Genomic DNA, 144,179 nt, shown 5'->3' with positions numbered 1-144,179 from the left:
CCATATTATAGAAGTTACACATTAATTCTATTAAACAAAATATAAGTAAGCAAAAGTTGAAAAAGAAAATAAAATCTACACCCACTAAAAAGGAGAATTACAGGCCAATATCCCTAATGAACATAAATGCAAAAATTCTCAATAAAAGACTAGCAAATTGAATTCAGTAGTACATTAAAAGAATTATTCACCACCATCCAGTGGGATTTATTCCTGGTCTACAAGGGTGGTTCAATATTTGTAAATCAATCAATGTGATACGATTTATTAATAAAAGGATGAAAACCGTATGATCCTGTCAATAGATGCAGAAAAGGCATTTGACAAAATATAGTATCCTTTCTTGATTAAAAAAAAGACTCAACAAAGTAGGAATAGATAGAACATACCTCAACATCATAAAGGCCATATACAAAAGACCCACAGCTAATACTATCCTCAGTGGGGAAAAACTGAGAGCCTTTCCCCTATGGTCAGGAACAAGACAAGGATATCCACTCTTACCATTACTAATTAACATGGTACTGGAAGTCTTAGCCTCAGCAGTCGGACAACAAAAAGAATAAAAGACATCCACATTGGCAAGGGAGAAGTGAAACTTTCAATATTTGCAGATGACATGATACTCTACATAAAAGAAAACCTCAAAGACTCTGCCAAACAATTGCTAGAACTGATACATGAGTTCAGCAAAATCGTAGGATATAAAGTCAATGTGCAGAAATCTGTTGGCATTTCTATACACCAAAGAAATTAAGGAATCAATCCCATTTGCAATTGTGTCAAAAACAATAAGATACCTAGGAATAAATCTAACTAAAGAAATAAAACATCTGTACTCTGAAAACTATAGAGCACTTATGAAAGAAACTGAAGAAGGCACAAAGAAATGGAAAAGCAATGTGCTATGGTGAGTGCTGTGAAGTGTGTAAACCTGGCAATTCACAGACCTGTACCCCTGGGGATAAAAATACATTATATGTTTATAAAAAAATAAAAAAAAATTAATTAAAAAAAACAGAAGAAATGGAAAAGCATTCCATGCTCATAGATTGGAAGAACAAACATTGTTAAAGTGTCTGTACTACCCAAAGCCATCTACACATTTGATGCAATCCCCATCAAAATACCACCAGCATTTTTCACAGAGCTAGAACAAATAGTCCTAAAATTTGTATGGAACCACAAAAGACCCCAATAGCCAAAGCAATTCTAAAAAAGAAAAACAAAACTTAAAGGCATCATGATTCCAGATTTCAAGCTTTATTACAAAGCTGTGGTGATCAAGACAGTATGGTACGGGAACAAAAACAGACGCATAGATCAGTGGAACAGAACAGAGAACCCAGAAATGGACCCATAACTGTATGGTCAACTAATATTTGACAAAGCAGGAAGGAATATCCAATGGAAAAAAGTCATTCTCTTAAAATGGTGTTGGAAAAACTGGACAGCATAATGCAGAAGAATGAAACTAGACCACTTTCTTACACCATACACAAAAATAAATTCAAACTGGGTGAAAGACCGTAATGTGGGACAGGAAACCATCGTGATCCTTGAGGAGAATATAGGCAGCAACATTTTTTACCTCAGCCATAGCAACTTCTTGCTAGATTCCTCTCCTGAGGCAAGGAAAACAAAAGCCAAAGTGAACTATTGGGACTTCATCAAGATAAAAAAGCTCTCTACAGCAAAGAAAACGGTCAACGAAACTAAAAGGCAGCCTACAGTATGGGAGAAAATATTTGCAAAATCTACAAAGAGTTTAATCAAACTCCATACCCAAAAAACAAATAACCCAATTGAGAAATGGGCAGAAGACATGAATAGACACTTTTCCAGAAAAGATACCCAAATGGCTAACAAACACATGAAAAGATGCTCAACATCACTCATCATCAAGGAAATATAAATCAAAACCATGATGAGATACCATCTCACATGTCAGGATGGCTAAAATTATCAACATAAGAAAAACGGGTTGGTGAGGATGCAAAGAAAGGGGAATTCTCTTGCACTGTTGGTGGAAATGCAAACTGGTGCAACCACTCTGGAGAATGGCATGCTGGTTCCTCAAAATGTTACAAATTGAACTGCCCAGGGGCACCTGGGTGGCTCAGTTGCTTAGGCATCTGACTTTGGCTCAGGTCATCATCTCAGGGTCCTGGGATAGAGCCTAGAGTCAGGCTTCTCCCTCAGTGGAGAGTCTGCTTTTCCCCCTCTCGCAGCCCCTCTCCCCACTCATGCTCTCTCTCTCCCTCACAAATCAATACATAAAATCTTTTTAAAAATACAAATAGAACTACCCAATGATCCAGCAGTTGCACCACTAGATATCTACCCAAAGGATATAAAAATATAGATTCAAAGGAATATGTGCACCCCAGTGTTTATAGCAGCATTATCAAGAGTAGCCAAACTATGGAGAGAGCCCAGATGTCCATCGACTGATGCATGGAAAAAGAGCGTGTGGTGTATACGTACCATGGGCTATAACTCAGCTATAAAAAAGGAATGAAATCTTGCCATTTGCAATGACATGGATGGAGCTAGAGTCTATTATGCTAAGTGAAATAGAGAAAGACAAATACCATATGATCTCACTCATATGTGGAATTTTTTTTTAAGATTTTTATTTATTTATTTGACAGAGAGAGATCACAAGTAGACAGAGAGGCAGGCAGAGAGAGAGAGAGAGAGGGAAGCAGGCTCCCTGCTGAGCAGAGAACCCAATGCGGGGCTCGATCCCAGGACCCTGGGATCATGACCTGAGCCGAAGGCAGAGGCTTTAACCCACTGAGCCACCCAGGCACCCCAAGAAACTCTTAACAATAATGATCGAACAGCATTGATGGAGGGAGGTGGGTGGGAGATGGGCTAGATGGGTGATGGACATTAAAGGGGGCACTTGTTACGATGAGCACTGGGTGTTGTAAGTCAGTGATGAATCACTGAATTCTACTTCAGAAACCAATATTGCACTGTATGTTAACTACCTAAAATTTAAATTAAAAAAATAAATAATAAAGAAAACTGCATTTCAGCCTTTTATTATCTTATATCACCATTTAAGATAATTATTTCGTGATCCCGGGGTCCTGGGATCAAGCCCCATATCGAGTTCTCTGTTCAGCAGGAAGTCTGCTTCTCCTTCTGCCTCTCCCCTTGCTTGTGCTCTCTCTCTCTCTCAAATAAATAAAGATAATTATTTTTATGCACATATTTATATTTTGTTCATTTTTTTTATTTTGAAGAATGAGCCTCATGCCAAATATATGTTTTTGTATTCTGCCTTTTTAAAAAAATATATTTTATTTATTTATTTGACAGAGATCACAAGTAGGCAGACAGGCAGCAGAGAGAGGGGGGGAAGCAGGCTCCCCACTGAGCAGAGATCCCAATTCGGGGCTTAATCCCAGGACCCTGAGATCATGACCTGAGCTGAAGGCAGAGGTTTAGCCCACTGAACCACCCAGGCGCCCCTATTCTGCCTTTTTTAAAAAACTTACCTTTATACAATGAGCATATCCCTGAGTCACTAAATAGCCTTATTTAAGACTGTGACTTTTTTTTTTTTTTAGATTTTATTTTTTTGACAGAGAAAGAGATCACAAGCAGGCAGAGAGGCAGGCAGAGGGGGAGGGGGATGCAGGCTCCCTGCCAAGCAGAGAGCCCAATTCGGGGCTCGATCCCAGGACCCTGAGATCATGACCTGAGCTGAAGGCAGAGGCTTAACCCACTGAGCCCCAAGACTGTGACTTTTTAAAATGGCATTTATAGGGGCGCCTGGGTGGCTCAGTGGATTAAGCCGCTGCTTTCGGCTCAGGTCATGATCTCAGGGTCCTGGGATCGAGCCCCGCATCAGGCTCTCTGCTCCGCGGGGAGCCTGCTTCCTCCTCTCTCTCTGCCCGCCTCTCTGCCTACTTGTGATCTCTCTCTCTGTCAAATAAATAAATAAAAATCTTTAAAAAAATAAATTAAAAAAAAATAAAATGGCATTTATAACATTTCATTGTATGCATGTATCATAATTTAATGTTTCCTAGTTATTTGACTTTCAGATCGTACATATGTATGTATATGTCTGTTTATTTTTAATTTTTTTGAAGATTTTTTATTCATTTATTTGACAGAGAAAGACACAGTGAGAGAGGGAACACAGCAGGTGGAGTGGGAGAGAGAGAAGCAGGCTTCCTGCTGAGCAGAGATCCCGATGCGGGGCTCGATCCTAGGACCCTGGAATCCTGACCCGAGCCGAAGGCTGAGGCTCAATGACTGAGCCACCCAGACACCCCTGTTTTTAATTTTTTAATACTTACTAATCCCTATCCCCTATTTAATCCATCCCCCTACCCACCTCCCCTCTGGTACCATCATTAAGAGTCTGTTTCTTGGTTTGCCTGTCTCTCTCTTCTCATTTGTTTTATTTCTTTTTTTTTTTTTTTTTTTAAAGATTTTATTTATTTATTTATTTGACAGAGAGAGATCACAGGTAGATAGAGAGGCAGGCAGAGAGAGAGAAAGGGAAGCAGGCTCCCTGCTGAGCAGAGAGCCCGATGCGGGACTCGATCCCAGGACCTGAGATCATGACCTGAGCCGAAGGCAGCGGCTTAACCCACTGAGCCACCCAGGCGCCCCTCATTTGTTTTATTTCTTAAATTCCACATATGAGTGGGCGCCTGGGTGGCTCAGTGGGTTAAGCCTCTGCTTTCAGCTCAGGTCGTAGTCCCAGGGTCCTGGGATCAAGACCTGTATCGGGCTCTCTGCTCAGCAGGGAGCTCCCTGCTGAGCAGAGAGCCTGCTTCCTCCTGTCTCTCTGCCTGCCTCTCTGCCTACTTGTGATCTCTGTGTGTCTCTGTCAAATAAATAAATAGAATCTTAAAAAAAAAGATTTTGACAAGGTGGTGGGTATTAGTGAGGGCACGTGTAGCATGGAGCACTGGGTGTGGTGCAAAAACAATGAACACTGTTATGCTGAAAAGAAATTTTTAAAAAAGATTTTGAAAAAAAATTCCACATATGAGTGAAATCATATGGTATTTGACTTTCTCTAACTGATTTATTTCACTTGGCATTATACTCTCTAGATCCATCCTTTTGTCCCAAATGGCAAGATTTCATTCTTTTTCATGGCTGAGTTATAGTCCATACATATAACATACATTTATACACACACACACACACACACACACGCGCAGATTCCCTCTCGCTCTAAAATAAATAAATATTTTTTTTAAAATAAAGCTTTTAATTGATATTTCTAAATTATTTTATGGAAACTTTATCAAATCATCCATAGGCAGTATATGAAAACGATTATTCTTAGTACATTTAGAAGTTTCATAGTGTAATTATTCGTCTCTGTTTAGTTCTTCCAGTTTTTGCATTACATGTTTTTCAGACTCTATCATTAAGTACATACAAATTTAGAATTGTTCTGTCCATCAGTGGATTGAAACATCATTGTGCAATGTCTCTATCTCTAAAAATTTCTCTTCCCATAAAGTCTGCTTCGTCATGTTTGTATACCTACACCACTCTCTTTTGTTTAGTGTTTGTCTATTACATCTCCTTATATACTTACGATGAGATACCCAGGTGCCCCTCTCTTTACATACTTTTAAACTTTCCACCTTACTGTGTCTTTATATTTTAAAATGTCTCTCTTATAAACAGCATATAAGAATGATAAAAAGACATAGGGGAAAAAATAGGAAGGAGGAGGGAGGTCAAGTAATTAATATTGGCTGTGACTCAAAGGCTTTGCCTCCAGAGGCTGTTTTCATTCTTACTCTGAAGGAGAGACAGGAGAGAAGACAAGGAACTGAAGGAAATAGGGGGGAACCGAGAGACCAAATGGCTGAAGGAGAAGGAGTTAAAATCTCTATACCATAGGTGGTGATTAACTGTACATTGTCATGAATCTTTACATGTCTTTTTCCCTCTGACAATTTTAGTTTAATGATGAGAAGAAGTTGATGAACTTTCATCAGAATCTTCAGGATATCACAGAAGATCAACTCAGTTTGGCCTCAATCCACTATATGCGATCTCACTACCAAGAAGCTATTGATATTTATAAGCGAATACTGCTAGATAACAGGTCTGTGTCCTTTCATGTCTACTCCAAATCTCATTTTGTTAGCTTTTTTGGTAACTGATTTGGCTGAGGACCTAGTGTTCTTTCGAGCTATTATCACCATGTGTTCAAATCTGCTTAGCTAATAATGTGGTCCGATTAAGAACTCCTTGTTCTCCAGATCAGGATTTCTCCACTTTTATTTCACTGTCACCCTTCCAATGAGTCTTTTTGGTCTTCCCCTTACCCCATCACCTTCTCATGAAATTTTAAAACCACAGATACACTGTATGTCCATGTATATACTAAATGTATATCTATGCTTTATACTTAAAATGAGTACAATTTTCCACTTCTTCTTAAGGATCTTTACCCCTTTGGGGATGATATGGCCCCTGTTGAAAATGCATGGTCTAAATTTATCATTTCAGCATTGTATTGGGTTGTAGGGAACTTGCCAACAAAATTAGAAATAAAATAATCCGAAGAAATAACATTCCAACTTTATCACTGACCACTGGGTTTCTCTCCCACTTCCCAAAAATATCTCATCCACCTGCCTTCTCCCCTTTTGCTTATCTGCACCCCACCCATTCCCCTTCCCCGTCATTGAGTCTGCTTGCTTTGTGTGTCCGTCCTTTGTCTGGTACATGCTTATTTACAGTTTAGTCCAGTTAGAGCATGCATTAGTTTGGTCTTTTTAACATGAACTGGTAGGAGTTGAATGCTTCCCTTTCTCCTTTCGTTGTCATCTCTCTGTCCACTTAAATCATAACGTCCACATACTACAATACAAAAGAAAAATATTGCACTGATGATACCTTGCCTTCTTCATTCAAAAGGCAAGTTCATGTCCTCCTCACCTGGCTGTCAGTTTGAGCCATAAAGTAGTCTTTGTAGTTTGACAACCTTACTATGAAGTGGACTTAAACTGTTAACCTTAATTCTTTCATCTAATAGGGAATACCTTGCCCTCAATGTATACGTGGCCCTATGTTACTACAAGTTGGATTACTATGATGTGTCTCAAGAAGTTCTGGCAGTTTACCTTCAGCAAATTCCTGATAGCACCATCGCACTCAATCTTAAGGCCTGTAATCATTTTCGCCTTTACAATGGCAAAGCAGCTGAGGTAGTGATGGAAATGTGTTTTTAATGTACTTAATTCCACTTTGAATAACCCTATACTTCTTGGGTTATTCATAAGATTCTATTATTTGTAACTCCTAATTAATATCATATCCCTTTGTTATTGCCAGGGTGATTCTGTAAGAACCAACTATATATAAATATTTATACTGATTAGGTATTCTAAAAAAATGTTGATTTCTGAGTTCTGTGTGTCTAATGTATTGTAGACAATCTTTACCTAGATGCTTTACATTACCTTAAATATGTCGAAACTGGACAGTTGTTCTTTTTCCTCTAAAATAGGTTTGTGGCTCGGTAGTTCATTTTCACCAGCATGTAAATCCCATCACAAACCTAAGATTTCCATCTGTCTGTTTCTTCAGTGCCCCATCTAAACGTCTACCAGTTCCTATCAGTTCTGCATCTTAGCTATCTCTTCTCCTCTACCACTGCTCTAGTCTGGGCACTCCTCATCTTTTATTTCGGTTCTTTAAATAATTTCCCTGCCCTAGCCTGTCCTCTCCCATCTAGCCATTGAGGTTATTCCACACACCATGCTTTCCTACTATCATGGCTTTGCATATAACATTCTCATTTCCTGGAATGCCTCATTCTGCTTGGTACAATTAAGCATCTCTTTCAGGGTTCTCCCATGAGGCAATAGTGGTAGGCATTTTATAAATACTTAGAAATTAGCTAACTTCTGGACATATGCAGAATGGTTTGTATCTATTATTTAGTTTCTCTGGCAATTCTGTGGATAAATTCTGCTACAGCTCTCTTTATATGGGAAACTGAGAGTGCATAATAGGCCATACAAGGGACCCCCTTTTATTTAACATTATACACACACACACACACACACACACACACACACATACACATATATAAACATACAGAGAGAGAGGGAAAAAAGAGGGCATATTCTATACTCTACCTATTTATAGCTATTTATTTATTTATGTAATAAACAGGTGATTTTTAAAAAGATTTTATTAAGTACTGTCTGCACCCGACATGGGGCTCGATCTTAGAACCCCAAGATCAAAAGTCACCCACACCACCAACTGAGCCAACCCGGTGCCCCTATGCAGGCTATTTTTAGATTAACAGTGTGAGAGGGGCCATGGAAATTACTTCCTCAACCATTATTTTAGTTGATGTCAGAAGCCATCGAAATTTGATGTAAGGGGCACCTGGGTGGCTCAGTGGGTTAAAGCCTCTGCCTTCAGCTCAGGTCATGGTCCCAGGGTCCTGGGATCGAGCCCTGCATCGGGCTCTCTGCTTGGCAGGGAGCCTGCTTCCTCCTCTCTCTCTGCCTGCCTCTCTGCCTAGTTGTGATTTCTCTCTGTCAAAGAAATAAAAATTAAAAAAAAAAAAAAAGAAATTTGATGTAAAATTTATGCATGCGTCAAAATTTTAAAATCCCACACTTGTCCAAAACACAGTTCCAGCTGGTATCATGCCACTGGGGGAGGAGGGAAAGGAAGTGAAACCAGCACACTAACTCTATCAAAGCAAAATTCATTGTGTAGATGTCATAGCAAGGGACATTATTTCCATATTTTTTTTTAAAGATTTTATTTATTTATTTGACAGAGAGAGATCACAAGTAGACAGAGAGGCAGGCAGAGAGAGAGGAGGAAGCAGGCTCCCTGCTGAGCAGAGAGCCCGATGCGGGACTCGATCCCAGGACCCTGAGATCATGACCTGAGCCGTAGGCAGCGGCTTAACCCACTGAGCCACCCAGGCGCCCTATTTCCATATTTTAGCTGACAGCAGACTCAGTTCCTGAGTGAAACAGTGTTTAGTAATTGTGGGAGGGGGTGGAAGGGAAAGCATGTGCCATTAGCATAAGCCCAGATTCACTTTTTGTGGCTTATGTTGATAAAAGTGGTCTGTTGTGGCAATGCAAATACCCACCTCTTCAATCTCTTAGTATGCAATCGAGCAGCCCATTTATATGTTATGTACAGTACATTCTTGGGTGTACTCACTGCAACCACAAAGTCCCCCGGGTCTGCCTGATTGGAATAGTTTCCAGCTCCAGCAGTTTAATGGTAAACTGGTAGAGTTTATGGCCTTTGGTAAGAACAAATAAAAGAAATATATTCTTGCCTTTCTATCTTGAGTTAATTTTGGGAGTTTTTCCAAATTTTTTCCAGTCTATTAAATGTTTACATTTTGTCTGCACATGTTCTTTCCATAGTCTGATATGGGTAGCATGGTTAACCAAGATTCTGGAGGTCTAGCAAGTCAGGGCACCAAACTGTATTTCCTGTCGCCCAAAAGACATGCTTTTTCATTTGAAATGGTGTCCGTGCAGGTTACATATTAATTTTATAATGTACTCCAGGTCCTGACATTTGACAGTCGACGACAATGTCAAATGTACCCTGACAAACTTTTTTGTTGGGGGGAGGGTGTTAGCAATAGAATATAGTTTGTGTTTGCCCATAATTTTATTAAGCCACTTAAAAATCAGGCATTCCTCTAGGAATTTGTATAATACATCCAATATTCTATGGCTCATTATCTCCACAAACACCAGTAGCATAATGTGTAATGATTCACTTAATTCTTGAGGTAATTTAAATAACTTGCCCAAAGCTTTACAACTAACAAGTGACAAATTCAGATCTCAAACCCTTGTATGTGACCCTAAAGTCCACAGACTTGACTGCAAATTTAGGGCTACTTTCTTCTTTTCTCTTTTTTTTTTTAATATTTTATTTATTTGACAGAGAGAAATCACAACTAGGCAGAGAGGCAGGCAGAGAGAGAGGAGGAAGCAGGCTCCCTGCGGAGCAGAGAGCCGGACATGGGGCTCGATCCCAGGACCCTGGGATCATGACCTGAGCCGAAGGCAGAGGCTTTAACCCACTGAGCCACCCAGGAGCCCCCTTCTTTTCTCTTATTTGTGATTCTATATAAATAGACGAATGGATAGGTAGACAGATACATATAGGTATATTTATAGATATATATAGGTATGTATATATACATAAAATAGCATGCGTACTATTTGATAGTTGCCTAATTATCTTTCATCTAGACAAGCTCATTGAGTGTTGAAACTCTGTCTTTTGACATGTGTGTCTGGCACAGTGCACACACAAAGCTCTCTTTCTTTTCACAGATATGTGCAATCACCAGCTCGGTTTTTTTAGAGCATTTGCATTACCTCAGAAAGAAACCCCATGCTCCTTAGGAACTCCATCAACCCCTGACCCCCCATCCCCCCAGCCCAAGCAATTGCATCTCTGCTTTCTGACTCTGGATTTGCCAATTCTGGGTATTTCATATAAAAGTAATATACAATGTGTGAACTTTTAGGACTGTCTTCTTTTACTTAGCATGTTTATAAATTTCATCATGTTGTAGCCTATATTGTACTTCATTCGTTTTTATGACCAAATAATATTTATTATGCGGATACAGTACATTTTATTTTTCCATTCATCAGCTGATGGACGTTTGGGTCATTTTCACTTTTGGCCTATTATGAATAATGCTGCTATAAGCGTTTGTGTACATGTTCTTGGGCATGTGTTGGACATGTTTCCGTTGCTCTTGGTCTTAAGCCTAGGAGTGGAATCGGTGGGTTATATAGAGTTCAATATTTAATTGAACTGCCAGGCTGTTTTACGGAGCAGCTACACCAGTTTACATTCCCACCAGCGGTGTATAAGAGTTTCAATTTCTCTACATCCTTGCCGGCAGTTATTATCTGACATTTTTATTGTGGCCATCCCGTTGGATGTGCAGTGGAATCTCATTGTGGTTTTGATTTGCATTTCTCTGATGACTAATGATGTTAAACATCTTTTCATGTGCAGTGAGCGCTGCTTTCAGTTCTGTGCCCTAGGCATCTCACTTGGCCAGCCCTAGTTCTGGCTGGCCCTGCCTTAAATAAGAATTGTCCTTATGATATAAAAGATTTTGCCTTTTTGCTTTCCTTTGCTCAAGTGTGCAGTGAAGCTTTCTAGAGACAGCATATTTCAAAATACATCAAATGCAGATAGAGACATGCTAATCTAGCTGTCCTCTTTTATGCCAGACATTAAAGAGATTTGCAAAAATATAAAACAGTACTATTCTTCTCACTAAGTTTTTGTTCCATAAATACAGTTTTCTTAAATGAAAAATATTTATGTTAATGTATAGTGGGCTTCTTCTTATGTTTGATTAATTGAATACTTTAAAATTTCTTTTTTAATTTCTAATACAATATATATTGTACTATGGGCTATTTATGTGGGCTATAACCCATGTAAACAAAAGCTCTTTGGGATCCTTAACAATTTTTAAGATTGTAAAAGATATCCTGAAATCAAAAAGCTTGCAAACTGCTGATCTAGCCTAATGTTACCAAACACTTTGGAATTGCTGCTGTGGACAAGAGAAGGGATTAATAAAAATTTTGCTGAGGGGGTGCCTGGGTGGCTCAGTGGGTTAAGCCTCTGCCTTCAGCTCAGTTCATGATCTCAGGGTCCTGGGATCGAGCCCCACATCAGGCTCTCTGCTCAGCGGGGAGCCTGCTTCCCACCCCACCCCCGCCTGCCTCTGCCTACTTTTGATCTCTCTCTGTCAAATAAATAAATAAAATCTTTAAAAAAAAAAGAAATTAAAAAAAAATAAAAAGTTTGCTGAGGTAGATGCTCAATTCCATATGCGATCAAATAGAACACGTTTGTAGTGTAATGGTTAGTGAGAACAATCAAGAATTTAATTATTTTATCCTGAGAAGCTTAGCTACCTAACTGATGAAAGTAGAAAAAGGAGGAAAGGAAGATAACTCAAAATTATAGATTGGCAAGGTAGGAATAACAAAAAGCTGAGGAAGGATAGGTGAATCTAGGGTATTAGCGAAGATGCTGGAAATGGCTGGCCATTTGTTCTACAAGGAGTGAAGGGGGTGAGAGAATACAGAAGAGAATCTGATAGGTCTGATAAATAATAGAAGGGATTTTAATTGTGCTGTATAACAGTGCAGCCGAAAGGAGGTACTAAGAGAATTTGGGATACAGGTGGAATGGTCAGATTGAAGAATCAACCCCAGTTTTTAAAAGTTTAGCTCCTTAATCACCTTTGACTCTGCAAGAAAAGATTAAGTAGGAGTCTTCAGACATGAGCTCATCCGTTTCAAACTTGCTGCTTAGTGTAAGTTTCAAGTCATTTATTGTTCATAAGCCTCAATGTTCTCATCTGTAAAATGAGGTTAACAATCACACTGGCTCTTCTAGTCCTGAGGAACAAATGAAATATTAATGAAATGGCATGTTAAATTCTGTGTAAACTATAAAACATTGTACAAATATGTGGTATAAGAACTATACACTTGTCATTTTCCTAAGTCTTTCCTTTTTTAATTTCAGGCAGAACTCAAAAGCTTGATGGACAACGCTTCTTCTTCCTTTGAGTTTGCTAAAGAACTCATCAGGCACAATCTGGTGAATAGCAGTTTCCTCTCTTGACTGAATTGAGTCTTATAGTCTATTTTGGTATATCTCAGCAGTTAGTAGGGGGAATGAAGGGAGATACTGCAAGAAATACTTCTCTACTCCAAGTGAACTCTTGCTATGGAGGAAAGAAAAATAAGTTTCAGATATCGGGTTCTTACCTTAAGGAAACCCTTACTGGGAGGGCAGTAACACATGCATAACATTTAGAAAGAAGTGCAAGGCAGTATAGGGTCCAAGTGTTTATTTTGTTGGCAAAGACCAAGAAACATGTATCCTTGTGGGTTACAATAAATGGGAAGGATTTTTCTTGTGAAAGTCCAGCTCGGGCTCATCTTTGAAGGATGGGCTAAGACTTAGAGGGTTCACGGAAGGCAAGGGATATGGAATTAGAACAAAAATGACATAAATGAAAAGTCATGAGCAGGCTAAGTTTACTAGAACAGAAAGTGTGCCTGCAGCATAGTGAAAAGGAATGTCTTAGTGGAGAAGTAAAGAGGCGGTCAGGTTGAAGGCTGGACTGTGATGACCATTGATTAAAAGAAAAAGTGTCCATATTCAGGTTCAGTTTAATTAATCATGCAATATTGTGGATATGGAGCCCCTTCTTTCAACTCAGACACCTGGGAGCACTGGGAAAATTCCATGATGTTTCTGAGTTTCAGATCCCTCATCTGAGAATAGCATCAGTAATAGCCACACCTGCTCCTTCTGATTTCTCTGTTCCTTTTTTTAGCACCAGTTCTGCTTTAGGCTCTCTCCTCCCCTTTCCCTCTGATTTCCGCTTGGTCACTTAATCCTGTTGATTCTTTCTTGGCAAAGGCTTCTTTTTTTTTTTTTTAAAGATTTTATTTATTTATTTGACAGATAGAGATCACAAGTAGGCAGAGAGGCAGGCAGAGAGAGAGTGGAGGAAACAGGCTTCCTGCTGAGCAGAGAGCCCGATGTGGGGCTCGATCCCAGGACCCTGGGATCATGACCTGAGCCGAAGGCAGAGGCTTTAACCCACTGAGCCACCCAGGCGCCCCTCTTGGCAAAGGCCTCTATTTATTCCATCTCTTCTCTAATTTAGGCCTCTATCACAGATATAATTTTTTCTGGGTAGTTTCTATTATGAGCTTCTGCCTCTTTTCACTTGTCATCTAGTTTATCAGCTTAAATTTTTGTGGAGAATGATGTGTTAGAGATAGTAGTCTGGAAATCAAGGTTGGAGAGAGATCAAGAATGGAGAGCAGATTTAGGAGTTTTTAAGAGAAATGATAGCTACAGTCCTGACAACTAAACATGAAGAGAGTAAGTTCACTAGTGTGCTGGAAATAGGAGTTAAGCAGTGAGAGAATAATAAGGTTGCCGCAGTAAGCCACACAGTTTTGAAGTGTGGCCTTAAAAGGAAGGAGAAAAATAGGGCACTCTCCAGGGGGAACAATGGCACCAAGAGAAAGATTTTTCAAGAAAGCAAAAACCCTTGTGTATGTTTAAAGCTGAGAAGTAGGACCAGGACTAATGAAGATAGAATAATTAATAGAGAAACAAGATCCAGATTGAGTTAAAAGTTTTGAGATCCATGGATTGGGAGAACAAACATTGTCAAAACGTTTGTACTACCTAAAGCAACCTACAGATTTAATGCAATCCCTATAAAAATACCAACAGCATTTTTCACAGAACTAGAGCAAACATTCCTAAATTTGTATGGAACTGTAAGAGACCCCAGATAGCCAAAGCAATTTTGAAAAAGAAAAAAGCACAAAACTGGAGATAGCACAATCCCAGATTTCAAGATATCCTACAGAGCTGTAGTAATCAAAATACTGTGGTACTGGCATAAGAACAGACAGAACAGAATAGAGAACCCAGAAATAAACACGCAATTATATGGTCAATTAGGAAGCAAGAATATGCAATGGGAAAAAGTCTCTTCAACAAATTGTCTTGGGCAGACTAGACAGCTACATGCAGAAGAATGAAGCCGGACCGCTTTCTTATAACATACACAAAAATAAACACCAAATGGATTAAGAACCTAAATATGAAACCTGAACCATGAACATCCTAGAAGAGAGTGCAGGCAGTTATCTTTCTGACATCAGCCATGAAACATTTTTCTAGATATGTCTTCTGAGTCAAGCACCACAATATTGGAATTTTCAAAATTAAAAACTTCTGGACAGCCAATGAAACAACAAAACAAAAAGACAGCCTATTGAGTGGGAGAAGATATTTGCAAATGACACATCCAATAAGTGGTTAGTATCTAAAATGTATAAAGAACTTAAACAAATCAGGGTGCCTGGGTGGCTCAGCTGGTTAAGTGTCTGGCTCTTGATCTCAGTTCAGGTCCGGATCTCAGAGTTGTAAGTTCAATCCCTGCCCTGCGCTCCACACTGGGTGTGGAGAAAAAAAAAAGAAAAAGAAAAAGGAAAAAAGGAAAAAAAGAACTTCTACAACTCAACACCAAAAAACCCAAATCTAATTTAAAAATGAGCAGAAGACGTGAACATTCTCCAAAGAAGACAGACATACAGAAAGCCAACAGATACATGTAAAAATGCTCAACATCACTTATCATCAGGGAAATGCAAATCAAAACCACAATGAGGTACACCTCATACCTGTCAGAATGGCTGAAATCAAAAACATTAACAACAAGTGTTGACAAGGATGTGGAGAAAAAGGAACCCTTGTGCACAATTGGTGGTAATGTAAACTGGTACAGCCATTCTGGGAGACAGTAAGGCGGTTCCTCAGAAAATTAAAAGCTGAATTACCATGTGATATAGTAATTCCATTACTGGGTAATTACCTGAAGAACTTGAAAACACTGATGCAAAAAATTACATTGACCATTATGGGTTTTGCAGCATTATTTACAATAGCCAAATATGGAAGCAACCCAGTGTCTATCAGTCGATGAATGGATAAAGAAGAATAGATACAATGGCTACCGTGGAATACTATTCACCCATAAAAATGGATGAAATCTTGCCATTTGGGACAGCATGGATGGATCTAGAGAGTATAATGCCAAGTGAAATAAGTCAGTTAGACAAAGACAAATACCATATGATTTCACTCATACGTGGAATTTAAGAAACATAAAATTAAAAAGACAAACCAAAAAACAGACTCTTAACTATAGAGAAGAAACTGGTGATTAGCAGAAGGGAGGTGGATGGGGGGATAGGGGCAATAGGTAATGGGGATGAAGATTACACTTATCATGATGAGCACTGAGTAATGGATAGGATTGTTGAATCACTAGATTGTACATCTGAAATTAATATAACACTATATTAATTTATACTGGAATTAATTTTTTTAAAGTCTTGAGATCAAGAAGACAAAAAAATTAACCTTAGCAGAAGAAGGGAACGTCTCAGACAAAGAAGAATCAAGAAAGCTGACCAAGTGGTTATTTTTTAGTTAGAAAGGAGAGATTAGGTAGTTCATATCAGATGTTTTTCATGTTGATTTCTGTTATTTAATTGTGAAACAACTTGGTATGTGCTAGACACTGTCCTAGACTCTGGGTATACAAGAGCACACAAACCTGCTTTCCTGAATGGTATTTTGTTTTAGCTTTTCTCTATAGCATTTACTGTCAAATGAAGTAATACTTATGTGTTTGCTGTTTGAGGCTGTCTCCCCACTTGAGTGTAGTCTATGTAGTGACGGGAGTGATCATTTCTGCTGTAACCCCGGTGCTTACTATAATCCCATGCATACAGTAGGTGCCAATGAGTGTTTACTGTGTTAATTAAATATTACCTACTATGTACCACACATTTAGCCCATTCAACTTTAACTCATTCAACCCTCATAATAATCCTGATAGGTAGGTGTTATTAATGCCATTTAGACATGAGGAAACAGGCTCAGAAAGGTTATATGAATTCCTTCACAGAGTTTGTTCATTTGTCTTTAGAAAAAAAGAGACAGAGAGCAGGGAGCGCCAGAGGGAGAGGAAGAGAGAGAATCCCACTTGGACTCCATGCCAGGCGGAGCCTTACGGGAGACTTGATCCTACAATCCTGAAATCATGACCTGAGGCAAAATCAAGAGTTAGATACATGGGGAGAATGGGTGGTTCAGTTGGTTAAGCCTCTTCCTTTGGCTCAGGTCATGATCTCAGGGTGCAGGAATCAGGCTCTCTGCTCAGCAGGGAGTCTGCTTCTGCCTCTTCTTCTTCCTCTGTCTCTAACCCTGCTTGTGCGTGCACGTGCACACTCCCTCTCTCAGATAAATAAAGCCATTTTAAAAAAGAAGAATTAGATGTTTAACTGAGCCACCCAGGCGCCCCATTCTTGGAGCTTTTGATACAAAATATCTGTCTAGAAAAATGTTTTATGAATTTTGGGGTACTTTAAAGAGTTTTCTGCAGTTCTTATGAAGAGAAAAGGAAATGTATACAGTAGACTTGTGCCTTTATTCTGTTTCTTACACTTACTATAACTTAGATAATAGCCTGCTTTCAATGGGGTCAAGGTGGTGTGTATACTATACTGAGAGCTTCAAAAATATATCGAAAGAATAACTGAGTACCCAGTTATAAGTGGCAACTTCTTAATTAAACATTTCCACCAATAAATAGATTCATACTTATTGCCATAATAACTGACTTTCTCTATCTTTAGGTTGTTTTCCGAGGAGGTGAGGGGGCTTTGCAGGTTTTGCCTCCCCTGGTTGATGTCATTCCCGAAGCTCGGTTAAACTTAGTGATTTACTACCTTCGTCAAGGTAAGAAAAATTTTTCTTGGTCTTACTTACAATGAGGTATTTTAGAGCATTTAACCTCTAACTGAACTACTTACTTAACTTTTAAAATCCATAATACTTCTAAAATGTATTTGCAACAGGTTCATAGGAGAGAACAAATGTATTGGTGCTTATTTGTTGTGCCTTTTCTGTTTATCCTCTCTTTCCTCTTCTTTTGCTGCCAACCTTCTCCCTCATTGTTTTTCTTTCTTCCTCTTCTTTTTCTGTCCTTTGTTCTCTACCCATTCTATTTCAGTTTTTCTACTGTTTTTCCTTCCCCTTCCTTGTGGTTCTTTTTCTATGTGTAATGTACATCCACATTTTCTTGAGTTCTTTTTTTTTTTTTAATGATGTTTGCTCTAATTGTCTGCCCTTCTGTTTCTTTGTGCTTCTGGCTTCTTATGAGAAATACTCTGATTCAAAGAGACTGGGATATTTACTCCCCCCAAGTAAGGTTAAAATTGTTAGACATGTGCCCAAGCAGTCTTGGATCTAACAGTGTTGAGTACAGGATAAGAGCTACCATACATTGGTGGTGGCACTGTGTTGTGGGCCCCGGACTGACAGTGCAGGCCTTTTTAGGTGCATGGTAGAAACCAACCAGACAACATATTCCTCATCGAGGAAAATGTAAGGGTATATTAAAATAACATGAACTTGCAAAGAGTTCTATTTGATAGGTAAGGACAAAGAAATAGGCATTTGGACCAGAGTTAAATATCTTATATATTTCAGAAATTAATTATTATAAAATTTTTCAAACTAAGCAAAATAATATGAACACACAAAATAAATCATTCCAGATTCAGCAGTCTTCAAAATATTGCCATTCTTTCATCCATCCTGCCTGTCCCTTTTTACTGCTGAAATGTCTTAAAGCAAATCCCAAACTTCATGTCATTTCACTTCTACATTCTTAATATATATTGTCTTTTTAAAAAAATCAGTTGTTTTACTTATATAACTACAACATCATTGCTTTATAATACTCAGTCCATATTCTTAGCTTGAACATTTTTTTAGGTGCTTCATGACTTACAGGTTTCCGAAGATATTTGGTTATCTTTAGGATAATTACTCCACATTGAACTTGATGGAGAGTTAGAGGACAGATAAAACAAATCATACTTCCCATGAATGTTTGAATGCTGAAGGATCTTACCTTTTTGGGACTGTTTCAGAAGGTTTGTTGTGGAATACAGATTAGTATAGCTACTTATTTCTTGCATTTCAGATGATGTACAAGAAGCTTATAACTTAATTAAGGATCTGGAACCTACTACTCCTCAGGTAATTGAAAATGTGTTACCATTTTGCTAACCAACTTCTGTTGAAAGTAGAATTTCAGAAGGGTTTCAGGAAGGCATGTTAGAGAAGATTCTGACTTGTAGAATCTCAGGAAAGACCACATATATTGATTTAGGAATGTCCTGTGAGACTTTCGATATGAGAATGAACATTCTGGATTTTTTCATGTTTTTTAACTCCCTTATATGTGGTCATTTCCTCTGAAGGGTTGAGGTTTGAAAAAACTGAAATCTAAAATGCTGATGGAACCAATAAGATATAAAAGCTTATCTCACTAGTATAATTGTAGCTTCTCTTTCTCCCCTACTAGATTGTTAGCTCTTTGCAGTCGGGGCCTGTGTCTCTTTGTATTTCCAACACTGTGTACACTAAGCGTGTAACAGACATTGCACTTACTGAATGAAAGACTGAAAATTTTCCAGACCCCATGAAATCTAAACAGATATATTTCTCAGGTGTATTAAAAGTTTCAGCATCTTTTGTACTGCTCTTTTTATGAAACCTCTTAAATAAAAATAGTACCTACATAAAAAATTTATAAAGCTGCTAAGGAAGGTGTCTGTTAAAGAAGAGAGCCAAGTCTGAAAGCAATAAAGGTGAGACTCCAAGGCTCCAAAAGAGATAAGACCTTACAAATGAAGATCGGAGGATATTTTTTAGGAAAAGGATTATTAGCAAATAAAAGTTATTATATGATTAGAAAGGGAAAATAATATATATGATGTGGTCACAAAGAATAGCAGTGGCTAATAAAGTGATAAAAATTATTACATAAATGTTTTATTGTTAATTTTTTCCATTGAGTTGAAATAAAACTTAACTTCTCAAGGTTTCCACTGAGATTTTCTGCTTAAGACTTTACAAATTTACCAATACAGTGAATTTACAAATATGGTGAATTCTGTTGTATGGACACTTTCCTGAAAACCAAATGAAATTCTCCTAATTCTTTCATTCAAGCCAGGGATGGAACAGAGAAAAGTGACTCTGGGTAACTTTTGATATATATGTAAAGCAGTAAGTTAAAATTAATTTGAAAAGATTTCATAGCTACACATTCTTTGGGAATTAATTAGTGTTATTCTATGTTGCCAGGAGTATATCCTCAAAGGAGTGGTCAATGCGGCCCTTGGCCAGGAAATGGGTTCAGTGAGTATGAAATCACTGGTAATCTATAGTTGCAGTTATAATGTATGGAAAATGTCAAGATGAATGTTAAAGTTTAATCAGCAGTGAGCTTACAGATATGCTTATCTGCAGTCCCTTTCCTTTCTCCATATTCCTCAACCCAGGTTCCATTATAAAAAGAATTCTGTTATTTAAAGACCAAAAAAAAAAAAAAAAGAGAGAGAAAGCTTTAACCCTAAGAATTGCTGCTTCATCTTTTAAAAGCCTAAATTTTAAGCAGCATTTATATCTAATAATAATTGAAATCGTTGCATAGCTTCAGTCTTATTTTTAGTGAGTTTAGTTAACCTTGCAGACCCCTGAGCTATAATTTTGGCCTCTGTAAAATGGAGATAATTGTGTCTTTGGCAAATACTTTTTTAACACCAGTATTTATAAAATACTTTTATAAACACCAAAACACTGTTTAAAATTAAGTTCTTACTAATCTGAATATGGCACATTAAGTTCTTTTGGGAATAAAGTGGGTATAAATAAATATTTTTATGTCTCGCTCACTCTGCAGTGCCTCATAAAATGGATAGGCAGTAAATAGTTATTGAATAAGTGAATGAGTGTATTGAATTAATAGTCCTTGTTACAACCATGGCTCCTACCACAAGATCTGATGTATGATAAAGAGCAGTAAGTATCTGTTGAATGTGTGAATGAATGACTAAATGACTGAGTCCTTTAATGAAGTTACTTTTTAGGATAGAGTTTGGGGATCGGATATTTTTTTCTTCTTTTTTTATCTGACCCAGAGTAGGTTTTAATTTAGTTTCAGGTTATGATTCTCTAGTGCTTATGCTAATAAGAGTTTGTTTGGGAGAGGATGTAAGACCAGGATGTATCTTAAATCCTGGCACATGTTTTAAAACTAAAATGTGTGATACAAATAAAACATTTTCAGCTTCTGTCAGCTATCTCGGCCCTGCTTTGTTTTTCAGAGGGACCATATGAAAATTGCCCAGCAGTTCTTCCAGCTGGTGGGAGGGTCAGCGAGTGAGTGTGGTATGTCTGAAATCAATACTCATTCACATGATTCATGATTGGAGTTGGTCATATATTGACTGGTGAAGTCTGAGTCTCTGTTCAGGGTTACATGTGTCAGCCTTGAAAGCAAAGTACCAAAGTATCAAGTAGGAAGTTCTGTGGGAGAGACAGAGGAGAGAATATTGGGTTAGCTCTTCTCAGCATCTCAGCTCAAGTGTGATGAGAGATTATATAAATAGAAGAGAATAAGTGTAATCTTTAGTTCATGCAGGTTTTAAAAATTTGATTCTGTTTTTTATTTGCAATGTTAACTTTTATTGATTTTTCTCTTTATATATTCAACTTTCATCATGTCATGAATATTTTTTCGTGGGTCATTTGCCTTTTAATTTTGCCTATGCTGTCTTTTCAGATGTAACCAAAATCAATCTTATTAAAGCTTATCTTTTTAAAATGATATTTTACATGGGTTTCTAGCTTAGAAAGTACTTTCATGCCCCCACAGTTATATAATGTTCACTTATACTTTCCACCAGTAGTTTGTTGCTTTATTTTATTATTAAAGTATTGATTTAATCAGTCAAGATTGAATGTATGATTTCAGAAAAGGCTATTCAAAGGGCTGATAGTTAGCCAGTATGAACTGGTATGACTGTTTGTACCAGTTGTCTAGGGCCAGCGTCTATTCTGATGAACAGTATTTGTGGTGAACTAGTTGTGAAACATTTTTATCACCCCGGGATATATTCATTTTCTTTCAGATGTTTCACCAAAACCATTATTGAATAATACTTCCTTTCTTCATTCATACAACAAAAATTTATTGAAGTGTTGGGAATATAGTGGTAAACAAAATAAGTCTTCCATCCTTGTAGAGCATACAGTCCAGTTGGACAGACAATAAACACAATAAAGAAAGCGGTTATATAGTATATCTGACTGTGATAAGTGCTACGGGCAAAAAATTGAGCAGAGCAAGAATGAATAGGAGTGCCAGTGCCAAGGGTGGGGGGTTATACTCATTCTCTACTATCTGAAGCAGGCATCTAATAACAGACAGAAAGTTGGACCAGATGGTTCCATGACAAATGATTTCTCCATTTGAGACTGGAAGTGCTAGGTTGTCTTAGATGAGTGATGATGGAGACTAAGACATGATAGTTGAATGTGCACGTGTTGGAGTGGGTGAGAGACTCAAAGCTTTGGAAGAACATCTGAGGAATACTGTAGCCTGCATGGTGTGTGTTCATTCTGGAGTCTGTGAGTTAGCCCCAAGAGAGATTATTGATTACTCTCAAGTACAGTAACCTCCATTATACTGAGATTTTTGTCCCCTGAATAGAATCTGTAATTTCAGAATCTGGAAAGATGTCTTATAGTACGTTCCTATCTCTAAATTATAAAGTAACTAAAATTTCAGCCAAAGAGAGCTTTCAGTTTCATGAATATACCTGAATAAGTTTAATAATAAGTTTCTTTTCCCATTCCATTTCAGATACGATACCTGGGAGGCAGTGCATGGCTTCCTGTTTCTTTCTGCTTAAGCAATTTGATGATGTCTTGATTTACCTCAACTCATTTAAGGTCAGTATAGAATTTTTTTAGATGAGTTTGTCTACAAAATACTATATATAATGTGTCAGAAGTAAGATATTTTTAGAGGGATGCCTGAGTGATTCAGTTGGTTAAGAGTTTGCCTTCAGCTCAGGTCATGATCAGTTCTGGGATCAAGTCCCACATTTGGGATCCTTGCTTAGCAGGGAGCCTGCTTCTCCCTCTGCCTGCCACTCCCCCTGCTTTGTGCTCTCTCTCTCCCTCTGATAAATAAATAAAATCTTAAAAAAAAATAAATAGGGGCACCTGGGTGGCTCAGTGGGTTAAAGCCTCTGCCTTCGGCTCAGGTCACAATCCTAGGGTCCTGGGATCGAGCCCCACATCAGGCTCTCTGCTCAGCGGGGAGCCTGCTTCCCTTCCTCTCTCTCTGCCTGCCTCTCTGCCTACTTGTGATCGCTATCAAATAAATAAATAAAATCTTAAAAAAATAAAATAAAATAAAAAATAAATAAAATCTTTAAAAAATAAAATAAAATAAAGAATAAATAAATAAAATCTTAAACTTTTAGAGATGGCCCTTTTACTACAGTGGCATCAATGGTATCAGCTAATTCCTTAAAATTATTTTTGAGTTTATCTAGTATAACTGATACGTTATATTGGTATGTTAATACCCAATGTGACCTATTCTTGGGATGTTTTTCAGAGTTACTTCTACAACGATGACATCTTTAACTTTAATTATGCCCAAGCCAAAGCAGCCACAGGCAATACAAGTGAGGGTGAAGAGGTGGGTACATGCTTTTGATGCATTCAAATGTTTCTATTTAAAACCAGGGTTATCCTTTAACTTTTTGAGGAATTTCCATACTGTTTTCCAGAGTGAAACAAAATAGATGAACATAGAGGAAAGAAGAAAAAAGAGAGGCAAACCGTAAAACAGTCTTAACAATAAAGAACGCACTGGGGGTTGCCGGAGGGGAGGGGTGAGGGATGGGCTAAATGGGTGATGGGAATTACGGAGTGCACTTGTGCTGAGCACTGAGTGTTGTGAAGTGTTGACTCACCAAATTCTACAACTGGAAGTAATATTACACCGTATATTAGCTAACTGGAATTTAAATTAAAACTTGAAAAATATAAAAACATTTTTATCTTTTTGTCACTGAAATAAAATGTCCAGGGGCAAAGGATTATGAAAAGTTCCTTTGTCCTTAGGTTACATTAAGAAGTACAGTGTGGGGTGGCTCAGTCGGCTGAGGCCTCTGCCTTCAGCTCAGGTCATGATCCCGAGCCCCACATCAGGCCCACCTCAGGCTCTCTGCTCCGCAGGGAGCCTGCTTCCTACTCTCTCTCTGCCAACTTGTGATCTCTGTCAAATAAATAAATAAAATAAAATAAAATTTAAAAAAAGAAGTACAGTGTGAAGGGACATACAGATTTTTTTAACCATATTACTATTTTCCTTTTTCTGCTATATTTTATAAAAGCATAACATATATTGAGAAAAGCATCCAAATCAAAGTATACAGCTTGATGACTTTTTAAAGTGAACATACCCAAATAATCCATCCTTAGATCATGAAACAGTATTACCTTAACCCTATGAAAACCCTGTCATCCTGTTGTTTGAGTCCGTGCCTTTCTCCCAAGTCTAACCACTATGACTTCTAACTCCATGAACTGATTTTCCTGAATCATTCAAAGCAATTCAGTTGAATTATTCAATTAGATTTTTTTATTATTTAGCAAGTTGTTCCACTTATTCAAATTCTAATTATTTTTACCTTCCATTATGTCTTCTCTGTGAATTATTTTAAAACGTGTGTCATAATTTTCAAATGTGTCCCAGACTATTTCATTTTGATTTATAACTTAATCATATTGTGGTCATCCAGTGTGCTCTGTATTACACCAGTCCTTCAAAATTTGTTGAGACTTGCTTTACTGCCCAGTAACATGATTATGTGTCCTTGAACAAAATAGGTTATGTGGTTGTTAATTACTCTGTTCAAATCTTCTATATCCTTACCAAATTTCTTCGGCCAGCTTGTAAGATCAGTAACTGAGAGTAGTGTGTCAATATCACCACAGTTTTGTCCTTTTCTTAGCAGTATGTAGAGAACTTGACCATCTGGAAGGCGACACTAAGTATTAACCTAAGGCAAGCTGATAAGGTATTTTTACTACAAAAATATCTTCGTAGTTATTCCTTTTCTTTCCTCTTCTTGCAGGTTTTCCTTTTAATCCAAAGTGAGAAGATGAAAAATGATTACATTTACCTCAGTTGGTTGGCTCGGTGCTGTGAGTCTTCTTTTAAATGTTACAGAGGAATCCTCTTTTTCTTCTCTGTTGCATAATCTTCTGGATGGAAATTACAGTGAAGATTTCTAATTTTGTTTTGTAGCATGAGTAAACACTGAAATTGAGCATCGTTAATGACCATGTTAATGAACAGGGTGGTCCTGTTCATGTATTACGTACGTTTACCTTGTGATTAGTTCTACCATACAATGTTGAGCTAGCATGAACAGTCCTGAAAGATGCCAGGTTTTTCTATCAGCCCTGTTAACGTTTCCAGAATGTCAATTTACAGGGTTCTTTCTTAAGTGATACTGTTTTGCTAATTTTACCTTTTCATTATGAAGCAGCCTGAAAAGTGATAAAATGTCAAGAACATAATATTTTGTATATTATGTAACCTACAGTCTCTTTCCCTCTCCCTTCATTATCTTTTCTTGCTTCTTTTTTTCCCCTGCATTTCAAATGTTCACAGAGTGTTTAAAATCAGGAGAAAGCAGCAATCGGTGTTCTAAGTGAGGCTGAAACTGTATAAGTAGGATTGAATGAATGATACATGACTTTTAAGCAGATGAGCAAAGGGACCAACTGGAAATCAACCCAGTCTAGAAAGATATAATTATGTGAATCCTAACTTAAGTATTGTACATATGGTAGAGTTCTGATGGAGAATCAGCTTAATGCTAAAATTGCAAACTTTCTACATGAGTGATGTTTACCATTTCTTTGTGTGTTTGGAACCTAGAACCAAAGCCAAAGAATAGCAAGATGCAGAATTATATTTCCTATACATTTAAGAGGCAAAAATATTTCCTTCTTTTTGTAGATATCATGAATAAGAAGCCAAGACTAGCCTGGGAACTTTATCTTAAGATGGAAACCTCTGGCGAGTCGTTTAGCCTCTTACAGCTCATTGCTAATGACTGCTACAAGGTGAGTCTGAGTGAGAGCTAAAAGGGAAAACTGAAGATCAGTCTCACATGCTACTCTGATTAATTATTAGGGAGAAGTGTCCTAGAGATTAAATGGCCATTGGTAAGAGGATTCACATAGAACTACCAGAAATGTCATCCCTGGGGCTCCTAGCTGGCTCAGTTGGAAGAACATGGGACTCTTGACCCAGGGTTGTGAGTTCAAGCCCCACGTTGGGTGTAGAGATTACTTAAAAATAAAATTTTGGGGGTGGTTGAGTGGTTCAGTGGGTTAAAGCCTCTGCCTTCGGCTCAGGTCATGATCCTGGGTTCTTGGAATCGAGCCCTGCATCAGGGTCTCTGCTCAGCGGGGAGCCTGCTTCCCCCACCCCTGCCTGCCTCTCTGCCTACTTGTGATCTCTGTCTGTCAAATAAATAAATAAAATCTTTTTTTAAAAGTATTAAAAAAATAATAAGATAGGGGCGCCTGGGTGGCTCAGTGGGTTAAAGCCTCTGCCTTCGGCTCAGGTCATGATCCCAGGGTCTTGGGATTGAGCCCCACATGGGGCTCTCTGCTCAGCAGGGAGTCTGCTTCCACCTCTCTCTCTGCTGCCTCTCTGCCTGCTTGTGATCTCTGTCTGTCAAATAAATAAATAAAAATCTTAAAAAATTATAATAATAATAAAATCTTTAGGGGCACCTGGGTGGTTCAGTTGGTTAGGTGGCTGACTCAGCTCAGGTCATGATCTCATGATCATGAGTTCAGGCCCCATGTTGGGCTCTGTGTTGGGAGCTTAAATAAATAAATAAAATATTTAAAAAAGAAAAAGGAATGTCATCCCTTTTATGAACAAACTGAGCTCAGAGATAGACAGGATTTCAGGGTTTTATATGTATATCAAGTATGTATGCATATAAATGAAATATGAAACAATGTATATGAAATAATGATTTAGAGAGGTGGTTTTAGATTTCTAAAACTCGTGTGTGAGTCTTTAGATACCATCCAAGTAGAGATATTCATCTGGTAGTTGGAAACTTGGTTCTGAAGCTCAAGAAAGATGTCTTCCACATCTAGAGACATAGATTTGGAGAACTCATCAGCATTTCAATAGTAATTAAAGCCCTGGAAAAAAGATGACCCAGGTAGGGAAGCAAAGTGAGAAGAGCAGAGAGTTGCAAACCAAACCTTGGGGAATATTCAAGTGCCAATTGTAGACAGGAGAGACAAAGGAACTAGAAAAATAGAATAAAAAAGCAATCAGGGCGCCTGGGTGGCTCAGTGGGTTAGGCTGCTGCCTTTGGCTCAGGTCCTGATCTCGGGGTCCTGGGATCGAGTCCCACATCGGGCTCTCTGCTCAGCAGCGAGCCTGCTTCTCTCTCTCTCTCTCTGCCTGCCTCTCTGTCTACTTGTGATCTCTCTCTCTGTCAAATAAATAAATAAAATCTTAAAAAAAAAAAAGCAATCAGATTTAGTAAAGGACTGGGTCTCTATGTGTGTATGTGGGAGTGGATCTGTGTATGTGTGTGTGGCGGGGGTGGGGGGAGTTGGAAAGGAAGGGAAAAGGAGGGAGGACTTTTGGATCCTATTCTATAGATAAAAAGCTTTTTTACAAATTAGCCTCAAATTCTAGAAATTCCTTTTTTTGGAATATTTCTTTCTGTCCAAAGACAGACAAATGTTAGGTAAAGAGAATCTAGTGTTAATTAATACTAGCTCATTTCGAAGTGAATCATTACTAAAATAAAGCAAATCACCATCACTGGAAAAGGTTTTAAAACATAGGAAACTTAAAAATGCTTAACATGACTTAGTAGACGCAAATGACATTCAGTCAGTCAGAGGAGGCAGAGGGAAAGAAAACATTCAGAATTTAGTAAATATATTAAATCTGAAGTGTGTGACTCCAGGGAGAGGTAGTACATGTGGGAAATTATCAGGGTGAGCCTGGAGCTCAGGTGTTCATGTGAGAGGTCAGGATTAGAAATGTAGTTTTAAGTTAACAAGGGGCACCTGGATTGCTGAGTCTGTTAAGCATCCAATTCTTGATTTTGGCACAGGTCATGATCCTGGGGTCATGGAATTGGCTCTGCGTGCTGGGCATGGATCCTGCTTAGGATTCTCTCTTCTCTCCTCCTTCCTCTCTGCCCCTCCCCTTTCCCCACCCGTGTGTATGCTCTTTCTCTTAAAAAAAAAAAGAGAGAGAAAAAAAGCAGTAGTTAATGGTGGTGGTGTGATAGTAATAGGAGTAGTAGAAGCAGCAGAGGATGAGAGAGAATGAGGTTAACCAGTGAATGGGATGAGGAACCACATGGACACCAGTGTTTAAAGGATAGGTAGAAGAATCTGTGACAGAGACAGAGGGTGAAGATGGACATAAAAGAAAGAAAAGAACCATGAGGGGGAGAAAAGTACTCTTCATTCCTGTTTTTCTTGTTCCTGTTATATCAAAAGCCAAAGAAAGAGGATGTCAAATATGCAACCTGATGGAGCTGTATGAGACCTGAGAAAACAATAGTGGGTAGAGAAGAGAATGAGATTAGAAAGCAGACCCAGTGAGTGTAGACCACAGTAAGGGAGAAATGTGTTGCTAACTTAAAAGGGAAAACAAGGTTATGGATTTGGGGTTGGGGAGTATTTTTGCAGGTGGAGGGAGAGTTTTTTTCCCTTTTAGAATAGAAGTAAGAGTGTATCTTTACATAGAGGAGCTGTTGAACAGTGAGTTTAAAGATCCAAGAGAGTAGGAACATTTCTGATGGAGGAAGACCCTAAAAGAGATGAGAGGAGGATGAGGTAAAGAGCAAAGGAAGATAATGACCTTGAAAAACAATTTAGCATAACCTACTGTCTCAGTGGTGCCATGGCCACCCACTGCTTTGGTGAGTCACTGGAAGGGTTCACATGACTCAAAGTTATACTTGTGGCTAAGACTTACTATAATACAGAAAAGGCAGGAAAAAGACATGTATAGGAGAAGGCTGGAGAGGTCAAGTCTAGACTTTTTTGCCCTCCCTCTCTGCTAATTGCACAATCACATCTTTCTCCAGCTGCAAACCACAGAGACATGTGCCGGATATCCAGGAAAAACAGAAAAAGCAAATAGGAAAAAAAAAATGGCAGAATTAAGTCCTAACATGGCAATAATTGCATTAAATGTAAATGGTCCAAATATACCAATTAAAAGACAGACATTGACAGAGTGAATAAAAAACCATAACTAAACTATGTGCTTTTTACCAGAAACTCACTTCAAATACAATGACATAGGTAGGTTGGAAGTAAAAAGATAAAAAAGATAATATACTGTGAAATAGGCGGTTTTGTTAACAAACAAACATATGTTAAACATATGATCCAGCAATCACTTTCCTGGGCATTTATCCCAAAGAAATGAAACCCTGTGTCTATACAAATACCTATTCCCAATGTCAACAGCAGCTCTATTTGCAATAACTAAAAACTGGAAGTAATCCAAGTGTCCTACAGTAGTGAATGGTTAAACAAACTGGTTTGGCATGGACTACTACTCATCAATAAACAGGAATGGTGATGATAAGCCTGACTCCATTTCTCGATGTTTGTTGACAGCTTTTAAGCCTCACCCTTTCCTCTTCCCCTTGTGCCCCACATCTGGACAAAGTGATAAGAAATGCTAGTCCCTTCTCTGATGCCATCAAGTGCTTCAAACCACACAAGCCCCTGTTCCTGCTTGGGAACCTCATCCCAGCCCCACCCCCAACCACAATAAAAACCCAGCCAGTCTTCTTGCTTGCTCTCTCAGGCCATTTTGAACCTGCTTGAGAGGCCTGGCCTACTTTCCCCTGCGGGCCTCAATTATATAAGTAATAAATCTTTCCATGCTCTCTGGGTGTGGCAATATCACTCTTGACATACAAACCAAACTTTGGGTGGAGGTCCCACCTGCTTTTTCACAGTTATATAATAGGAGCAAACTATTGGTACACACAGTAACTTGGATTTATTTTTTAAAGATTTTATTTATTTGAGAGAGAGAGCACAAGTCAGGGAGCAGCAGAGGGAGATGGAGAAGCAGACTCCCCACTGAGCAAGGAGCCCAGTGCGGGGCTTGATCCCAGGACCCCGGGATCTTGACCTGACCCGAAGGCAGACACTTAACCAACTGAGCCAACAAGGCAACCCCAACTATCTTTTTTTTTTAAAAAAAAAAAAAAAAAGACTTCATTTGTCAGAGAGAGAGAGCGCGTGCACAAGAAGGGGAGGCAGCGGAAGCAGCAGGTGGAGGGAGAAGCAGGCTCCCCGCTGAGCAAGGAGCCTGATGTTGGACTCTATCCCAGGACCCTGGGATCATGACCTTAGCTGAAAGTAGACACTTAACTGACTGAGCCACCCAGGCATTCCATAACTTGGATTTTTTTTTAACTAAAGTATAGTTATACACAATATCACATTAGTTTTAGGTGTACAACATAGTGATTCGACAACTGTGTTATGCTGTGCTCACAAGTGTAGCTACTATCTGTCACCATACACTATTATAAACCATTGACTATATTTCCTATGCTGTACTAAAATAACTTGGATTAACAAGGAATAACAAGGACATTATGCTGAGTGAAAAAGCCAATCTCAAAGGGTCCTGTACTGCTTGATTTCATATATATGCATATATATGACATTTGTGAAATTATAGAATTGTAGAGGTGTAGAACAAATTGGTGATTGCCGGGGGTTAGGGCTGGTGAGCAGGGCGGGGAATGCACATGACTATTAACAGGTAGCACAGCCTTGTGGTGATGGAATAGTTCTGTATCTTGATAGCAATGCTAGTTACGTGAGTCTACACATTTGATAAAATGACAGAACTATACGCACGCATTGTAGCAATGTCAACTTCCTGGTTTCAATCCTGTGATATTGCACTAAGGTAAGCTGTAACTAGGGGAATTGGGTGAAAGGAACATGGGACTTCTTTGTACTATCTTCATAATTTCCTGTAAACCTAGGATTATTTCAAAATAAAATGTTCTAAAAAATGAACCAACCAGAGTTATATCCAGCAATATAGATGTATCTTAACATATGCAAGACAAAAAAGAATATTTATGGTATTCATAGAGATAAAATTTTGAGAGGCAAAATTTAATTATATTGTCTAAAGGTATATACATAAAACTGTAAAAAAAAAAAAAAGCCAAAGACTTTTGACAGTCAAAAACTGATGACCATAAAAGTTGGAATAGTAATAGCTTCTGGAGGGAAGGAGAAGGTCATGGTCTGGAAGGGAAACACAGAACTTCTGTTTTGCTGTCAAAGTCTTGTTTCTTGACCTAGGTGATGGTTACATTTGCATTCAGGTTATAGGCATTAACTGTACATTTGTGTTTCATGCACCGTTCACATTGTTATTTCACCAAAAGTAATTTGAATAGATCATAGGAAGAAGGATTAACCTTGAAAAGTAATAAGAACACTTCTTCCTGTGAAATGGGCAGAAATGAGGGGAAGGATCAGTGAGAGTACAAACATAATTTGAGTTGAAGGGAGGAAAGTTGTGTTTTCCCTGAAAGACAGAAAAACGCTAAGAGTGCAATAGAGATCTTAAGGAAATTGGCAAAGGTTTAGAACAATAGTTTACAGGAATGGAGAGGTAACTCAACCACCCTGAACAAGAGAGATGGACCAGTAGTGTGAAGCCTTCAGCGAAATGGCAACACTACATTTATAATGGCTGGTCAACAAAACTCATCTAGGGGCACCTGGGTGGCTCAGTAGATTAAGCATCTGCCTTCGGCTCAGGTCGTGATCCCAGAGTGATCCCAGAAACCTGGGATTGAACCCCGCATCAGGCTCCCTGCTCAGCAGGGAATCTGCTTCTCCCTCTCCCTCTGCCTGTCACTCCCCTTGCTTGTGCTCTCTCAATCTCTGTCAAATAAATAAATGAAATCTTCTTAAAGAAAGAAAGAAAACTCATCTAAGGATAATTTAATGGTATCAGACATGCACAATGAGGCCAAGGAAATGTGTCATATATTTGGGAAAGAGGTCTGTCAAAATGAATGAAACATTTAGAAGATTTGGTGTTTAGAATAGTAGTATTCATCTAGGCTTTTTGAGAATTTAGGAACAAGGTGAAGGAAAATAAGGTTCTCTTGGGTTGAACTTGATCAGATTAGCATAAAATGAATGACAGTAGTCATCTACGGAATGTATGAAGGAAACCGGAAAGATACTCTGCTCAAATCACAATCATCAGTTTATCAAGATTATACTATAATTAGAAGAAATGATAAATATGTTGATTACAGCATAATTTGACTATTGTAGAAAAAAAGTTACATTGTTGAAAACTGGATGAAGGTAAGTTGATGTAAATCGAACCATGTGCTCAAATTGTGAGTTTCCTTTTTGTTTTAATGAGAAATTGAAGTTCTATCTAGTTTGCTAACCGACAATGTTATCACTAACCATACACTTTTTTATACAGTTCTTTTCCACAGTATCTTTACATTTAGTTTCATTCTGTGTAATCTTTTGAATACAAGTATTATCACAATATTTTCTTTTAATCAGATGGGCCAGTTCTACTATTCAGCCAAAGCTTTTGATGTCCTAGAGAGACTGGATCCCAACCCTGAATATTGGGAAGGCAAGAGGGGTGCCTGTGTGGGCATTTTCCAGATGATCTTAGCTGGAAGAGAACCCAAGTAAGTAATCAGACAAGAGACACTACCTCTGTTCTTTCGCTGGTTTGTGAGGGAAAAGAATTGCTTTCTTGGATGTCATCTTCTAAAAACCCAAAACTATAATGATGTTTTATGATGAATAGAAGATTAAGATGTTTCATATTTCTATAGGACCTTTTTCCTCCAGAAATTTTCCATGTGGTAAAATCAGGTCATTCTAAATCATATGTACTAGGGACAGTGAGCATACTATAGCTCTCAAATATAAAAGCAATATCTATATTTGGATCCAAATGAATTGTCATTTTCATAGAAGTCTTTTTCAATTTCTTCTATTCTTTCCTTTGCCTATTGGCTTTTTCATGTCTTTTAGTTTAGGCTTCAAAGAATTAGGAACGGAGTGGATATGGTTGATAATTCTTTTTTTTTCTTTCACCTTCCCATATTCCAGGAAGTACCAAGACAGTAGATTATATAAAATTAAATAGCATACAGCTCCACTTGTAACAAAAATGTAAATACTTTAAACTAAAATTGGTTTTCTTTTTTTTTTTTTCAAGATTTCATTTATTTATTTGACAGACAGAGATCACAAGTAGGCAGAGACGCAGGCAGAGAGAGAGGAGGAAGCAGGCTCCCCGCCGAGCAGAGAGCTCGATGCGGGGCTCGATCCCAGGACCCTGAGATCATGACCTGAGCCGAAGGCAGAGGCTTAACCCACTGAGCCACCCAGGTGCCCTAAATTTGGTTTTCCAAAAATAACTTTGTGGAATGTATTTGTTACTGGTAAATGAATAGGAGATGTGATTATTTTTTGTACGTAAATAATCTGTCAAAAATTACTTTCCGGGGGCGCCTGGGTGGCTCAGTGGGTTAAAGCCTCTGCCCTTGGCTCAGGTCATGATCTTAGGGTCCTGGGATCGAGCCCCGCATTGAGCTCTCTGCTCGGCGGGGAGCCTGCTTCTCTGTCTCTCTGTCTCTCTCTCTCTCTCTGCCTGCCTCTCTGCCCACTTGTGATCTCTGTCTGTCAAATAAATAAATAAAAATGAATTTAAAAAAATTACTTCCTGCCTTGTATTTACTTCCAATCCTAAATACAAATTTAAAGAATTTGATTAGGTGAAAGAAGATGCTTGAGGGAAAAAAGAAATAGAAAATATGAATGTACTCTTCGGGAAGAGGATCAATAGGCAGTCACCTATACATTTGGCAATGGGGAAGTTTTAGTTTGCATTACTTAAAACATGAGCTTTAATTTTAATTAAATTTAAATTACTTAAAATATAAATATTGGCAGGGGCTTTTGGGTGATTCAGTCAGTTAAGCATCTGATTCTTTATTTTAAAATTTTATTTATTTGAGAGACAGAGTGATTGAGCTAGAGAGAGAGAGTACAAGGTGGGGAAGGGACAGAGCAAGAAAGAAAAGCAGATTCCCTCTGAGCAGGGACCCCATGCTGGCTCAATCCCAAGACCCTGGGATCATGACTTGAGCCAAAGGCAGACGCTTAACTGACTGAGCCACCAGGAGCCCCAAGCATCTGATTCTTCTTTTTTTTTTTTTCCAAGCATCTGATTCTTGATCTCAGCTCAGATCTTGAGCTCCATGTCATGAGTTAAAGTCCCACATTGGGCACCATGCTGAGCTTAAACAAACAAACAAAAACCCATAAATACTGGGTATTTGCCCAATCTTGGCCCGGAATGTTCCTGTCTTCCATAGGTATTAATATATTAATTTTCTTAAAGAAATCATCCATTCCTCTGGCTTTGTAAAATTTTGCAAATATGACTGTGACACCCAGTTTATGGTGATTACCACCTTAAACAAAGGAACACTCAGACTCAGAAGCAACTTGTTAGTATGGAGCTAGAATTTGAAACCAACTCTTTGAAGCCAGCTTCTTGATATACCCTCTTTCTACTTGGTTATACAGAATAGACATAGAAATAGAAATACTTATGTCATATTAGGACAGAAAACTTAATAACATGTATATAGATAGTATAAGTAAATAAGGAAAACTTGGTTTAGTGAGAAGGATTTCATAGAATTTCCATTTTATGGAATATTACTAAGCCATCAGAAAGGATGAATACTGGGATGCTCAGTGGGTTAAAACCTCTGCCTTCGGCTGGGGTCATGATCCCAGGGTCCTGGGATTGAGCCCCAAGTCGGACTCTCTGCTCAGCAGGGAGCCTGCTTCCCTTCCTGTCTCTCTGCCTGCGTCTCTGCCTACTTGTGATCTCTGTCTGTCAAATAAATAAAATACTAAAAAAAAAAAAGGAAGGATGAGTACTTAACCATTTACATTGACATGGATGGAACTAGAGGGGATTATGCTGCACAAAACTAGTCGATCAGAGAAAGCGATTATCATATGGGTTCACTTATGTGTGGAATATAAGAAACAACACAAAGGATTAGGGGAGAGGAAGGAAACTGAATGGGAAGTCAACAGAGAGAGACGAAAACCATGAGAGACTTTTAACTCTAGGAAACAAACTGAGGGTTGCTGGAGAGGAGGTGGGTGGGAGATGGGGTGACCGGATGATAGGCATTTAAGGAGGGCACGTGATGGGATGAGCACTGGGTGTTATGCACAGCTGACATATTATTGAACACTACATCTGAAACTAATGAGGTACTAGATGCTGGCTGATTGACTTTAACTTAAAGGAAGAATTCCCGTTTCACTATTCCACCATAAAAACGGAAGGCTTGGCAGTTCATAACTGGCTTGTGAATATGTACTGACATAGTCTGTCACCGAAGACGTCCTGCTCGAAGTATGTGAGGAACAAGTACGAGTTCATTTTTCCTCTTAGTTCACACGCTGTATTGCCACACTTTGTCCTTTCAAACCTTTTCCTCAGAGAGACCCTTCGAGAAGTGCTCCATTTACTGAGAAGCACGGGTAACACCCAGGTGGAGTACATCATCCGGATCATGAAGAAATGGGCCAAAGAAAACAGAGTGCCTGTCTAAAATAGCTCCAGAGGCCGAGGGAACCAGTCACCATTTGGATGTGTAAACGGAAAGCATTTTCCTCAAGTTTAATATGAAACGCAGGGCTCTGTTCTTTGACATTTCCTTCCTTGCCCTTCGAGCCTCAAGATCAGTGACTGACTTGCTTAGAACGAGCCTCCTGGCTGAACTAAGTGCCACAGTCTGCACTGTGGCCCCTGTATGATCCGACTAGCAATAAGACTTGGGACTTGTCTGGTGCCTTTCTTCCAAAAATACTTGGAGAACTCTTACATAATTAACTGACTTTAAGGAGAATGGCATAATTTTTTTAATATTGGCATTCCATGGCATTTTCCTCTGGCTGCAGTGACAAATGCCTTTAATGCTCAAGAGTCACCATCATTCTGTCATCTTCGTCTTAGCCATCTGTACATTATCCCATTTTACTGGGGAATTCCATAAAGAATTTCATAATGCATTTTTGAGTTGGGAGAGCAAAGGTTATAAATAGCGCTATGATTCTAAGAGGGCCAGTAAGATCCTTTATCAAACTCCTTAATAGATAATGGATTCTGGGGATTACTTTCGCAGTAATTCTGATGATAAATAACATGTTACAGTGGTAACAGGAGTAGTGGAGTTTTTTAAAAGGTGAGTACTATGAAAACAACCTGTGTGGTACATTGAAAGGTATTCAAGAAATAGTATACAAATTGCATTAGTCACTTCTCCGTTATATTTTAGGGAACAAAATAGGGATTTTTTTTTCATATATCGTGCTGAATAAAAATCAATTTTGAAAGGAGGGCTACAAAGATTATATATATGCAGTGTGGCTATTTATTAATGTAATGATAACAAAGCGTGAACTGTGCAGAGCCCTTTGAGGAGCGTCCTGATGGCCGGACTCTGTCCTAAGTCATGGCATGTTCCAGCCCCATGTTTCTGAGCTCTCGCAACATATACCTATTATACAACTGAGCAGTTTTAGACTCACAACTGATTTTTCAGAAAATAGACATACATGTTTTTCTGTACCAGATTACCTTTGTTTCTACACCATGTATTTTGTTCCTATGAGTTTAAGGTCCCGCAGCGTTACAGGTGTACCAGGTATAGAGCCATCCCTATCCACCATGAGAACTGAAAGTCCGTCCTAGTTCCTGGAGCACAACAGGCAGCTTCGAGACCTCACGTAGGCATTGCCTCGGTTGTCGCACCCGCGCTGCCGGCATGTGCTGTGGCTGAGCTGTACGGAATGGGGCCAGGGACAGGGCCAGGGGCGGCTCAGGAGAAATCAGTGACTGCAGGTAGCCTCTGCCTTCTGGACAGTTGCAAGGGGTCCTTTCAGTTCCTGTCTTTTATCTTCGACCCAGTTCTAATCAGTTCAGAGCACAAGTCAAAACAAACTGGCGTGAATAACTGAATTTTAGAAAACAAAATTACATCATTTTTTTGTATGCCAAAGCTTCTACTTTCTCATTATTGTTGTTCCTACTTTTTCAGTAGTTGGTTCTCGGCATCTAAGGTACTTGGTGGATCAGAGCTGGGCAGAACCTGCTCTAATTTTCGAATTATCTTGTGATTCTTACTTAACGCTCACTTAAAATATTATTAAACATAGTAGTGGGAAAAGACAGAACACCTCCGTGGCTTTTGGCAATGAAATTTGTCTTCCAGTTAATTGCGATTATTTTCAAATCTCCTATACTTGATAAGCTTTTCTACTGATGGTGATTTACTTTTAAATGAGCTTTCATTGAATTTAACACTCTAGCATCTCCCAGCCATTTCCCGGTCTTTTGGGAAAAGCAGATACTCCAAACATAGCAATTCCTGGAATTTTAAACTGATTTTTAGAAAGTTTTTAATCTATAGAAGTGAGCCAAAAAAGCATAAAGACTAGTTTAAGAGGGATACCATCCAATTCTGTAGTAAGGATAGCTACTCCTGAAACATGTCGGCGGAGTCTCAAGATTGCAGAACCGTGTTGCGCGGCGGTTTTATTCTTACATGTGATGACCGGGGAGAGAAGAGGGCGAGGCTGAGGCATGTAGCGTGGTGCGTACAGTTCAAGACATCCCTGTGCTATTTATAGTTGGTAGCAAAGATGACTTGCAAATGGAAAAACACTTTTAATTATTTTTGTACTTTAAAAGAATTATTATATTGTACTGTAATATACTCAAATTAAAGTTTATTATTTGGCCTTATTACAGTATCCTGTTGAGTGTGTTGAATGCAGGTCCTGGGTATGTTATGAGCCTTCTCCCCTTTCTTGACCCCAGGCTGGAGGGGGAAAAAAAATAAAGTCTGGGGCTCCACGGGTATTCCTTATGAGAGAGGAAAGTGGGTATTTTTTTCGAAGCTTTCCACTAAGGCTATGGTTCCTGCTGGGTCATATTAGGTTTGACTCTCTGCTGAGTCATAGCTCATTTCAAAAGTGTTATAGCCAGTGCATGGTACGACACCTCGCACAAGAAAGCTCACTGACACTTGGTCACTGAATAATTAAGCATACTGTAGCTGGTAGAGCGAAGGACTCGTGAGACCTGACCTCATGTAATTCTGACTCATCTAACTATTGTTGTATTGTGTGCCAAGCATATCCTGGGAGTCAGGAATGCAAAGATAGATAATGCAAGTCCTGACCCTTAAGGAACTCAGTCCAACTGGACTATATACAGCTAAACCCAATAGTGTGTGATTGTTGTCGGCAATAGGAACAAAGCTTTGAGAGAAAATAAGGCAGTGGGTTGGGGCGCCTGGGCAGGCCAGTCCGTTAAGCATCCAACTCTTGATTTTGGCTCAGGTCATAATCTCGGGGTTGTGGGGTTGAGCCCTACATCAAGCTCTGTGCTCAGTGCGAAGTCTGTCCCTCTTCCTCTGCTGTTCACTCTTGCTCGCTCTCTCTAAAATAAATAAATAAAATCTTTAAAAAAAAAAAAAAGAAGGCAATAGAATGTTTGTGTCCCTTGTAAATCGACACCTCCTGCCTCACTGGGGAGCAGCAATCAGAATGGATCCTGAAACACCGCAACTAGCAAGATGCCCCAGCTTCCAGCAGGCGTGCAGTGTGGGCGACAGACATCCAAGCACATGGCAGCCCCAGGACCCGCTCTCCTCCGTTAGGGCTTGGCGCACTTAGGGGAGAGCAAGCAGGCATTACCAATCATAGTATTTATATCTACTTTCTAATGGCAAAATGAATTCGTGATCTACTACTTCCTCTATTTAGGATTCTCTCATTTTGATTTAGAGAAATGGCCATCTCTGCTTCTTCATCCTCTAAAATACTTCTGAGGTTTGTGGGTATCTGATGATAGTGTTCAAGCAGCGTTCTGCCTCTTTAGAGATGCCGTCAGAGAAGCAGCCATAAAGACCTACTGAAGTGCCTGGATCCCGAACCCTGGGCTGCAGGACTAAGCGAAGAGTGGAGACCCCACACCGTCACTGGATGAGTATGACCAGCTGACGCGTGTGTATTGAGTGTGTAGTGTATGGTCTGATGGATGCTTTTTGTTGCAACAAAACCCTTCCTTGAAATAAAATCTGGATGCCATATACAACGAGGAGGGACCACCTTGGTGGTTGGGGCAAAGGGCGGGGGGGGGAAGAAGCAGATGCAGCAGGGCCCCCACTCAGGCTGCCCCCCTCAGGGCGACACACAGACCATATATGGAGTGAGTACACTGCTGGGTGAACCTAAACTGTGCCTAAACTATGGCTACATCTAATTTGATTCATCATAGTTTTTGTATATCCGGTCATGTATTCATGTATTTATTTGGTCAGTTACTTACATCCCACTGCGTTCCAGAAAAGATTTGTGATAAATTACCAAAATACATGCTACAAAGTATAAATAGAAGGCATTTGAGAGTAAAAGAAGCCAAGAGTAAAGTTCATACACAAAAGGACATACCAGAATCACTAGAGATGGGCCAGAAGTTCACCTTTAGGGTTCCTACCGACTAAAGCAAAGAGTGAAATATAACCACATAAAAAACTCACGGTCCACCTCTATGAATGAACTCCCTATTGGGAAGAAAAATTTGGATTCTCAGTGATTTCTGATTGTTTATGGGATTCTAATTAGGGTTTCTGCGCTCTGAGACATGACTACATGCTTCACAAAAATTCAAGGGAGTCTTATTATTTCCTGAAATGTACGGGTCATTCCTACTATGTACAATTAAATAATTGTACTTGCCCTTCTGTTTTTTTATTTCCTTTAGAAACATATAATTATACTCTCCTTTGCCAGTTTTTTCACCAAGGAGTAGTTATTAATAGGGTGGAGCTGAGACATGTTACTCACGTTTTTAAAATTACTAGTTGGAGCGCCTGGCTGGCTCAGTTGGTAGAACACGTGTAACTCTTGATCTCAGGGTCGTGAGTTCAAGCCCCATGTTGGGTGTGGAGCCTACTCAAAAAAGAAGAAGAAATTACAAGGGTGTGTTGGGGTGAAAATGTGGGTAACAGTGACCTAAAGAACAATTGCAAGGCGTTGTAGAAGCAGTGGAATGAGGGGCTAGTGTCGTTTATACATTTACTGAGGGGACTCAATAAAGAAATTTAGGGATATTTGTTTTCTCTCTTGTCATGTAAAAAGCTACATAATATTCTCAACTTTGCCTCTTGGCCTGCAATGCCTAAAATATTTACGATCTGGACCTTTTCAGAAAAGGTTTGTTGAGCTCTGCTCCACAATATTGCCTTATGAGCCTCAAGTGAAACTTCCTGCAGTGGAACATTTAAGAAGACAAATTGTTGGGACACGACTGAGCTGCCACACTGTATGTGCCCACTGACGTGAAGTATCTAAAGTGTCAAATTCGGGTGCCTGGATGGCTCAGTGGGTTAAAGCCTTTGCCTTCGGCTCAGGTCATGATCCTGGGGTCCTGGGATCGAGCCCCACAACCGGCTCTCTGCTCAGCAGGGAGCCTGCTTTCTCCTTTCTCTCTGCCTGCTTCTCTGCCTACTTGTGATCTCTCTCTCTCTCTGTCAAATGAATAAATAAAATCTTTAAAAAATAATAAAGTGTCAAATTCACAGAAACAAAAAGTAGAACGGTGCTCCCCAGGGACTGGAGAGAAAGGGAAAAGAGCAGTGGTTTAATGGGTTTAGTTCGAGTCCTCCAAGATGCAGAAGTTCTAGAAATCTGTTTCATAACAATATGAAGGTTGATTAAAATATGATTAAGATGCCAAGTTTTATGGGTTTTTTTCAATCACAGTGAAAAAGTAAAGTTATGTAAAAATCTATGCCATACAAATACTAGTTTTCCAGAACAAAGGCGGAGTGGCTGGCTAGCTGAAGAAGCAGACAAAGAAGACTTCAGAGCGAAGAGCCCAGGAAACCACCTGAATCGTTCGCTCGATGTTACTCCCAATATCCCCGGCTCTTTGTACAACTGTTCTTGCCAAAGCCTAATTTATTTTCTTTGGATACTTTCATCAGCTGCTGCAAGCCAACAGAATTTAATTAACTCGCCATTAGTAAAAGGCTTTCCTTGCTTGTTTAACAAAGGAACTACTCAGAACCATACTTTGGTTGAAGCCTCGTTCTCATTTATTCTTGTGAAGCAATTCCGTTGTGATTTTTTTTGACCTTTGTTTTCCTGTGAGTTGGGATGGTTGTAATGAATGCTTTGTCTAGTCACGTGGCCTATCCTGCATTCTCTCCCCACTACCAAGGTGTCGTTACCTAGTAAGTATGATGGGTCGCCTCCTAATTTGATACAAAAAATACTTCACACCCCACAGTGCCTTAAAGGTTCTACTACCACAAGATGATTACTGGAGTTTCTCTAATTATCAAGTGTGTGGATCCTAATTATACATTAAATGAAGGGGAAATGACCACTAGATGGATCTGGGGACCAGTGGACCCATGGGGGGGGTGACCTTTGGCCAGAACTAAATTTATTACCTGGGGCCCCCACTCCAACAGTGGGGTCATGGCACATTTTAGGACCCTGTGTCTCAGAGTCCTCAAAAGAGCTGGGGATTCCTTAGTGTCCTGTCATCTGAGTAAATGGCCATAGATCCTTTCGGGGAAAGGATTGGAAAAATCCTGAAATATACATGTATATATTAACTCCTAACAGTTCTATGAGTTTTAGCAAATGTATACGGTCATGTAACAAGCACCAGATAGATAAATGATTTGGTGTTGTACAATAAAGTTATTTTTAATAAGGAAACCCAGATTTAAGTTTATGCTCACTCTCTCTGCTCACAAACACTATTCGGAGAGTGGGATTTGACCTGGGCATCTGTCCAGGGTGGCAGAGGAACTAAAAAGGAAAATTAAAGGAACACTGATGACAAAGAGAACTAAAGCAGGGGCAGGTGGGGGAGGTGGAGACAAGTTGCGAACAGTCAAAACTCCAATCGATTGAAAAAAAAGATCTGATCGATAAATGGCATTGGACTTCTCAGCAGCAGCTCTGGAAGCTAAGAAACAAAGCTGCAGTGCCTTAAGAATTCAGAGGGAAAATTATTTCTAACTAGAAATTGTCATTCAAATATGTAGCAGAACAAATTTCTTTTCAGACATGTATCCAACATAGAATTATCTCCTGAATTATGTGCTAGACCAAGCACATGGGGAAAAAAAAAAACAACAACTAAGGAAACAAGAAGACAGCATGTAAGAAGTGAGGACACCAGGTTAAGAGCCAGTGAAGGGAATGCCCAGGATAACAACGGGAACATACTTCAAGATGCTGGGCAACAGGGACGCCTGGGTGGCTCAGTGGTTTAAAGCCTCTTGCCTTCAGCTCAGGTCATGATCCCAGGGTCCTGGGATCGAGCCCCGCATCGGGCTCTCTGTTCAGCGGGGAGCCTGCTTCCCCCTCTCTCTCTGCCTGCCCCTCTGCCTACTTGTGATCTCTCTCTGTCAAATAAATAAATGGACTCTAAAAAAGAAAAATAAAAAAGATGCTGGCCAACAGTCTCAGAGATCAACCAATACAGACCAGAGCAGGTCAGAGGCTCCAAGAAAGACTCATTCAGGATTAGGGGCGCCTGGGTGGCTCAGATGGTTGGGTGTGCGCCTTCAGCTCAAGTCATGATCTCCAGGTCCTGGGATCGAGCCCCATGTCAGGCCCACCCACCACATTACCCCCCACCCCCCCGACCCCTCCCCACTCCGGCTGGCTCAGTGGGGAGCTTGTTTCTCTCTCTCCCTCTGCTTCTCCCCCTGCTTGTATGCTCTGTCAGTCTCTCAAATGAATAAAGTCTTAAAAAAAAAAAAAAGAATACCTCATTTATTACTATAGTGAGAAGAGAGTTTGGAGACAAGCTCCATAGAAAACAAAGCAAATGAGACAATCATTATTCAAATGTGCAGGGAAGGAAAAGTAATCATAACCGCCTTCATGGGTCAGCTGTAAAAAGCATTTATAGGTCATAAAACTATAAGCACCGAACACCCATCCAACCGAAAAATGGATCCAACAGTTTTAGGAGGAGAGGGGATAGAAAGTGACCATGTATGGAGAGGAGGGGGGGCGGGTGTGAGGAAAAGCTGGCTTCATACCTCATTGCAGAAAGATAAAAGGGGAAAAAAGGCTATAATTTAGATCTAACAAGCAGGGGAGGCCAAGCAAACCAAAGAATCTCAGAGATGAGCCATATTTGCAGGAAACACTTTACCGTGTAGCTGAGAAGACATCAATGAGAACGGAGCCACAGCTGGTCATCAAGGAGAAGAGTAAATCCAAGCCTCCGAGTTATGTGCTTAATTAATACCTGCCAGACGGACATATGGCCCTGGGGCCCCTGAATATACATACATATTCACCAAAACAGCGGGTCCAGGAAAACACATCTTCTTCAAAGACCAGTAACTCATTGGGCACCTGGATGGCTCAGTTGTTAATCATCTGCCTGCAGCTCAGGGTATGGTCCCAGGGTCCTGGGATGGAGACCCGCATCCGGCTCCTGGCTCAGTGGGGCGTCTGCTTTTCCCTCTGTCTCTCCTCCCTGCTCAGGCTCTCTATCTCTCTGTCTCAAATAAATAAAATCCTTTTAAAAATTGTTAAAAAGAAAAAGGATGAGTAATTCAAACAAATGAATGGACAACACAGCTAAGGGTCTACAGAAAAATAACAAAAGAAAAGGAAGGAAGGAAGTCAAATGGTAAACGAAAAATATCACCAGAAAATTGGTGAAATGTACATGAAAGCTGTAACCAAATACTTCGCTCAGACAGAAAGGTAGAAAGTAGTGGTAATTCACTGATATTTCATCTTTAAGGCATCATTAAAGGGAATAGATCAAATGTTACGTAAGTGTACTTTACAATTCCAAACCAAACAAACCGGGTGCTGGGGTGGCTCAGTCGGTTAAGCATCTGCCTTTGGCTCAGGCTATGATCCTAGGGTCCTGGGATCGAGCCACCTGTCAGGCTCCCTGCCCATTAGGGAAGTCTGCTTCTCCCTCTCTCTCTGTGATCTCTCTGGCTTTCACTCTCTCTCAAATAAATCAAGTCTTTAAAAAAAAATAAAGTTAAAATAAACATAAAGTGGAACAAAGAGAAAATACTGGAGTACCTGGCGGGCTCAGCAGTTAGCGCATGTGACTCTTGATCTTGAACTCCATGTTGGATGTGGTGATTACTTAAAAAGTAAAATCTTAAAAAAGGGAGAGAGTAGGGGCGCCTGGGTGGCTCAGTCGTTAAACATCTGCCTTTGGCTCAGACTATGATACCAGGGTCCTGGGATTGAGTCCCACATCAGGCTCCCTGGTTGGCGCGAAGCCTGCTTCTTCCTCTCCAACTCCCCTGCTGGGTTCCCTCACTCTTTGTGTCTCTCTCTGTCAAATAAATAAATAAAATCTTTAAAAAGAGAGAGAGAAAATACTAAATTTCGTCATTGGTCATAGTATGGAATTAGAGACAATGTCAAAAAGAAATTGAGGAGGGGCGCCTGAGTGGCTCAGTGGGTTAAAGCCTCTGCCTTCGGCTCGGGTCATGATCCCAGGGTCCTGGGATCGAGCCCCGAATCAGGCTCTCTGCTCAGCGGGGAGACTGCTTCCTCCTCTCTTTCTCTGCCTGCTGCTCTGCCTACTTGTAATCTCTGTCTGTCAAATAAAATAAATAAAATCTTAAAAAAAAAGAAATTGAGGATTAAGCATATTATAAAATGACCTTATTAGAATAAAAATACAAACCTTCCAAATTATCAGAAGTAACATACACTAAACAAAGCAAACAGATCACTTTAAGGGGGATTTTTAAAGAGGCTTAAAGGAGAAAGCATGATAGAAAATAATGTGTCAGATCGATGCTCAAACATACCTCTCGTGTGGAAAATGTTAATGGGCTGCCCTCACCTATTACAGGAAAACGATGGGCAGATTAGATCACAAAGCAAAACCTAATGCTGCTGTTTACACATAAACGTTGATAATAAAAAGATCGGCAATAGCATAATTGGGCAAATGCAAATAAAAGAGAGCAGGTGTCACAACCAAACAGGGTTGAATCCAGGTCAAAATCATTAAGCAAGTCAAAGAACCACACAAATACACTTTGAATGACAAAAGGTCCATTTCTCAATGAAGATATAAAAGTTACGAATATGCAACGAAAGAAATGGCATAAAAAAAAAGCAAAAATAAGGGGCTTCTGGGTGACTTAAGTCAGTTAAGCCTCTGATTCTTGGTTTCGGCTCAGGTCATGATCTCAGGGTCCTCATCTGAGCTCCAGAGCTGACTTTCCACTCCGCGGGGAGTCTGTTTGTCTCTGCTCAGTGGGGAGCCTGCTTCCCTTCCTCTCTCTCTGCCTGCCTCTCTGCCTACTTGTGATCTCTGTCTGTCAAATAAATAAATAAAATCTTAAAAAAAAAAAAGCATATACATAACTTAAGTGTCACAACTAACAAAGAATATTGTTAATATAGCTCATGCCTTGAAAACAGAACCACTTCCTTTTCAGGGAACCCTAGAACATTCAGTAAAGCTGACTGTAAATTAGGCCACAAAGCAAATAACATCCATGAGTTATGTAAGGGCTTACCATGTTCCAGCTACCCATCAAGTCACGTCACATATATTAACTCATGTAATTTCGAGAACTTTAAAAAAGTTGTGTATCATCGTTTCCATTTTACAAACTACGGCATGGAATGCTGAAGTCGCTTGCACCAAAGTCATGGAGTTAGTAAGCACGTGTCTCGAGAATAGAACCAATGCAGGGGTTTTAAATCACAATGTCTTGAGTAGAAGTTACCCACAGAAGTAAGAACCCTGCCACCTAAACATGGAAAAGGAAAAGAAAAAACAATTTGACCAACCAACTGGAAACAAAACAAAACAAAACAAAACAAAACCCAAATAGCAAATTAAAAACCTAGACAAAAACCCTCTCTTCATTTTGGGATGAAAGAGACTATTCAGACTGTTTTCATTAGAGATAAAGCTCAGAGGACAGGTGAAGGTCTTGAATCCCTATTATTAATAAACAGAAAAAAATAAACACAAGTGACTTGAGCATCTTATCAAGAAGTAGGGGCACCTGGGCGGCTCAGCCATTTTAGCATCAGACTCTTGGTTTTGGCTCAGGTCATGATCTCAGGGTGCTGGGATGGAGACTCACATCTGGCTCCCTGCTCATTGGAGAGCCTGTTTCTCCCCCCTCTCCCTGCCACTCCTCCTGCTTGTGCTCTCTCTCTCTGTGTCAATTTAAAAAAATCTTTTAAAATGGGGGGAGGCACCTGGGTTAAAGAGCCTCTGCCTTCGGCTTGGTTTGGGGTCCCAGAGTCTTGGGATTGAGCCCCACATCAGGCTCTCTGCTCGACCTTGGAGCCTGCTTCCCCACCCACGCTCTCTCTGCCTACTTGTGATCTCTGTCTGTCAAATAAATAAAATCTTAAAAAAAGAAGAAGAAGAAAAAGAAGAAGCAACATTGAAGTAAACGTAAGGACTCCACAAGAAAAAACTAGTCAACTCTGAAATTAATTAATTTAAAACAAAACAAAAAAAATGGCTACCACTGATAAGTGAAGGAGTTGGTTGGTTGAAAAAAAAAAAGATTTACGTTTATCTAATGAATCCAAGTGAGGGTTGGGGGTGGTGAACCACATACATACAAAATATTACAGGTCTTGGATAAACTCACAGGAGTGTAAACATGAGGTCAAAGACAGTGTATACTATATTTTCTGAACGTCGTTGCTGAATTGCCATCTGTGGACGTTATCAGGACTCTGATCTCCGTTAGCACTGAGTGAAAGTGATCATCTCCCCATTCCACAGAAGTGCGGTTTGGTATTATCCATTCTGTTTCAAGGGTGTCATCCTGAGAGATGGAAAATAGTATCCCTGCTTAGGTTGTTAGTGTTTTTCTTTTGTGGATTGGGTCTTTGCTAGATGTGGCGTCAGTGTTTTGCTCGAGTCCTGAGAAGGAGCAGGAAGCTTTCCTCCTGTTCTCTACATTGTACCACTTTAAGTAACAGCCGACCTGTTGTTCTATAAACGCATGGTAGAATTTCCCTGGGAAACCGGCTGGTCCTAGGCTGCTTGTTTTTTGAAGTGAGGGTTAGCTCTTCGGGGACGTTCTTGGTTTCTTCTATGGCAATGGAAGTGTCTGGAGTTTTGTCTTTTCTGGAATCACTTTTGTTATATGTGACACATTTTTTTCTCTAGGAAAATCACTATGATTCATGTGATTCATGATGATTTTACCACAAAGCATCATCCACCATTTTGTTCTGCTGCCTCATGACGCTGACATCAGGTGGACTCCTGACAGGCTCCTTACCCTTTCTCAGAGCAGTGTCCGGTCTCCCATCTCCATCTCCAGCTACCTCATCGCGAGTTCCTGGTAACCGCACCTTCTTCACAGTTGATTGATCAGGGGGTGGGCACCTGACCCAAACTAGGCCAGTCAGAGAATGATCTCTACAATTTTGGAATTGAGTGGAAAATTTTCCTTAGTCTGAGCTTGTCTCTCTCTCAAAAAAAAGAAAAAAAAAACTGGGGGAAGTATAACAAGGCCAGATTTTTAATCATGTAACTTGGGGAGCCAGGAAAGCTAGTCACAGAGAGAGGAAGGCAGGGTGAACAGATCTGAGAGGGAAGCAGAAATGAGACAGAATATTACCCAGGAGTCCATGCAGCTTTTCTAGTCCTCGTTCCAGCTTCTTGGGGCTTGACTGCATTCCTTCCTGTGGGTTTTGGGAGATACTCCCCCATCTGCTTTACAAACTTCTCTGTGTATTCAGCTCACCTAGGCTGATTTCTTTCATGATACTTTAAAATGAAAATTCTCCGGCGCCTGGGTGGCTCAGTGGGTTAAGCCTCTGCCTTCAGCTCAGGTCATGGTCTCAGGGTCCTGAGATCGAGTCCCGCATCCGCTCTCTGCTCAGCAGGGAGCTTGCTTCCCCCTCTCTCTCTGCCTGCCTCTCTGCCTACTTGTGATCTCTCTCTCTCTCTCTCTCTCACTCTGTCAAATAAGTAAGTGGAATCTTTAAAAAATAAATAAAATAAAATAAAATACTCTCTTATTATTCAGTTCTGATCCCCACTGCCCGGCTTTTAATCTTGTTGGGGCAAGACAGCTCATTCCATCCTCCCAGGTCATTATAGTCCGTCTTGAAGGCTATGGTCATGCCCTCCTTTGTCCTATGTATCCACATCCTCATCATCCTTAAGTAAGTCCCTGTCCCCTCCATAAAATTTTCCTAACTATTCCAGACCGTCTTGATTTCTCCTTTTTTTGGATGTCCATATACCGTTTGTAAATTTGGGGAAAAACTAAAAAAAAAAAAACATTTGCCCAGCTATGCCAAATAACACCCAAAGTCTTTTCCAACTCAAGTATCTGACTTTCACGCAGAATCGTATAGTCTTCCTGCTTCTGCAGTGTGAAATTTCCATAGCCCAGCCTCGTGGTTACGAGCTCGTGAATGTGTTCAAGACTGCATCTGCTATTAGTTTAGTATTTCATTATTTAAAGCACAATTTGCAACAAAAACGATTCTGCCCAAGGGAAGCTTGCAACATAAATTTCATGACACTTCCCTTAAAATTGGAAAAAGAAAATTATACTTTATAAGCATAAAAGCTGAGTAACTCTACAGAAAGTTCATCAATACATTCACTGGATAAACAAGTTGTGGTATATTCTTAACTGAATACCTGACAACAAGAAAAGAGAGTAAACTACTGATAATATGTAATAACATGGGTGAATTTCAAAACCATTACGTTGATTGAAAGAAACCAGTCATAATATATATGAGTACGTATTGCGTCATTCTGCATAATGTTCAAAGACAGAAAAAAGTAATCTATGGCGGGTGGAAATCAGAATGGGAATTACTTCTGGAGGATACTGAATGGCAAGGGACATGAGGTACTTTCTGGGGTGAAGGAAATCTTATGGATCTTCAGTGAGTGCTAGGGCAAAGGGCTGTATACAATAGGAAAAGTTTATCAGGTTGTATACATTTTCCTGTATGTTAAGAATTTCTTAATTTAAAAAAAGATGCAAATTTTTAGTTACCAGAGGTGGCTTCAAATCAAAACAGGCACACACAGACTGTCTTCAGCTTCTGTAAACCTCTTCTGTTTCTAAAACTAGCCATACAGCGTCTCTTCTCCTATTGTTTTTTAGTTTTGTGAATACACACCCAGGGATATATTATGTATATATAAATAATACATTATTTCTTCCTTTTAACACAATGTTCTTCTTTTTACACAAATGGTAGAATACTGAAAGTTGTTCTGCATATTGCTTTTCTCACTTAAGAGTAGATCTTAGTAATGAGATTTTTAAAAGAATTCCATTGTATGGCTTAACTCATCATAAGGGAAATGTATGCCAAAATCAAATAAATATATCAGCTTAGGGTCACCTGGGTGGTTCAGTGGGTTAAAGCTCAGTGGGTTAGAGCCTCTGCCTTAAAGACTCAGGTCATGATCTCAGGGTCCTGGAAGGCAGCTATGCTAACCACTATACCACCAACGCGATCTCAGGGTCCTGGGATCTAGCCCCACATCAGGCTGTCTGCTCAGCATGGAGGCGGCTTCCTTCTCTCTCTCTGCCTGCCTCTCTGCCTACTTGTGATCTCTCTCTCTCTGTCAAATAAACAAAATCTTTGAAAAAAAAATATCAGCTTGGCAAACAAAGATCAAAAAGTCTGATAATATATTGCCAAGGGTACTGGGAAATAGGAATCCTCATACGGGGGCGACTTTGTGGCTCAGTCGATTACCTTTGGCTCAGGTCATGATCCTGGAGTCCTAGGATCAAGCCCCATGTCAGCTCCTTGCTCCCTGGGGATTCTGCTTCTCCTTCTCCCTCTGCTCTTCCTCCCTACCTCCCAGTTACCCCTCCCGATCCACTCATGTTTGTGCCCTCAAAATATCTTTAAAAAAGAAAAAAAATCCTCGTACATTGCTAGCAGAATATACACAGACACTTCCCACGGAGGGCAATTATCACATTGAAAAGACACAGATTCTTTGATTCAGCAGTTGAGTCAGGTTGAGCACATTACATTTGCTGAACAGTTGCTTCAATTTCCTTTCCTGTGAGCTAACTGTTCATATCTTTCTCCACTTTCCTATTCGGTTATTATTGTTGTTTCCCCTTGATCTGTAGGTGTTCTTTATAGATTAGGGAAATACACCCTTGGTGAAATATGTTGCAAAATTGTTTCCATTTTGTCATTTGTTTTTGACTAGTGCTGTTTTTCTGTCCTGCAGCAATTTATTTTAAATAGTTGAAATTATCAATCGTACTTGGACTTTCCCTAGCGTGAGATTATTTTTTTCAATCTCAGCTGATTTCTTCTTAAAGTGTTTAGTATTTCATTTTTTACGTTTAAGACTTTGATTCACTAGAAATGTATCCTTTCGTAAGGTGTGAGATACAATTTTCTTCTCCTGTGGATGGCTACCCAGTCGCCTTAAACTCTTCTTTCCTTACTGATTTGAAATTATTGTACACTCAAGAGACAGGAAATGGAAAATGCACAAGTGGAAAATGATTACAAAGAGGTAATTTACAGGAAACTTTAAAAACAGGTATATGAAGCAATGCTCAACTCCCTTAGTCATGAGAGGGATGCAAATCAGAATAATAATGACTGGTTGGGGCCCCTGGGTGGCTCAGTCAGTTGGGCATCTGCCTTCGGTTCAGGTCATGATCCCGGAGTCCAGGAGTCCCGGGATCAAGTCCTGCATCAGGCTCCCTGCTCAGTGGGGAGTCTGCTTCTCCTTTTATCCCTCAACCCGCTCATGCTCTCTCCCTTTTTCTCAAGTAAATAAATACAATTTAAAAAAATAACAACTGGCAAAAATAAAACTGGATTTGATGGTGGTGGTGGAGTGGAGGGCTGATGTAACATAGGAAGCCACATGTACTCATGCAGCCACTCTAGAAAGCAGTCCCTTAATGTGTATGTGTGTCCCAGGACCCAGTGGTTCTCTCACCTGAGCATATGTCCCCCAGATATTTTCACACAGATCCAAAAGAGGATATGAGTGTGTTCATAGTTGTACTGTGGGGCAGTGGGAAGCAAGAGGTATTATGAGTGTTCATCACTAAGAGAATAGAAAAACGTGCTACTATAGATTAGTATTCTAAAGTTGTAAACCAGTGGGGCACCTGGATGGCTCAGCTGATGAGTGTTTATCACCAAGAGAATAGAAAAACCTGCTACTATAGATTAGTATTCTAAAGTTGTAAACCAGTGGGGCACCTGGATGGCTCAGTTAGTTGACTGAGCAACCAACTCTTGATTTCAGCTCAGTTCATGATCTCAAGGTGAGGAGATCAAGCCCCTCGAGTTAAGCTCTATGCTTAACAGGGAGTTTGCTTGAGATACTCTCTCTCCCTCTGCCCTCCCCCGTAACCCTAACTCTCTCAAATAAATAAATCTTTTTTAAAAAGTTATAAACTGGTGTATTATTACACACAGCAAACATGGGTGGATCTTTTTTTTTTTTTTTAGATTTTATTTATTTACCCGACAGACAGAGATTGCGACTAGTCAGAGAGGCAGGCAGGGAGAGAGAGAGGAGGAAGCAGGCTCCCCGCTGAGCAGAGAGCCCGACACGGGGCTCGATCCCAGGACCCTGGGATCATGACCTGAGCTGAAGGCAGAGGCTTTAACCCAGTGAGCCATCCAGGCGCCCCAAACATGGGTGGATCTTAAAAATACGGTGTTGAGTGAAAAAGAAACAGAATGAGATGTGTAATAATAAATATACTATTAAAAATATATGCAAATAAAACCACATATTTACAAAGTCACATAGAAACAAAAAATGAAACTTTATAATTTCTGTCACTGGAGATAAGGAATGATAATAAGGTGAAATTTCAGAGAGGGGCAGGGGAGAGAGAGATGGAGAAGTGTCATCATTGACGACAATGGGCCACAAACCAAGAATGAGTAATTCAATCTTCTTTGCCCGAATTGAAAACCAAACCAAACCAAACTCAAGTTTACCAATAATCTCCGTTTTGCCAAGTGCGGGAATCATCTCCCTGTCCTCATCATACTAGACTTGGTAGCATTCAACAGGTAGTTGACAAGCCACTTTCTAAGATCATATTACTCTTCTACTTAAAATTTTCCAATGGCTCTGGTTTCACTTATGATAAAATCCCAACTGGTTACAACATTCCGTGTAAGCTGACTCCCATCTCCCTCTCAGATTTGTCTCTTCTATCTGCCCTCCCTAGTCACTCTGACCTTTCTTCTAACTCACCAAGTTTATTCCCTTCACAAACTTTGCACTTGCTTTTCTTTCTCTGTTATATTCTTCCTTTGGATCTTCCCAAAATATTCTGGTCTTGACTCTGACAAGACTAACATAAGAAGGACTAACATAACTTTGAACTGTGGTGCATTTTACCTTTCTATGTTTTCGCTGCTATTGCCAGTTAAGCTTTCTCTAATTGTTAATTCCAAAAGGCAACCATCTTACCACATTCATTTTGGGGAAGATGGGAAACAAGAATCTGGGGACAGCCCTGCTATTCTGTCTCTAGGATATAACACTAAAGGAGAAGCACTAAACAGTGGGGTTGGTTTTTACCTTTTCTATAAGTATATGTCTCTTCAGGTGCAAGATTACTATACCCTGGGTTGAACATTAGTCTTCAGCATAAGATTTGAGAGTTTGTAAAATTACAAAATTGTTGTGCTGAAGATGTTGTGGATAGTAATTTTTCATGAAAAGGGTATGAGCAGCTTGATCTCACAGGATATTTTATATTTGTTGTATATTTTATACAAGAAAAACAAAATGTCTGATCTTATAGAATTATAGTTAAATCATGTGAATATCTTAGATATCTCTGATAATCTAAGATTTAAGACAAAGATATTCTGACTTTGCACTCGAGAGGAGTTGACTTTGACCTCTTCGCATCCCCCTCAAAGGCCTTACTATTGAACAGAGTATTTAGGATTTCCCAAATTGCCAAGGAAATTCATAGGTAGACATGCTGTACCCCTAAAAAGTCCCCAAAGCAACAGAATTAACTTTTCCTCACCTATTCAGTCTGCTAAGGTGGCTATCCATTTCAAACCGGTGATTGCAACCAGTGAGAAGCTGAAATCAATTTTAAAGGTCTAAGCAGCATTTAAAAAGAAAAAATGAAATAGGCTACAACAGAATTTAATTGGGTTGAAAGTATCAGGGCACCTCACTAATCCTTATTCAAGGCTCAAGTCCAGGAGGGAGAACTGATATTAGAGCAGGTATCTTATTGGAATTCCTGGGTGATATTTTTGGACAGATAACATTGTACAGTCTAATTTTATTTCTCACAACTACTTGTGATTTATGAAATTATGTACAGGGGAACTTTATAGCTGATAGAAAAATCCAGACTTTTCAACTGAGTTCCAATGAAGGACTTAAAGTATGTTTGTGGGGGAAAGGTGTGTCATCATTTATGATGTATGTATGCACTATACATATGGTGTGTGTGTTTGTGTGTGTGTGTTCTATTTATTAATCACATCAGTGTAAATTGTCCCAAAGAAGTTGCTTTATTATTAGAAGGAAAAGAAATAATAAAGTGAAAAATACAGGAGCTGTGTTCAGGTGTAGCTGCTAGATTTGGAAGTGCAGTGAAAAGACTGAGCAAAAAAAAAACCTTCCTTTAATAATCAGAAAATAGGCTTTAAATTTCAAAGAAGAAAAAGATAATGCATTTCTGGCAAAGGAAAGATGAATATCTTCAAAATTAGAGGACATTTGAAAATACAACATGTAAGTCCCTAAAATAAGTTCTTAAGGGAAAAGGCATAAGGTTATTGTCACAATTTCTCAGTTGCTTCACAAATATTAATGAGAAAGACAATCTTTTTTTTTTTAAAGATTTTATTTATTTATTTGGCAGAGAGAGATCACAACTTGGCAGAGAGAGAGAGAGGGAAGCAGGCTCCCTGCTGAGCAGAGAGCCCAATGCGGGACTCGATCCCAGGACCCTGAGATCATGACCTGAGCCGAAGGCAGCGGCCTAACCCACTGAGCCACCCAGGCGCCCGAGAAAGACAATCTTTATGTTAACTTGTGGCAGAAGAAAAATGGTTTGCACTAAGTGCGAAGAAACTCCTTCCTCCAATATGTTGGTGCATATGTTTTTGGTGGCAAAGAGGCTGATAAATTCAAAGCTATGATTCCTGGCAATAGCATCGTATCAACTCAATTATCACAGAACACTGAGAAGAATCCATGATTCTCATGCAGTTACAGTCCAACTTGATGGGTGTACTAACTAATACTGCGAGTTGTCTAATACTTTTACACCAGACATGTGGAGCAAGACCATTTTATAGAGGAGTTATTTTCTGTATGGAGAAAAACATATTCACAGTAAGAGAACAGCTCTTAAGTCAATAAAGAACCTTTGTACAGTTTATAATGGATAAATTTGTTATCCATTATATTAATGGATAATAATATAATGCACAAAATCCTTTATAAAATTTGTAATAGAATTGCAAGTGATGGGACAACAAATATGGTCAGGAAATTGTAGAGATACAAAAGAATTATTGAAAACTACTAAAAACAGAAAATGAAAATAATTGTAAGATTCATTTGGTTTTCAAAACCTTAAGTAATTGAATTAAAGTTGATGTTCTATGAAGAGAATAAGTTGTTGTGGCTCAGGACCTCATTTACCTCAGAAAAATGATTGCCATACATCATTATGCTGGATTAAGATTAAAGATATTACTGCTAAGAAGAAAGTGGATTCATGTTACTATCCACAATGCCTATGTGAACTAGGATGTTCAATCTGACCCATTGTAAAAATAAAAAAAGATCAGGCTCAATAGTAGACCAGATGTACATGCAGCATTGTCCTCATGCATTCTAGACAGGAATAAACCCGTGAACAGGCAGGGACTTCCATGGCTTTAAATAAAATCTTTACTAATTTGCTTCTGTACCATTTATATTAAGATTGGTTTCCAGGGGCACCTGGGTGGCTCAGTGGGTTAAATAAAGTCTCTGCTCAGGTCATGATCCCTGGGTACTGGGATCGGGCCCCACATCGGGCTCTCTGATAGGCAGGGAGCCTGCTTCCCCCTCTATCTCTGCCTGCCTCTCTGCCTACTTGTGATCTGTCTGTCAGGTAAATAAATAAAATCTTAAAAAAAAAAAAAGATTGGTTTCCAAATTGTATTATAAAATACTTTTATGTTGTATTAATTTTGTTCTTACTTTATTTTACACAGTACGTTTTGTATAGCTTGTATTTCAAGATACGTATGTTTGTGTATACCAGGTTTCAGTGTAGGATCTATTTCTCACTGTGAGTTGTGGTTCAAAAGTCGGAAAACACTCAATGCTTTAGAAGTTAGAAGAGGACTTTGGAAGAGTAACACACCTGCAGAAGGATTGGCCCACAGACTCCCTCTTTGCTGTCTGAGCTAAACTGTGGATGATACTGACTATGCATTCTATATTAAGTATAGAATTTACTTTGTAGGTAAGTTGCAGCTAGGACAAATACTGACATAATAAAAACGTGTTTTAGGGACACCTGGGGGGCCCAGTCAGTTAAGTGTCCCACTCCTGATTTCCACGCAGGTCATGATCTCAGGACTGTGGGATTGAGCTCGCTGCTTCGCACCCTCACTCCAGCTCTGCTCAGGGCAGTTTGCTTCAAATTCTCTCGCTGTCTCCCTCCCTCTCAAACAAAATCTTAAAACAAAAACAAAAAACGTGTTTTAGAAGCATTGATATAGTCCCACTTCAAGACTGGCAGGAAGAGACTGGGGACAGAAAATTTACTTAAATGCTGCTAAAACAACCTAGAAATGAGACCACTAGTGCAGAAGCAGAATGGGAGCAACTGCAGAGAATATAACGGAGATAAAACAGCACGCCAGGGGAAAACGATAGCAATTTAGAGCTGGGAGGGACCTTTGGAGACATCCATCCCATCGGTATCTTCATACAATTAGTAAAAGTAACGGTTAAAAAAAAAATTTGAGAATTTGTCTATGACGTCATACTGACCTAATCAAATAGTCCTCAGTAGGTGTTCAACATTGTTAATCCGGTTAATGAAATCAGCAGAAGGCATGAGCTCTCTTCAGGATGCAGAGGGCGGGCCCTCGAATTTGCTTTCTATTTAATGGATTAAAATGGGCAATAACTCCGGTCCTTTTAAATCTGAATCCCAGTTAGTTTACCATAGGTGTGCCTACAAGGCTACCCCAGTCCAGGCTCCCCTCCAGCCCGAAATGGATCGTGGAGCATTCTACTTTCAGAGAGTATGTTCCCTAAAATACCACCAAATCCTCCTGAGACGTTTCCTGTTAATTTCGACAGTTTATGGACGAGCCCAGAACTATTCATTTACTGTACTCGTTCAATCACCCAACTTCAAAACGGTATTGAGCATTTTACGACCGTGCCACACACCGTCCCCACCGCGGCCGGGCGAGAAGAACAGGAGCCGGTCTAGGAAAGGGAGGCCTGTGGGAGTCGTTGCGGCGCTCTGCGGAGAGAAGCCGCAGGGCGAGTCCGGCTGCAGTTGGCCATTTCCTTTCTTTCCCCGAGACTTCACGGGCTGCGGGGCGCTGGGCGGGCAGGCACTGCGGCTGGTCCTCGCGTGCGTCACCCCTTTCTCCATATCCGCCTCGAATAACCTGCTTGACAACACCGATTCTCTAGAGCCGAGGGCGGGAGGCGTGTGCCGGGGGCGGGATCCAGCGCCATGATTAGGTCAGTCCCAGGCACATCCAGACGCTCGCTCCTAGCTGAGCCCCACATGCGTCGCCGGTTTCCGGGTGCTAGTGGGAAGATCGGGAAACCCCAGACCCCTCCCTTTTAGGAAGGGCTCAGACGGCGTCTCCGTTTCCAAGGAAACTGGCCCTGCCATAACGTCACTTCCGCTGACCTGTCTGGACTCCAGACTGTTGAGAGGAAAAGAGGAAAACTGAGCCACAGCCACGACGGTGGACGCGAGCGTCTCCTGTCTGCGCATGCGCCCGCTCAGCGGCCTGCTTCTATTTATGTGGGGGATCCAACATGGCGGCTGCGGCGACCCTGGCGATGGCGGTGGAGCCCATCAGAACATAGTGGCGGGGAAGGGGGCACGGTCCGCACTCACGGTGGCGTCGGCAGAGACAACTGAGGGCGGTGGAGGGAAGAAAAGCGACGGAAAGCAAAAGGAAGGGCGGGCAGGCAGACAACTCGGCGTAGAACTGAGCGCCGGCTCGAGCGAAGGCAGAGGGCCAGAACAGTGGGGATGGCGGAGCCACGCAGAGTAGCGTTTATTAGCCTGTCACCGGTGAGGCGGCGCGAGGCCGACTACCCGGGGGCCGAACGCGAGCCCGAATACCCTCGCGAGCCCCCCCGGTTGGAGCCGCAGCCGTACCGCGAACCGGCCCGGGTGGAGCAGCCTACCCCGCGGGAGGCTGCCCCCCGGTCAGACGCGCAGCCCCCGCCGCGGGAGAAGCCGCTCCCCCAGCGCGAGGTCAGCCGCGCCGAGCCGCCCATGTCGCTGCAGCGGGAGCCCCCGCGGCCCGAGCCGCCGCCGCCGCCGCTCCCTCAGCTGCACTTGCAGCCGCCCCCGCCACGAGAGTCGGCTTCCCGGGCCGAGCCGCAACAGAGGCCGCCAAGGGAGACAGTGCGCCTGGAGCTAGTGCTCAAGGATCCCACCGACGAGAGCTGCGTGGAGTTCAGTTACCCGGAGCTGCTGCTGTGCGGAGAACAACGGGTACAGAAGATTCTCCCTCACCCCCCAGACCCTGGGAGCCTCAGGACGCGTCCGCGTCTCCCAGTGGTTCGCACCTTCCGACGCCCGCTTTGCGCGTCTCGGGTCGCCTGGGAGGGTGGGCTGGAGCGGGCAGGGGCCGGACGGGTGGACCAGTGGTTGGTGCTGCTTTTCTCCTGCTCCCCTGGGTTGGCCAAGGCTCCCCCCCGGCTTTACACCCCCCGCCCCCCCCGCCTCTTGCGCCCGCTCCAGATGCCGCTCCGAGCCGGTTTTCCTCTGCACCTTTCGAGACCTCAGAATTTACACCTTTCTGCTCCCCGCACAGAATTTGGGGGCTCTGCAAGTTACGTGGCTGGGTTTTCCTTGTGGAGCTCCAGCAGTAGAAAGGAAGAGAAAACCTTGGGGGACACGCCCCCCATCCGAAGCAGGGAGATAGTGTAACTCCTCCATATCCTCCTCTTCATCACTATTTGTTATGCTTGGCGCTGAGATGTGCTTGTGAGCGTGGGGGTATTTCTCTTAATTGAAGTGTATTTGAAAGTAATCTAAAATTTTTCCGACTAAGGATTCCACTCTAGGAATGAAGAAGAAGCGGATTAGTTATTTGGTTACTTATTTTTCTCTCTCACCTTGGTATTGGTAGACCTACTTAGCTTTGTTTTCTCTAGAGTTTATTCTTACTGTGATTGAATGGGAAGGTGTCTCCTGTTTTATTTGGCGCCTGCTGTCATACTCTCTTATTTGAGTGTATACCATTAGTTTATAGGTCTAGGTTGGAGGATGTTGCACTAGCCATTGTAATTTTTGGAGACCGATGAAAAACAACTTTGAATTTTTAGGAACTGGTTGAAAATATATAGGTATGCCTTTGGTGGAACCGGTGAACAACAGTGATAGGAGAGAGGTTTGTTAGTAATTGTAATTTCTATTGTAGGTTTTGGTGATCTTTAGAAGTAAACTAGAGAGGGAAATGATAGAGTAACAGTAATAAGAGAACAGTTTCCTCTGTTGTTTAGAGATTATGCCCTTATGTTTTGCTCTAGCACAGGTCCAGTGGACTCCAGAAGTCATTTGTTTTGTTTTCATTCTCAACTGTCTTTGTACTTGGATGATTCTTAAGTTTAAAAATAATCATATTAAACGTCACTGGATTTTGTTTATTTTAAGGCCAATTAATCTTTTGATCATTATTTACAAATACTGCTGTGTGGCCAAATCACTGCTAAATGTTTGCAACCACAATGAATTTGTTAAGGATAGAGATCGTTTTGGCCATTTTCACAAACATTTTGTTCTTCAGACTCGCTTTAGTGCCACTACTATTTATAAATGTGATGCTAGTTTTTTTTCCAAAAGCATTTTGATTGGAGCATTTTTCAAATTGTATTTGATCTAATCCAAGTGAGTTTGCAGTTTTACTCCCTAACTTTCTTTATAAATTACAGATGAAAAGCATCATATTTGGGTAAAAGTACATTGTAGCCAACATTTACTGAATTCTTCCTGTGTGTGCTAGACACAGTTCTAAGTAAGGTGTATGGCTTACGTATTTTAGTTCAGCAGTGCTCCTTGAGATTGGAACCATTATCCCCACTTTACAGATGAGGAGACTAAGGCACAAAGTGCTTGTACATAATTTTATTAGTACTTCTTTCTGTACCAGTACCAATTCTTAGTAAAACAAAATTTCTTAAAATGGTATAGTTTAAATTTGGAGGATCCTGCCAAAATGAACTAAAATTAGAGTTATAGTAGGAATAGAGATTTCTGTTATGATCCTCTTTATGCTATGATATTCATGCCATGATTAATAATAGATATGTACGGGCGCCTGGGTGGCTCAGTGGTTTAAGCCGCTGCTTTCGGCTCAGGTCATGATCTCGGGGTCCTGGGATCGAGTCCCGCATCGGGCTCTCTGCTCAGCAGCGAGCCTGCTTCCTTCTCTCTCTCTGCCTGCCTCTCTGTCTACTTGTGATCTCTCTCTGTCAAATAAATAAAAATAAACAAAATCTTTAAAAAAAAATAGATATGTACCTTTTAATTATGACAAAAAAGTTAAATTTGACACCCTTTCTTGATAATCTGATAATATCAGAACTACTGGTTTCATATAATAGGAGAAAGATAAATAATTCAGTTTCATTTTTCTGTTTATACTGTCAACTTAGAGGTATACTGGTCGAATTTTCTTGTATATTCAGCTATATGTCACTTGTATTCTGAACAAAAAAAAAACACCATTGTTTATACAATGCATCTTTGCGACCGAGTTTTGCCAGATTTACTAATGATTACTCCCAATGAACATGTTTATTACATAAGGAATTGTAGAAAATATTTCTCTAAGTGAAGCTGTCATATTTCCATGAAAGGATATCCTAGTAGTAGAAACCAACAAAAAGCAAAATGAGATCAACAGAATTGATCTGCAGAGTGGCAATTCCCAAATTTGGTTTTTCTTCCCCTCAAGGAGAGTCTAGTTATTTTTAAGGATGTTATAATATCTTCAAAATAGTCTAAACTTTGAGTTGTTGTAATTGAACAACTTGTTAATGGAGTTTGAGTAGAAAGGGGAGAGAAAGAGATGGTATAAAATGAAAGAAAAAAGATTCTGAATTTTGAAATAGCCATCTATCACTGAATTAAGATTTTAGTTGATAGGTATAGGTATAAATCTGTCCCATGTGAATACCACCTATATTGGGGTGCATTTAAATCACCCCCCTTCATAAATATGAGTAGTAAAACCCAGGTTAACTGAATGCAATCAGAATTTTTTGTATACTCTTATTATTATTATTTTCTTTAATGAGGAAAAGCACAGTTAACTAAGTGTGTGCTGGCAAAAACAAAACCCCTTCTTGTCAGGTTGTAAGGACGCAGGTTAGCTAAACTTTAAACCTTGTTATCTCTCTAAGCTACTAAGCTCTGATTGAGGTAGTTCAAGATGATGACTGGGGCACTCCCATCATCTCTATCCTCAAAGATTAATTTATTCACCATTTCTGGATGAAATAGCATAGTTTAATAATAAGTTCTGGCAGTAATTGATATGCAAATAATTTTTGTTTGACTTGTAGTAAATCAGAGAATCAGTTAACCAGAACATCCACTTGTGAATGTGATTAATTGAGCATTTACTATAAAAAGAATAAGTGATTATAGTGTCAATGTAGTTATACTGTTCGAGAATTCTGTGCTATTCCATTGCTTGTCATACTGCATATTTTTGATAACATCTGAAAGATCTGAAGATGGTATGATGAGTTAATATCAAAGGACAAAATTACGATAATGTTATTGCCTATGGGTAGTTGGTAATTTTGATATTTACTGATTTGCAGATTATCTTTTCACATGGAAAACATAAAGCTCACTTAGAGCCTTGATTATGAGTAGGGGTTTATTTCTTAACTATGAGAGAAAAGTGAGTCATTTTTCTTAACTCTGTTTTTATAGACTGTCAAGAGTAAGAGATTTACTCTTGATTCCTCTATAAAGTCTATACAGAATGTTATATAATGGCATATAAGGTAATTTTTATTAAAAAATATATGTCCGTGTGTTTACACTTCACATATAAAATGGGACAGCTCAGTAATAAGACCTTGTATTTGGACTTCACAGTGACAGGAAGCAACAGTTGATAATATCAAGGCATGGTAGTTGTACACTGTCCTTTAGTCCTAAGTTAAGGCTAGCTCTTGAACATGCCTAGTATTTATTTCATCATCAGTCTCTTCCCTCTGATTTATTTATTTCTTTCATGTCATATATATTTATTCCACTGGTAACTCCGACTGGGATAAAGGATTTTGTAAATACATTACTTATTACAATAGTTAATTTAAAACATTGATTCTAAGATTAATTTTTTTAAGCTTTAAGAATATCCCTTTAGGGTGCCTCGGTGGCTCAGTTGGTTGAGCAACTGCTTTCAGCTCAGGTCATGATCCTGGAGTCCCCAGGAGGAATCCTGATTCCTACATTGGGCTTCCTGCTCAGCAGGGGGTCTGCTTCTCCCTCTGACCTTCCCCCTCTCATGCTTGTTCTCATGCTCTCTCTCTCTCAAATAAATAAATAAAATCTTCAAAAAAAAAAAAAAAAGAGTATCCCTTTATTCTAATACTTTAGGTCTGATGAATTGTTTTGTATTCATTCTGTTCATATTTTTCTGTCATATTTTTAGGCTAATCGTATCTCAGCTTTCATATCCAGGATGAAGTGTGTCAGTTCCAAAGTGTGCAGATCTTTGTCCTCTCTGCATTTTTTTTCTTCAGGTTCAGCCAAACCTTTATCCAGTATTTCAGTTTTAATATTCTTTATTTTTAATTACTTGAAGATGCTACTTCATAAAAGCATCTAGCCAAGATTAACTTTCTAGTCAGTTGTCCATAATTAGACACATGTAGCATTTTTATTCATATGCAGCTCCTTGTTTTCCCTTTTTTGTATTGAAAACCTGTGTGTATATGAAAGGTGTCTGCTAAAATAGTAAACTTGAATAAAGGTTGTGATTTACCTTTTTGTTTGTTTTGGTAAATAGATGGTAAATGTGGGATTCTAGCTGTGTGTGTGGTTTTTTAAAACCATGTATTATGATAAACTTTCATTCTCCCCTGCTAGGAGGAAGCCACAGGAATGTAATCTATTTGCAGCTTTCAGTTTTCTAGCTTTGTTTTAGAGTTGTATGTACTCCCTGAAGGAATACTGATGGACAAAAGGGAGGTGATGTAGACTGAGGTGTTGATGCTGGGCCTCAGCAGAAGGCTGTAGCGGCTGCAGATACCCTCGTGGTAGGTTGGGGCAGATGGTTCAGGGTTGATGTCGGTTAATAACCTGGAGAGCTTTTGAGAAGCGTTTCCTGACCAAAGCAGTTATTTTGAGGGGGAAGATCTCAAACCAGAGTTATAAGTGGGATTTTCATTTTTACCTAATTTTTCTTGGAGAATTTTTGGCCTTTTTATTTTGGATGGGGTGACCATAGATCATTTTGTAGGAGGAGACAATTTGATTTGTTAAGTTATGAACCAACGAAAAACTTGAAAGTGTGTAAGAATCCATTGAAACTGCAAGTATTTTTGCTACAAACCAACATTTCTTTCTAGTTACTTTTAATGTGTCTAACTTATTTGGTTTTGCTTTTTTTTTTAATTTTTTATTTTATTTATTTGACAGAGAGAGAGATCACAAGTAGGCAGAGAGGTAGGCGGAGAGAGGAGGAAGCAGGCTCCCTGCGGAGCAGAGAGCCCGACGCGGGGCTCGATCCCAGGACCCTGAGATCATGACCTGAGCCGAAGGCAGCGGCTTAATCCACTGAGCCACCCAGGCGCCCCGCTTTTTTTTTTTTTAAGATTTTATTTATTTATTTGACAGAGATCACAAGTAGGCAGAGAGGCAGGTAGAGAGAGGGGGAAGCAGGCTCCCCACTGAGCAGAGACCCCGATGCAGGGCTCAATCCCAGGACCCTGAGATCATGACGTGAACCGAAGGCAGAGGCTTTAACCCACTGAGCCACCCAGGCGCCCCACTAACTTATTTGTTAATATTTGGAAAATTTGACTCTAATTGTTAAATTTAAGGATGCATCCAACTCTGGTTAAAGTAATATTAATACTTACATTTCTTTTCCTGTTTACTTTGAATCAGAAGAAGCCCATTCACACAGAAGGCCCATTTAATGATGAGCATCAAGAGAGGCAAGAAGTGGAAATGTTGGCTAAGAAGTTTGAAATGAAATATGTGAGTATAATATATTCTTCGTTTAGATAATTTTACCTTATTGACTTTTTTTTCCCCCTCTTGGTGACTGATTGGGAAGGCTTATAATATCCATTGCCCACCTTATTTTGTTCTCCTAAATTGAACCCAAATAAATGGTTAGACATAGATTTTGATAGGTTTGTGGTGACTATAATAGTAACCGTCATTTATTGTCCCCCTTCTAGAGCCCAGGAAGCTTACTTAACATATGTTATCTTCCATCCTTCCTTCCTAAAATTACATAGTAAGTAATATTGACCACGTTTTACAAATGAAGAAACCGAGGCTCTGAGCTCAAGGTCACACAGTGGCAAGAACCAGGCTGCATAGCCAGGTCTGTCTACCTCTAATCCTTTGCCTTTTCTGCCATTGAGAAGGCTGCTTTAATTCCTTTGGTGTAGTAGTTCGTAAGCCTTCCTGCCTCTTTTGAGTTTAAGAAAATGAACATGTATATTTCTAGCATACACATTCTGGGATTGGAATCAATCAGCAGCAGCACAAAATTTCTTTGAAAGTATCTTGTTTACCTTAAACATTCGTGTACATTTTATACCCTATGCCATAAGTAGATTGATACTTGTTTTAATACAGAAGTGAATTCTAAATACCTGATTGTGAAGTTGCTTAACATTTGTCTCACATTGTCTAGTATAATTGAGTTTATAGGAAAGCTCCCTCCCTCCCCATCTTTATCCTATGGCTTTACTCCGTGGCACTTTACTAAAACATAACTCATGAAAAGAAAGACCCCTTCTGGTTGCTGTCTGAGCACTGGGAAGTATCTCATAGAGATAGGTCAGCTCACACTAGCCCTGTCATTCTTATTTCCTCCCCATGCAACTGGCATCTTGGTTGATAGGTGTTGGCTCCTTGTGCTAATGAATCTGTTTGGGGTCGGGGAAATGTATGAGAATACTTTGGAATGTAGGTCAGGTTGTAGGCCATACTTTACCATCTACAAATTGTTCTTTGGTAAAGTTATTTAATCTTTTGGGGCCCCAGTTTTCTTTTTTTGAAGATGTTTCAAGTCTCCTTCTGCCTTTATATTCTGTGACTATATAAAAATTTTAGGGATGGACTGGTGGGTGTTTGATGGAAAGAGTAGCAAAAGTTGTTACTTAAACTGTAGTGTTTAATTACAATAAAATGTTTTCAAGTTATAAATCCTAACGTACTATGGCTTTTTCTTTTTCTTTCTTTTTTTTTTAAAGACTTTATTTATTTGACAGAGAGAGAGAGATCACAAGTAGGCAGAGAGGCAGGCAGAGAGGGAGAGGGAAGCAGGCTCCTGGCCGAGCAGAGAGCCCGATACGGGGCTCGATCCCAAGACCCTGAGATCATGACCTGAGCCAAAGGCAGAGGCTTTAACCCACTAAGCCACCCAGGTGCTCTGCCCGGCTTTTTCTTTTTTAAGATATTTGTTTTTAAGTAATCTGTACACCCAGCGTGGGGTTTGAACTTATGAGCCCAAGACCAAGAGTCACATGTTCTATTGACTGAGCCAGCCGGGCACCCCTATAGCTTTTTTATATAAGTTAATAAATACATTGGTTAAATTTAATGTTTTAACCAGGCAATATATTTACATGGTTCAGAACTCAAAAATTATAGAGTGAAAAATCTTTCATTCTGTTGTTCACCCACATAATCTCACTTCCTAGAGGCATGTCATGTTTTGGGGGTCCTTTTAGAAATATTTATGTATATCTATGTGTATCTCTGTGTATACATGTATTAGCCCCACCCCCATAGCTCTTTACACATTACAGAAGATGCAGTTCTGCTCTTTGCTTTTTTCCTGTTACTTTAACTTGGAGATTTTTTCACATCAGTACAAAGAAAGCTTTTTTATCTCTCTCTCTCTCTTTTTAGGGCTTCGTGGTATTCCATTGTATGGACATACCACAATTTATTTAACCAGTTCCCAGATGATCCAAGTTTCTAAAAATTTGCTCTTATAAGTAGTGCTACAGTAAATTACTTAGTAGCATGGCAGTTCACATATTTGCAAGTTTATCTCTTGGACAGATTCCTAGAAGTGGAATTTTTAGGTTAAAAGATTTATGCGTTTATTTAGTTTGGGTATATATTGCCAAATTACCAGTTCCTAAGTCACCAGTTTCCATTCCCTCCCACAGTACATCAGAGTGCTTATTTTTCTATAGGTTTTAAAACTAAGGATTAGGGTTGCCCTTTGCAAATGGAAAAATTCCTATCGTATGATCCTATAAGTAATGTGATTCAGTATGTGATGTACTGCCTCACAGTTAGCATTAAATCATCTTGGGGAGCCCTGGAATCATTCTTGGCATGGGAAAACCGAAGTTCTGAAGAAGTTGGTTGATGTGTAAAATGGAGCTCCAGATAACTGGGATATCTCCAGGCACTGTCATTGTGCAGGGATAAGATGTTGTTCTTGTTATAATTTAAATTAATGGGCTATAATTCTTCTTAGATTTTTATTTTGGCTACTCTCTTATTTCCATTCTAAGCAGAGATTTTAAATGTCCTATGTCATGAAGCCTTTATATGCCATGAGTATTAATAGGCATTAAGTATGTATATTGTAACAATTATAGGCATTATATATAAAAAATGATTTGGACGCTTGTAAGAAAGCCATCAAGCTAAAAGTGACTGGGAGATGATGCTTCATCCAGCTCTAGGCTCTGGGGTGTCACAAAAGACAACTCCTAAACAATTAAGAGTTTTTTGTGTTCTATATATTTATTTATACTTATGCTTATATTATATGTATATTTATGTTTTAAGTAAATAGTCTTTTAAATATTGCATGTAAAATCTTGCAAAATGTTAATGCACCAAAGTTACATTTCCCCTAGAAATTTTTTTTGGGCAGTGATAAAAAGAGGTCTTAATTCTTGGAGGCTTATAAAACATAAAGCTAGCCACCTTTTCCTCTTGCTTTTGTTCCTTTCATATTATAATTTAGATGTCCTTGTCATTATTTCTGAAAATCACTTAAGGTTGCTACTAAGTCATTGTTTCTTGGAACAAGAGGTGCAGTTTTTGGTTAAGTTTTATGTATAAAAAACGTATTTGAGCATTTACATTGGACATACAAAGAGGCATGATAGTCGCTCTCTCCTGGAACTTTCCAAATAATTGGGAAAATGAGACATACATATGACTCACAAATGTAGTACCAAGCAGTGTCTATGGGATTGAAAGACTCTGGGGATTTCAAAGTGCGTAGAAGGGCCAGTTGAGTCTTGAAATTGGAAGGAATTTTGGAGACTTTGGTGCAGAATCGTTGAATGGATTCTTCAGTCTCCTGTGGAACTACATTTCTCTGTAATCCCTGGAATAGTTTTTCTACCCTTTGTAGGATATCCAGTGGATAAGAGGCAGAACAATGTATTGTAGTGGAAGGAGCACAGGATTATGAGTTAACATAGCTGGATTCTGATCCTGTCTTTGCCATATTAACCAGCTGGGTGACCTTAATACAGGCTCTTGGCTTTTTTATGCTTCGGTATCTGAGGGGAGAACACTATCTGCCTCGCCAACTTTATATTTATAGCACAGGGGTTTTGTCAACATCAGATGAAAAAATAGATTTTTAATGTCAGAAATATTTAAAGTGCTATCTAAATACGAAATACTGTTTATTTAAACATATTACTCTTGTAGAGAACTGCTCGTATTCTGTACATGTCATAAATTTTTTTTTTTAAGATTTTATTTATTTATTTGACGGACAGAGATCACAAGTAGACAGAGAGGCAGGCAGAGAGAGAGTGAGAAGCAGGCTCCCCGCCGAGCAGAGAGCCTGATGCGGGGCTCAATCCCAGAACCCTGGGATCATGACCTGAGCTGAAGGCAGAGGCTTTAACCCACTGAGCCACCCAGGCACCCCCATAAATTCTTTTTAACATAAACATGTATGGGATTTTTTTTAACCTCTATTAATTTTGATCTTTTAGTTTAGTTTAGGCATTCTGTTCCAAATGGCCCTTTTTTTTAGTCCTTCAATCACTATTTACAGGTTCTTCTGAATTATTAGGGTCTTCTTAAAGACCGCAATAAATTATTTGGAATCCTTTTAGAAACTCATTGGGCCAAAAGTGAGGTGGGAGAGTACACTTTGTCCAGTGCTAGGCTCTCACAAAAGATCACTCGTAAATAATCACTGACGATCTTTATTGACTATACTGTCTAATAGTTCCTTTAGTGTTCTCTAGTTCAGGAGTAGCAAAGTCAGATGACTCCAAGATGCCCACCAAACCATCAGTGAAGCAGGCCAGTTGAACAGTAAAGGTGGGGGATTATCTGAACTAGGGGACAGCTGCTGCGCAGCTCCAGCCTTTGTCACTTCTCAGGGACTGGGCTTAGGGTTGCCAGATCTTTACATTTCTCAAAAGAAGGCTGAAATATGGATTTTCATCTTCCTTTTCTTACTTTTAAATGTTGGATTCTAGGGGGCCACATCCAGCTCTCAAGGTCTAGTTGGAGACATTGGTATACTTGCTTCACTATTTTTTTTTCTAACTTATTTAACTCATCTGTCCATCTGTGCCGTTCTCTTCTGTGAGCAGGGTGGTTGGTACAAGTGGGAGGGCATGCCATTTCCATTGTGGAGGAGTTTGCAGGAAGTTTCAGAGAACTGAGCAAGTTAAACTCCATTGGGGGTTTCCAGATATGGGGACAGATCAGGTGCACTGAGGGGAGCCTGGGTCTGTAAGTGATGTTAGCAATGAATTGAGTGGTTTGTTGGAGGGCTGGGAGGCCAGTTGATGGGCTTCTTGTGGTCTCGAGTATGTGTAGCCGTTGCTTTTGCTGGAGAGGAGGTATGTGAAGTGGGACAGCCTCCACTTGCCGGAGAAGGAAGGAGAACCGTGGAGCTTAGACATGTCCTTTCTCTTGCAGCAGTTGCATGGGGGAGAATGATTGAGATAGGCCTGGTAGTTGAAATGCAGTAATAGAAATTATTAAAAATAGCACCCTGTATCGAATGTTTTTTTTTTTTTCTCCCCTCTGTCCTGTCCTGTTTTTATTGCCTGTGTCTTGTTTCATCTTATGTTACTGTTCAGGTAATGTGACAGTGCATGTTCACCATCAGTTGCTACATTTTTTCTTGGGAAAAGAGCAGTGTAACTATTTGGTACTTAATTTTACCTAGAGTATACTAAATTGGTTTTGGTACATAAATCTTTTTTTTTTTTTTTTAAGATTTTATTTATTTATTTGACAGAGATCACAAGTAGGCAGAGAGGCAGGTGAGAGAGGAGTGGGGGCGGGAAGCAGGCTCCCCAGTGAGCAGAGAGCCCCATGCTGGGCTCAATGTGGGGCTTGATCCCAGGACTCTGAGAACATGACCTGAGCCAAAGGCAGAGGCTCAACCCACTGAGCCACCCAGGTGCCCCACTGGTACATAAATCTTATTACAGAACTAAGTCCAACTTTGGACACTTCTCCATAGGCTCCAAATTTTTCTTGTTGGTTACTGTAGGAAGGAAGCAGGATACAGTTTATAGAAGCTTGTGTTCTTTTCCTCATTGGCAATTTTAAGGCCCCAAATGTTTAGGCTAAATATCCTACTTTCCTGGATATCCTGAATTTCCAGCTCAGTTTTTAGGTGATTGCTAGATTGTACTCTTTTTCTGAGGCTGTATATACCATAGCTCAGTGGAACAAATGCTGTTCGCACTTATTCTCAGCTTTCTAGGGCATAGGGTTACCTGTGGTGGGTGGAAGATTTTTTTTTTTTTACTGATTTTTCTCACTGTTATCCCAGCCATCTTGAAACATCATGCTATTCTGGAATTGGATTTAAATTCAGTAATCTCGGTGCGCCTGGGTGGCTCAGTGGGTTAAAGCCTCTGCCTTCAGCTCAGGTCATGATCCCAGGGTCCTGGGATCAAGCCCCGCATCGGGCTCTCTGCTCAGCAGGGAGCCTGCTTCCTCCTCTCTCTCTGCCTGCCTCGCTGCCTACTTGTGATCTCAGCCTGTCAAATAGATGAATAAAAGTCTTAAAAAATAAAATAAAATAAATTCAGTAATCTCAATGAAAGTGCTTAGCATAGTATCTGGTGCCTAGCAGTGGCTCAGCTAAGACTATTTGAATCTGAATGACTCATGGTATAGGAAGACATGTGTTTTGCCAAGCATTTCGCATTTCTGAAATCATATTACGACTTTAAAATTCACTTACTTTACCATATAGACTTTGAATACCACATTTAATGCTTAATTCTATGTGATTTTAAACTCTTAGAGCCCTGATAGCTTCATATTTATTTTAAAAGAGAGGGTAAAAGGTATATTTGATGGTATAAAGTAATTCTGAGCAGTCTTCTAAATAAAGCAGTTCAAATGGAGTTAATACTGTTTTAAATCAGAAACAAAGTATATTTATAAAAAGTTGATTTTCTTGTTGTACGGCTTTTAAAATTGATTTTGTTCTGTTATGTCTTAAAGAATGGCAATATCTTTTAATTTTATTTTATTTCCAGTATAATTGACAGACAGTGTTATATTAGTTTCAGATGCACAAAAAGTGATTCAACAATTCTGTACTTTACTGGGTGCTCATTTTGATAAGTGTGCTCTTAATCCCGTTCACCTGTTTCACCCATCCTCCCCCCTCCCCCACCCCACCTCTGCTCTGGTAATCATTGGTTTGTTCTTTTATGGTTAAGAATCTCTTGGTTTGCCTCTTTTTTCCTTTGTTCATTTCTTTTGTTTCTTAAATTCCACATATGAGTGAAATCATACAGTATTTGTCTTTCTCTAACTGACTTTAGCATCATGTCCTCTACATCCATCCATGTTGTCCCAAATGGCAAGATTTCATTCTTTTTTTATGGCTAAGTAATATTCCTGTGTGTGTGTGTGTGTGTGTGTGTGTGTACACGTACACATACACCACATCATCTTTATTCATTCATCTACTGATGGACACTTGGGTTCCTTCCATAATTTGGTCACTGTAAATAATATTGCAAGAAGAAAATAGCAATATTTGCAATAACTGATAATTTCCAATGAGTGACTTCTCCAAAGTAAATACCACTCAATTGAGTGGAAAGGAAATATGCTTTTACACTTGAAATAATTCTGGGTTGTTTAAAAAGTGTCCTCAGATATGAGACTGGCACAGGTGGATGTGAGAAAACTTTTATGCACTCTTCCTGGGAGGCTTAAGAATTCTCTGGTTACTCATATTAGATGATCATCCACAGTTGGTGAGGGGTTAGTGCTTCCTTGGGAACTTCCTTGGCTGGTTTTCCTCTGTATGTTTTGGCCTTACATTAGGTCTGGTCCATAAAGATCAATCAACATGGTAGGACTTTGAGTAAAACAGGTTGGATAAATACTTGTTAACACCACCACAAAGTAAATTCTACTTATAAAGCACAAGTGCCAGTGTACCTAGCTTTTATAGGGCAGCTACGTTACCGTATATAGTGTGGTGGTCTATATAGTGTGGTGGTCTATATAGTGTGATGATGCTGCCCACTCAGCAAGACATCATGACCTTTTCAAACAAACTGAGGCTGGGGGGTTCTGAAATACAGCACAGGGGAAAGTTCTTAAGTAATAGCTTTCTCTTGTGCAGTTACCAGTTGTAATCGCTTGCCATGACATGCCCTTTCAGTTCCTTGCCCTCTTTGAGTTGAACAAATACTCTTCAACTTCCTTAAATCCATTAGGAACAATCGAGAATCAGCAGTTTTAGAGTATTTGGAAGGAAGGCCCTATATCCTAAGGGGTGATTAAAGAAATCTGTTTATTCTTTATCTGTGCTGTTAAGTCAGCTCTTGGCTCTCTTTCCACTGACTTAAATTTGTCCTCTTTTCCATGGTGGGTTAAGGAAATCAACAGAAGTGGAGGATAAGGTTGTGTGACTGGACTGGGACAAATAAGGAAGCTTGATGACCAGGAGATGTTTTCTTCTTAGTTATAAGACTGGAGTCTTAGCATTCAGTATCATGTTTCCTTAGGTCTTCCATAGGTGATCAATGAACATTGCTTATTAGTTAGGTTTCTTATTACCTGGAGGCATCTGCTGGGGGAGGGGATGTCCTGTACGAGGAACATCTTGTTTTTCTTTCTCTCCTTCCCTCTTTCCTTCCTTTCTAGATTTATTTATTTATTTTAGAGAGAGAGCAGTGGGTGGAGAGAAGAAAAGAATATTCAAGTGGACTCCCAGTGAGCACAGGGTGATGGGGGCTTAGTCTAACAACCCATAAAATCATGACCTGAGCCAAAACCAAGAGTCGGATGTCCAACTGATTGAACCACTCAGGTCCCCCTTGTTTGTTTTCCGGCTTAGTGTTATAGTGCAATCAGGCAGCATTGGCTTGAAACACTGATTATCAGGTTAAACAGGTACTAATGAGTCAGTAAGTCATTTTCTTTTGAGTCATAGTAAACCAGTACCCTAGGGGAATAGATTTAAAGGGGGTTCTTTGTTTTAGGTGTAGCAAAACTCAAGGTTTTCTTTTTTAATTTGGAAAATAAGCTTTTTGTTTTTATCAGAGGCATTTATCGTGTAAACTGTGGAACATCAACAACTGCAACGGTCCAGGGAATTTATCAAATAAGACTGTGATTCTACTGCAGGCAGTCTCCTTGCTAAGGCTGCTGGGAAAGAGACCAGTTCAGAACAGGCCTAGTAGGGAGGACACTATAATACTATCCTTTGCCAGTCTATCTTGAGTTCCTTTAGGTGAATTTTTAATATTTGTGAATAGTCTTTTGGGCAACTCTCCAGCATCTGGTTCTAGTTCATACCATTTGCATATCACTGGACTTGCGCATAATTGGGGAGCTAGAGGGTGGAGAATAGAAAAGAGGAGGTGCGGCAGAAAGAGCAAGCCAAGGGAGTAGTGTTTCCAAGACGGCCAGGAGATGAGGAGAAGTAAATTGAGGCCAGAAAACTCTGCTGGCCTCTGTGATGAAGGAAGGGACTGTAATGTGCCTGACAGTAAATGCTTTGGCAGAAAGCCATTGATAGGGGAGGAAAGGCTATTTAACCCTGGCTCTTGGGGAGGAAATTAAGAAAGAGCTACTCAGGAATGAGTGTGTCCAGTACAGCTTGTCCAAACCTCTTTCCCCACCATTGGACTAGGAAGCAGAACCTAATTTGGAGTAGGGACTAGTAAATCCTCAACATGGGTCTAGGAAGCAGAACCTCTTTGGGGTGAAAACCCAAATGGTATTATTGAACATTTGGTGATCCAGACCTAAGAAAATAGAATCCTTGAATAGGTGATACATGTACTTGACAACAACTCAAAAGGCACAGAGGGAACATGATGTGAAATAAATCTCCCTCCTATTCCCGACTCCCAGCTAACCAGTTCTGTCCTCAGAGATAAGAATCACTGTTGCAGTTTGTTTTCCTAGAGATAGATTTATGTAAGGATTTACATATTTCAAAGATTTTGTTCACTGTAAAAGAATATATAAATACAGATAACAGAAGAAAATAAAAATCACCTAATCATCTGTAATCCCGCTGCCAGCTATAACCACTGTTAATGGTTGGATGTGTATCCTTTCAGCGTTTTTAAAAATGATTGTATGCTTACAGATGTGCTCTCTTGAACTTAAAAATATTATTTTTAAACATCCCAGTAATACATGGATACATTCCTGTTATTAAAAATGAGTTCAAAGTGTTACAGCTCTTTTGTAGTTTGTCCAGGAGGTTTCCAGTTCCTGAACCAAAGAGGAAGAAAATCCAAATAATACATATTAAGCCAAAATCTTCCTTTACCACTGCCTCCAATTATATCCCCTTCCCTATTGGTAATAATCATGGTGATCTGCTTGTTAGAATTCTTTGAGCATTTTATATCCATCTGTAGGCATATATTGCTGTGTTGTGTTTCTCATAAATGAGATCCTTCAGTTTGTATTAGAATTAAAAAAGCAAGAATTTATTATTTTAATATCATCTCCACAATTACCAGTTAAGTTGAACACTATCAAGTGCTAATTGAATATTACCTTTTCTGTGTCTAGCCTAACTATACATAGCATTTGGCAATCTGCTTTTGTTGCCTTCTATATTATTGAATATTCCTCTACCACATTATTTTTAAATGGCTATTAACGTTGAATGCATGTGTCATGTTGAATGCCTGATGCTATAATTGATAGGATGCTTGGTAAAGATCTTAGACTTGTAAGATCCTTTTTTGAGAAGATTTATTATTGAGATTAATACTGTTACTATTAAGTGAAGCTTTAGCCTTTTGTTTACTATCATTGATTCACATTTACTTAATTAGCCATTTTATTGCATATACTAGATTATGGACTCATAACTGTTAATAACAGCTACACTTTCCAGTGGTAACTGCTGATTACCTTGACTAGACTTAAAGTTCCTGAATCTCTCTAGTTATGCATTAAGTTATTTATACTTCTGCATATGTGTGATTGTGCCCATTCCGACAGAACCTGTCTGCATTTTAGTTTTCCCTAGGTAAGTCTTACAGGCAGCTAGCTATGCCTAGAAAAAAAATATGTTAGGAGAGCAAAAAAAGATCATTTTGATTTTAAGTAGAAAGCATCAAGGAGAAAAAGTTTAAAACTTACTAGCTGGTGGGAGGTGGGAGAATTCAGAGAGGGGTAAGAAATTATTCACAGTAAGGGGAAGACAGAGGAAAGATAAGCTTAAGTGTGTTTAGGAGGAAAATGGGTAGAGAGATTGAATGGATCAAAGTGTTCAAGTTGGAAAATTGTAAGAAAAAGTTGGAAAGATAGTTTAAATCAATATGTAGAAGGCATTTAATTAATGCTATATTAAATGTTTTGGATTTATTTTCTAGTAGCTGAGATGCTTCTGAAGCATTTTGAGCAGGGGAATGATAGGAAGTGGTATTTTATGATTATATTATGCAGGATAAGTTAGGATAAATGAAGGAAGAGAGGCTGATTAAGGCATTCATTGCATTTAAGTGAACAACAATGGCTAACATAGCAATGACAGGTGGAATGGAAAGGAAATTGTAGATGTGAATGTTTATGTGAACAAAGGTTTGTGGGGAGAGAGTTGAAGTAGAAATCGTTTTGAGGGGTTCTGAAAATCAGAACTATAGAAGATAATTTAAGTCCATACAATTCATTTTAATTGTATAGTTTTATGGATTTTGACAAATGACAGTCATATAACCACTACTACAAACATGTAGTACGATTTCATCTTCCCATAAAGTTCCCTTTTACCGCTCTACAAATAGTTCTCTCCCTTTAGCCCTGGTCCCTGGCAATCTTAGATCTCCTTCGTGTCTGTATAGGTTTTTGTTTTCGTTTTGCTGTTTCCAGAGTTTTCTAAAAATGTGAATCTTAAGGTCTTTTGTGCCTGGCCCCTTACACTTAGCATGAATTCAGCCATGTGTTGCATGTTACCAGCAGTTGCTTCCCTTGTATTGCTGCGTAGTAATCCTTTTAAATGGATGTGGCACAGTTTGTCCGTTCACTGGATGATGGGTATTGGGTTGTTTCTAGTTCTCGGGTGCTATGAATAAAGGTGCTCTGAACATAAGCATACAGATCTTTGTGCGAACATATGTTGTCATTTTTCTTGACTAAATAATAAGAGTGGAGTTGTTAGGTCATATGCGAAGTGTATGTTTAACTTTTAAGAAACTGCCAAACTGTTTTCCAGAATGGCTATTTCCATTTTGCACCAGCCATGTAGGAGAGCTTATTAGCTCCACATCCTTGTTAACATTTGGTATCATCAGTCTTTTTAAATTTTAGCTAACAGTGGAGTTGTAAGGCAGAAAAATAGGATGAATAGTGGGAATGTCAAGTGGGAGAAGTTAATCTGGAGGTGACTGATAGTGGGGACACCAGTTTCAGTTTTTGGTATTGAGTTCAGGTGTTTCCAAGTGGGAAAATGACCCCAGAGATGTATAACTTCTCTTATAGAACTTAAAAAAAAAAAAAATTATGTAGAGAGAACAAGTGCGAGTGGGGGTGAGGAACAGAGGGAGAATCTCAAGCAGACTCCCCATTGATTGCAGAGCCCCTGCTTGCTACTCGATCCCACCACCCTGAGATCATGACTTGAGTCAAAATCAAGAGTCCGACACTCAACCGACTGAATCACCCAAGCACCCTTCTTTTGTAGAATTTTTAATAGAATGACACTTTGAAGTCAGTCATGAGCTTGAAGATTGGCTCAGTTACTTTTCCTATGATCTTAGGTTATTTGCCCTTTCCAAGCTTTAGCTTTTCCCATTTGCCAAATATGAAATAATAGGTAGTTACACTTTGAATAGGTGCTAATGCGGGGCGCGTAGGTGGCTCAGTTGGTTAAGCATTTGCCTTCAGCTCAGATCATGATCACAGAGTCCTGGGATCAAGCCCCAGCTTGGGCTCTTGGCTCAGCAGGGAGCCTCCTTCTCCCTCTCCCTGCATTCGTTCTTGCCCTCTCTCTCTCTCAAATAAATAAATAAAATCTTTTTAAAAAATGGGTGCTAATGCGAAGTTAGCACTCGGTGAGTAGTAGCTCATCATCATCATCATCATCATCATCACTGGTACTTAAATATACTTTTAACCCCCCAGTAACTTAGGACTTTCTTGCAGATCTCTTGAATCTTTTCCCTGCCTTACTAATTTCCTTCCTGTCTGTGTTCATTCCCCGCCACAACAGCGGGGAGTGATTTTGTCAAGCACAGATCTTGTCAGGGTACTTCGCTGTTCTAATCCTTTCAGTGGCTTCCACAAGTGATTACTTCCATTCATCTTTGTCTGGGCATCAACATCTCAGGAAAGCCTTGGTTAAGTCCTCTGTTAAAAAGATCTAGTACTAGCTATATTTTCCTTTTTATTATTTATCATTACTGTAATTATTTGTTTAATCTTTCTCCTGTCTGCAATACTATAAAATCCATGAAGACTAGCACTTGGTAGGCACTTAGTTAATTTGTTGAGTAGGTTGTCTTGTTTTAAGTTTCTTCAGGACAGGAATTTCATACTTAAATTTCAATTCTTTTTTCTATCGATACACTATATTTTATTTTATTTTTATTTTTCAAATTTGAATTCTCATTAGTTAACATATAGAGTAATATTGATTTCAGTAGTAGAATGTAGTAATTCATCATTTACATACAACACCCCGTGCTCATCCCAAGTGCCCTCCTTAATGCCCATCACCCTTTAGCCCGCCTCCTACCCACCTCCCTCCATCAACCTGCAGTTTGTTCTGTCGTTAAGAGTCTCTTACAGTTTGCTTCCCGACATCTTTTTATCTTAAATTTAAATTCTTTCTGATATTTAATATGTTACTTTTTTCTTTAAATTTTAGTTATTTAAGTAATCTCTACACCCAGCATGATGCTTGAATTCGTGGCCCCAAGATCAAGAGCCACATACTCTCCTGGCTAAGCCAGTCAGGCACCCCAACATACGGCTTTCTGTAGCATAAGTTCTTAACAGATATTCTTGAATCTAAGTAGTGGTTCAAAATAAGCTTACATAGAATTAATCAGGTCAAATAACGTAAAAGGCTTTAAAAATTACTTTAGTATATTTCCATTATGACATTAGTACTTCATAGGAAGTTTGGAAAATAAAGAAGCAAAAGAAGAACATGTGAGAGTATGGCAGAATTCTTGGCAGATTCTTTCAGATTGCTTTCCAGAAGAGTTTCTGGTATAATGTTACTAGCAGTACTTGAGCAGTCCTATTTCTTCTCCATTTTACCAGAATTTAAAAAGTTTATAATTTGTTAGATGATATAAATATCTTGAATTCCATTTATTTGATCTATTAATTACTCTCCACTGAGCTGTAATGTTGCCTTTCTCATGTTAAATTCTTACGTACTAGGGTAAGTTTCTGAACATTGTTGTGCATCTATGTTTATTCTTATATTCTTGGTATGATTTTAACTCCCATAACTTATTTTTAATTTAATTTTTAAATTTTAATTCCAGTATAGTTAAATATATAGTGTTACATTAGTTTCAGGTATACAATATAATGATTCAATAATTCTGTGTACTGTTTAGTGCTCATCAAGATAAGTATACTCTTAACCCCCCTTCACCTATTTCACACCCCTCCCAACTCTCCTCTGGTAAACATCTGTTTGTTCTCTATATTTAAGAGTCTATTTTTTGGTTTGTCTCTCTTCTTTTTCCCCCTTTGTTCATTTCTTTTGTTTCTTAAATTCACATACGTGTAAAATCGTATGGTTTTTGTCTTTCTCTGGCTTATTTCACTTAACATTTTACTCTCTAGATCCATCCATGTTGTTACAAATGGCAAGATTTCATGCTTTTTTAATGGGTGAATAATATTCCTCTATGTGTGTGTGTCTGTGTGTGTATGTATACACATATGTATACACTACATCTTTTTTTTTAATAAAGATTTATTTATTTGTTTATTTGACAGACAGAGATTACAAGTAGGCTGAGAGGCAGGCAGAGAGAGAGAGGAGGAAGCAGGCTCCCTGCTGAGCAGAGTGCGATGTGGGGCTCAATCCCAGGACCGTGGGATCATGACCTGAGCCGAAGGCAGAGGCTTTAACCCACTGAGCCACCCAGGCGCCCCTACACTACATCTTCTTTACCCATTCATCTACTGATGGACCCTTGGGCTGCTTCCATAATTTGGCTATTATAAATAATGCTGCAGCAAACATAAGGGTGCATACATCTTTTTGAATTACAGTTTTCATGTTCTTCAGGTAAATACCCAGTAGTGGAATTACTGCATCAAATGGTAATCCTATTATTAATATTTTGAGGAACCTCCATACTGTTTTCCAGAGCGGCTGTGCCAGTTTGCATTCCCACCAACAGTGCACAAGGGTTCCTTTTTCTCCACACCCTTGCCAACACTTGTTGTTCCTCGTGTTTTTTATTTTAGCCATTCTGACAGGTGTGAGGTATACCTCATTGTGGTTTTGATTTGCATTTCCCTGAAGATAAGTGATGTTGAGCATCTTTTCACATGTCTGTTGGCCATCCCTACGTCTTCATTGGAGAAATGTCTGTTCATGTCTTATGCCCATTTTTAAATTGGATTATTTGTTTTTTTGCTGTCAGGGTATATAAGTTCTTCATACATTTTGGATAGTAACCCCTTACTGGGTATGTCATTTGCAAATATCTTTTCCCACTCAGGTTGTCTTTTGGTTTTGTTGGTTGTTTCCTTGGCCGTGCAGAAGCTTTCCATTTGGTTGTAATCCCGATAGTTTATTTTTGCTTTTGTTTTTCTTGCCTCAGGGGACACATCTAGAAAAATGCTGCAGTGGCTGATGTCAGAGAGATTATTGCCTGTGCTCTCTTCTAGGATGTTTATGGTTTCAGATCTCAACACTAAGGTCTCTAATCCATTTTGAGTGTTTGTGTGTGGTATAAGAAAGTGGTCCAGTTTCATTCTTTTGTATATTGCTGTCGAGTTTTCCCACCACCATTTGTTGAAGAGACTGTTTCCCACTGTATATATCTTGCCTCCTTTGTTGAAGATTGACCTTATAACGATGGGGTTTTTTCCTGAGCTTTCTATCCTGTTCCATTGACCTATGTGTCTGTTTTTGTGCCAGTACCATACTGTCTTGATCACTACAGCTTTGTAATATAACTTGAGATCTGGGACTGTGATACCGCCAGCTTTGTTTTTCTTTTTCAAGTTTGCTTTGGGGTCTTTTGGGCTTCCGTACAAATTTTAGGATTGTTTGTTCTAGTTCTGTGAAAAATGCTCTTGGTGTTTTGGTAGGGTTCACATTAAATCTGTAGATTGTTTTGGGTAGTATAGACTTTTTTTTTTTTTTTTTTTTTAAGATTTATTTATTTATCTGACAGAGAGAGAGATCACAAGTAGGCAGAGAGGCAGGCAGAGAGAGAGGAGGAAGCAGTCTCCCCGCAGAGCAGAGAGCCCGATGCGGGGCTCGATCCCAGGACCCCGAGATCATGACCTGAGCCAAAGGCAGCGGCTTAATCCACTGAGCCACCCAGGCGCCCCCGGGTAGTATAGACTTCTAACAGTATTTGTTCTTCCAGTCCATTGTTTATCTTTCCATTTGTGTCATCTTCAATTTCTTTCATCAGTGTTTCATAGTTTTCAGAGTATAGCTCTTTCACTTCCTTGGTTAAGTTTATTCTCTGGTATTTTATTATTGGTGTAATTGTAAATGAGACTGTTCTCTTAATTTCTCTTCATGCTGCTTCATTTTTAGTGTATAGAAATGCAATGAATTGGGGTGCCTGGGTGGCTCACTTGGTTTAGTGTCCAGCTCTTGGTTTCAGCTTCAGTTGATTTCAAGGGTCATGAAATCAAGCTCCCTCTCAGACTCTGTGCTCAGTGGGGAGTCTGCTTGAAGATTCTCTCCCTCTGCCCCTCTCCCCAATTGTGCCCTCTTTCTTACTCTCTCTCTCAAATAAATAAATCTTTAAAAAAAAAAAAAGAAACCAAAAAAAAGGAAATGCAATAGATTTCTGTAAATTGATTTTATTTCCTGAGATCTGACTGAATTCGTTTATCAGTTCTAATAGTTTTTTTGGTAGTCTTCAGGGTGTTCTTTTTCTTTTCTTTTTTTTTTTTAAGATTTCATTTATTTATTTGACAGAGGGATCACAAGTAGGCAGAGAGGCAGGCGGAAAGAGAGGGGGAAGCAGACTCCCTGCTGAGCATAGAGCCCAATGCGGGGCTCGACCCCAGGACCCTGAGATCATGACCTGAGCCGAAGGCAGAGGCTTAATGCACTGAGCCACCGAGGTGCCCCTTCTTCAGAGTTTCTGTATAGAGTATTATGTCATCTACAATAGTGAAAGTTTTACATCTTCCTTACCAGTTTGGATGCCTTTTATTCCTTTTTCTTGTCTTAACTGCTGTGGCTAGGATTTTCAGTACTATGTTGAATAAAAGTGGTGAGCATGAATTTCCTTGTCTTGTTTCTGATTATAGGGGAAAAACTCTCCTTTTTTCCTCTTGAGGATGATGTTAGCTTTGGGTTTACCACATATGGCTTTTTTCATGTTGCTAACTCCCATAACTTTATATATATTTACTATGTGACAGGGCTAGTATTCTTCATTTGTTTTTTAGTATTTTTTCATGTGCTAAGATATTTTTGTGTTAGTTTTTATGCATCTTTGGGTTTTTATATTCTTTTTAGAGCTCGCTCTCTGGTTTTTGGGTGAAACAGTCACTCATGTACTTAATTGCTTGTATGTGACTTTTCTCAACAGAATAACTCCTGTCCCAGAAATACTTCTTTCTGTCCCCTGACTTCTGATTTTGGATTTTGTTGGAGGGTTTTTTGTTTTGTTTTTTTGACTTCTGATTCTAACGGTAGTTCTATAACCTAGTTGTAAGGGTTCCAGTTTGCAGACCTGGCAAATAGGAAAAATAAGAATAATTTATTATGTGTGTTGCGTATAGGCACACACATGCTGTGTTTATGTGTGTATAGGTAACATACGTGTCTGTATGTTTAAGGTTGCCAACTAGTATTTCTTAGAAGGATTATTGTTGTGAGCTTGTCTTTAATGACCTTACATAGCAAAATGAAACAAGGGTTGTCACCTTGTGTCGGTCTTCAGAATTGTTTTTGAAATGTACCTGACTTGTAAAATCAAAAATATGGGAACCACTACTTTATCTCACCATAATGACTTTCTTGGTGGTAATGATGTAGTGTTGTTTTGTCCCCTAGAAAGACTACAGTGAAGTCATAGCTTATGGGTGTTAGGTTTTTTAACATCTGTATGTAACACAAATATAACATTTAGTCTGAATTACTTTTACAAATTATTGAGAAAGGGGTGGTACCATGTTGACATCTCTCAGCAGGTCCAGCATAACCATTTTTTCCATTAAACACTGGAGCAGATTATTTCTTTTCATGGAAAGAAGATAGAGCAGTTCTTTTTTGTTGTTGTTGTTGTTGTTTTTTTTTTTTTTCATTTTTTGTGGGTTTTTTTTTTTTTAAGATTTATTTATTTATTTAACAGAGAGATAGAGAGCACAAGTAGGCAGAGCGGCAGGCAGAGAGAAGAGGAGAAAAAGGCTTTCTCCTGAGCAGGGAACCCAATGTGGGGCTTGATCCCAGGACCCTGGGATCATGACCTGAGCTGAAGGCAGCCGCTTAACCAACTGAGCCACCCACGCGCCCCAGAGCAGTTTTTTATTTAAGGGCCGTGTTGCATACAACTTACCCGTCTTTCACCATAGAAGAGAGACACACTGAGAATTGAAACTGAGTAAGAGATTCACATCTTTCATCCCATGCTTTCTGGTGGACTTACTCTGGTTCCGTGGTGACATGTTGGTAGGCAGAATCCTTTCACCTACTACTGTTTTCTCTCTTTCTGAGCATCATCTTCCCCATGGCCCACTCCTGTGCTTAAAAAAAAAAAAAAAAAAAGTCAGGGTCAAGAGGTGTTAGGGAGATGCTTAGAAAGTATAGTTAAATTCAAGTGAGTATATTTGAATATCTACAATAAGTCTTAAAGATTGAACTAAACACTTGTTTTAGTAGTGCCACAGTAATAGTCCTGCTCACTTAAACTACTTATAACAAGCTTATATGTAACTTTTAGCATACATGTAACATTTATACCTAAGATAGAATGAGTTCTTTGTAAATATTGTAAAGACTTCTTAAACTATGACGTGAATAGGGGTGCCTGGGTGGCTCAGTTGGTTAAGTGTCTGCCTTCAGCTCAGGTTGTGATCCCAGGGTCCTCGGATCAAGTTCTGTGTGGGGCTCCCTACTCAGCGGGGAGTCTGCTTCTCCCTCTCCCTTTGCTGCTCACCCTGCTTATGCTCTCCTGCTTGCAATCTCTCAAATAATATCTTAAAAAAAAGTAGGACATGAATAATGGAATGTACCCTAACAGGTTCTTTTTGTTGTTGTTTTACTTTATTTTATATATTTATTTATTTAAAGGTTTGCTTATTTATTTGAGAGAGAGAGAAAGAAAGAGTAGGGATGACAAGCGCAGAGGGAGAGAATCATCAGACTCCCCACCGACCAGGCAGCCCGTCACAGGGCTCAATTCCATGATCCGTGAGATCACGACCTGAGCCAAAAGCAAGAGTCAAACACTTTAAACAACTGAGCCACCCATTCGCCCTTAGTTATTTATTTTTTAAGTAGGCTCCATGCCCAGCGTGGAGCCCAGTGGAGAGTTTGAACTCACAATGGTAAGATCAACACCTGAGCCAAGATCAGGAGTTGGACATGTAACTAACCAAGCCACCTAGGCACCCTAAGTTGTTGTTTTTCTTTTTTTAAAGAGAATTTTTTTTTAGTTTTTATTTATTTATTTAAGTAATCTACACACAGTGTGGATCTGGAACCCATGACTGTGAGATTAAGTCACACGTTCTACTGACAGCCGAGCACCCCTAAAATATTTTTATTTAAAGAGATTATAGACTCACGTGAAGTTGCACATATAATACAGAGAGGTCCCCTCGTACCAATCACCCAGTTTCTCCCAGTATCTTACATAGCTGTAGTTGCCAAGAATAGGAAATTGACATTGGCACAATACAGTTAACTAGACTTCAGATCTTATTCACGTATACCATGTACTCGTGTTTCATGAGTATATATATACTCATGTATATACATGTACTCATGTTTCATTTTCTTTTATGTCTAATGTGTATAATTCTGGGAGTTTAAAAAAATTTATGAATAGTTTGTACAGAAGAGTTACCAAGATTATACAGAGACTTCCCATATATTTCTCACCCACTCTCTCCCATGATATCTTAGGTTTGTATAGTAGATTTGTTACACTAACAAACCAACATTGTTATATTACAATTAATTAAACTCCATGTTTTATTTAGATTTTACTGGTTTACCCCTAATGCCCTTTTTAGGTACTGAATCTCATTCAGAATACTGTATCACATTCAGTTTTAATCACTTTCTCCTTGTTTTTATGAGACTGACGCGCTACCTACTGCACTAACGAGGCACCTTTTCTCCTTGTTTTTAATTATCCTTATAAGCTTTGAGGAATACTGGTCAGTTATTTGTGCAATGTTCAGTTTAGTTTGCCTGTTGTTTTTTTTATGGTTAATTTGTATGATGTTTTCTCGTGGTTAACTGGGCATTTAGGCTTTTGTGAGAAGACCACAAAGGTGCCATTTTTATCACAATGTACCAAGGGTACATGGCTATCAACACGATTTATCGTGATGTTGTTGCTCTTGATTACCTGGCCAAGGTCATATTGGCCAGGTTTTTCATTATAAAGTTACTTTTTCCCCTCCCTTTCATACTCTACTCTTTGAGAGCAAGTCCCCAAGTACAATTTAACATTCAGAGTGTGGGGGGAATTAAATTCAACCTCTTGGAGAGGGGGATTATCTACAGAAATTATTTGGAATTCTTCTGACAGTTATTTTTTTAAGTTTATGGAAACATCATGAATACTGATATCAGTCTGACATATCTGTTTTTTGCAGGGTGGGAAACCCCGTAAACACCGGAAGGATCGGCTTCAAGATTTAATTGATATAGGCTTTGGCTATGATGAGACAGATCCATTTATTGATAACTCAGAGGCTGTGAGTAATGTATCTTTAATATAGCAGCAATTCTTTGGGATAGAAGTCAAGGATAAAGTTACTAAAATAGTTCAGTATTTGTTTTTACTAACCAGTCCTTTGTTGATGTCCATCTAAATTGTTTCCACTTTTATGTGCTTACAAACAGTTGAGCATCTGTGTACGTTTATCTTTGTGTACTTGAGTAAATATGTAAGATTAATTAGAGAGTGCAAATACACGTATGGGATAAATTTCTAGTAGTGGGATTTATTGATCGAGGGTGTTTACATCTTGAATTTTTATTGATATTCCCAAACTTGGGCAGGTGTATTTTCAAATGACTTTTGGATAAGAACCATAGGAACTTGAAGATTGGAGCTACTAGGTTGAAGTTAATCTGGCAGACATCTTTAAAATGTACTTCAATTTTGTTGCTGCTGCCAACCCTTTCTGCACTGGTGATGATTCAATGCCAGCCTTTATTGCTGTCTGTTTTGATCAAGCCCTACAGCTTTTCCCCTGGAGTCCTCTTTCTCTTACAAAATGAAGAGGAATTAAGGAAAGCATTTAAGGACTGTAGCAGTCCATTGATCACATAGCAAGTGAAAGTAGACATACTGTGTTTGGGAGTAGGTAAGGCATATGTTCTTACATTCTTCTCAATGCACTAGAATAATCTAAACCCTGGACTTATGGTATCCTCTGCATTGTACAGTGATTTCTTAGAATATACAGAAAGTGACACGAGGGTAAGCATTATAGTACTACCCACAAATTAGTATTTCTTTTTCCTGTGACTACACTGCTTGGTTATACAGATGAATACAAGGCATTCTGTGGTAGGAAAGTGATAGGTAGAACTTGCAGCAAGAGGCATCATGGGTACCCTATCATATTCCTGAGTTATTTTAGTGTCCTGACATAAACTGGTTTACCATACCAGACAGCCTGGTCTTTAGGAGTAAAATACTGACAATGCTCTTTGGGGTGGGGAAGTCTTGTTACCAGAAAAGTTGACAAACTTTTGTGTAGGTTAAAGGATGGAATGTTTTTAAGAGTCTTGACCTTGATATGAAACACAAGTCAAAATTCCTAGATTCTAGACTTGACTGGGTTTCTAAAGATTTCTAAGCAGATCTTTTAGCATTACCCAGTTTTTCCTGCTATGGTCAGAATATTTGAATAAAGTGTTTTTTCAGACTGACTTTTGCAACCCATAATTGGATTATGTATCAATTTATAGAGAGTGTGGCCAGTATTTTTAATGAAAATGAAGTAGACTAGAATAGGAGCTATCATAGCAAATCATAGTAGATGATGTGAGTTTTTTAATGTGTATATGTGTGTGTGCATGCACTGGGTTTTGATGTGTATTTTCCTCTTGGGTAGTGGTGAAGAAAATTTGAAAGCTACTGCTTTAATAAATAAGGACAAAGTTTGTAGGTTTAAGTTGCTTAAAAATTTTAGAATTAATTGTTGACATTTAGAGGATGAGGTAGTTTCCTGTTTTGTAAGAGGAAATTGAATTCGAATACAGCCTGTTTATTGACTTGCCAAATAATTTTGTATTGTTATGTTTAACAGATTATTGGGTTCTTTTTATGAGATAATTCAGACAGACAATTATAATCCAACCAAATGATTTTCTGTTCTTTTCATTGATTGTATTACCAGTAAGCTTTCACTGTTTGTAATTATTTGATAGAGAGTTAAAATAATCTGGTTCTAATTAATCATCAGAATCATGCACTACTTACTGCTATAAATACCAAAAATAAATGTTTTTGAAGATCATTTTTAGTCTCACTGATATTGCCAGATTCTGTAAAGACTGAAAGAAAATGTTTTTCTTGATTATTTAATAAATTATAATACCAGGCACGAATAACACTTTTATTTAGGTTGTTTCTTTTAAATTTCACTAGACTTTCTGAAGTAAGTAATGTTGTCACTGTTACACAACCCCAAAGTATTGATGTTAAATGATTTCCTCTGGGTCACAATTGCCTTTCATTGCCAAAGGATCTAAATCCAGGCCTTTTGATTTTCAAGTTCAGTATTCCATTGCCTCTTAACGCATTCTACTTAAAGGGCTAAATTAAATATGCATAAAGAGCTTGTTCTCCTGAAGAGTGTTCCGATAGGGGAAGCTTGGTGAAACACTGCAGCATACAGATACGGACAACACCATGTTGCCCTTTAATGTAGTGATGAATGTGTTTCCTGTCAGAAAAGCTGCTTGGTGTGGTGGATAGTTTGAAATACAGCCAGAGCCTCTACTATAAGCTTTAAAAAATTATTCTGGCAAGGTTCTTAACCTCTAAATTTGGTTTTCACTTATAAAATGGGAATAATACTTGTCTTTTTTTGCCTCTAAGGTATCAGGAGGACCAAGTGAAATAATTTATATGAAGAAGCATTGTAAATTATAAAGCACTGTAAGCGAAAAGTACAGATGTGTTTGTCGCAATTACACATTTCCAGAAAATAATTACTACAGAGTCATTTCACTTTTAATTCTCCATTCTTCACATCACTTTTTTGCTTACAGATAGTACTGGACTCTTTCTGAAGGTTTTACCCGTAGATCTTTATAGTAGCCCATCAAATGAAGCAACAAGAAAGCAATTCATTCCTTCTTTTCCCCCTGCTTCATTTCTCTTCGATTCAATGTGATTAAACTGGAAATTCTTTCTTTTTCTATTCACTATTTAATTGAAAAGGATACAAGTTAAAAGCAAAATTTTTGTACTTAGCCTTAATATTCTTAGAGTAACTAGTACATGCTCTATATCCCTTGTCCATGTCAAAGGATTCTCCTTAAAAATCTGACTTTCTTAAAAATAACAAAATATGAAGAGCTTGTAAGTAGAGCTTTGGGGACCTCAGGTAGCAGGTATGTAGCTCTGTTAGATAAGTAGTTCCTTTTTTTCTCAGCCATTATTTGGTGAAGATTGATCTTCATTTAATGTTTGCTTTTGTCCATTTTGATCAGGTGAGAAGTGATAAACTTTAAAATCCAAGCTTAGAGGACATCAGCTTAAGTGATATTTTAGGTCAAACCTTCAGTCTAATTTAGTTAATTTGCATCTCTTGCTCTAGCCAAATACCTGGCTCTTTACAATGTATGCTTAATGAACTGGACAGTTAGTTTTCTGCTTCTTTTTTAAACACATACTCTGCTATTTTTGTTTTAAAAAATTTCCACCTAATAGTTTAGAGCTAAGACACAAGAAGTAACTTTGTTATTCTTTATAATCTTCTTGTGAATAAAATTATATGCTGATATGTTGGGAAATGAAATTTATTCTTTGCCTGAACGTTTAATCATCTGTTTTAACTTATTTGAATTTCTCATCACAATCATTTGTTCTTGGGGTGCCTGGCTGGCTCGGCTGGTAGATAGAGCATGTGACCCTTAATCTCTGGGTTGTGAGTTTGAGCCCCATTTTGGGTGTAGAGCTCACTAAAAAAATACATAAGTAGGGTGCCTGGGTGGCTCAGTGGGTTAAGCCTCTGCCTTTGGCTCAGGTCATGATCTCAGGGTCCTGGGATCGAGCCCTGCGTCGGGCTCTCTGCTCAGCAGGGAGCCTGCTTCCCCCCTCTCTCTCTGCCTGCCTCTCTGCCGACTTGTGATCTCTCTCTCTGTCAAATAAATAAATAAAAATCTTAAAAAAAAAATAGTAATGATCTTTAAATTTTTCTCAGCAGATGATAGAATTTGTGTTGTTATTCCAGAATTTCCATTATTTATAAATACTGAGTAATCCAGGCTCATTTTTATCTCAGATACTAACTTCTTCTCAATTTATGCCACAAACATCCTTATTGCATTCAGTTTTGTAGTTAGGATTTAACGAAGGTGCTGACATAGTGATTGATTCTTTGATATATTTATAGAATTAATAATAGGATGTATCTCAGACCTTTTTTTTTTTTTTTTGAATACAGTATGATGAGTTAGTTCCTGCTTCTCTAACAACAAAATATGGAGGCTTTTACATCAACACTGGCACACTGCAGTTTCGCCAAGCTTCAGATACTGAAGAAGAAGATATTACAGACAACCAGAAGCACAAGCCACCCAAAGTAAGTTTATCCAGCATTGCAGTAGTAATGAGTGTTCATTTAATAGGGTGTACTTTTTAATTTACTTGTGAACATAAGGAAAAATAAAATGCTAACCATTGTTTAATGAATCTGTAGTTGTTTACATGCTTTAAGGTAAAATTATGTAGATAAGGGGAAATTGATACTTACATCATAGGAGAATTGTATTCTTTTAAAACTTCTCTCTCCATATGTGGGTCTTATAATCTGCTGTTTGGGGGGTAAGAGTAAGTTTTTAGGATAAGTTAAGACTTGGTATAGAAATGATGAAAAGAAAAACAAAAAAAAAGAAAAAAAGAAATGGTGAAAAGCTATTACCTTTCCTAAGTTGTATTTTATAAAGCTAATTGTATGGAATGTATACATTGTTTTAGGAAATGAAGAGTGTCCTTAGTTAAGTGTTTTTTTGTTTGTTTTTAAAGATTTTATTTATTTATTTGACAGAGATCACAAGTAGGCAGAGAGGCAGACAGAGTGAGAGAGAGAGAGGAGGAAGCAGGCTCCCTGCCGAGCAGAGAGCTCAATGTGGGGCTCGATCCCAGGACCCTGGGATCATGACCTGAACCGAAGGCAAAGGCTTTAACCCACTGAGCCACCCAGGCGCCCCTAGTTAAGTGTTTCTTGAAGTGTGATCAAAGGACTTACTTGTACCAGAATGTTTGTTAAAACCATGCAGTGCGGGGCGCCTGGGTGGCTCAGTGGGTTAAGCCGCTGCCTTTGGCTCAGGTCATGATCCCAGAGTCCTGGGATCGAGTACCGCTCGGTCTCTCTGCTCAGCGGGGAGCCTGCTTCTCCCCCTCTCTGTCTGCCTGCCTCTCTGCCTACTTGTGATCTCTGTCTGTCAAATAAAAACAAACAAACAAAGCATGCAGTGCTCATATACTCCAAGAATCTGCATTTATTACAAGCACTCCTAATGTACACTGAACTTTGAGAGAAAATTGCCCTGGATGCTATATTGGTACCATCAAAGAGTAAAGCAGTGATACTCAGATAAGTGATACATTCTTCTATCATTTGCAGATTCCCAAAATAAAAGAAGATGACATTGAAATGAAGAAGCGGAAGCGGAAAGAGGAAGGGGAAAAGGAGAAGAAGCCAAGGAAAAAAGTACCCAAACAATTGGGGTACGTAAAATTAAACATCATAGGGTCATAGACGACCAGCTGCCCTTTTAGAAAGATATATTTAGCATTAATTCATTCAGCTTTGCTGGGTCTAATTTAATACTCTATTTATAAATGTCAATGACTGTTAACTTATATTTAATAATATTTATATGTATTTGGTGTTAAGTATTAGTAGAAAGTTTTCTCATCTTAGGTTTTGGGGGTTTTTGCACATGTATTCTTTACTAAATCTTAGTAGTATTCTTTAAGGGGAAACACACAGACAAGTATGTTGAAGAAATCTTATTTTTATAAGAGATTTAAGAAGCCTTTGAGATATTTCCAGGTATTATCTTCAGTGATGCTTCTTATCTTTATTCTTGGACTCCAGGTAATATTCAGCTCCTACAGCTACCACAAATGCAGCAAATCCCCATTTGAATTCTTTTAATAATACACCAACAAAGGAAACATTGTTTGCAAAAGCACGGTGTATCTCCAAGCTTTATTGCGGCCCCATGGGTCCGTGCAGCCAGCTTCTCCTGGATAGTTTCTAATGATGTTCCTTCCTTCTGTCTTCCATTGTTTATAATCTGGAAGTTCCAGTTTACTATGGCCATGTTCCTGCCCATGTCTGTGGGCCATGTCTGACAGCAGTCGGACCTCTCACGACACTCAATATTCAATCTGTCATCTTCGATTTTAATTAATTAATATTTATTGATTGATAAGTAGAAGGGTTTATCATTTTAGAGACTCACGGTGCTTTAAATCAGATTTACAAATTCATTTATTAAGTATTTTGCTCATTACAACTTTTTACCAACAAGAATCAGTTTGGGGGGGCACCCGGGTGGCTCAGTGGGTTAAAGCCTCTGCCTTCGGCTCAGGTCATGATCCCAGGGTCCTGGGATCGAGCCCCGCATCGAGCTCTCTGCTCAGCAGGGAGCCTGCTTCCTCCTCTCTCTCTCTGCCTGCCTCTCCGCCTACTTGTAATTTCTGTCTTTCAAATAAATAAATAAAAGCTTTAAAAAAAAAAAAAGAATCAGTTTGAAAAGATGGTATAAGCCTTAAACAATTGTTTTGAACTTCCCGTGCTAAAACTAAGCTTATTAGTTGCCTGGGGATTGAGGATTGGCAGTAGTCTTTGTGTGAACAATTTATATTCGTTTTACTATTTCAAAAGGCATTTGTTTAGCTCTTCATGCTTATAATTTGAGGTAATGATATTATCCCTAAAAATCAAGTAGAATTTCTCAAAAGACTAAAGTCATAAGAATAAAATGTTTATGCATTCATAAAATTACCATTTGCTCTTGCTTCTCTATTACTTTTTTTGGAGAACTAAGGGACAGAAACTACGAGAGGCTGGATTTTCTTCCCCTCCTTACCAGGGGAGGTGCATCTGCATTTCGGCCTATTTGTATTCAAAAGATTGATGTAGGGAGGTATGTAAACATGAGATTTTAGTGACCTTGGAGTCATTAAGTAATTAAGGAAAAACATATAGATTACTAGTGAATATATTAAAAGGTCATTACTTACAAGTAAACTTCTTTGGGAACAAAGTCTATAATGCCTTTTATTGAATTTGTCATTTTCTCAAATTCATAACTTATTCATGCAGCAAATATTTGTTAAGTACCTGTTGTATACCAGGTATTGTTGTATTTTTATTTGGAGTATATGTATTTGGAGTATGTAACAATAAATGAAACATGGGCTTGCCTTGCAGATACAAATCATCTTTTTGATTCTGTAGTGCATACAGAAGCATATAAGCCATAGAATGTAGGAAAGATTTCTAGAGAGAGTGGTAACTAAACAGGAACCACCTTTTCCCCATGGTTTCCATAGGGAGAACATTGTCACAGAAAATTACACGTATATAATTGCCTCACATGGCTGTTCCCAGAATGGAAAGTGAAAGTGATCAGAAGGTAACAACAGATAGAATCGGGTCTAGAAAGATTTTGCATTTCTTTGGCAGCTTGTAGCACAAACCACCTGGAGTATCAGTTTGAAAGTTGTACTTGTGTGAGCTTCTCTGGTTGTAAGGCAACTCTGTTTTCAGCGAAAGTGCATTTCTTTACTTGGTTTATTTCTTAGGCAACCACTTTATAGAAGTGCTTAAGAATGTGAACATTCCAAAAACAGTAGTAAGTTTAACTTCATATTCTCTAATAAACCTGAGCTACATTCTGTTTTGTTTTTTTCTGTTAACTTTAGTCCATTCATTTTCTTCACTCTGATGACCATTTACCTGTCAACCTTTCCTCAGTGACAGTCCATCCAGATGATGAGAAAGGTGCTGTGATAAAAGGATAATTTAATAAGAAATTTGCTCTCCTACGTATCAAATAATTGTTTTGATGATCTATGCCTGCTTATTTACTTGGGGCTTTCAACTTTAAAATTATACATAGCCTAATGGATGACTTTTTTCTTCACAGAGTTGTGGCTCTAAATTCCCACAAGTCTGAAAAAAAGAAGAAACGTTATAAAGATTCTCTTTCTCTAGCTGCCATGATACGAAAATTTCAGAAAGAGAAGGATGCATTAAAGAAGGAGCCTAACCCCAAAGTCCCAGTGAACTTAACAACCTCCTCTCTGAATAAAGCCCCCTCCACTGCTGTAGCATTGGGAAATGACGTCTCGGACTTAAATCTGAACAGTGCTGATCCGGACCTCCCTATTTTTGTTGGCACAAACGAACATGAACTGTTTCAGGAAGCTGAAAATGCCCTAGAGATGCTAGATGATTTCGACTTTGACAGATTACTGGATGCTGCTTCTGATGGTAGCCCCCTCTCCGAGTCAGGGGGAGAGAATGGAAACACCACCCAGCCAACCTATGCCTCTCAGGTTATGCCCAAGGTGGTGCCTACACTCCCAGAGGGTCTACCTACTCTTCTTGAAAAACGCATTGACGACCTCCGTGTAGTAAGTGTAATAATTCCCTTGTTTCTTATTTGCCACATAAACTTAACAATAAATGCTTTCTATAAGACCAAAGTAATAACCCACAATCCCAGCACCCATATAAACAACTTATGATTTTCTATATTTCCTTTGAGGCATTGGCTGTATGCATAGACCTTAGATTTGAAGTAGGAATAGTTACAGCAACATATATGGGTGACTGTTTCATTATTTTATTTCATCTTATAAATTTTTAAAAATATTTATTTTAGAAAGAGCGAGAGGATGCTTGCAGAAGTGAGTGTGAGGGGGAAGGAGCAGAGGAAGAGGGAGAGAATCCTCAAACAGACTCCCCACTGACCCCAGAGCCTGAAGTGTGTCTTGATCCCAGTACCCTGGGATCATGACCTGAGCTGAAATCAAGAGTCGGACACTTAAAGGACTGAGCCACCCAGGTGCCCCTTATCTTATAAATGTTTTTCAGCATAGCTTTCATAAATAACAATTTTTATTGTAAAAAAAAAAAAGTCACATAAAGACAATAGAGGGAAGGGAGGAGCAAATAGTAACATTACAAAAGCATACCTGAACTTGGTCCAAGCTATCAACATCTAGTTATTTTTTAATTGATTTTTCCAGCTAATCACATTTAGTAAGCATGCATTGTGTTCCCATTGGGCCAAACTTGAGGGCTGGACTTCAGCATGTCACATTAGCTACCTCTCTAGATTGCCTTGGATTCATAATCTTTGTTTAACTAGCTGCAGACCCAGATAGGTGTCATCACACTTCATTTAATCTCAGGGAGATAGTATTTTGACTTAAAATAACATGCCAGTGGCGTCCTGGGTGGCCCAGTTGATTAAGCGGTTTGCCTTCAGCTCAGGTTTCTGGGATCAATCCCCACAGCAGGCTTCCTGCTCAGCAGAAAGTCTGCTTCTCCCTTTCCCTCTGTCCCTCCCCCTGCTTATGCTCGCTTGCTTGCTCTCAAATAAATAAAATATTAAAAATAATATAACATGCCAAACCTAGGTTAAAAGGCCCTTCTTGATTACTTTAGCATCTTTTTTTGAACCCATGCCATATTTTAGTCCTCATTTTTTTCTTGACTACAAAAGTAAAATGCACGGTATTAAATGTATTTTCATACATAGGGAAAGATCCCCCATAATCTGACATTCCCCACTCCCAGCGGAAATAACCACTATTAAATCATTTATTTTTCTGGATTTTAATCCATTCATTTGCAAATGTTATAGTATTATAAAAAATAATGGGATGGTAATGTATGGACTATACAGCTTGCTTCTTTCTCATGGGATTGTAGTAACCCAACTTAAGTCACATTTTAAAAGTTACTAATCATCTTTATATTGTATTTATTTTTCATAACTTTTCCTGAAATTTAAATACCTGATTATGGGAATATTAGATTTATCTAATTTTTCTAGTAACTGGCCTACAAATTTTATTTAGTAATTCTATTATTTTTTTCCAAATTTTTTATTCTTTAGCATTTCTTCTGAAGTTGTGACTTAATTTTGGCTCACCTCTATTTTTAACTTATTTTAATGTATTTCATGTTGGGTCCATGGTCAAAGGAGCGAGAGTGATAAAGCGAAGGTCAAGCAAAGCTTTATTTCGTGCCAAGCATCGAGAAACAAACTGACTGGCCAGGGCCATCTCTTGCAAAGAGGCGACCTCTCTCTTCTTTGCAGACTAGCTTTTAAGGGCAAAGGCCATGTGGTTGGGCCTGGCCACGCACAGGTGACCAATGAGATTGTAACACAGAAAACTGCACAGTCCTGCTAGGTCACACATAAGTGACACAGTTTACCTATAATAGATAATTTGAACCAGCCTATCACCTTGGTCAGAGTTGGTGCCCAAAGGGCACCCAAAGGGCGGGGCTTATACTCCTTTGTAGCTAGGGAGACAGTATGCGCCCCCACCGATTGGGTACCTCCACCTGGCCTGACCTATGCTTGTATTTGGGCTTTGTTACCTGGGACTGGTTTCCAGAACTTGGTTTTTTTTTTTCCATTTTATTTATTTTTTCAGCGTAACAGTATTCATTGTTTTTGCACAACACCCAGTGCTCCATGCAAAACGTGCCCTCCCCATTACCCACCACCTGTTACCCCAACCTCCCACCCCTGACCCTTCAAAACCCTCAGGTTGTTTTTCAGAGTCCATAGTCTCTTATGGTTCGCCTCCCCTTCCAATTTTTTTTTTTTAATAAACATATAATGTATTTTTATCCCCAGGGGTACAGGTCTGTGAATCGCCAGGTTTACACACTTCACAGCACTCACGATAGCACATACCCTCCCCAATGTCCATAGCCCCCTCCCCCTCTCCCAATCCCACCTCCCCCCAGCAACCCCCAGTTTGTTTTGTGAGATTAAGAGTCATTTATGGTTTGTCTCCCTCCCAATCCCATCTTGTTTCATTTATTCTTCTCCTATCCCCCTAACCCCCCATGCAGAACTTGTTTTTAAGTAAGTTCCCTGAAGGGGGTGGGGGCAGGGGCAGGATGGAGCTGCTCTGGCTAAATAGGCCCTTACATTTCTTTAGTATGGAATTTAGAGAAGTGTGTTAAAATATCTCGTTGCCAATATTTCTTAGGTTATAAATTGTGTTTACCATCATTTTTGCTTTATTTTCATGCTGTGTAGTTTGACCCATAAAATTTTTAATGGCTAGATCTTTGTGATGATTATCATTTGAAGGTGACTTTTTGTGCTGTTACTGCGTTTTACCTTGAATTTAGTTTTGTCTGACTTGCTGTAGACTCTTTTCTCTTTATTTCTACATGGTAGTTTTTCTCATCATTTACCTTCAACCTCTTTGATTTTATTTTAGCTCTTTTTCTTATAGACAGTGTTTAATTTCTTTATTGGCCTCATCTGAGTCCTTTCTCTTTTAACGAATTATTTTATTTTTTTATAGTTGTTATAATTATATAATTGATCTTTGTCATTTTCTTTTTTATGCTGTTACTCATCTCTTTTGTTTTCATTGTTTTGCTATTTTCTGTGCTTATTTTTTGAAAATAGATCTATAGATTCAGTAGTAAGCAGGTTTTTATTTAATCTTCTCAGCTACTCTGCATAGGAAATAGAGGTATTATTTCCTTTTGTTAAGAAACTTGAGGTAGGTTAAATAGCTTGGTCCCATCTATGCAACTAGTAAGTTGTGGAGCCAGATTTTCACCACAAGGGTTCACCTAACTCCAAAGCATATGGTTCTTGCTTTCCCATGTTGCCTATCTCTTTCTTTAGTTTCTTATAGGTTTTTAAAAGTGTTAGTGATGTGATCCACATTTTGCAAGATATTATTAAGAATAATAGCTCTTGGGGTGCCTGGGTGGCTCAGTTGATTAAACCTCTACCTTCGGCTCAGGTTATGATCTCCAGGTCCTGGGATTGAGTCCTATATCAGGCTTCCAGCTCAGTGGGGAGCCTGCAACTCCCTCTCCCTCTCCCTCCCTCTCTGCCTTTCCCTCTGCTTGTGCTCTCTCTGTCTCTCTCTCAAATGAACAAATACAGTCTTTAAATATATATAAATATATATATATTTTATATATATTATATATATATAAAATATATATATATGTATATATATATATATATACTCTGTATTGAATGCAGTGTTCTGTGTCTCACATTGCATTTACCATTCGGGGGACAGTACCCTGATTGGGTTTAGTGTGCTTTACCTACTGTGTAGTCTGGTCCTCCAACAGTCAGGTGAAGTAGGTAGTGATCTCCCATTTAATAGATGAGGAAACTAAGGTTCAAAGGTGAAGTGATTTGCCCAAGGCCACATAATTTTTAAATGGCTGAGCCATGATTTAAGGTCAGCATTTAAAGGCAGGACTGGGGGCGCCTGGGTGGCTCAGTGGATTAAAGCCTCTGCCTTCGGCTCGGATCATGATCCCAGGGTCCTGGGATCGGGCCCCACATCGGGCTCGCTGCTCCGCGGGGAGCCTGCTTCCTCCTCTCTCTCTGCCTGCCTGGTTGTGATTTTCTCTGTCAAATAAAATATTAAAAAAATAATAATAAAAAAAAATAAAGGCAGGACTGTGGAGTTCCATTGTAGGCATTCTGTCTGCTATGTTATATGCCATTCATTTTTACTTACTAAGCGAAATTGATTAGTAATGAGTGTGTTACAGTCTTGTAAAAGCTTTGTCATATCTTATATACCAGAATGTATTTCTCTTTCTCCCTCTCTTAATAGCCCTGCCAGGGTTAATACAGGTGCTCCCTGACTCCTTGGTAGGAAATCATCAGTAAGAAGTTTGATTTCACTTACTGGTATCTATGACTTCTCTTTATGTTTTATTTGAAATATGAGAATGGTGGTGAGAAGTCAATCCTTAGCTTAAATGCGTATGTCTGTGTGAGAAGGAATTGCTTCTTGTGGCTCTTTTCTTTGTAATATTCTTCCACTGTTCAACCTCTTGACTTTTTATTATTTTTATTATTTTTCTTGGAGTTTAGTTTCCCTGTGCCTTTCATATATTTCCACCCCCTACACATACCCAGTTTTCATGCTAAGAAGTACTGAAGCACATCTTAGAAATTTTCTTTTACTTATTGCATGTAAAGTCAAGTAACTTAGTGGGATGGCTGAGTCAGCATATGGCTTGCTCAGATTATTAGATCAGGCTTCTTGGTGTTTTATACCTCATGGACCTCAACTACATCGTTTGTGATTTTCCTAGTGTATTTTCCTTCTGGTGGGGTTTGCTGATAACTTGGTTTCTGGTCACCTGGTTGAGGTGACAAACATAATGATGAAATTAATCTCATTGTATTAATTTTTGCTTATCCCCTGATAATTACCTTGCCTACGTTTTTTTGGTTATAAGTAATTAGGTGGAACCTAAACAGGCTGCAGGAAGCCAGGTGTCTTTGTACAGGGTGACAGTGTTGTGCAATCGAAGTCAGAAAGCTTGTGTCTGAGTCCCGGATCCACCACTTACTAGTAGTGTGATTTGGGGGCATGTCATGTAACCTCTGACAGATTTAGCTTCCTTGTTTGTAAGTGGGGGCAGTCATGCCAATGTCATTGGCTGTTATGAGGTTTAAACATGGTAATGAATATAACGTGTAGAGTATCAGGTAGATACTTTGTAGACACTCAATAGAAAGTGAGACATCTGCTTGTTGGTATCCTGGAGATCACAGCAATAATTAATAAACCTGTGGATGGTCAAGTCACAAGATACCCAAAGCACTAAGAAGTCTTGTGTGTATAATTTTGTTAATTTAGTTAGGATTAAGAAAAATTAAATACAGAGGTAATAGGAAATATTGGCATATATGCTAAATTTGTTACACTCTAATTTCCTACTCATGCCTGTACTAAGCTGGGTATGGAGGATACAAAGTGAAGAAAATCACAGTAGCCCCACCCTCAAGAAGCTTATCCTTTAGTAAATAAATACGGAAACAATGTGTTTATTGAAAGTGATTGGTAGGACGCCTGAGTGGCTCAGTCCCTTAAAGGTCTGCCTTTGGCTCAGGTCATGATCTCAGGGTGTTGGGATTGAGCCCCACAGTGGTCTCCAGCTTTCCCTCTGCCTGTCACTCCCCTTGCTTGTATGTGCACACTCTCTCTGTCAAATAAATAAGTAAAATATTTTTTTTAAAAAAAGCGATATTGACAATCTTATGTTTCTCTAGGCTGCCAAACTTTTTGATGAAGAAGGAAGGAAAAAATTCTTTACACAGGATATGAATAATATTCTTCTGGAGTAAGTAATTCTCTTCTTTAATTAAAAAGCCTAAAAGTTATTTATACTTTAAGAATTCATTTAAACATACAGTTGGTTACAGCTTTACAGGTTGAATATTACTTTAGATTTAAATTTTTTTTGTTGTTGTTACTTTGTATGAAATGTCTTTCTGGAACAGCTCTGAGTATTCTTATTAAATTTGGTATAATTTTCCTTCTATTTTCATTCAGACTTGAGAAGAATAATTACATTGGCATCTAGCAAAATTAATTCATACAGACATTTATAGCCAAATGGAAAGTATGGTTTAATGAAGAAATTCTGGTTGTGGAGAAAACAAAAGGAAGAATGGAAAGGGGAGGCTGAAGGCTGAAATAGGATACAGATTGTATTTAAATTAGTGACAGGTTTTCCTCTTACCTGGTGTTTGGTGCTAAGGAGGCTGCAGGTTCTAAGATTGTGGTCCCCTGAGCTGTCCTTGTAAATCTATTGGCTTTTAAATTTTAACCATTGGTTTTAGAAGTGGAGTGTATAATTGGCTGCAGGCAGAACTGGAAAAAGCAGCAGATTTTACTCCTCTCACGTGAAAATAATGTGTGTCTGCTCTTGGTGGTTCGGTAGTATTATATACGAAGAAACAAGCAGTGTTTCCGATACTGTGTGTTGAGTCCTGTCTTTTAAATGTATGTTGGAGGTAGTTTCTCATAAGACACAAAGAATGATGAATTGGTTTGCTTTGATAACTGTTTTCTTTTTTGTTTGTTTTTTCCCTCTCCCCCTTGATTATTGTTTGCATTAAGTGCAATCTTTCTTTCTCCATAGTACTGAAAAAATCTTTTTGGTCCCCTCCGGACACATGAAACATATAACCTAGTATGCTACTGGTTTGGTGACAGAGGAATTTCTTCTTCCTTTTCTTTATTTTAGCCAGAGATTTTCAGATTGATTCTGTCTGCCTGGAAGCAAGGCAAATGTTTCCTGCCTGCGCCAGCTCCTTTTACACCCAGATTCAATAAGCAGTGTAACCGTTACTCACCAGAGCTGTCCCAGATTGCCTAATCAGGAATCTGACTGGCTGCTTTTTCTTTCTACCGGGAGAGCCCTAAGTTTACTGGATCAGGTCCTTTCCTATGATTAAGACAGTGCTTTTTTATTTTACTTTTCTATAAGAGGGACTGACTTTTCTCCCCTGAGAGAAAGAAAGGACCATCCTTGGGACATAACATCTCAGATAAGCAGAAGAATATCAGCATTCCACTAACAGGCTTCTTTCTTTTTCTTTTTCTTCTTCCTCTTCTTCTTCTTTTTTTTTTTTTTAAGTAATCTCCACACCCAGCAAGAGTGTGGAACTCATGACCCTCAAATCAAGAGTCACCTGCTCTACTGACTGAAATAGCCAGTTGCCCCTCCTGCCCTCTAAAAACTGTTTTTATTTTAAAATTTACTTTATTTTAAAGTAGGCTCCATGCCCAGTGTGAGGCTTGGACTCATGACCCTGGGATCATGAGTTGGATGTTCTTCTGAGCCAGCCAGGCATCCCCCTGCCCCCAGCAGACTTCCCTTAATCTTCCCTATGTCTATCTTAAATCCTCGAGTTTTGTTAGAGCCCGTCTATTTTTTATTTCACAGAGTGTGCCTCCAGTACTCTAAAGCTGTAGTGTTCAGTTTAATGTTTTCCATTTTAATCACTTATTTATGCCCCTGGCCTCCGTTTCCACTTTCCTAAACAAACATCCCTGTTTCTCTCGACTGAGAGCACATGGTACATGATTATTTTGGGTAGTAATTTCTTATGAAATTATCCAGGTGTATTGGCTCTGCCTCACTACTGCTTCATTATGCTGGGCAGAAAGGGGTGAATTTGTTGGAATAGGAACACTTTCTCTTTTTGCCTAATTGATTTTGACTTGCATCAGCAAATATACAACTTGCCAGCTTAATCTCTTTCCCTGTTTCCTCCTTTATCTCAAGCATACATTGCTAATAAAGTCTTGATACTCTTTGCCTGTGATCCCAATCCAACCTGAGTTGTGTTCAACAGATACTCTAAAGTTGTTTAGGGTTAGGAGGAATTTACATCCCTCTTGTGTATTATCAATCAACAGGCTTTTGAATTCTTGCTATAAAATAAGAACTGTTTTGGATTTTGTTTTTAGGTTACTGCTCCCTAAGTCTTCAGTTACTGGTTTTCAGTGGTTCTCTTATGTGGACAGTGTTGGTAAGATATATGGAACACTAGAGGAATAATTCAGGAAATTAAGTAGGTTCCAGAATTCACTTGGAGTTAGTCGGCTTTTCTTTTGCTAGTGTTTTTAAACTGATTGAATGAGATATATATTCCGGGTTTCTTTTTAAGACTTTGTATATTTATTTGAGAGACAAGGCATGAGTGGGGGTGGGAGGACAGAGGCTCCCTCCCACTGAGCAGGGAGCCTGACATGGGGCTGTAGCCCAGGATCCCGAGATCATGACCTGAGCCAAAGGCAGACAATCAACTGAGTCACCCAGGAGGCCCTATATTCTGTTTTTTAAAAAGAGGGAGAAGGGTGCCTGGTTGGCTCAGTTTGTAGAGCATATGACTTTGGATCTCAGTGTCATGAGTTCAGGTCCCACATTGGGTGTAGAGCTTACTTAAAAAAATAATAATAAAATAAAACGAGGGTTGATAGGATAGGAAGATTGTCATACATCAACTATGGGGAAATGACTGTTACTAGAATTCTGTGTGAAAATACAGATAAGACTAAGTATTCCTGAGCCAGAAGAATCTTGTTTATAAAGTTGACCATTGCTTGAGCTAAGGATTCCTATGTTGCGTTTCTTGGAGGTTTCTTCAGAGGCAAGTGAGAGCCTTATAAAGACAGATATAAAAGTGGGTTTCACATACCCGTTTGTGGGTTACTCACAAAACCCAATGTTTGTCCTCTAATGCATTGTCAGCAGATGATCCCAGTATATTTTCACCTGTTTAGAATGTGTAGCGATCATGTGTTCATAATTTATTATCAGAGGTTTGAGACCCATCCGTCATAACTTCCATGCATGGATATCTGCTTTAGGGATCAACTTCACTTAAGTGAAAGAACCTGGTAGATAGAAGGAGACAGGCTCAGGGAAAGTTTGTTGCTTTAGGGGAACCTTTATTTTTTTTGAAATGTGAAAATTACTGAAATTCAAACTTTTCATTACCATGTGTTTTAGGTACTTCTTAGACCTTAGAAGATTGGAATTCTTAGTGAGAAAAAAAAAATTAAATGTGTGAGGGATGTGTGCTAAAAATATACTGCTCTCAGGTAGGAATCTGTATATATTTGTGATAGACCAATTTGTTGGTAACCTTCAGGGATAATATGTTTCTCTAATTTTTACCTGGCATTGGCATAGGAGCAGGGAGCCAGCTCTTTGTGTTTTTGAGTTTCCCGTCTCTTTGGAAACCACTGATTTTTATAAGTGTGTATTGAGTCACTCTGTTCTTACTTGGAATCTCTTATTACTTGGACTTTCTATTTTATTTTCAGCCTTAATTAATCTTTAATAATGGGGCAAGCCTAGAAAGCCTCCTACCCAGAGTCTACACTTTTAATAAAGATCCCCCCATAATGTTATTTAAACCAAATGTTTATACACAGAATTCATGACCATAGTGATTGTTTCCCATATGATTCTCTGCATTTGACCTTCTGGTTCTTATGGATTCTAAACATGTTTCCATTCATCTATGTGTTTGACTTCTCTAATACCAAGAATTTTTATTGCCAGTGCTAAGAGCATAGTTCTCCACATTTTGTTGTTTCTGAAATTGCAGTGTATCTTATAAGTGATGGGTATACTTGATATGGGAGGGCTTCTTTCCTTCCCCAGGTGCTGTTAATTGACTCTTTGGATTCATCTTATATTTGTGAAAATTATTTATTAAATATATCTGCCCCTTCTCCTATAATAGAATGTGATGATTTGGACATAGTTTTTTGCCAAGAGCCCCAGTTTGGTCTTGGCCTTCAAATTAGTATGTGTTCCTACCTTCCTACAATAGCAGCTGCCAGATAGATACAGTGTCTTTCATCTTAGTGGAAACCTCAATTATTGATTAGTAGACTTGTCCTGCTGAGAATATGGCGGCTGTTAAAACTCTTCTCCTTTTCTTATTTTTTATTTTTTAATAACTATTACATTCAATACCCATTTAGCAATTTATTTTTGGTCTAAAAAACTAATTTACAAATGGAAACAGGAAATGAAGAATTGGAATAAATTGAACAAACTACTAAATATCTAGCTTATGCAGTGCAGGCATAACGGAGGAGATAAAGATGGATGAAAAACAGTCTGTATGTGTATCCAGAAGGGCTTCATCTCTTCCAGCTCTGAAATTTTTTTAAATACCTGTAAGGAAAAAATATTCTAAATTCGTCAAAACTATGTAACTCTCTAGTAGCAATTGCGGTGGGGGAGCGAGGATATGACTATCTCTCTGAGGGAATGAGCTTTTGGTTAATCGAGTTCCTGTGCTGTATCCCAAAATGTAGACTTTACCCCTGTTCATCAAAAATTATTCACCAGTTTATTGTTGTATAAATTCTTTCTATATTTTCTCCTTGAAAAATACTGTCTAGGAAATCATGGAAAGATAAAACGAGAGAAGAGTTACTGCCTTTGCCTCCTTGCTTGTGTCAGTACCTGAAGGAAATTCTGTACTATTTATTTGTCATTGTTTTTGTTCAGCATCGAGTTACAGCTACAGGAACTAGGCCCTGTCATCCGCAGTGGTGTCTACTCCCATCTTGAAGCTTTTGTGCCATGCAATAAAGAAACACTGGTAAAACGTCTAAAGAAGTTACATCTCAACGTCCAGGTAAGACGAGGAATAACAATATCCATATCTGAGGTTTTATAACCTATAAAGAGACTGGTTTCTCTTTGGGGCTTTTGTGTATTAGGTGCTTTATAGTCTTATTGTACATATGGAATAACTATAGGAGTTGTCAAAGGCATATGGGATCTCTTGAAAAAGCTTACTTTTTAACAGTTGTTAAGTCTAGATGAGAATGTTTTCTAAAGCATAGATTCTTGGACTGGTAAAATAACTTCAGTTCCACAGCTGATAGAGTTTTGTCCTCAAGAAATATGTGACAGATTTAAAACTCCGTTTTTTCTTTACTGAGCTGGATCTATGCAGATAAGTTCACACCTACTTTACACAAACCAATGGAAAGAATCCCGGGGTAAACTTAAGAGATTTTTTTTGGTGTAATCATCCATGTTTTGCTAGATTCTCTTCCCCTACAACTCCACTAGGTAATTGTCTAAGTTTGAATGCTTCCAGTGGTCAGAAACGTATTGTAATATCAGAAAATTCTTCCATGCACTGAGACAAGTCCAGGTGCTTTCTGCCCTATTGGTCCTAATTCTACCTTTGAGTCTATTCACAAATCTAATTATTTGTCACCTTCACAGCTTTCATGTTTTTGAAAGCTTGTATTATGTCCCCTTCTTCACTTCATGTAAAATGGTGTTTAGTATCTTCATTGCCCTGATTACTCTTCCCTTAATGATTTATTTGATTATATATTTTAAAAATATTTATAACTTGCAAGTAACGGAAAAGAACTTAAATGCAATTTAAGACCAAAAATGACATTTTTTTCTATTAATAAAGGTATTTCATGGAATTAAAAATACAGGCAGGAAGGGATGGGAACTAATAATTTAGATTAACTCTTATTTCTCTCTGCCCATCTCCCCATGTCTCATTTTTATCCTTGTAAGTCATCTGAAAATAAGATTACTTTTTTTTTTTTAAGATTTTATTTACTTATCTGACAGAGAGGTAGAGAGTACAAATAGGCAGAACAGCAGGCAGAAGGAGAGGGAGAGGGAGAAGCAGCCTCCCTGGGCTTGATCCCAGGACCCATGGCATCATGATCTGAGCTGAAGGCAGAAACTTAACTGACAGAGCCACCCAGGTACCCCTGAAAATAAGATTACTTTATTCTCAAGGTTTTATATTATGGAAAAGCCACACACACAGACTGACTTAGCCTCTCATCCCAATCCAAGTTCTTGGGTCAGAAAATCTGATTATACTATCTTGGGTCAACCAAAACTTTTTTTTTTTTTTAAGATTTATTCATTTATTTATTTGACAGAGAGATCACGAGTAAGCAGAGAGGCAGGCAGAGAGAGAGGAGGAAGCAGGCTCCCCGCTGAGCAGAGAGCCCGATGTGGGGCTCGATCCCAGGACCCTGAGATCATGACCTGAGCTGAAGGCAGAGGCTTAACCCACTGAGCCACCCAGGTGCCCCAGGTCAACCAAAACTTTTCCGTCCGGCCAGAGGTTGGGATCCCGTCACATAGCAAGCAACATGGCTATCTAAGGCCCCCCCATGGCTCTAATGGAGGAATGAATGTGGTGCCCTGGACCACTTGTAATGTGATCTGAGAGACATAGAACTGTTTATTATAAGTATTATACAACTGTTAATAAAACAGCCTGACTCTTGTTTTTGGCTCATTTCATGATCTCAGTGTTTTGAGGTTGAGCCCTTCATCAGGCTCTGAACTGGGCATGGAACCTGGTCAGGATTCTCTCTCCCTTTCCCTCTGCCCCTCCCCAACTCCCCACATGCATGGATGTGTGTGCTCTCTCTTAAAAAAAAAAATTATTTTGAATTGGGGAAAGCTTTCTCACTTTAAAGCAGAGAAATAACCAAATGAAATTTGCTTGAGATCACAGATTTTGCGTCTGTACCTGGCTCCTTCAGACACTGGCAGTTGGAGCTAACTGCCATACATTCCCATGACAGAAGTGGGTACCAGTAAAAAAAGGTCTGGAGGCAGGAGAACCCCTTTTTATATATTATAAGATGTTTTCTAAGGAACGTATCAGATTTGATATTTGAAGTTATTTAATATCCCTGTTGGCTGTAGAAGAAGACATTTATCTTAGCCCTTGCTTTTCTTTATATGGTTTTAGCATGTGTACTTTCACTCCCTCAATACTATATTGTTTGATTTTATATATTTTTGAGCTTCGTAGCAATGGAGTCATACTGTCTCCATACTTTTCTTCTGCAACTGACTTTTTTTTTAAATTAATTAATTTATTTTTTCAGTGTAACAGTATTCATTGTTTTTGCACACACCCAGTGCTCCATGCAATACGTGCCCTCCCTATTACCCACCACCTGGTTCCCCCAACCTCCCACCCCCGACCCTTCAAAACCCTCAGGTTGTTTTTCAGAATCCATATGCGACTGACTTTTTTACACTGAACATTATGCACCTCAGATTTATCTGTGTCTTTACATGTGGTGAACTCCATTTTTGGAGTACATTTGCTGTACAGTGTGTATGGTGTTCCATTCTATAAATACATCCTAATTAATTTATTCATGTTACTGTTGATGGATATTTGGGTTGTTCCAGATAGTCTCAGCTACATAATTAAGAAGTGATCACCTAGGATCCATGATACTGGATGTTTCACATTTCTTTTAATGGAATTTTTACAGCAGACAGTGTCATATGTGCTGTTATATTTATTAATTGGTATGTATGAAAATAGTAAGAGTCTTCCAGTTTCCTCTTTCTCTTTGGCCTTGACCTTGCATTTTTGCTTGCAGCATAAGTCATATTTAGTAACAATTTTAAATGAAAGAACAGGACGCCAGCATCCTGTTTGTAGTCTCCCAGACCGAATCCTGTGTTCCAGTGTTGCAAAGCGCTATCTCTCCACTTATGGTACTGCTTCCTCCTTATAATGGGGATCAACCAGTAGTAGTCTGCACAATGTAGATTTTGATCTGTATTTAATCTTAAAGTGTCCATATAATTTATTGGCCGGGGCATTTTTAAGAATGTAAAGGAATACATTGTGTGTCAACTCAAATAAAAAAAATTTTAAGAAAAAAATGTCAGGAACACTTAATTATGCTGGGGTAACAAGCAAAACCTGGGATTCTCATTGGCGGTCTGGGAAGTATGGTCATCCTAATTTTATATCCGGTGTGCATTATGAAAAGTCAGTGTGGTAGGAGAAGCATCCACATTTAAATATGTTTACATTAAAAAAATAGGTTTTCATTTCAAATCCATAATCAATGCCTTTTGTGGATCTGCTTTAATTATTGTAAATGTGTTTTAAAAACTTTTAGTATACTTTCTCCTCAGGATGATCGTTTAAGAGAACCTCTGCAAAAACTGAAACTGGCTGTTAGCAACGTGATGCCTGAACAGCTATTTAAATACCAGGAGGACTGCCAAGCTCGTAGTCAAGCTAAGTGTGCCAAGTATGTACCTCTTCTGTTTGGAGCGGCTTTTGCATTTGAGAAATATTTTTAGCTCTGAAGGATTGGTCTTACGTAGATGTTACCACCAAGTAGAAATCCACATGTACCACTGAAGTGGTGTAATTGAGTGTTTTCTAAATGACAAAACACTCCCCCATTCAATTGCTTTCATGTTAAAAGCAAAAGGTCTCTTGATTTAGTGTATGGGTGTGATCACAGCAAGAGCTGGCACTGGTCAGACATTTCACACATCAGCCAATTTGGCTGAAGTTGGACACAAATATTTTCTGAACTGAAATATAAGTATTCATGGCCTTATGTTACAGTTTGAAGACCTTATATACTAAACCACTTTATAACATATTTCAAAGTATTATGTATAAGGTAGATTCCCCATTTACTTTCCCTTTTGAGTTAATACTCAGTTAAGCAGTTTAACAAGTGTCTCTGGAGCATATCATAGGCACTGTTGGGCTAAAACTCCGCCTCCCAGGACACCTGGGTGGTTCAGTTGGTTAAGTGTCTGCCTTCAGCCCAGGTGGTTATCCCAGGGTCCTGAGAGTGAGTCCCAAGTCAGGCTCCTTGCTTTGTGGGGAGCCTGCTTTTTCCTCTACCTGCTGCTGCCCCGGCTTATGCTCTTTCTCTCTCTCCCTCTGACAAATAAATAAAGTCTTAAAAAAAACAAAAAAAACTCTGCTTCATAAAATCTTTTTCATTTTTAGGTTGCAAACAGATGAAGAACGAGAAAAAAATGGATCCGAGGAAGATGATGATGAGAAACCAGGGAAACGTGTCATAGGACCAAGAAAGAAATTCCACTGGAATGACACCATCAGGTAAAATTTAACCAAAGCCTTCACTTTTAACCAAATAGATAATGCAGAATTAAGGTTTCTAGTAAAAAGAATATATAGTAAATGAAAGAGTAGATTGGAAACAACCAAAGATTAGGGTGTAGGAAAAATTCATTCAAAAGGAGATTGATTTGATCCTAATATTCTTAGAGTGCTCTCACTTTTATTTTCATATCCTACTTTTTATAAGCTAATCTTCTAATAATTAAGTAAGTCATACTGGTTTCAGAAGGTGAAGTACTCCATATACTTGTATAATCAGTCATCTTTTTTACCAGTATTTCTGTACCCCAAGTAAAGGGTTTGGCTACAGGACTATCCCTTTCAATCTTTGGTGCCTAGATGAAAGGTATCAAAGGAAATTGTTTCATATTGGGGATTTGGCTGTAGTGCAATGAGTGATATGTGTTGGAAATTATTTATCTTCATGTCATCTGAATTCTTGAGATAATATTCTTTATTATTGCTGTCAGATTTATGTGCTTTTAAAAAAATCTGTTTCAAGCTTAATTTTCCACAATTTTGCAGTCAGATTTATATATAAATATATATTTTTAATCTGTTTAGAACTTTGTTATGTAACCTTGTTGAGATCAAATTGGGATGCTATGAGTTAGAGCCAAATAAAAGCCAGTCCGCTGAGGATTATCTTAAATCCTTTATGGAGACAGAGGTGAAACCATTGTGGCCTAAGGGCTGGATGCAGGCAAGGTAAGAAATATGACATCCTAGATTTTACTTTACTTTTCTTATTATTGCTATTATTAACGATACATATATACGTATATACACCTACACACACATATATGACATTCATTTTGCGAAGAACCTAGTCATCTCAGGTGATCTCTGCTTTGAAAACTTCAAGCACTTAAAAGACAAAATAGTCACATGGATGTGGAGATACAGAGATAGACATAAAGGGTGGTTATTTTTTTTTTATTTTTTATTTTTTTGGCCAACTCCTTTTTCTTTTTTGCACCTAAATTTGCTAATAGAGAAATGGGAGGAGGAGAAGATGGTTAGGAACTTTGGGAGGAGAACTTCACATGGGTATTGTGAAGATAAGGAACTAAATACGAAATGGAGAGTGTAGAAAAGGCAATCCCAACCTTAAGTTCTGTTGAAAATAGTCAATGTGGAGTGGTATCTCAAAAGTTAAGAGTAGCCCAATTTAAAGTTTAAAGAGTTAAGAATGTTGAAATTAATAGATGTGGCTATCTCTGTCATCTTAAAGCATTCCATCTTCAATTTAAAAAAAAGATCTGTTAAAGATTTAAATAAATAAGTGTGCTATAAAACTCCCCATAAAATAGATTTTTGAATTTACTCTGTGCCATTATAACTTTCATTTGATAAATAAGCGAGTAATAGACTGCTGAAAAACCATGTAACTAAGACGAGAAAGTGGCTATCGTGATCTGTTACACAAAAATAATCATGTCTTTTTAACTTTTGCAGAATGCTTTTTAAGGAGAGCCGGAGTGTACATAATCATCTTACTTCTGCTCCGTGAGTAAAACAGACTCCAGATTTCTTCATTTATTTTTGCTCACCTTATGTGCTTTAGTAAACAAGGCTGTTTATTAAATGCTAGGTGAACTAGTACTTAAATGTACATTTGAACAATCTCCCATTTTACTACTGCCTTTTAAAAAAAAAATCATTTTTACTATTTGTGTAAACTTGAGAACACTTTTATTATCCAGAAAACAATGTGTGCTGGCCCAAGATTTGTTAGGTAGGAGCCATGTAAACAGGAAGGTTCTGATGGTTTCCTTTGTTCCTGGGCCTTCTTTCCTCTAGTTCTTTGGCCCTATTTCTTTCTCTCTTAGTGACCATTAATGTAGCTAACCTATAGCCTTGTGCATTCCAAGATGGTTTCCTATACATACCTACCGTGCCTTGCCTTGCAGAGTGTTTCATTCCACAAAAATTAACCTATTCTTCATTTCCTTCCCTTCTCTTCAAAACTGGGTATTTCCTTAGTGATGTGAGTACTAAAGAAAGGTCTCTTAACCTAAGAGGGAGAAGTAAAAAGCTGGAGTTTTCGTGGTTATATTTTTGGGTGAATACTGGTTGACTTCAAGAATTTTATTTTTACCTACAACTTAGGGCTATTTCTCTGTAGCACAGAAGTATAGTAATAGTTAATAAAATATTAAATTAGTAAGTTACTAAGAATATACGGATTCCTGTATTTCAGTATTCTAAGGGGTCTGGCTAACAGCTGGGTAACCTTACAGAACTCTTGCCTCCTTGCATACAATCACAGTGGAAATGTTTACAAGGCTTAGGAAGGACACTTCATTAGCATATTGACAGGGTTGTATTGGGTTGGTTATGGCTTTCAGTTTTTCTTTTTTTTTTTTAAGATTTTATTTATTTATTTGACAGATATGGATCACAAGTAGGCAGAGAGAGAGGGGGAAGCAGGCTCCCCGCTGAGCAGAGAGCCCGATGTGGGGCTCGATCCCAGGACCCTGAGATCATGACCTGAGCCGAAGGCAGAGGCTTTAACCCACTGAGCCACCCAGGCGCCCCATGGCTTTCAGTTCTTGCCATTCTTATTTATTGCTGGTAGTTTAGTTATCCTGGGGCAGGGGATACATATATATTGGTGTCAATAATATTTCTGGCCTTTAATTTCCCCACTGTTATAAATTCACATGTGTTACAATTCAGGGTAGAAATAATTAATTCCTTTAAACCTAAAACTGATGTTTACATACATCCTCTTCCCCAGTTTTTTTTTTTTTAAGTAGCTTTATTACTATGACCAACTCGTGTTTTAATATTAGAAAGTGGAAATCAGGGGCACCTGGTTGGCTCAGTGGGTTAAGCCTCTGCCTTCAGCTCAGGTCGTGATCTCAGGGTCCTGGGATCGAGCCCCGCATCGGGCTCTCTGCTTGGCAGGGAGCCTGCTTCCTCCTCTCTCTCTCTCTGCCTGCCTCGCTCCCTATTTGTGATCTCTATCTGTCAAATGAATAAATAAAATCTTTAAAAAAAAAAAAAAAAAAGAAAGTGGAAATCAGTGGGATATGTGGGCCCCAATGGTCTTTATCAAAAAAACTTTGAAAATTACTTTGCCTTAATGAAGTTGTATATTCACCATTTTCATCATGATATTTGTTAATTTAATGGATGACATTTCAACTTAGTGAAATGGAAGTACTCAGTGTGAGGTATTTTAGCTTGTTAACCCTTTAATTCAACAGACATTGAGTACTTTCTCTTATTATTGAACTGTAAGATTTTTTTTGTCTTCAAACTTTTTCGCACTGGTTCCCAAAGGTTTCAAGGCTCCATAGTATTTTTCTTGCCTTTTTTTCTGTCATTTTGACATTTTTAATTTGAATTTATATATTAAAATAATTTTCTCTAAAAACAAAGATTTGTTTTGTTTTAAAATGACATCTCATTTACAACTTCTTGGCAGTGGTTCTCCTCAAATGATGGTTTAATTTGAACTGAAAGTTTCTTGAGGCTTTATTTTCCTATAAATAATCACAAATTCTTACCAGTTGTTTGAAGCGAGTCTCTTCAGGGGGAGCTTTGTTACCCTGTCTTGAGGGTTTTTTTGTTTTTAATTTTGAGCATTTACATTTAATTTTTAAAAACTTTTGTCTATAATTGGTATTCTCCTATGGTGTGGCCTTTCTTCCAGTTGATTGAAATTGGAGGAAATGGTACTGTATACTCACATATAAACTGAGCACTTACATATAGTTCCTTCCTTCATAGAGTTTTCCAAATACCATAAGAAGTTACTTACCCATGTTATGACAAGATTATGTTATAATTTCCTAATGGTGACCTAACTGCTACTGAAATGACCTTTTTTTTTTTTTTTAAATCTCTTGTCTTAGGGCAAAGAAAAAGGTGATTCCTGCACCTAAACCCAAAGTGAAGGTAAGCATTGAACCAAATCTTAATCATAATTGGGGAGGGTTGAAATACATTCTGAAAGTGCAAAGAATATATGTATTTGGCACAGGTGGATAGATTCCATACTTTTAAGAAGAGTGTTTTTAAACTTTGTAAAAATCCGAGAACCATTGTATTTCAGAGAATTAAATTATAAGAGTTAACCTAATATAAATTAGAAGTGTTCTATAAAATAAAACAAATATCCTTTAAAAGCATAGTTGAGATTACAGAAATGTAAGAGAAATCCCTAAGGCCTGAAACAGAGAAGAAGCTGCCAGAGTGTTAATCTGTCACTGAAACTTTGGTTGCCTTTAGATGCATTTGCTGATTTTCATCCATCATTTTATGGTTTATTTTTAAATTTCTTCTCAGACCACAGCAGGTAGGGGTTTCTTTGCCTTATATAGATTAGGGATTAGACTGAAACTCTGCATAAACCTGGGACTTTCAAAGGATAACATCTTTAGTAAAAGAAAGGACTTGAAAAAAAAAAAAATCCATTCACCAGCAGAAAGATTAAGAAACTTGGGTGTCTTGGCCTGAGTTCTAGATTAGGGGAAGGAAGTCCTTCCTGAGAATTTTCCCTGGTTTAGGAGTTTAATTTATACTGCTTCTACAAGATCTGGGAAATCCTCAAGCTTTGAAAAGAACATAAAGGTATTAGATTAGTTATTAACCCAGGGCAAATGGCAAATCAAATTCTCTCTGGAATAATGCAGTTTCATCCCAGGCCCCAAAGGCTTACCACATATATACCATGTCAAATATGAGTTTAAAATATGAAAACACAGAAAACATGAGGAAATAAGTTGCTGTGAGTGAGAGCCAGCAGAAACGTCTGACAGAATTAGATCCCTGAGAAGGGCAAGTGATGGATTTATTAGGTTTAGAACATAAAGGAATTTAACTTGTTTAATATTTAAAGAAGGAGAAGAAGGGTTAAAAAATACCAAATAGACAAAGCAGAGTTGAAAAAGAATCATGTATAATCTATAGAAGTGAAAATTATAATCATGTGAAAGTAAAATTGTAAAGAAAGCCAGCAGCTTTTAGGTTTTAGACTTTCCCCATAGCTTCCATCTCTTTGAATAGATGAGTTTCTTGGCTTATGAGGTTATGGCCAGTAGGTCAGTATTCGTTACTCTGTGGCCTTCTTAACTTTTAGCATTAGAGGCTCTTTGAATACAGAATAAATAGTCTTTTTTCTTACCTGCTCATTTGTCTTCTAATCCAAATAATAATGAGCCAGTATTGCATCACATGTGTTGAGTTCATGCTTTGCTTTGACACTTTATTTGTACACTCCTAATACTCTCCATAAAGTATTGGTTAAATTTTGATACATCTATTCAAGCATATGATTATCAGAATTCTAATAATGACTAGGGTGGTGTAGGGAAATTACCTATTTTGTTTGTGTCTTTGTGATTAAATTACTGTTTCCTTTTCCCCAAATAGAAAAGCTATATTGCTGATTTGTGTTTGCCCTACCACCCCTCAAATACCTATTTTAGTTAGAAAGGTAATATAAGGAAATACAGTATGGGGCGCCTGGATGGCTCAGTGGGTTAAAGCCTCTGCCTTCAGCTCAGGTCATGATCCCAGGGTACTGGGATCGAGCCCCACATCAGGCTCTCTGCTCAGCGGGGAGCCTGCTTCCTCCTCTCTCTCTGCCTGCCTCTCTGCCTACTTGTGATCTCTCTCTGTCAAATAAATAAAATCTTTAAAATATATATATATATAAGGAAATACAGTAGAAAATGGAAATACAGAAAAGTAAGAAGGAGAAAAGTAAAAGTATCCAGGAAAAAAAGCTCTTCCTTTCTGGCACACAACCACCATCCCTCCTTCTGGATCTCTGTCCTTGCCAGCCCTCCTTCGAGCCATCCAAACAGTCATTCATTTATTCAGATTTAATTACCGTTTTCTAAATGGGATAATCTGCTTTTTAGACTCATTTATATACTCTCTGGACAATTATCTCTGCTAGTATAAATTCATATAGTACTCGGTGGGTAGATTTAACATTAGAAGAAAAAATTAATTTAGGGGCACCTGGCTGGCTCAGTCAGAAGAGCATATGATTCTTGATCTCAGGGTTGTGAGTTCAAGCCCCACATTGGGTCTAGAACTTAAAAGAAATAAATAAATAGATACATAGATAGAAAGAAAATAAAAATGAAACCAGTTTATCCTTTAAAAAAAATTAAAAGTTACTTTAAAAAGCATTTTTCTATTGGTAGTGTTACCATTATTATTCCAGGACATTCCCCACCCTCGGTTTCTATACTTTCTAAATAAAAATGGTATTTTCACTAATCATAATTGGATGGATGGCATGTCAAAGCAAACGTGTCTCATATGTATTACCCATTCATCTTAACAGACTTTTTTTTTTTTTTTAAAGATTTTATTTATTTATTTGACAGAGAGATCACAAGTAGACAGAGAGGCAGGTAGAGAGAGTGAGAGGGAAGCAGGCTCCCTGCCGAGCAGAGAGCCCGATGCGAGACTTGATCCCAGGACCCTGAGATCATGACCTGAGCCGAAGGCAGCGGCTTAAACCACTGAGCCACCCAGGCGCCCCTTAACAGACAATTTTGACCTTAATGCAGTTATACTACAGAATTCTGAGAGGCAGTGGAGTTTTCAGTCAGGGCTTTTAGAATAGCAGCTTAGAAAAATTGCTGAGGAGGTTAGAGTTTAACAGCCTTCTTAACAGCTTCTTTACTGTAATACCTTAGAAAGTGATGGTAAAGACACTTCCTCTCCATTCTTTCCCCACTATGGTTAAGGTATGTGCTGTGGTTGTATATACTGATGTGGAATTCAAGACTTTGGGTTTAGGTGTACTTGGGTTTCTTTCTAAGAAGCTAATCAAAGAAACTTTGAAGTGCTTTTTACATAATATTTGTATTTCTTCTTAATCTTAAAAATGACATGAGTCAAATTTATATTTCCCTTTTAAGGGAAACAACTTTTTTTTTTTTTTTTTAAGATTTTATTTATTATTTGAAGAGAGAGAGAGGACGAGGGAAGGAAGTGCAGAGAGAGGGAGAGCTCTGCTCTGAGCTCGGAGGCCCATGCAGGCCTAATCTCAGGATTCTGAGATGGGAACCTAAGCTGAAATCGAGAGTTGGAAGTCCAACCAACTGATACCTTAGTCCCAGGCACCCCAAAACAGTTTTTAATTCTTTTGCTCTTTGAATATTTTAAACTAGGTTCTAATTCTCTTTTCTCTTCCTTGAATTTTAAGAAACTTATTTTTTTTGGGAAAAAAAATTCTCTTAGGTATTCAGAATTTTAATTCCCATAACCTTGTTTTCTTAGTGTACAGTGCCTTGCTCATAGTAGATACTTTAGTAAATAAATGACCATAATGAATAGAAAACATAGTTTAAGTATGCTTGGATTGAGTCCCAGTTTGAATGTACCATTTTCTCTATGTACTGGCTATGGGTGGCTATTGGACAGGGCATTCAGAGGCAGAAATACAAGGAGCAGAAAGTATGGGTCAGTATCCTAGCAAAAACCATACTGCATTAGGAGGGTAGAGTCTTAGGATAAAGGCAAAATTTCTCCTAGGTACAAGGAGAATAAAAAGAGAATAGTCCCTGAACAGATGGATTTGGAACAGTATCTGATGCACACGGGCTGGGGTGAGGAAGGATTTCACCAGTAATGCAAGTAGTATGCGAACGTTCCTTTGGCTTGGTTTCAAGTCTTCTTAGAAGAGCTCACTAAGGTATGGCGGCCGTGTGCAATGTGTCAGATGCTTATGGCTTCAGAGGACAGTTCGGTCAAGAGCTCTGTCCTCAAAAACTGTTTCGGTTTTTTCAGTCTAAAGATTTCCAGTAGAATTTTAATCATTGTGAGAAGTTCTTTGTCCTTTTAAGACTTATACTTAGTAGTTGTTTATTAATCACTTAATTTATTCCACTATAATGCTGTTTATGCTAGGAGTATAGTCCAAAAAAGGACCAGAAAACTCCTGCATCCTTGGCGGCTTCCGTTGGTGGTCCCTCAGCGAGCTCTAGCACGTCTGCCGTGGCCTCTGCCAGCTCTAGCTCTACACCAGCCCAGGAGACCATCTGCCTTGATGACTCACTAGATGAAGACCTTTCTTTCCATCCACCTGCACTGGATCTTGTTTCTGAAGCGTTAGCTGTTATCAACAATGGGAACAAAGGCCCTCCAGCTGGCTCGAGGATAAGCATGCCAACTGCAAAACCTCGTCCAGGACTGAGAGAAGAAAAATTAGCAAGTATCATGAGTAAGTTGCCGCTGGCTGCTCCTAAAAAACTAGATTCTCCTCAGACTGCACATTCATCCAGTCTTATTGCCGGTCACACAGGGCCAGTACCAAAGAAACCCCAGGATTTAGCTCATACTGGCATCTCTTCAGGCCTTATCGCTGGTTCTTCAATTCAGAACCCTAAAGTTTCCTTGGAACCTTTGCCAGCCAGGCTGCTTCAGCAAGGACTACAGAGGTCGAGTCAGATTCATGCTTCTTCCTCTTCACAGACCCACGTGTCCTCTTCTTCCCAAGCCCAAGTTGCTGCCTCCTCTCATGCTCTGGGAACACCCGAGGCCCAGGATGCTTCTTCGTTAACACAAGTCACAAAGGTGCACCAGCATTCAGCTGTCCAACAAAACTATGTGTCTCCATTACAAGCAACCATTAGTAAATCACAGACCAACCCAGTGGTGAAATTAAGTAATAATCCCCAACTTGCCTGTTCATCCCCGCTTATTAAGACTTCGGATAAGCCACTTATGTACCGCCTTCCTTTATCTACTCCCTCACCTGGAAATGGTTCTCAAGGGTCCCATCCCCTGGTTTCTAGGACAGTACCCAGCACCACTACCTCCAGTAACTACTTAGCCAAGGCTATGGTGTCACAGATGTCCACGCAGGGTTTCAAATCTCCCTTCTCAATGGCTGCATCCCCCAAACTTGCCGCGTCTCCAAAACCCGCCACATCTCCTAAACCCTTGCCCTCGCCTAAGCCTTCTGCCTCACCCAAACCCTCTCTGTCAGCTAAGCCTTCAGTATCAACTAAACTTATTTCGAAATCCAACCCCACTCCCAAGCCTCCTGTACCCCCAAGCTCTTCCAGTCCCAATGCACTCGTCGCCCAGAGTAGCCACTCCAGCGGTAACAACCCAGTCCATAAACAGCCCAGTGGGATAAACCTCAGCAGACAGTCGCCCACCTTGAATTTGCTGCCCTCCAATCGCACTTCAGGCCTTCCAGCCACAAAAAATCTTCAGGCCCCTTCGAAGCTCACCAACTCCTCGTCCGCTGGAACTGTTGGGAAGAATAGCTTGAGTGGCCTCGCAGTGAATGTACCTGCCAGCAGAGGTAGCAGCCTAAACTCAAGCGGAGCGAATAGGACTAGTCTCTCTGGGGGAACAGGAAGTGGAACACAGGGTGCTACTAAACCGTTGTCTACTCCACACAGACCATCCTCTGCCTCAGGGTCTTCCGTGGTAACAGCCAGTGTGCAGGTATGTATGTTACAGACGTTCGTGGGATAAAGTGTAAGATCGTGTGATCTTTCCTGTGAGTCTGTTCAATAACTATGCTTATGGGTTGTCCCTAATAGCTTATTACAGCTTGTGGCCAAGGAATTTCCTGATGTTGACATCACAGTACTGGGGATACTTGGTGGGTGAGGTTTTTGTTGGGATGTGGATTTTTTTTTTTTTTCCTGGTAAAGTAGCACATACGTACTTCCCACAATTTTTGAAAAACACATAATGCATATTTAAAATGATATGTTGTCAGAGTCCAGTACAAAGCAGTTAACTTACGAGTTTAACATACCCTCACTTGTCTCCTTTCTTCTTCTCTCGAGTCCCCTTTCCCCTGCCAACTTTATGATTTTTGTATTTAATCAAATTTGTACCTTTATGTTTTTTTTTCTTCAGCCATTTGTCTTCAAATAAACTTTATTTGGCATGAATTTTGCAGTTACTCATACATAATTCTCTATGTCAAATTACTGTCAATAATCCTTTTATTCCACCGTTTCCCCATTTTAATTAAAGTTTATCTCATAGTTAGAAGGAGTGCCTCACTCAGAGTCTTTTCAAGAAAGCTAACACATACCCATTTTACCTTAGCAGTAGCATACCTGATAATTTCTGACTGTCACACTTAAGTATATAGACTTCTTGGGTTCATTAACTGTCTCCTTCCCTATATTGTATGAATACTGTTCCACTAACGTTTGCTTAGTATTGAGGATTATAGGAAGTCTGAGGCCATTCCAATATTTGTTCCCTTGTTTGTGTTTTCTCTGCCTAAATGCTAGTAAGGTTTTCTCTTTTTCATTGAATTTCAAGTATTCTCGAATTAGGCTAGATTTTAATCTATAAGTTTATAGCTCAAGAGTATTTTGTTCAATGATGTGTTTCATTATCATTTCTGATCCATTTGCCCTGGGTTTGTTGAGAACTCTTTATCCTTCATATTTTGTCTCTCTCCTTTCCATGTCATCTTCTCTGCCATTGTTTTCATCTTTCTGCCACTTCCTGTATCCTGAGACTTGTCAGATTTGTCCTTCATGTGACCCGTTTGATTTCTTAAAGATTCTTCTTCCCTGTCCCTCATCCCAAAAAGTAATACATATTCACGGTAGGCAAATACACAAAAAAGAAAAGTTCCCCATTCCTGGTACTCTTTGGGATTCTTGTCAAGAAAATGGGTTTCACATAATATGCTGTTTCATAACAAGCTTTAAAAAATACATAACATTTTATGATGTGTTCTTAGGTTCCAAAGTGTTTTTTGAAAACATGACTTTTGTTGATTTGTGGAATTCCGTTGTCTTAGAAAGTGTTCTTTTTACTGCTTCCTGTTGATGTGGAATAGGAACATCTAATGAAAGAATTTTTACCTTGGTGTTTACAGATGTTTTCTGCTATTGAGTACAAGCTAAGCATTGGTATTAAACATATGAAACCCAGATCATTACTCTGCCATTACCGTAGGCTTAGTAATGAATTCGTTTATTCCAGAATTCTAATATAAAACAAAATTCAGTTAACTGATATTTTACTAGTTGAAATCTAGGACTCACTGATGTTTTATCTGTGTAATTTTACTTTCATCAGAAATGAAATGAAAAAAAAATACTGATTAGGGATTGTATGTTAAAATTTAAGTTATAACTAATGTCTGGTAGTTCACATTCCTCTTTATATTACCTTTGTTAAAATGTTGACCATGTTTAACGTTAATCCTCAGTTTGAGTAAAGGAGAGAATTATAACAGAAATTCAGAATTATAACATCCCTGCCACATGGGTCCTCCTTCCCAGCAGCAGTTACTTCTAATTCTCATAGCTTTTTCTGTGTTTTTAAATATTAAAAATGAATGGAAGACAATTTATTCATTTTACTATTCTCTCTTCTTGTCTTGGTAAAACTTTTAATTGTGTTTATACCTTTGCCGTTCTCCTAAAAGAGTAAAACTACAACTTTCGGTTCAATCCATGACTGTGTAAAATATTGTTTCTGTTGAGCTAAATCATAAACTGTGGTTTCATTTGCTTTCTTATTAACGTTAAATCTTTATCCTTTGTCATCTCCAGAGTCTCAGTTCTGTCCCCACCCTGCTGCCACCCCTCACCCTTCCCCTTCCTGCCAGTCCTTCGTGTATTTGATCATCTACCCCAGGAGAACCTAGGTGCTTAGCATACCAATTCATTTGTCAGCAGGGAACCTATATGGCAAACTGTGTATTTCCAAAAAGTTAACTACTTCCTTCTGGTTTTCATCTTTTCCGAAATGACTTTATGATTTGAAGGCCTTATTGATCCTGCCTTCAGATCTGATCCTTTTTGTTCTGTCTTACTGGTTTGACTGAAGAAAAGATCAGTAATTAAATAAGATTTTTTGTAACTTTGGGAGAACCTGTGGTTTGTTGTTTTTGTTTTTTTAACAGAAGCTCTCATTGAAACCTCTTGGTCTCTAGATCCTGTCTCTCTAGGACTCTAACACTAAAAGAAGATTCCCTGTCTGTGCCGGTAAAACATTCAGCACCTGTCTGAAAGACATCTTCAGCTATCTGTTCATTTGTAGAATGAAAAGGACAGGTTTAACAGAAGTTAAAATCTTTCTGGGTTCAGATTATTACCTTTCCCTGCTTTGTATTTAGTAACTTCCTGCTCAAGGCTTTCTTCTTCTTTCTTGCCCTTCAACTTAACTGATGTTCTGTGAATCCTGTCTTTGCCACTTTATAATTCCCCAAATAATTCACTCCTTAAGCAAATGTTTCTGAGGTATTTACTATGTGCCAGGCACTCTTCTAGGTGCTGGGGAGCTAGGGTAAACACCATACTCAAGGTCTCTTCTGTCAGGGAGCATATATTCTAGGTAGAAAGATAAAACAAATTTTCTTTAAAAATGTTAAGTGTTATGAAAAATTAAAACAATAATATGGTAGAGTGTGATTGCTGCTAACATAGGTAAGGGAGTTGGGGACAGCCTCTTTCCGGTGATAACATTTGAGCTGAGAATTGAATGAACAGGCTAGTCATTTGGAGATAGGAGGGAACAAACAGTCCAGGCTAGAGAGGTGGTAGGTGTGAAAACACTGAGATAGGAAAGAGCCTGACATGTAGGTATGCATGGCTGGACTAGGGAGAGGTGGATAGGTGATGAGGTCTGAAATCAACCAGAACCATGTGATGAAGGACCTTACAGGCCATGATAAAAACTTGGGGTTTTAATCTGTGTGGAGGGTCTTCATTGATTTATATTTCAAAATATCTCCCTGGTTTTTGTAGAGAATGGGGAGGCTTTCTTTTTTTTTTTTTAATTCTCTCTCTCTATATATATACGCACACACATATATATATACACACACATACATCTATGCATAGATACATAGAATGCCCACCACAGGAAGAGCATGGTTTTCCTTCATTATTTTCCCCTGGAAATGAAATATGTAGGTCATGGAAGTATTTTTGATTATGGAGCATTATCCTGAACTGTTTGCCTGTTTTTGGTGGACAGCTTCTCCCCTAGGCTTCTGAATGATATCAACAGTAGGATACCCGACTTTTGAAAGGTTTCCATCTTATAGGAAGAGAGAAATTTATGAATGCCACGTAATATTTAGATAGTCTGATGTTTCATTTTGGTTTTATAAACAAAAGTGGACATGGAAGTTTTTTGAAAATACAAACTGTTACACAGTTATGGCATGACATCATTTTTGATCACTCACTTAATTTGGAAAGTTGCCCTAATTTACATTTTCCAGCTATCTTAATACTTCACTTAGCCTTCTCCAGAAAAGCTTGAGTTCTCCTTCTTAGCAGTACTTAATGTTCCTCTGTAGGGGGCTCCACTTGGGGCACATGGTCTTGGAGTGTGTACTTAATATTATCCTGAGATTACAAGAGAATTATGATTTTTAAAACTTTTTAATTCTTAAATTGATGCAGGATCCCTTCTATCTAAGTTGCTTCAAAGTGTCCTTATTTCTAATTTATTTCTAATTTAGTAATTCTTTCCAGGGAATCCATTTTGTATATCATGGTTGGCCCAGTAAGGGAAAGATTAGAAAATAGAAAAGTGGCCAAGTCCAAGCATAAAGTGATGAAGATTTGTACTTAAGTGTTGGAGGAAGTGGTGGTTAAAAAATAAAGAAAAAGAATGGATATGTTGACAGTGAGTTCATCTTGTCCATTTTTTTATGATGTCTAAAAACTAAGGTTTTAAGCCCGGATGTCCAGAAAGAACGAGACTATTAATGATAGCAGTTGAGCTGTAAGGTGGGGTTCCCATGATTACAGGAGCTGCTGAGTTCAGTTGTTGATGAGTGTTCCATAGCCAAATGCCATTCCTCCCTGAGCTTTTAGATTTACAGAATTGAAACCGAGATGAGGATGTAAATTTGAGAGCTAACAAAGGAAATAAAGGAAGGGAAGGCTATTGGAGAAAGAGTAGTGAAACTAGATTTAAAGCCTTCTGGAAGGTGTTCTTCATTTTTTGTTTAGCAGTGGCATGGACTGTTAGGTGTAAGAAATGTATATCCTGTGGCATATATGTATGGGAAGATCACTTAAATTTTTCTCATATATTAACTAAGAAATAAAATGATCAGCCCTTTACTAGGAATGTTTACTGAAGAGGAGTGAGCACACAAAATAAACCTGATAATGGTTAACATCGATTACTGACTAAAATTCGAAGAATTCAGTATTCTTGACAGAATTTAGAAGTGTAAAAATTTCGGCCGGGGAAACTTAGAATTGGTAAAATAAGACAACAAAAGAAAAGTCACAGTTGCGCAAACTATCATAGATAATATCTGATACTGAGACAATTTTATTGTAATGTTAGTTGATAAGTACGTGTAGAAAAGAAAGCCAAAGTGGGAAAAGATTATTGCTGAATAGAAAATTGTTCAAAGAGTTAAATTAGCTTAATGAAGTGTACATAAGTAATTTCTTAGGGAAAGCCAGTTAATGTTAGCGTATTTCTGATTTAAATGTACTTTTTTTTTTTAAAGATTTTATTTATTTATTTGACAGAGATCAAAAGTATGCAGAGAGGCAGGCAGAAAGAGAGGAAGGGAAGCAGACTCCCTGCTGAGCAGAGAGTCTGATGCAGGGCTCAATCTCAGGACCCTGGAATCATGACCTGAGCCGAAAGCAGAGGTTTTAACCCACTGAGCCACCCAGGTGTCCCTTAAATGTACTTTTCTTACACGTGGCATGAAAGCCCAGATAGAGGAGTGTTAAAACACCTTTTACTGTAAGGAGTCTTTAAGTTCAGAAAAGTAATGACATGGAAACTAGCTTTCAGGGGTTAAGGAGAAACTAGGTAATGTGGGGAATGGAGGGTATCATTTAGTAAATTTGATTAACAAAAGGAATACAAATAAGGTTGTTTCTAGGGGGTGAGGAACAGCCAGGAGTAACTGCGGTTGTTTAAAAAAAAAAAAAAAAAAAAAGATGAGGTCTCTGTATATGACAAGGCAGAGGAAACTTGGAGAAAGGTATAATACTAGATATTTGTACCAGAAAGTTTGGCATAGGAGGATTCGTGGCAGAGGTCAGATGGTTAGTTTTGGAGGAGAGGCAGTTAGAGCTAATAAAGGAAGAGGAAGACCATCTGGATGGCCTCATTTCTTTACGGCCTTATGATGAAAGCAGGGGGTATTGTGTTACAGGCTCTGAGAGGGTCCTCATCTAGAACACTAACCGCATGGGTTGTATCAGGAAAGATGGCAAAACAAACAGTGAAATTACCAAGCATTTTCAAAGACCAAATTGAAATGGTTACGGAATTAATGACCCGTGGTTCAGATGGAGGGCTTAGGAGCAAAAGTGGAAAAGTGGAAGTCTGAGGTGAGGTATGAATGAATGAGTGGTAATACAGGCTTTAAAATAAGGAGTTTAAACTGGCAGTGAAGAGCCGAATAGAGAATTAATTCCTAAACCAATATGGGTAGCTCTTAGAAATGTATTTTTCACCTCAGTCTTCATTTTCTGTCTCCTAACGGGGCACCTGGGTGGCTCAGTGGATTAAGCCGCTGCCTTCGGCTCGGGTCATGATCTCAGGGTCCTGGGATCGAGCCCCACATCGGGCTCTCTGCTCCGCGGGGAGCCTGCTTCCTCCTCTCTCTCTGCCTGCCTGTCTGTCTCCTTGTGATCTCTCTCTGTGTCAAATAAATAAATAAAAAAAAAAAAAAAAAAAAAAAAAAAAAAAAATAGATATAGGACACAGTCTTGCGCCCATAAGGATATTAAATAAAATAATTCAGGTTAAAGATTTGATTTCTTATGTATTTTGACCCCTGGTTTCTGCAGTCCACAGCAGGAGCATCATTATTGGCTAATGCCTCACCTCTGACTCTCATGACATCACCTTTGTCTGTAACAAATCAAAATGTGACTCCTTTTGGGATGCTGGGTGGCCTTGTTCCAGTGACCATGCCCTTCCAGTTTCCCTTGGAGCTACTTGGCTTTGGAACGGACACAGCTGGAGTGACAACCACCTCGGGATCTACCTCAGCCGCTTTCCACCATAGCCTAACTCAGAGTAAGTGGGGCTCTTTGAGTTACTGGGCTACCTAGTTTGACAGAGGAGGAAACCTCATGAATTTATTCTCATTGAGAGTAGTCCGTGTGGAATTAGTGAAGATTACAGAATTTTTTTTTTTTTTTTTAAGAAATGCAGTTTATTTCATTTATATGTAAGTCAGATTACTGGATTCAGATTTTATTTACAGTTCTTAAAGGAACCATCTATACCACATTTCTATCTTAATGAAACTACTAATAAAAGGGAGTCGTAGTTGCTGGGTTATTTGCATACACATATTTTTATACATAAAAATTTTTCAGTGTATGTGCTCTAGTTTAAGAAGGACTCTGAAGTCAGGGACTATACCATACATTAGATAAATTAAGTATTTTTATTTTTGATCTAAGAGGGCTCAAATCTTAGGTTGAAGATTACTGACAGGTCTGTTTTTCTCTCAGATTTACTAAAGGGTTTACAGCCAGGAGCTCAGCATGCAGCAACACTTTCCCACTCACCTCTGCCTACACATTTACAGCAAACATTCAATGGTAAGAAAGCCACCTATTTTTTTCATCTTTTCGTATTTATATAGATTTATAAATTGGATTACAAACCTTTTCTGAAAACTGAGTTGACAAAGGTTGGAAAAAACAGATTTTCAAATGACTAAATCCTTATTAACAACAAACTCCTTAAAAGAAAAAGGAAATAGGTATGAGACCTTTTGTTACACGTGGGAAAAAAACCCAAAAACCTTTTGAAGACATGTGTTTGCTATATTGAAAGGAGGACAAAGAAGAGGATTCCTTAGACAGTGTACAAAAGTCATGTCCAGTGATTGTAATAATTCATATGGTATTGAAGGTTTACTAAGTGCCAGGTGGTCCTGTGACTACTTAATGTATTAGCTAATTTAATCCTTCTAACAGGCCTATGAGTGAGCTAATGACAATCTCCAGTTTTATAGATCAGGAAACTGTATTCTAGGTAAGCAGCTTGCCCAAGATGATCCTAGGAAGTGAGCTGAAATTCAAATCTGGGCAGTCTGACTTGACGGGCTGTGTTCTTAACCATTCAGCTTTTCTGCCTTTTAGCAGTGATTCAGTCTGTACGATTCAAACTGTATGCATTGGATACTTGCCGGCCGGCTAGATCCGTGTGAAATCTGAGATTAGGTAGTAGACACTGGACATCACATATTGGCCTCAAGGTTCTTGCTTTCACCAGCAGTTGACCTCGGTGGACTGTTGATAATATTCTTGAAGACCATTTTCAGGATCTTTTGAATAGAAATAACTGTTCAGCTTTGGGGGTTGACTGGGACCTCACTATTCTTTTTGGCCATTGCATTTAAAATGATCTTTGAACAAGTTTACAGTTGACCACATGCAGAAGTGGGAGCTATGTGGCAATCTCAAGGCAGCGGGTTATAATTAATCCTGTAAAAGACCTAAGTGGTAAGCTGCCCCAGACTCAGCCCTTGAAAGAATGACTATAACTTTTATATAGTCTTTTTATATAGCATATAAACTTCTTGTAAAAAGGCCTAAATAGTAAATATTTTCAGCTTTGCAGGTCTGTCACAACGCTTGACTGTGCAAAAACAACCACAGACAAAAACATCAACATAAGTGTGGCTGGGTTCCAATAAAACTAGAAAGCAGTGGTGGGCCACATCTGGGCCTTGGGCCAAACCTTGGCTTAAAGAATCTCACAGTTCAGTTAATATGAATATTTTATTTTGCTAGTTTACCAATATCTCTTTGAGCATAGTCCTTCCTTGCCATTTTAGGAATTTAATTTTATACGTCAGGTCAAATTATTGTCTCTACAAACACAAGCACATAATATCTCATTGTAAATGGAAAAGCCAGTTCCTTAGATGTCACCAAAATTATTTTAATAGTGTTCTGTTTATACAGCTTTTGAAACAATTATCCTGTCTCATTGATCTAGCTTTTCTTCAATAGAGGCAGTTTTTTGTTTTATGTTTTCCGGGAGTAATTTAGATATCACGTGAATGAAACTAGCAATGTGACTTTCATGGTCTCCTCCAGCCTTAGGACAGATCTTACAGTACAGTAATTTGTTCTTTGTCACCTGTGTGTTTCAACCATTCATGCCTTCCCCCGATTTGTTCTCTCAGGCCTAGAAGAGGGAGGCTTTATTGTCCTTGCTAAGGCAAGACTTTTTTTTTTTTTGTAACACTCTGTTAGCTCTCAAGCTCACTGCGTCCTACTCTTGCCCAGTTTAAAAAGAGTAACCAACATCTTCCCAACAAAAGTTAAAAGCCATATGTAAACCTAGAAACCATTGTTCACAGGAGCAGACTTTCCTTATCACTTACAACTCTGGCCCAGTTAGGACCAAAACAAAAGCTCGGTTGGATTTTTGCAGTGTGTTGCGTTCATTTATGTAAATAATTGGGAATTCATTATCAAATGCCGTGTCATGGCAAGAAATTTAATTTCACTCACAGGAAAATGGAATTGACCTTGTCTTCTAAAGGAATTGAAAGATGTGGTAGGTTCCTTAAACATGAGGATTATGTCTTTTATATTTCTTTATAATCCTCACGGCATTTGTCACAGTCGACTCTGAGGTCGATAATAAATACTTGTTGAAATAGTATTTCAGCTGAAAACCAACTAAACCAGTCACTTGAGATAAGAGGATCATTTTTGTTGAGTTAATTTATCTCCTTTATGTTACGTTTCTCAACCTAATGCTGTACCATGTAAGATATGAAAGGTTATCTTTTTAGCAATGTCCTTCACATGCAGATTAAAAGTTAATTGTTCTCTTTGTTTTATCTTTTTTTTTTTTATAACATGCCAACCCATGCCAATTAAACACCTCTTTTCTCAGATGGAGGCCAAAGTAAAGGGGACACTAAATTACCACGGAAATCTCAGTGACTTTCCAGCAAGCAATGGAGATGGGACATTCAGCTGGCTGATGGAATCTACCTGATGGGAAAGTCCTCATGTGGTCATAGGGCTGCTGTTCTGTCGATGTTTACATTCTCTCGTCCCAAGCACTGTGGTGAGGAGGAAAAAAGGAAAGAGAACGTTACTTGAGTAAAGCCAGGTGCAGGAGGAAGAAATGCGTTTGTGCAAAGTTAGCGACCTTTGGTCTCCTCTAAAGAAAGACAAAGTTATCATATTAACTGACTTGAAAGAGACTCAGTTGTCAAACCCACAGAAGTACAAATTTGATTTTTTTCCCCGGGGGGGAGGAAGAAGGAATCTGAAGATTTGGGTATACTCCATCCATCCTGGGGGTTGGATCTGAACACTTGTAGACATAATTGCATAGTAAAAGGCAATATATCTGGAATTAGGCCAGTTTGTCAGGAGTAACAATCATGTCTATTTGAGTGGACTATGCAGCAAATTGCCACACAAATTTTAATGACCCTGTGTCTGGTACAGACAGTAGCTGAGTAAATATCGTACCCTCACACAATCCTGAACAAACTTGAATCTTCTCCAGTGTGTAACAACTCCCCGTGTAAATCAGTGGACTAAAGAGGCTTTAGGAAAGTTATTTTAGCACAGTGATATATATTGTTAAATCATCAAGATTTTTAAAAGTCAAGAAATTGAGCCTGTTGCTCTTAACAGACGAAACTTAGATGCCCCCTTTTTGTAAAAGGGTCAATTTCGTCTTCCATTCAGAAGCAGGTACTGAACTCTTCTTCAGGTGATTTGTGCATCTGGTATTAACTGGTTAATTCTTATTTCCATTCTTGATGTTAAAATGTGGCTTTGTTCACATTTTTCTCTTCAGAAATGGGGATCTTTGACGTAGGGCTGCAACTTTGGTGCTCTTAGCCCTTGCAGGCCTACGGCTCTGAACTGTAGATTTCCCAGCTTCCTCTCGGTTCACAACTTCTCCTGGTCTTTTAGCTAGTGGTACTTCAGGTGATACAGACAGGTGTGAGTGTGTACTGCACATGCCTCTTCATTGGTCATTCAAATGGCATATATTATATTTTTGGAATTTTTAAGATAGTATTTTAAAGGGAGGAATTACATTAGATCATGTGTACAAGGGATTATTTTTTATAACAATCACAGTGTATTTTTACTCCCTGTATCCAGTGTAGTGAAATGGATTTGGAGCATTTGGGATCTTAAAGCTTTATTAATATTTACTGAGAATATTGATACATTAGTAAACCTGCAGACAGTAGTAAGACTGCTTAGTTATTATCGCTTCCTTATGCAAATACATATTCAACAAAGGATGTTAAGGGAGAAATTTATGGTTCTTTTTGGATACATTTGATTTTTTTTTGTCATCATTGGTCTTGTCTCTATCAATCTCCCTCTCTCACTCTTTTTCTCCCTATTTGGACCTCTGAATGTTTTTAAACCGTACCCAAGATTGGTGTAAACTTGATCCATTTATAACAGACTCACCTAAAAAACGGCATCGGATTGGTAGTAGCAAGATTTGCATGTTTTCATTACAAGTCACCCTATACCTTTATATTTATTTAAATAAGAGTATTAATGTGGCCCTTTTTTCCTTTTTAAGCAAAAGTCCCAAATAGCCTATAGGACTGAATGAGTTACCACAGATCTGTTCAGATCTGTGTTACCTGTATTTTGATTTCAGAGTCACATTGGCTTGCTTCATAGCAAAAAGTTAATAAGTAACTGAAAACTTTATTTCCAAGATACTACAGTAAGGCAGAGGACTGTTTCAGAGGAATCATTGCTATAATTACTTGCCTCTAAGAATTTAGTTTACCAGTAGAACAAATAAGAATGTCATGTCCACCCCAGAGGATGCTTCCAAAGGATATTGCGATGTTGCCTAGAGGTTTGACTTGAATTGAATATGTTTGATTAAAGATTGTTTGGCTTATTTAATTGGGGAAGCTTACCCAATTCTTGAGTTATTCCAATGTAGTATACCTGTTGCTCTTATCTAATTTGGAAAAAAAATAATAATAATCTTTGCTAATACTGTATAGGAGTTTGCCTTTGGGAAGCTGACCTTGGTCTCACTTCCTGAACCACGAGTCAGAGTGCATATTAATCTCTCTTCCTGCTGGTAGTTGTGCACGTTTTCATCTGTGTGTATAACAATACATAAATTTATTTCTATATAAAAATGCATCATGAGTTTAAGTCAGGGAATAATTTCAGTTTCTGAAATCACCAGTTCTGAGTCATGCCATGTGAAGATCCCTGATGATTCTTTTGTCTCCGTTAGAGAAGAACAGGATTATCAGTTCTTCCCCCAAGTATTATTTTGTAACTAACCAGTACAGATATCTAGAGGCCCTTGGCTCTGAGAAGTCCATATACAGGGAGATGATATTCTGTTCTCTTCAGTCTTGATTCCGTGAGGACTGCTGCCAGGCAGATCCTGCCCTCAGCCCCATACCACATTTTCACTAACTTATGTCCTTTTCAATCAAGTCTACCCTTTTGTGTTGTACAGATGAAACAAGCATCCTTTTATTTCTAAGTAGATAAGTATGATCAGAGAGCTCCTACCTGTAAATACAGAACTATTTCTTTTCTAGATCATAACATTGAAAATGGTGTCCATACTTTACGGGCACCTGTCTTTACAGTTTTTCTTACTAAATACAGACATATAAATTGGTTATTTTTTAGCCCAGAGACTTGTGACTCATACTGTATTTTTGCACTTAAAAGTCAAATTATGTTATTTTTTAAAATGGTGAGTAATCAGAAAGGATATAGAGCAATGTGTATTTCTGAAGAGCATTAGCAACATCCCAATGCAAAAATAATCAGCACACTTAATTATGTCCCTCTCAGCGGGACTCTTGATTCAGGAAAATTAAGCTGTTCGTTTTCAACTGTCTTGTATTTAAATTGCCTTCACTGATGTATAAGCTGTTACTGTACATACAAGTTAATCCTCAGTATTCACAAGCAATAACGGTCAGCGGAGTTGTCTTCAGAGACAGCTGTGCTGAGCCTTGGTTGGAGACTGTTTGGGAGCGAAGTGTCAAGCTCATTCAGAGCCTCCAGAATCAATGCAAGCAATAATTCCACTATAACTCAATGATAATTCTTTCTCATATGCTTCTGAGATCAGAGGGTAAAAGAAATCAGGGATTTAAGATCAGCCTGAAGAAAAACATTTGGGAAAAAGAAGTGAAGTTAATCTGAAGTCACAGAATCCTGATATTCTGAGGAAATCAGAGGCTCGTGTTCATACATTCTTTTATGCCTGCCACCCCTTTGATGGATGTTGTTAGCCCAAATTACATTTTTTTTTTAATATCACAGAAGTTGAGTAGGGTTTCTTGCATCACCAAGGTAGGAGGAAGAACCGGGCACATACTTGTTTGGATACTGTGGGTTTGACACCTGTTGAAAACAACTTACTGGAAAAGATTTCTAACCCAGGATTTTTTTTTTCCTTCCCAAAGCAGATCTAAATTGTTTACTACCCAGGGTTGGAAAGGGCAGGCCCCTCTAGTCTTTCTTCCCCGGTTGCCCTTACCACACCCCTTCCCGCCTCTACTTGGTTCACAACAGTTTCTGAGATGGAAACTCTACTGTTATTCAAACTGCCATTGATTGTGAGAACTCTCTGTCCCTTGGGACAGTCTCCTAGAACTCCAGTTGTCTATCATATTTGCTGCTACACTTGTATAATGAACTTTGCCTGTATTGGTCGATTATAATCTGATTTACAGTTCTTTATCTCTAGGAGGTTTTGTCATACAACTTGACCCATACATAGAGTTAGGATACTTTATTTTAGGAGTGTACCATAAAAGCACACTGGTCCCGGAATTCTTTTTATTATCGTGTAGGTTTTGAATTTGTGTTGGCTTCTTTTTTTGTTGGTTGCTGTTTTGTTTCTCTTTGTTTTAAATTAGAAGTAGCAGAGTGAGAAAAATCTATAATCAGGCCAAACTTGAGAACTTTCCCTTGTGCTTCAGCACTGTAGTTTCTGCTGACCATATGTTCTCAAAAGGGACACTTGTACTTTCTATTGTGCATGTATGATTGTTTTGTGTTTTTTTTTGCTTTTGTAATAATGAAACAGAAATGCAGTAGTGGGTAAATGACCGATTACAAACATGTTATGCAATTTTATTTTATAAAATTGAAGGGGAAAAGTTTAACTCTCTGTAAATCATTTCTTAGCTCTGGTAAAATGCTTATATTACTCCTCTAAAACATGCTCAGTTCAGGCCTTTGTCTTTGTTAAGTGCCTTTTTTTTCTTTCTTTTTCCCCCTCTTAAAAGTGTTCTCAGATATCCTAAGTACAGGCTAATAAGTCAGGGGATTCAAGAGGAAGAATCTCAAACTTGCCAACGTCATGTCATGCTGTAATATTCTTCCTTTTCTTTATATGTATAAGGATATATGTGTAAGATACACAATACATATATATGTGTATATATATGTATACATATGTAATATATATATATATATAACTAGTAGCTGCTGTACCATTGCATCCTTTCCAAACACAGCCCTTTCGATGTTTGCAAAACTTCTGGCTTGTTTATTCCATTGCTTTTAGTCAATTAAAATGGGTAGATTGGGAAATTGTCTTTATACAAGATGCTATCTTCCCCTTTGAATATCTGTTTGTAGACATTAACAAAAATACAGAAATAGAATAAGTCATTTATTTCAATTTAAGTAAATTTAGTGGACTCATTGACTATTCCTGGATGTAACCCACTGCTCTCTGCCCTTCAGACTTGGCATGAGTAATCCTGGAGAAAGCATTGGAATAACAAGAGTCTTTTGAGGGTCAGGTTGATAAGGGTGCACCGTGGCAGGCAAGCATAAAGATGTGGGGCAGCCAGAGTTAGGAGCTCGGTGTTGTATCTGAGTACATTTTGAAGGAAGTTACCAGCTTTGTCCACATTCAACGTGCATCGTATTTTCTTCTGGAAAATGATTTTCGAAGAATTCATACAGCTGCATATCTGTGAAAAGGTTAATAAACTTAGACTTCAGATACTCACATAAACACTCACATACCTATAGCATTCTTGAGAGATCTTCGGTTTTCTTTTCATTTGCCAGATAATTACATTTCGCTTAATCTGATTTTATGGCTATTTAGAGTTCTCCCTGGAGCGGAATAGCGTAATCTTCAGTATCTAAGATTCATCTGTTTCTTGTGGAAAACAGATATGACACACAAAGGGAGACTAAGCTGAACCAATCCTCAGAGCCCAGTACAAATATATCTAATAAGTGCCCCCTTTTAAAGACATTTTTAATTGGGAAGAGGAGACTGGTGGTTAACAGAAAGCAGCGGCTCCTGGTAGAGTCACCGGATAGCAGAAGCACTATCAGGCAGCCTCAGCTCAGACACGTTACTCTGGAATTACTGTATTTAACAGGGGGAATATCATTTAACCTTCGTGCCTCAGATTACCCATTAGAAAATTGGGTATAATAATATTCACCTACCTCCCAGGGATGTCAGAGACTTTACTATTTCAAAAATACTTTGAGTTTTTCTAAAATGTCCTATATAATTAAAAAAGTATTACCATCTTACCACAGCAGCTAAAAAATATTTCCCTGTGATGGGTATAAAAGTACCGTATGATTTTTATGTTTAAAAAAAAAATCACTGGAATTCTACTTTAGATGCATATTATTTAAACATATTTGTGGTGGGATTAAAATGGTTAGTTTCAGGTTAACAAGGGTTCGGGGGAGTAACACTAAGTTTCTTAATTATAAGTAGGTTGTTGTTTTTTTTTTAGCCTTTTATGATGTTAATACACGTGTGATTTTTGCCAAGGTTGTGGAGCCTACAGCTAGGTAAAGTTTGGATGATTGGTTATTGGAGTTGATAAATGATCCTGCAAGTTTTAGCTGCCTCACTTTTCCATCTTCTCAATTTAGTTTCCTTATGTCACTTGTCTGGTGATGGACAGCCAAGCTTTTAACCTTCGAGGAATGAATGGGCATCTCCTCGTCCTTGTACATCAGACACTGTGTACTAATCCTGTCACTACAGGTCTGTCCAACTTTGTGCGGTGGGGCAAGCACTACACACAGCTGGGTAGACTCTAGCCGGTCTCCCTTTGTGTAACTCCAGCTTCTTCCACCCCTGAAAGAGTCAGAGCCATCCACTGGTCAGGCTGTAGGACAATGGGAGAGAGGAGGCAGGTTTCACTTCTTAGCTGGGACGTGGGGTGGGAAGGGGAAGGGATAGAAGGAAGGAAGCATGTTTTGCCCATCTCTGAAGAAGGTATGAAGATCATTTTATCCCCCCTCTCATCCTGGCATGTTAAGTAGTGGTACTTGGAATTTTCCTTTATCGTTTCAAACAACAGCAACGGGAAAAAAATGGATGCTGTGTTTGTAGTTAGTGCTAAATGCTAAGCAAAAAATTTAGAGAGTGTGTGTAGATTTAAATTATAGCACATATTCAGGGTCAGGAAAGAGAATGTAGTGGGTGAGGAACAAATTACCCAGCTCAAGTGAGTCAAGAGAAAGCCCCAGGCCCAAGCAGACAAAGTATCTGTGTTAATTCCCACAATGGGCCAAGGCCCATTTAATCTAGTGATAGGATGTTTTTGTCTTAAAAATCACCTTTTGGCTTTTTATTGCTTTTTTCAAGACAATGCCTTAGTTAGTAATCTCTAAATATCAACTATGCAGATAAACATACTCTTTATTTTCCACATTTTCCCTTTTTCCATTCTTCAAATACAACTGTTAAATGACTTCTACCCAAAGAAATAAGTCATAAGGGTTTTGTTGAATGTGTGTTTGTTCCTCTAGTGAAAATTAACAGAAGCATAAAACAGATATTTTGTGTGTTCATCTATCCTGAAATGTGAACTTTATATTGAAAAACTTAAGTACAGATCCTTTTACTGGTGCAAAACTGTAGTGAGAATCATGGAATGTCTTTGGGTTGTTGAGATGAAATCATCCCAGTGTTCAGTTCTGAGAAAGTTCTAGATTCTGTGGCACAGTGTTCAGGTTTATAGAACTGAACAGTTGGTCAGACTCTAATTAAAAATGGCTTTGAATATTTAATGTTGAATTCCTTTCTTCCTTCTTCTTACCTCTAGTTTGAGCTCTTAAGTTAACCATTTCATCAGCCAGTTGCTGGGAGTCCTGGGAGGAAAGGCTAGACTTTCACTTCTTTTCTCACTCACTCTGGTGGTCTTTCCTGGGTCTCCACTGCATTCAGAAGTGAAGACTGCAGGCATAGTCCAGGACACTGTTCCTGTCCTCACACAGACTCAGGCAGGGACTTGGTGGAGGCTTATCATCAGATTGCCTTTGAACAACTTTGAAATGAAAAATTAACATTTTTCTCAGATACTCCCAAAGTATCATTGGCTTGAAAGTAGCTATTTGTGATCTTTATTTAATTTCTTCATACTGTTACTCTTTAACTTCTCAATCTTTCTTACATATTGCCATTTATGGTGAACCATTAGCAGTTTTCCAAACTGTATCCCAAACAGGTCAAGGATACTGTCAGAAACCTCAGTAGTCTAATTAAAGAGGTCTCTATGTCCAGGATTTGGCATCAAGTTCACTGGTGACTGGAATTTTTTTTTTTTCTCTTCTCCCTTGTATTAAAAACTAGCTTTCTCTACTACTATACCTTGTGGTTGCTACAATTCATGGCTTCCTCTTGATATTTTTCAAGGTTATTCAAATGAGATGCAGACCTTTGTTAAGGGCTCTTATTTCTCATAATACTCTGCCTTGCTTATTTTCATATCCTTCCCCTGGAATAAACCTGCTTTGCAAAGGTCTGCGTCACACAGGCCATATAAATTCCTAGAAGCAGTTTTATGTTCCTCAGAAAACTCTGTACCTTATTTGCTCCCATTTTGCTAATGATAATATAATTCTATTTTATCTTAAATCTAGTTTTAAAATATTTTATAATAGAGCACTAATGGAAACCTAATTGAAATACAAAAAAGATAACTATTACTCAAGATAACTTGGAAATACTTCTGTTTTTGAAGTTAACAACTCCATCTACCCTCTAAGCACATTTAAGCGTCAGCAGTAACCAAGACCAGCCAGTCGGCATGTTTTTCTGTGACAACCTGCCTTTAATTTGTCAGACCTTACCTATCTTGTATTTTCTGTCCTTGTGTCCATAACCTTTCCTCATTTTTTTGCTATTCTGTGCTGTTTGCGAGGTTAGTGTGCCCTGGACTAGCACATACGAGTTTTTCTTTCCCATACCTGCAAAACTACCAAGGATTACCCTGATTTTGGCTAGGGGCACTAAAAGACAAAGAAATTATTCTCAGCTGATAAAATCTGTTGCTCTAAGTTGGCCATCTTTGGCCAACTTTTTAAATCCTGGCTATGCCTACATAATTAATTACATATACCATCTGAGACCTTCCAATAAGCAAGGGGCCTTTTCCACCAGTAGAGGCAGGTTTCCAACCTACAAATAATTTCCTCTAATCTACATCCAGCCACTGAAAAGATTCAAACTTTGTATTGTCCTTTCGTTGGCTGTCATTAAAAAATTATAGAAAGTATCAAAAATCTCAAATTGTCCTTAAGAAAGGTATGTTACCTGGGGCTTGCCCTGCTGTTTTGCTCACGAAACATTGTCAAGCTTAAAAGAAAAGGAAAAGAAATCTCTGGCTGGTGAGAATTTTGTGCCCCAAATAATATGCTAATCAGAGTCTACCGAGGTAACTAAGTGATGGGTGTTCTCTCTTTTATTACAAGCAAGAAAGTTTATTTGCAGTTGTAAAATTATTGTGGGACTGCAGATCTGTTTGCTATAACCTGTTGGGAATAAGGATTCTGATTTTTAGTCTGGGTAAGCACATATTTCCAACACTTGTGGTATGAATTTTGATAAGGGAAAGACTTTTGTTTGGTAACAGAAGGAAAAACAGGACTTACCGATACAGTGAACGTTCACTCTCTAGAGGAACTTCCCTCCAGGTACACATCTTCCTCTTTAGCCGCCTCCACACTTGACAGAGATGCCAACATGTTCCACAACCGATCTCGAAGGAAGGAGCCTAAAGAATTGCAGCTCCTCTGGGTGAAGGGCACTGATTACTGTCTTGCATTTGTTTATAGGGAGGTGCGTTTTTGCTAACTTGAAGGGATATACTGTATTTTAAATAAGTGTGTGACTTAATATTTTGGGATTTTTTTTTTCCTCCTTTAAAACTGGACCTGAACACAGCTTTGAGTTGATATTTGTAATAATCTCAGGACCTGAAAGATTGTAGCATTTAGTGTGTCTTAAAAATTATGTACTGTACCAGCCATGGATTTTTGTAAATATACCTGTCTCCCTTTTTTGTATTATTTTAGTAAAAAAAAATAATAAATTTAAATAAAAGGGGGGTGGTGAGGACATGTGAATGGGTGTGGGTATGTATGTGTGTGTGTTTGTATAAGGCTCTTTTGAGACGAACTGGTGCTTGTTTAATTTCCAGCTCTACTTAGAGCAGGAATATGGACAAACTGCTGCTACTGACCCCTGCACTGAGCCGAGGTATTTCCATTTTGTCTTTTCCCACAGTGGATTGAATACGGGCTGCCAGGAAATGACTGAGAAGTTAAATTCTTCCCACTGCCATCTTGTCTTTGCATTCTCTGTTCTGCACACCCTTTGAACTTGAATGGTAAAGCTTTCAAACTCTGGGTGGTTAGCTGGTCTCTAGTTTTTAGAGAGCTCTTGTCACTGTTTTCTAAGCAGAAAGAAGGACAGGTAAATTTTTTTAACCAAAAAATAACCACACATTTCATAAAACCATGATGAATTTTGGATATGTGAGAGGGCTTAAACATTCCTAAATATGGATCTGTGAATTTAGTAAATTAGCCCTATGGATATACCCCTTCAGTGCAGGGAATTTTTTTTCTTTTTTTTTTTTTTTCTTTTTTGTTTTTTTGCAACAGCCTTGCTCATATTCCAGGTATAGCTAGCAAACCCCTGTTTTAAAGCAGGAGCCTTATTTGATTCAGTGTAGATGTTTCCTGTCTATCCTTCTGTGACAGGACCTTTTACATGAGTGTTTTTTTCTTTTTGTATGTGTTATGTGTTGTATTAAATAAAGAGGAATGTACATATTATTCTCGTGTCTGTTGTATTATTTGGCTAACTCGGGTTTTAATACCTCATTCTCTCAGTAGTGGTTGAGTATCTGTTGTCTGTATTGTACTGTGCCCGGCGCTATCAGAAACAGAAGTAAAGGGCAGGGTCCCCACGTCAGTGTATTAACAAACACTTTGCTTTCTCATGACGAGTTAAAAGATTACAGTTCAAAATTTGTCACCAAGGTGTGGTCCATTGCTGCCTGACATACGAGTTCAGAGCGGGGAAGAAACGGGACTGGAAAGAGCTGGGAAGACTTTGTCAGCTGGATGGCACTTGAGCCAGGTTTCAGGATACTGGGATTTGGCTAGGAAGAAGGAAAAGGGAATGTCTTGAGCAGAGTCAGGAAGAAGCAGGAAAGAGACTGGTCTAGTATGAGGTGTGCACTGGGATTAGTAGAAGCCAGGCTGGAAGTCCTGGAACACAGGCTCGCTAGGTTCTTCCTTCAGGCTATAGGGCATGTGTGTACATGCGTGTGCGTGTGTGTGTGTGCGTGTGTGTATGCTACCAGGCTCAAGGTTTGAAATGTAGGCGTGAGAATTATCTGCAGAAGTGATCTTCCATGGGGCTGGCTGGCTGGCTGGCTCAATCAGTACAGCATGTGACTCCTAGTCTTGGACGAGTGGGTTCAAATCCCACAATGGGTACAGAGATTACTTTAGAATTTTTAAAAAAATAAAGACCAAAAGAAGCGATCATTTAAATCCTTACTTGTAGAAGACTTCTAGAAAAAGTACAAGTAAGATAAAGGGTGGAAAAAGAAGTCAACCTTAGAACTTTGGGGAAGGGGTGGGGAAAGGATGAAGAGATAGAAAGGAACTTGTTGGAGAAATTGAACAGTTTGTCATTTGTGTATGTATATATGCATAGAAAATATGAAAAAGGACATAAACTCCAAAATATATAAAGAGTGGTTGTATAAGTGCTTTTTTTCTTTTTCCTTTTACTTACATGTATTTTTGGTGCTTTATCATTAACATGAACTTTTAAAAGTGTTTTCCTTGTGCATGGAGGAGAATAGGCTGCAGTTGTTTTTACTAAAAAACATGTAAGGGACAGACTTGCCAAAGCCAGTTCTTGGGAAGTAATAACCCTAAAGATAATTATTGTTATTTGACTACACTTAACTATGTTGTCACCGTCTTGTAAATGTCTATTAACATATTAAAGGTGTTATTGTAAGCAAGTTTTTTTTGTTTGTTTGTTTTTTTAATGTAGGCTCCATGCCCAGTGTGGAGCCTGATGCAGGGCTTGAACTCATGATCCTGAGATCAAGACCTGAGCTGAGGTCAAACAACCAAGCCACCCAGGTGCCCCTGTAAGCAAGATATTTTTAAATCTATAATTTCCCCAAGCTTATTTGACCACGGAATTTTTTTTTTTCATGTAACTCCAATTAACAAATTATGTAAGGCCTGTAAAGCACCTAGCACAGTGACCTAGGAATCCGCACCAGGAAGCCTTAGCTCTTACCATTCAAACTAGTTTTGTTCTATTATGTATTATATTCTGTGGTTTGAAAAGTTTCTAAGAACATAACCTAGCTCTAGGAGTCAAGGATTTCAGAATAACCTTTAGAGAGCCAGCAAGTAATCCGGTAGAGAAATGCAACCAATCTTCTAGAGTTGAATGAAGGTCAGGTGTCTGGAAGGTGGGGTTTTTCAAGGGAGTATAGAAAGATATACGGAGCAGGAACTATGTTTTACACTGTCCACGTGGGCAGGAAATGGTGTCAGACCTGAGCCTTAGGACAGGAGAGTGGTTGTCTAGGACATGGACACACAGAACAACCACTACAGATGGAGCTCTAAGGCCAAATTAATGGGCAGTGGAGTTACTTTCCTTTTATAAGTTGATTCTAAGGGGGAAATGGATTGTACAAAGATTCTGTGCAATGATGTAAAAGTTTGAAACAGTCTAAGGCCATGTTAGGATTGGTTAAGTAAATTTTAAAAATACTAAATAAAATATTTTTAAAATAAGAAATGGCAAAGGTGTCCAGGCATTAAGAAAGAGCCGTTATATGTGTAAATGCTCATAGGCAAGGAAAAATAAATAGAAGAACTTAACACTCCCAAAATTTAAAGAGTGGTGGTATGAGTGCTTTTTCTCCATCCTTTTACCTAAAAGTATTTTCAACAAACATGGATGACATGACTGTTTGTTTGTTTTTAAGAAACAAACAGGTGGGCTTGGTTGAAGAAACGGAGAGAGATGGGAAAGAGGCTCTTCCTTGTGTCATCACTGGGAGAAGGGAAAAGAAAAGACTGTATTTCTTCTACTCAGATCCTATTAGATCCCAAAATTGGATCGGGAAGACAAAATGAACTGCTTGATTTAAGATAAAGAGTTTTGGGGGCACCTGGCTGGCTCGGTAGAGCATGCAACTCTGGGTCATTGATCTCAGGGTCATGAGTTCAAGCCCCACATTGGACATGGAGCCTACTTAATTGAAAAAATAAAATAAAGATTTTTGGGGGGCGGGAAAAGATTGTCCTTGCACTTGGGAAAGGAAAAAGAAAGTGCCAAGTACATGGGCATACAGAGAGTACAAAATATGTCTTTCCTAGCCATGGTTCTATATCCTTTTCTCAGAGGAGTCACTGCTACCAATTTTTTCAGTTATAAGTATAAATACGTACCTGACTCTTAAGCATAAATTTAGCAAATGTATCTTTTTTTTTTTTCCTGTTATCTTGGAGGTTATTCCACATCGGTACATGGGGGTCTGTGTCATTCTTTTTGACAGCTCACAGTATTCCAATTTGTGTCACCACTATTTATTGTATCTGTTTTTAACTGATGAGCATTTAGATGACCGTCACAAGGCTGACTGTGATACCTGTGGAGGCAGACAGAAGTTCATCCGGGCATGGGTAATAATGACCTGACGTACTAGAGGTGAAAGTCAGTGTCTGGGATCTTTGACGTTGCTCCTTATCCAACTAAAGCTTTGAGAAGTACTTGATAAACCTTTTTTGAAAAGGGGTTTTGAAAATTGGAAATCGAAGCAGAAAAGCTGGTTCTGGGTGCACCGAGGGTTGAATTACATGGCAAGTGAGATTATGTGCTTTTTTGAAGGACGGGCCCCTCTGATGCCAGTAATGCCCTGGTATGTCATGAGGATCCTTACCTCAAAAATGATGCTCTCCTCCATCAGTGTGTGCCTTGACGTGGCTTGTTTTTTCTGTCTGTATAATTACCTCTTCTCTGTCCCTGTGTCTGTCCCTCTACCATTTCCCCACTCTTTTTTCTAAAAGGTGGCATAGCATGAAGGAGAACATGCTGACATTAGACAGATGGGTTCCCAAGTCCCTACTATAAAGCTGTGGCCCTAATTTAGACAAGATGCTTAGCTCCTTTTAGCGTGTTTCCTTATATCTACAGTGATGATAGCCAATGGAGGGGGCGTGGCTGAGTTAGAGACTAGATACGGAAAGCACCTAGCATAGTGCCTAGCACATACGAGCTAATTAACGGTGGCTACGTTATTCTCTCTCTCTTCTGCCTTTTTTCTTAAATTCATTTCTTAAACTCATGCTTCTTCTTGTTCTCCTAACTTCTGAAACTACAGAGGTGAAGCCGTAGTGTTTAAAAAAAAAAAACTTTCCTTTTTTTAATACTTACAGTACAGAAGTGGATAAATATCAGAATTCTTTGATCACAGGTGTCAAACCCCTGGCTTAACAAGTAAAGAGAATCTCTCTAAAAACTAAAGTCTGTTAAACAAAACAGTAAAGGGCATCTTTTGGTTCATGTAACTAAGTAGTCTAGAGGTGAGCCTGGCGTAGGTGAAAGCTCTCCCCAGTGATTCAATGTCATCAACATTGTCTCTGCGTGGACATTCAAAGGGTCAGATTCCACACAGGGCCCTCTGACTTCAGGTTCTCCCTTTGCAGCCAGATGGCCACTCCCGCTCTAAACGACATGTGTGTGCTGTGTGTAGTTTATTTTTGCTTTATTGTACCTCAAATGCAAAGCAACGCATTAATCAGGGGCCTCAATTCATAGCACGTAGTCATCACCACTCAGTACAAAAACTCATTCCCTCACTTTATTATATACGATTCAGTTCCTCCTTCCTTCCTTAGTCCCCAGTCCCCCATATCTCATGGGTGCCCACTTAATATATGACCCTTGCCATCCATGTATGCTTCTAAAATAGTGTTATTTTGTGTGTATACACCTTTAATTCATACAAATGGTCTGGGGCTATAAATCTTGCTGTTTCCTCCTTTTCTCACTTTTCTTAGATTTGTCCATGTCGCTATGCTGTGTGTTGCTTATCTCTGCATGGTTTTCTATACTATATGTCCACCACAGTTTACAGAAATGTTTCTCCGGTGGTAGATACCTAGATTGCCTCCAATTTCTTATTGGCTACGGATAGTCTTCTGCGAGGTGCCTGTTCATCTCTTTTCATCATTCAATTGCATTTTATCTTTTTGTTGCAGATATTAATCTCTTACTAGGTTGAGATGTGTTTGATATTTTCATCTATAACCTCTCTTTTAACTTTGTCCATGACATCCTATGTTGAACAGAAAATCTTTATTTTTAATGGTCAAATTGATCCATTTTTCTACAGATACGTGTCAAGGGGTTTGCTAGGAGATACTTCCCTACCCTTGGGTCACAAAGATCTCCTCCTACACTTTCTTCTATTAACTTTATAGTTTTAAGTTGGATCTATAGAGGTATTGTTCATGCATTGATTTCTGGATACTCTACAACTGCTTTTATGAATGGCATGCTATTCTCCATTATACACTCTAATAGTGTATAATAGTGTAATCGTGTTCACTAGTATCAGGGAATGCTGCTGATTTCTGAAAGTTGAGTTTGTGTTCAACAACTTTGCTAAGGGGGTGCTTGGCTGGCTCAGTCAGTAGGGCGTATAATTCTTGATTTCTGGGTTGTAAATTCAAGCCCCATATTGGGTGTAGAGATTGCTTAAATAGATAGATGATAGATAGATAGATAGATAGATAGATAGATAGATAGATAGATAGATAAGTTAGGGGGAGGGGACAGTATAATTTCCTCTTCCACTTCTTTCACTTTTGTCTTATCTTAGATCATTAGACTGGTCCTTTAATACAATGTTAAAGAGTAGTGGTAAAAGCGACATCTTAAAAAAAAAAAGTGATATCTTTTTTCCTTATCTCAGTTTTCTCCGTAAGTGTGGTGTTTACTCTAAATTTTTCGTATATAGTTTATTTTTTTTAAAGATTTTATTTATTTATTTGACAGACAGAGATCACAAGTAGGCAGGCAGAGAGAGAGAGGAGGAAGCAGGCTCCCTGCTGAACAGAGAGCCCGATGCGGGGGATGGGATGAATAATGCTGCTATAAACATTTTTGTACCATAGTTCCCCTTATCCAAGTGGTATATGTTCCAAGACCCCCAGTGGATGCCTGAAACCATGGATGTACGGAGCCCTACATATACTATGTTCCTATACATACATACCGAAGATAAAGTTTAATTTATAAATTAGGCACAATAAGAGATTATCAATAATAACTAATAAAATAGAATAATTATAACAATATACTGTGATAGAAGTTATGTGAATGTGGTCTCTTCCTCTCAAAATATCTTTTTATATTGTACTCACCCTTGTAATGATATGAAACAATAAAATGCCTACATGATGAGATGAAGGGAGGTGAATGACATAGGCATTATAATGTAGCATTAGGCTACCACCCACCTTCTGATGCTGTCGGAAGGGAGACCATCTTCTTCCAAACCATGGCTGACCATAGGTAACTGAAATTGTGGATAAGGGGGACTACTGTACAAGTTTTTGTGTGGGTGTATGTTTTCACTTCTCCTAGGTGTGTACCTAGGTGTGGAACTGCTGGGCCATATGGAAACTCTGTTTAACTTTTGAGGAACCACCAAACTCTTTCCCACAGTAGCTGAAACAGTTTGCATTTCTACTAGCAATATAGAAGAGCTTAAATTTCTCTGTGTCCTTGCCAACACTTGTTATTTTCCATTTTTTTTATGAGAGCTATTGCAGTAGGTATAAAGTGATACTCATCCTCTTGATATGCATTTCCCTAGTGACTCATGGTGTTGAGTATATTTTCATGTGCTTATTAAGTACTTAGTATATTGGTATAGTAGATAGCTAAGTATATTAAGTATAAAAGTCCTACTTCAAGGAGAGTTTCCAAAGAGACTTTGTGCTGTAACCTTTCTAAGGCCTTGCATATGAATGAACTTACCATTTTTACCTCCTCACATTTATAGACTAGTTTAGCTGGATATAATATTCTAAGTTATTTTCCTTCAACACTTAGAAAATATAACTTGATTGCTTTTTTGTCTCCAGTGTTTGTTAGAAAAACTAGTGTCAATCAAATTTTTACTCTTTTGTGGACTATCTGCTCCTTCTCTCTAGCTTTTAGAATTTTGTTATTGTCTTTGGTGTTCTTGAATTTCACTATAATGTGTCAAAATTTAGTTTTGCCATATTTATTCTGTTTGGTGCTCCATGAGAGACCTATGTATTAGAATCTTTTTTGTCTTCAATTTCTGAAAGCTCTTATGATTTCTGTAAATATTTTCTTTCCTAAGTCTATTTTCTCTCTTTCTGGGACACATATTGTACAGATATTTACATTATCATCATCATCATCATCATCATCATCATCATCCTCATCATCTCTTCAATGTTCTTTCATATTCCCCATCTCTTTCCAGTACCTTCTGGGAAAATTCCTTGAGCTGATCTGGATCATTATGCATTTTTCAGCTATGGAGACATTCTTGTTTTTATACAATCTATCGGGTTTATTCACTGTTACATATATCATACCCGGTATTTCCATTTGGTTCTCTAGAGCTGCTTATATGTTATTATTGTCCTCCTATCTCAGGAAGGATCTTTACTATGCTTATTTTAAATTCTTGATTTGTTCCATTCTGGTTTGTCTAGTCCAGTTTGTTCCAGTTATTGTCTCTTTTGGTGTGACTGTGACTCTACTCCTCAAATATCTGATTATTTTCACTTGTGAGGTTGTTTTTTCCCAGGTTTATAAACAGCTTTCTTAGCTGGGAATGTATCCTAAGGGCAGAGGCCAAGGGTGGGGCCCTAGCATGTGCTTTTAAGAACCAGGCTGGGAGCCTCAGAGGGCATTTCCCAGGGCCAACTCCCAAGCACCAGAATCAGATCTTGACCCAAACTGTGGGTCCAGTGTTGTGGTTGTTGTTTTCCGCTAACTCGTTCACAGTGGCTTATCTTTGTATTCAGTGATTTTTTATTATATATCTCTGCACTTTGTAACTTCAGCTATGGGCATTCTCTGAGGCCTAGATTTAAAGTATGTCCCACTAAAGAGTATTTGAGTTTGCTTTTTCCTGGCTCCTAGGAACATTACCAACCGAGGACCATGCCAAACTAAGCATGAGCTTAAGGATTTCAGGGCCTCAGAGACAGGATGAATTTCAGCCACTAAAGCATGTGACGGGTTATTGCTTTTGGTTAGGAACTCTTAAAGAAGGTTCTCCAGCCTGCTAGCCCACCCTGAGCTGAGATTAAGACAGAAAGGTCTCTGGGTGCCTGCCTGACTCAGTCGGTAGAGCATGTGACTCTCAATCGCAGGGTTGTGAGTTTGAGCCCCATGTTGGGTGAGTGTAGAGATTACTTAAAAAATAAAATCTTGGGGCGCCTGGGTGGCTCAGTGGGTTTTAAAGCCTCTGCCTTTGGCTCAGGTCATGATCCCAGGGTCCTGGGATCGAGCCCCACATAGAGCTCTCTGCTCAACGGGGAGCCTGCTTCCCTTCCTCTCTCTCTGCCTGCCTCTCTGCCTACTACTTGTGATTTCTGTCTGTCAAATAAATAAATAAAATCTTCAAAAAAAAAAACAAAAAACAGAAACAGAAAAGTCTCTTCTTAGTGAGATCAGGGGGATATTTTTTTCATTCCCACCAATGAGGTCAACTTTGGGGGTTCCATCATTTTGTAAGAGTTTTTTAATAGTTCTTTTTTAAAAATATTTATTTATTAGAGAGAGAGAGAGTGCGAGCAGAAGCAGAGGGAGGAGTCAGGGGGAAGGGTTGGGGGCGGGGCATGGGGAGAGGCAGGCTCCCCACTGAGCAGGGAGCCTCACCCAGGACTCCATCCCTGGACCCTGGGATCATGACCTGAGCCAAACGCTTAACCAGCTAAGCCACCTAGGTGCTCCGATTTTTAAGACTTTTTGGTCCGTCCTTCCCCATGCTAGTCTTA

The 144,179-nt window shown here is 38.8% G+C and overlaps 2 protein-coding genes, 1 non-coding gene and 1 pseudogene across 6 annotated transcripts in view; 3 read left to right on the top strand and 1 right to left on the bottom strand.

The window, feature by feature from the left end:
* The window catches only part of TTC26 (tetratricopeptide repeat domain 26), a 47,008-nt gene extending 9,521 nt beyond the window's left edge, over positions 1–37,487 (top strand). For both annotated transcript variants that reach the window (XM_046021633.1, XM_046021634.1), the window contains exons 6-18: positions 5,961–6,106; positions 7,043–7,214; positions 12,592–12,666; positions 17,310–17,412; positions 18,665–18,720; positions 19,834–19,887; positions 20,856–20,919; positions 22,397–22,485; positions 23,162–23,245; positions 24,690–24,759; positions 25,583–25,689; positions 32,221–32,354; positions 35,210–37,487. In XM_046021633.1, coding sequence (XP_045877589.1) covers positions 5,961–6,106; positions 7,043–7,214; positions 12,592–12,666; positions 17,310–17,412; positions 18,665–18,720; positions 19,834–19,887; positions 20,856–20,919; positions 22,397–22,485; positions 23,162–23,245; positions 24,690–24,759; positions 25,583–25,689; positions 32,221–32,354; positions 35,210–35,321 — 1,266 coding nt within the window. In that variant the 3' untranslated portion in view covers positions 35,322–37,487. The remainder of the gene's footprint in view (positions 1–5,960; positions 6,107–7,042; positions 7,215–12,591; positions 12,667–17,309; positions 17,413–18,664; positions 18,721–19,833; positions 19,888–20,855; positions 20,920–22,396; positions 22,486–23,161; positions 23,246–24,689; positions 24,760–25,582; positions 25,690–32,220; positions 32,355–35,209) is intronic.
* Positions 37,488–56,816: 19,329 nt separating this feature from the next.
* On the top strand, positions 56,817–135,911 carry UBN2 (ubinuclein 2). 3 transcript variants are annotated; one of them, XM_046020284.1, is made up of 17 exons: positions 56,817–57,530; positions 63,180–63,269; positions 83,727–83,828; positions 87,762–87,899; positions 88,944–89,047; positions 91,483–91,972; positions 97,648–97,718; positions 102,423–102,552; positions 105,870–105,988; positions 106,711–106,824; positions 107,410–107,553; positions 108,304–108,354; positions 110,712–110,754; positions 114,733–116,283; positions 122,610–122,841; positions 123,285–123,374; positions 125,695–135,911. In XM_046020284.1, exons 1-17 carry the CDS (start codon positions 57,060–57,062, stop codon positions 125,742–125,744), a joined length of 3,990 nt encoding a protein of 1,329 aa, XP_045876240.1. In that variant the 5' UTR covers positions 56,817–57,059; the 3' UTR covers positions 125,745–135,911. The 3 variants fall into 3 exon arrangements, with proteins under 3 accessions (XP_045876240.1, XP_045876239.1, XP_045876241.1); XM_046020283.1 differs by having other exon boundaries at positions 63,177–63,269; XM_046020285.1 differs by lacking the exons at positions 123,285–123,374; positions 125,695–135,911 and having other exon boundaries at positions 63,177–63,269; positions 122,728–122,841.
* Positions 72,936–72,990, top strand: LOC123952405. Its single transcript, XR_006820648.1, has one exon. It is a non-coding gene; the product is annotated as a U7 small nuclear RNA (small nuclear RNA).
* LOC123951576 lies at positions 89,385–89,831 on the bottom strand (annotated as a pseudogene).
* Positions 135,912–144,179: the final 8,268 nt, after the last annotated feature.

This window comes from Meles meles, chromosome 10 (genome assembly GCF_922984935.1).
Source record: "Meles meles chromosome 10, mMelMel3.1 paternal haplotype, whole genome shotgun sequence".
Classification (NCBI taxonomy): Eukaryota; Metazoa; Chordata; class Mammalia; order Carnivora; family Mustelidae; genus Meles; species Meles meles.
The sequence above is the reverse complement of the archived record's forward strand: the minus strand, read 5'-3'. Positions and strand labels throughout refer to the sequence as shown.

Excerpts from the sequence above, each read along its gene's own strand:
- UBN2 (XM_046020283.1), top strand. The coding sequence starts at position 57,060 with ATGGCGGAGCCACGCAGAGTAGCGTTTATTAGCCTGTCACCGGTGAGG. Across the intron at positions 87,900-88,943 it reads AGAAGCACAAGCCACCCAAA|ATTCCCAAAATAAAAGAAGA; the intron begins GTAAGTTTATCC and ends TATCATTTGCAG. Across the intron at positions 116,284-122,609 it reads TGGTAACAGCCAGTGTGCAG|TCCACAGCAGGAGCATCATT; the intron begins GTATGTATGTTA and ends TGGTTTCTGCAG.